Raw genomic sequence first — 144,179 nt, forward strand, 5'->3', positions numbered from 1 at the left:
AGTAAAATTAATAATTGCAGATTTTGCTGTCAGTATTCTTCTAGAGCAGAAACTGCATTTGAATATGTGTTTTGGAGCTCGATTCCCAGTGCCTATCAGTACAGACACAGTACTGCCTCTGTCCATTTTTATGAATCACTGGAGTCAGAGCAAATGATCAAAAAACAATTGCATCAGAGAATTAACTAGACCAGCCACATAAATACTGTGGCTACAAGAGCAGGTCAGAGGCTAGGTATTCTGCGGTGAGTGTCTCACCACCTGACTCCCCAAAGCCTTTCCACCATCTACAAGGCACAAGTAAGGAGTGCGATGGAATACTCTGAGCTTGCCTGGATGAGTGCAGCTCCAACAACACTCAAGAAGCTCGACACCATCCAGGACAAAGTAGCCCACTTGATCAGCACACCATCCACCACCTTAAACATTCACTCCCTCCACCACCGGCGTACCGTGGCTGTAGTGTGTATCATCTGCTAGATGCACTGCAGCAACTCATTAAGCCTTCTTCGATAGTACCTCCCAAACCCGCAACCTCTACTACCTAGAAGGAAAAGGGCAGCATGGGAACACCAGAACCTCCAAGTTCCCCTCCAAGTCACACATCATCCTGACTTGGAAACAATATCGCCATTCCTTCATCGTTGCTGGGTCAAAATCCTGGAACTCCCTCCCAAACAGCACTGTGGGAGTACCTTGGCCACATGGACCGCAGCGGTTCAAGAAGACGGCTCAGCAGCACCTTCTCAAAAGTAATTAGGGATGGGCAATAAATACTGGCATTGCCCAAATCCTGTGAATGAATAAACAAAAAAAAAACAAGTGTACACTTCCTGGCTTTCAGTTCAGAGTAAAGAAAGGTGTTTACAGTGCCTGTCATGTGGTGTTGACATTTTATTACACCAACAGACCATGACTGTTTAAATGAGCTCTCTTCCAATGAAATGAATGCAAAGGAATCTCATTAATGTCACTGTGCTGCTGGTACAACTAGAGCAGCAGCACAGTGATGCCACGTTCAAGCCAGCATGAAATACATTGTCAAAGCAATCACGATGCGGTCTCCTCTACATTGAGGAGACCAAACGCAGATTGGGCGACCGCTTTGCGGAACACCTCCATTCAGTCTGTAAGGTTGACCCCGAGCTTCTGGTCGCTTGTCACTTTAATTCTCCGCTTCACTCCCACTCTGATCTCTCTGTCCTCGGCCTCTTACACTGTTCCAATGAAGCTCAATGTAAGCTCGAGGAACAGCAGCTCATCTTTCGATTAGGCACTTTACAGCCTTCTGGACTCAACATTGAGTTCAACAATTTCAGACTATAACCCCTGCCCCCATTTTTCAGGCTGTTTATGATTTTGCCATCCCCATTTGCAACATTTAATCTCTCCTGCCTCCTACCCTAGCACAGAATATTCCTTCCTCCCCTCCCTTCTCTCTTTCCCTACCTCGGCACCTGTTTAAAATCTGTTTCATCTCTAGCCTTTTACAATTCTGATGAAGGGTCCCAGACCTGAAATGTTAAATTTGCTTCTCGCTCCACGGATGCTGCCTGGCCTGCTGAGTGCTTCCAGCATTTTCTGTTGTTATCTATATATATAAAGGAATCGATCTGTCTGTCTGTCCTTCTGTCTGTCCTTCTGTCTGTCCTCGGGTGTGCGTCTGTCCGGCTATGCGCTCGAAAGTTACAGAGCGTACCTACGCGTGCGTTACGTCGAAAGAAAGCTCACTGTTCCAAAACGATGGTAAGCGTATTTACGTTTCGGCCGGACAAAAATTGCGCCCGCGGTATCCGAAAAACCTTCAACATTCCGCTCATTAGCATCTCATTATCCGCTCATTAGCGACAGAGTGACCTCGAGGTCGACCAATCGTACGCCGGGTTGCTGGCGCGTGCGGCCGGGCCCTCTTACGGTCGAGTGATGGGACGATTGACCAATCCTACGCTTTGGTGACCTGACGGTCGACCAATCGGTGCGTGTGTGGGCGGGCCTTATCGTTCTGAACCGAGGTGAGTCGCCGCCATCTTGATTCCAAACTTTTCCTTTCTTTTTCCCGCTTCCTGCGTCTTTAAAAAAAAGTTGCTTTTAAAACACATATTGTTTTTAAAAAAAAAGATTTAGAAAGTAATTAACTTATCTAATCTCATTAATTTTCCTACCTTTCCCCGTTTTTCCAGGTAGGCCTCGAAGCCTCGGCCTCTCCTCCACACCCACGCCCAAGCTAGGCACCTCCCGGCCCCAGTCAACAAGCGGCCCCCGATCGCCGCCATCTTTGTGAAGGCTGGAGGGGCGGGCCTCAGCCGAGCGCCGCAACCGCCGCCATCTTAGTAAAGGCTGGTGCGGCGGTGGTGGCACGGAGCTCCGCGGAGCAGGTGCGCAGCGGCGTCTAACTCGCCCCCCCCCCCAGTCTGTCTGTCTCTCTCTCTCTTCCCCGCGCCTCCTGAATGCGCGGGGTAGAGGCCCGGCGCACGCCGCATTCGGAGACTTCAACTCCGTGACAGGTAAGGAGGGTCTTCGTTCACGTTGGGCGACGGGCGGGTTCCTCGGGTGCTGATCCCTGGCGGTGTTGGGCCGGAGCCCGGCTCTTGCCTTGCCCCGGAGAGCGGGCGGACGGCGGGGCCTGGCGTAGCAAATCGGGCACCACGGCAGAAGAAAAACTGAGAGCAACAGAGGGGAACAGACGTCAGAGAGACAGAGAAATAGGGAGGGGGGAGAGGGGCAGGGAGGGAGAGGGGCAAGGAGGGAGAGGGAAGAGAGAGCGAGGGTGGGGGGAGGGAAGAGAGAGAGAGAGGGTGGGGGGAGGGGAGAGAGGGTGGGGGGAGGGGAGAGAGAGAGGGGGTGGGGGGAGGGGAGAGAGAGGGTTGGGGGAGGGGGGAGAGAGAGGGTGGGGGGAGGGGGAGAGAGAGGATGGGGGAGGGGGGAGAGAGAGGGTTGGGGGAGGGGGGAGAGAGAGGGTGGGGGGAGGGGAGAGAGAGAGGGTGGGGGGAGGGGGGAGAGAGTGGGAGGGGGAGGGGAGAGAGAGAGGGTGGGGGGAGGGGAGAGAGAGAGGGGGTGGGGGGAGGGGAAAGAGAGGGTTGGGGGAGGGGGGAGAGAGAGGGTGGGGGGAGGGGGAGAGAGAGAGGATAGGGGGAGGGGGGAGAGAGAGGGTGGGGGAGGAGGAGAGAGAGGATAGGGGGAGGGGAGAGAGAGAGGGTGGGGGATGGGGAGAGAGAGGGTGGGGGAGGGGAGAGAGACGGTGGGGGAGGGGAGAGACAAAGGGTGGGGGGAGGGGAGAGAGAGAGGGTGGGGGGAGGGGAGAGAGGGTGGGGTGAGGGGAGAGAGAGAGGGTGGGGGGAGGGGAGAGAGAGAGGGTGGGGGAGGGGAGAGAGAGAGGGTGGGGGGAGGCGAGAGAGGGGGGAGGGAGGGAGGGAGAGAGAGTAAAGCAGGGAGAGACAGGAGGAGAGAGAGAGAGAGAGGGTGAGGGAGGGAGAGCGTGAGGAGAGGGGGAGGGAGAGTAAAGCAGGGAGAGACGGGGAGGGAGGGAGAGGGTGAGGGAGGGAAAGAGTGAGGGGGTGGGACAGGGAGGGAAAGAGTGAGGGGGTGGGACAGGGAGGGAAAGAGTGAGGGGGTGGGACAGGGAGGGCGAGCTTACCTTCTTCCTTCCTTCGCAGGGGTCCATCGGGCCAAGTTCCCCCCCAGTCGCGCACTCTCTCTTCCCCCCCTGTCGCTCTCTCTCTTCCCCCCCCAGTCGCTCTCTCTCTTCCCCCCCAGTCGCTCTCTCTCTTCCCCCCCAGTCGCTCTCTCTCCTCCCCCCCAGTCGCTCTCTCTCTTCCCCCCAGACGCTCTCTCTTCCCCCCCCAGTCGCTCTCTCTTCCCACCCAGGTCGCTCTCTCTCTTCCCCCCGAGTCGCTCTCTCTCTTCCCCCCAGTCGCTCTCTCTCTTCCCCCCAGTCGCTCTCTCTCTTCCCCCCAGTCGCCTCTCTCTCTTCCCCCCAGTCGCTCTCTCTCTTCCCCCCAGTCGCTCTCTCTCTTCCCCCCAGTCACTCTACCTCTTCCCCCCAGTTGCTCTCTCTTCCCCCCCAGTCGCTCTCTCTCTTCCCCCCCAGTCGCTCTCTCTCTTCCCCCCCAGTCGCTCTCTCTCTTCCCCCCCAGTCGCTCTCTCTCTTCCCCCCAGTCGCTTTCTCTCTCTCTTCCAACAACAACATGCCCTCGAAAAAGCCTCGGCACCGCCGGGCACTCCAGCTAGTTTACTATTAATGTAAGTCTTTATTTCTTTATTTTAAAAGAAACAACCATGTCTTTAAGCTAAAAGGAAACTTTCAATTCATAACTGAGACTTCTATTTACTCAATATGAATTACACAATGACACTAAAAACATATGGGCCTAGAAATTCAGTTGTTAGCGCCAGCCGCTAGCGCCTTAGGAGGAGGAGAAGTGGGGCGCTAAGTGGCTAGCGCCCGGGCGCGGCACGATCTGCGCCTCTCGCGAACTTCACTTAAGATTTAGCGGTGGCGCAAAACCGTAGCATGCACTCAGCTGCGCGCACAGATCCTGACATCATTTCATGGTGCAATGCCCTTGGTGCACCCCGAACCGGAACTTCAGTGGCGCAGCCCTTATGTGCGCCTGGCACCCCCAGCGACGGGTAGAGGGGAATGATTCCCAGTCGCTGCGGGGCGTGGGGGGCGCTAATTAAAGGGGACTCCTCCTGCAGTATAAGTGGCAGCCATTTTGTTCCACTCCTTCTTTGTGAGTGACGGATATTTGGAGAGAGACAAAGGGAGAGAGCTTTCTGGTTTGACTCAACGCTTGCACAGGTACTTGTGGCTTCAGGCCAGAGCTTTGCATTTGGATTTAACTTTTAGTGCCATAGCCTTGAATCGAAACATATAATGGGGGCTGCAATGGGTGGAAACGTTGGCTTACTGCATTGCATTCAAAGGGCTCAGAGATGCCGTGAGAGAGTGCCAGTCATGGCCAGACGGAGAAGGGCCAACAGGCATCGGCACAGGAGGCCTTACCCACCCAGGGTATACCGCCAGCAGTTCTCATATCTGAACATGTCTGAGGAGCAGTGTGTTCGGAGGCTGCAATTCAGAAGGGAGATGGTCACTGAGATCTGCCACCTGCTTCGCAGAGATCTGCAGCCACAGCTGAGGAGCAGGACGTCTCTGTCGGTGGCAGTGAAGGTGATGGTGGCTCTCAACTTCTATGCCACCGGCTCCTTCCAATCTGCTACTGGGGACATTGCCAACATCTCCCAGTTCGCGGTACATTGCTGCATCCAACAGGTGACCCATGCCCTTTTCAGAAGGAGACATCAGTTCATCTCCTTCCCCATGACCCTGGTCAAGCAGCAAGAGCGTGCAATGGGATTTGCAGCATTAGCGGGCTTCCCCATGGTGCAGGGCAACATTGACTGCACGGATGTGGCTTTGCGGGCACCTCTACAGAATGCCGAGGATTACCGCAACCGGAAGGGCTATCATTCGCTCAACGTGCATTTGGTGTGTGACCACAGGCAGCTCATACTAGCTGTCAATGCCCGCTTTCCAGGCAGCAGCCAAGATGCCTTCATCCTGCGCCAGACTTCTGTGGCAGACATTTTCGAAGCCCAGCCTCACCCATGAGGATGGCTTCTCAGGGACAAAGGCTATCCTTTGTGCACCTGGCTGATGACCCCGCTCCGTGTGCCCAGCACCCCTGCTGAAGAGCGATACAATGACAGCCTTCAATCAACCAGGAACATCACTGAGCAAACAATCGGCGTGCTGAAGCAATGGTTCCGCTGTCTGGATCGTTCCGGGGGAGCCCTACAGTACTCGCCTGAGTGAGTCTCCCATTTCGTTGTAGTGTGCTGCATGCTGCACAACCTGGCTATCCGCAGGACTCAGCCACTGCCAGCAGGCATTGGAAGACCACCAGAGGAGGAGGAGGAGGAGCACCAAGATGGGAGGGAGGCACAAAGTGCAAGGGCCGTCTGTCGGCGGCTTATTGCAACTTGGTTCTAGGCCCCCTCTCAGGGAATTGCTTGTGCCAATGAAAGAAGATGAATGTAGCCACTCCGCAAGCCCTCAGCCGGTCAAGGCAACAAAAACTTCAAAAAGCAAACATGGACAGTGCGATTAAAGAAAATTTTTGACTGTGCAAACTCTGTGCCCTTCCTGCATGACAAACTAATTCAGAGAAACCCCCCAAAAAACAGTCAGAGACATAACTGGCTCTCACAACCTTCAGAAAATGCAAAAAGCAGTTAAACAAAAATGACCATGATCCTCGGCCTTTATGAAAAACAAACACAACAGTCTCGGCCTTCATATATAAAAGAACACAACAGTCTCGACCTTCATATATAAAAGAACACAACAGTCTCGGCCTTCATATATAAAAGAACACAACAATCTCGGCCTTCATATATAAAAGAACACAACAGTCTCGGCCTTCATATATAAAAGAACACAACAGTCTCGGCCTTCATATATAAAAGAACACAACAGTCTCGGCCTTCATATATAAAAGAACACACTCGGCCTCATATATCAAAAAATCATTTGGCCACACCTTCTATTTTTTTCCCTGCGAGGGTGATCCGTCTCGCTTCCGCGAGTGGCCCCTTCCTGCCCTGCAGCTCCTCCTCAATGGGACCCCAGTGGCTGCAGCAAGGCTGGGGGAAGGCTGCTGAGGGTCAGATGGTGAGACGGCAGATGCCCTTGGGGGTCGGACTGGACCAGCTCTGGGCCTGGAGGGGCCGGCTGCTGACTGCTCCAACTCTGCTTGGGCGGCAGCAGTCTGTCCTACGGGTGGTGGCAGCTGCAGTGGAGGAGTGACAGTGTTGGCTGCAGGAATGCTGCCAACCTGACAGAGCACAGGCACTCCCTGGGCGGCTGATACACTGGCACTCGCACGGGCCAGCACTGCAGCATGTGCAGCAATCTGCTGAAGCACAGACTGCTGGGCTGCTGCGGCGCGGCGAATGCCCCGGTGATGCCTGGCTGATCCAACAAGGGTGGCAGCAGTTAGTGCCCGTGTGGCCCTGGCCTGTGTCTGCATGACACCAGCCAGTGAATGCACGGCACGACTGAGCACTTGGCTGGAAGCCGCCTATGATGCAGCGAAGTCCTCCAGACTCCTGGCCTGTGCTGCACTGAATTCTTGCAGACTCCTGGCCTGTGCTGCCCTGAATTCCTGTACACTCCTTGCCAGTGACTCTATGGAGTCAGGCATCCTTGCCACTGCAGCCATGAGCTCAGTGTGCCTGCGCTCAGCCTGGGCGCCCAATTCCGCAAGGAGCCGCACCTCCTCTGTGCTCACCGTAGCAGGACTGGAGGCTGCACTCACCCTCCGGGGAGAAGGCCGCCGAGCTTCCCCACCCCTCCCGCGTTGCTGCAGCCCGCTGGGCCCCGGAGCTTCACTCTCCTCCAACCCTTCCCCCCTGCTCCCCTCCAGGGAAGATGTGTCCCCATCATGGCCATTGGCTGCCTCGGCTGAGGGTGTCACTGATGGGCCGCCTTCCTCTTCCTCCTCCTCGATTTCTGATTCAGACACAGTATCAGCTTGAGGGCCCGCCTCCTCACCTGGCGATTCACCATCTGAAAGCAGGGAGGCACAAGAGTTGCTTTAGAGTGAGGACAGGGTGGCAGCGAGGGAGGCATGAGTGCTGCTATGCACTGCATTGGGTCGATAGTGGCAAAGGATGCTGGTGTGAGGCGCAAGTGGAAAGAGAGAGGTCAAAAAGGTGATGCCCTTACCATTGGGGCCCAGAACAGGGTCAGCATCTCCACTGGCGACGGGGCCAATCAGCCGGCCTGACATAATGCACTCCAAACGCTGCTCCAGGTCGCTGAGCTGTTTGAGGTCAGGACGGCCTCCCCCGGTCTGTCGCTGCTGCCTTGGTTGTGCGCCAGCTTGCCCTGCAAGAGAAAGGATAGCCTCTAAGTACAGTGTGAAGCCCTGATCTTGCCTGCACTGCCTCCCATGGTGGAATAGCCCTGACAGTGTGAAGCCCTGATCTTGCCTGCACTGCCTCCCATGGTGGAATAGCCCTGACAGTGTGAAGCCCTGATCTTGCCTGCACAGCCTCCCATGGTGGAATAGCCCTGACAGTGTGAAGCCCTGATCTTGCCTGCACTGCCTCCCATGGTGGAATAGCCCTGACAGTGTGAAGCCCTCATCTTGCCTGTAGTGTATGTAACCATTCCACCTTTAAGAGAACTATTTTAAGGGTTGCACTACTTTATCTTGGCTGCGGTATGCTGTAATACTGGTGGTGACCACACCGGTATATAAGTGCTGTGTAATGATTTATTGGGCAGTTCCGCCCTGACCTTCGACTAGTAAAGACCTGTTAAAATTTACTCTTGTGGTCTGAGTAGTAATTCTCACTATAACACACAGACTTAACAGTGGCGACGAGTACGATCTTACCCTGCGGCAGAGATACATCCAAGGCAGTTTAACGGGCGTCGAGAGGAGGCATCCGCCCTCATCATTCTGCTGAGAAAAGACTCGGGTCTGCAGAGCAAAGGAAGAATTCTGACACGAAGCCTTCCATCAGCAACAGGCAGTGATCATCCCTTCTATCACGGTGGTGGGTAAGCCGATCAGCGACGAGCAGCAAGTCGGCCACGTTGGCGTGAAGTAGGGGAGGGAAAAACGGAGGATATAAGGGCGGAGAACTCGACCACGGCCGGGGGAAAAGAGTCGGACAGAGGTCGGGGCCAGAGGCGCTGAGACTGGGCAGCGTAAGGCACGGGAGCCGCGGTGAATGCAAACGCAGCCGGTGTAAAAGACTGGGCTGCAAATGGGCTGGGAGACGCAACAGCGTCAAGAGAGAGCTCGACCGCGACCGGTGAAAAAGGCCGGGCAGGTACCGAGGCCGCGAGGCGCAGCGACCGGGACAGCGTAAGGCGCGGGAGAATTTTTTTTTAAAAAACCGCGGAGAACTTAGCCGCAGCCGGGGGAAAGGACCGGACTGCAAGAGGGGCTGGGAGGCACGATTTGAAAACCGCTGGGGAGGGCGAACGCAGCAATACGGCAATCGCCATTACAGCCAGCGGGGGAGAAAGGCAAACGCGGGAAGCCGCCATTTTCGTAGGCGGGGGAAGAAGACAAGCGCGGGAAACCGCCATTTTGAAAAAAATAAATAAAAGAAAAATGTCTTTTTGTTTCTCAAGAAGATTGCGAGGATGCCTAAGCGTGGTAACATCAACGATTTCGATCCCGATGTTGAAGATTGGGCCACGTATGTAGAACGCATAGAGATATATTGTAAGGCAAATAAAATATCAGATGAAGATAAAGCACTAACCTTACTAAACTCAATGGGTGCGAAGACATACGGGCTATTGAAGCATCTTCTATCTCCAGCTAAACCGGCGGATCAGACTTTCGCTAAAATTGTTGCTGTCCTGAAAAATCATTTGAACCCCACACCGCTGATGTTAGCAGAACGATTTAAATTTTATGCGAGAAGGCAACTGAAAGAGGAAAGCAACGCGGAGTATTTAATTGAACTGCGTAAGCTAGCGAAATACTGTCAGTTTGGGGAAAGTCTGACAGAGGCACTGAGAGACAAATTCGTGTGTGGATTGTCGAAAGAAGGAACACAAAAGCGGCTGCCTGAAGAGAATGATCTTACACTTGATAAGGCTGTCACTATTGCAGCATCGCACGAAGCCGCAGTGAGAGGCACTGCGGAAATGCAGCTGAAGGCAGCGGTACTCAGCATAGATCAAATGGCTTTGTGTACAACGAAATGTTATCGTTGTGGAAAGACAACACACGATCAGAACCAATGCTGGTTTAAAAACCAGGAATGTAGAAAATGTGGCAAGCTTGGTCACATAGCTAAAGTATGCCGGTCAGGAAAGAAGACCAGCAACAAAAAGTCACTGCAGGAAAAGTGCAGAAAGGTACATAAGGTGGCTGAGAAGAGTTCGGATGAACAGAATTCGGATTCAGACTCCAACAGCAAGGAACTGGGTAGTCTGAGAATTCACAATGTGAGTAAGAAAGCTGACCGACAAACTATCTGGGTCACACTGCAGATAGCAGGAGTCCAAGTGAAGATGGAATTGGACACCGGATCGGCGTTGACGGTCATGAATAAGCAAGATTACAAAAGGTTATTCACACATATTCCCCTATGGGATACGGAGATAGTATTGCAGACATACACGGGGCAAAAAGTATACCCCATCGGAAAGATAAAAGTCAAGGTGATACACAAGGGCAAAGAACACCAAGGAATGGACTTATATGTACTACCTGAGGGAGGTCCACCACTTCTGGGACGGGAGTGGATCAGGAAAATAAATATGGACTGGCACTCCCTAAAAGCAATAACGGTAGATTCCGGAAAAAAAGATGTCAAACCTGAACGATTGTCCAGAATATTGGATGAGGCTAAAGAGGTGTTCCAACAGGGACTGGGAACACAGAGGAATTAAGGCAAAAATCAAGATTGCAGAACATGCAAACCCAAAATTTTTCAAAGCCAGACCGGCACCTTATGCGATACGACCTGCTGTGGAAGCTGAGCTGGAAGGGCTTGAACGTTCAGGAGTACTGTCTAAGGTGGACTGGAGTGAGTGGGCCACGCCCATTGTTCCCATCATGAAGCGTACATCGAGTAACAAGCCAGGGGAACCGGGACAGGTCCGCATCTGTGGAGACTTCAAGATCACAGTTAATCCGGTGCTTCACACGGTGCAATATCCGCTTCCGCGGATTGAGGATATCTTTGCTTCATTGTCTGGCGGGAAACACTTCACCAAGATAGACCTGGCGCAAGCGTACTTACAGATGGAAGTTGAGGAAGAGTCGCGCCAGTATCTCACAATCAACACGCACAGAGGCTTGTATCGATATAATAGACTGGTTTTTGGAGTGGCTTCGGCTCCAGCAATTTGGCAGAGGGCCATGGAGCAGGTATTACAGGGAATTCCAAGCACTCAATGTTACTTGGACGATATCCTGATTACAGGAGATGACGATGAGGAACACCTTGCAAATTTGAAACTGGTGCTCACCAGGTTGAAGGAATATGGCCTTCGAGTTAATCGCCAGAAATGTGAGTTCTTTCAGAAACGGACCAGGAGGGGCTGCACAAGTCACCTGACAAGATCGAAGCTGTTGTGAAGGCTCCCGCTCCGGAAAATGTATCCCAGTTGAGGTCGTTCCTAGGGTTGATTAACTATTACCATAAGTTTCTGCCAAATCTATCCACGGTGCTGCACCCGCTGAATGCTCTTTTGCAGAAAGAAGTACCATGGAAGTGGAGCGAGGACTGTAAGAAGGCCTTTCGCAAAAGCAAGGCATTGATCACCTCAGAGGAAGTGTTGGCTCACTTCAACCCAACGCTACCTATTCGTTTAGCTTGTGATGCTTCTCCTTATGGTATTGGAGCAGTACTCTCACACAAGTTGCCAAATGGCTCGGAAAGGCGAGTCGCATTTGCATCCAGATCATTGACCTCCGCTGAGCGCAAATATGCTCAGATAGATAGGGAGGCTCTCAGCCTTGTGTGGGGAGTAAAGAAGTTTAATCATTACCTGCAGGGCAAGAACTTTACACTGCTGACAGACCACCAGCCGCTGGTATCCATATTCAACCCTAAAAAGGGCGTTTCCATTATGACAGCGCAAAGGCTACAGAGGTGGTCCCTTTTCCTAGGGGCACACCAATATGACATAGAATACAAAGGATCAAAACAGCATGGGAATGCTGATGGTTTATCGCGCCCACCGTTGCCAACGGTAGAAGAGGCGCCTACAGTGGACCCAGTGGAGATGTTCCACTCAACCATAGTGGAATGTCTACCAGTAACAAATTCTACCATCGAAAAGGAAACGAGAAATGACCCGACTCTCTCACGAGTCTACGATTTAACGGTGAAGGGATGGCCAGCACATGGCGAACCACTGTTGCCAGCATTCTCGCAGAGAAGAGAACAGCTGTCAGTGTGCCGAGGAACTTTGATGTGTGGATCCAGAGTGGTGATTCCACCCAAACTCCAGCATAAAGTGCTAAAGGAGCTTCACGAGGGGCATCTGGGTGGAGTGAAAATGAAGAACTTAGCCAGAGCGTTTGTGTGGTGGCCAGGTATCGATGGAGACATCGAAGAAATGACCAAGAGCTGTCTAGGATGTCAGAAGGTCCAAAACGCACCACCACAAGCCCCTCTACATCCATGGGAGTGGCCCTCATCTCCATGGCAAAGGGTACATATCGACTTTGCTGGTCCATTTATGGACTCAATGTTCTTAATCGCAGTGAATGCACACTCCAAGTGGCCGGAGGTAATAAAGATGCCCTCCACCACCACGGAAAAAACCATCACAGTATTAAGGACCATATTTGCCAGGAATGGGCTGCCGGAACAGATCTGTTCTGATAATGGACCGCAATTTGTGTCCGAAGAATTCAGGAAGTTCTTAAAAAACAATGGGGTTAAGCACTATACGTCCGCCCCATACCATCTCGCCACCAATGGATTAGCTGAAAGGTTTGTCCAGACCTTCAAGAAGGCCATAAAGGCCATGGGTAATGAAGACATAAATCTACAACATAAGGTAGATAACTTCTTGTTGGCGTACAGGAATGCAACACATGTGGTTACAAACCAATCTCCCGCCATGATGTTTTTCAATAGAAGACTAAGATGCTGGCTGGATTTGATCAAGCCAAACATCAGAAGGGACGTAGAGAACCGGCAATTTCAAGGCATGAATGAAAGGCCAACTAGAACCTTCCAGATAGGTCAACAAGTTTTGGCCCGGGACTACCGTACCGAGAAATGGCAGCCTGGAACTATTTGCACACGACTAGGACCGCTGATGTATACCGTGGACATTGGTGAAAGTATAATAAGGCGCCATGTTGATCAGATCATAGAGTCATCCGAAAAGGGACAACCTACTCCACAATTCTACACGCCTAATGATGAAGCAGAGATACCCATAGTATCTACCTCCGATCCGGTGACACTGGAATCAGATGAATCCGACACTGGCATTCAAGCCGAATCGACCTTGCCAAAAGAACCTACTACACCACCGAAAACTACTACACCACCGAGGCGTTATCCGGACCGAGTCAGGAAGCCTCCAGAGAGACTGAATCCGTGAACTGTTTTTACATGAAGTTGTGTATATATGTTATGATGTTATGTTTAATGGGGAATATATACTGTTAAGCTAAAAAGGGAGGATTGTAGTGTATGTAACCGTTCCACCTTTAAGAGAACTATTTTAAGGGTTGCACTACTTTATCTTGGCTGCGGTATACTGTAATACCGGTGGTGACCACACCGGTATATAAGTGCTGTGTAATGATTTATTGGGCAGTTCCACCCTGACCTTCGACTAGTAAAGACCTGTTAAAATTTACTCTTGTGGTCTGTGTAGTAATTCTCACTATAACACACAGACTTAACATTGCCTGCATTCCTCCCATGATGGAATAGCCCTGACAGTGTGAAGCCCTGATCTTGCCTGCACTGCCTCCCATGGTGGAATAGCCCTGACAGTGTGAAGCCCTGATCTTGCCTGCACTGCCTCCCATGGTGTAATAGCCCTGACCGTGTGAAGCCCTCATCTTGCCTGCATTGCCTCCCATGGCGAAATAGCCCTGACAGTGTGAAGCCCTGATCTTGCCTGCACTGCCTCCCATTGTGGAATAGCCCTGACAGTGTGTAAAGTCCTGAATGTGCAAGTGATTTTCATGACAGTCCCATAGCTGCTGGATGAGGGCTGGGCATTAGGGCTTTCAGGTCCCTTTGGCCATAAAGTGAGGTGCACATGCAGGGATGAGGAGGATGCTGGAAAGGTTACTCACCCTGACAACCCGAGTGAAGTCATTGAACTTTTTTCTACATTGAAGTGGAGTCCTGCCAACCACGCTGTTGGAGGTCACCTTGTTTGCCACCTCACTCCAGGCTTTCCGATACTCGTTGGGCAGCGGCCTCCTGCCACCTTCAGGGAAGAGGACAAGGCGCCTGTGCTCCACTGCGCCAACCAGTACCCTCAGGTCACCCTCGCTGAAGCGCTGCGCTCTCTCCCTGGCCTTCTCCATTGTCCTGGGCATTGAACAGTTCAAGCAGCAGTGGTCAGGCCTTGCTTCAGGGCTGCAGTGTGCAGGGCGTGGCAGCCAAACAATTCCACCCTCCCCCTTTAGGAGCTGACCAGCACCAGAGTGTCTGCCTTCAATCAGCAACTCGCCGCACCTGCGCTGTGACCGCCCTCGGTGGTAGCACCCCGGCTCGCCGGCTTAGCGCCTTATGATAGTCGTGCATTGCCTGCTTTAGCGCTGCAGCAACCTCTTGGGGCGATGCAACTGAATATCGGCGAAGGTGGCGCTAAGTTGCGCCGGGCGCAAAATTTAGCGAACGCCCGGCTGTAGCGCCCCAAACGTGGCTATACTGAATTTCTAGGCCATGTAGTTTCTACTACAGTTATACTGAGATGCATGCTTGGTACATTGAACCTGTGCCTAGATTGAGAAGAGCTGGTCCAGTCGTTCCTGGTGCATTCCTTAGGGCAGTTCCGTAGCAACGTGTTTTTTGTTTGAAAATTTAATTTCCTGTTCTTGTTCAAAGCTAAGAGGAAATAGCTGATGGCAGATGGAGCGGGGTGGTGTTATAGTACGGTGTATGGGCAAAAGATGTGACTGAGTGTTTGTAGGCATGAGGAATTTGGCAGTTAGATGGGTGATGAGTTAGTATCAATTTCTTTGCCAAGTTATACTGGCATGAAGATGGATACTTTCTGCTGTGAAATCAGTATCTGAAGTGGCCCTGGTTTGTACTGACAGCAATTCTGCATAAATTGGCCCAGACCAACAGATGGAAAATTGGGTGAGTTGTTGCAGTCCCGAATATAGCTGCAGCAACATTAGAAATTCTCTCCTAGTCCCCCTCCCCACACAGCGTGAGACCCCAGCATGAGATGCATTCAACACTGGGATCTTGCAATGAATCCCAGAAGGTTTGGTAGCATTTGGTGAATGTAGTACAAAGCCCAATCCGTTTCTATCTAAAGTGGCAATTTTATAGTTTATAGGCCCCCAAACAGTAGCTATACAGTTGGACAGTGTATTAATCAACAAATAATAGGAAATTGTAACAAAGGTAATACAATAATCGTGAGGGACTTTAATCTTCATATAAACTGGGCAAATCAAATTGGCAAAGGTAATCTGGAGGACGAGTTCATGGAATGCATTTGAGACAGTTTCCTAGAACAATACATCATGAAACCAACCAGGGAACAGGAAATTTTAGATCTTGTATTGTATAATGAGACAGGGTTAATTGGTAATCACATAGTAAGGGTTCCTCTGTGGAAGAGTGATCATAATATGATAAGTATTTCACTTTCAAACTCAACGTGAAATTCTAAGTCAGAAACAAGAGCCTTATCTTAAATAAAGCGAATTAAATAGGTATGAGGGCCGAGTTGGCTAAGGTAGATTGGGAAATTAAATTAAAAGTTATGACAGTAGATAAGCAGTTGCAGACATTTTTTAAGAATTACAAAATTCTCAACGAACATACATTCCATTGAGAAATAAAAACTCCACAGGAAAAGTGGTCTAAAGAAGTTAAGGATAATATTAGATTAAAAGAAGAAGCTTATAATGTTGCTAAGAATAGTAGTAAGCCTAAGGGTCGGGAAAGCTTTCAAAACCAGCAAAGGATGACCAAAAAATTGATAAAAAGGGAGAAAATAGAATATGAGAGCAAACTAGCAAGAAATATAAAAACAGATTGTAAGAGCTTCTACAAGTATGCAAAAAGGAAGAGAATAACAAAAGTAAGCGTTGGTCCCGTAGAGGCTGAGACAGGAGAAATTATAATGGGGAATAAGGAAATGGAAGAGACTTTAAACAAATATTTTGGCTGAAAGTGTTACCTTAAAGTTGGGGTGGGTGCATGCAGGCCCCATAGTGGGTTGCCATTTCGAAGTTTTCAACAGCGGGTTTTGGTCTGCGCGTTTAACTGAACTGGATCAATTGAAACAGTCTTGCGGGTTTCCCGACCAATTAAATAGAGTAGATCTGATGACATCACCGATGACTTGCTTTCAGCTCAGATATTTAAAGGAGCCATGCACACATCACAGTTGAAGGTTGTTGGAGGAGGCATGAAGGTGGTTGGGAGAGATGGCTATTCGTCTATATCGAAGAGATTTGTGTGGGTGCAAGTCACAGTGACAGAAGACTGTGCCCAGATTCTCAGACAGGGATGTGAGTAGGTGAGTAGTTCTCCATGGAAGACCTGGTCCAGGGAGTCAGGAACACACAGGGAAGTCCTATTCCCTGGCAGTGGCAGGAAAAGAGCAGCCAGAAAACCAAGGGGGCATGGCTGGAGATCGGCCAAGAAGTTAGCAATAGGGGTGTTCTCAGCCGCTGCTGGATTCAATGCCGGAAGAGATTTAATGATCTCATGAGGTCAGGAAAGGTGAGTATAATACCACATTCAACTACATCCTAATTTGCGTGTCACCCCATCCCATCACTCTGCCTTCCCAAGCCTACTCCTGCACGTCACTCCTCACACCAACCTACCTTGCAAGTGCACCCATCCCTCACTGTCTATGCATCTACTCACATCCCCATCTAACTATCCACCACTGACACTCACCATCAGCACAATGAAATCCAACAAAGTAACGCCACAGAAGGAGGCCATTTGGCAATGTCATGCCACTCGCTCATAGTCACCCTCTAAAGATGTAGCCCATACATCCCTTACACTCATGCCATCACTCTCACTCAAAGTTCTCTTCTTTCCCTTCTTGCAGGGGAAGGGAACGCAGAACAGGAGAGAAAGAGAGAATTGGAGGTGGCCCTCCAATATATACAAATTTGTGGAGTCACAGAGCTGCTGGTGGTGCAAGATGGAGAGAGGGGGACCTACCAGCAACCTGGTGACAGGATTAAATGGACTACATGGCATACAACAGTCACTCATGGTGATTGATGTCAGCAGCCAGTGAAATATCATCATGTGCATAATGGTAAAGTTACACATTCTTATCATAAGAAGTCTAACTCATGTCTTTACTCTCCCACAGGTCCATCATGTGCTCCCCTCGCCCCATCCCCCGCCCCCAGTGTCCAGCTGGAGGAGCAAGACAAATCCTCAGAGGAAGCTCCATTCTCCGAGGGTGCATGGACACCAGAGCCATGTGCACCCAGCACCAGCATAGATACACACACGTCAGTGGGTCCTGCGATACATCGAGTAGTGATGTCACCTTGTGTCTCTCACATCACAAGTGAGCAAGAGCAGATGGTGGGGACAGGGACAGCAGTGGAGAGTCCTCATCAGAGGGTGCAGGGTGCTCCACGTTCTGCTCCGTTGGATGCAGAGGGTGAACCTTGGGGGACCATCGAAAAAGAGGGTGATCTTGGAAGAGCAGCAACAACAGCATGAGGCTCTGGCAGTTTTTCCAGCCGCGATGTGTGTGATTGTACAGAGAATGGAGGCGTCCTTCTTCAACATGAGCAGCACCATATCGCAGGCAATGACGACGATGTGCTGTTCCATGGAAAGGATGGCCACCTGCATGGAACAGCTAATGCGCCAGTTGAATGAGAACATGCTTGCTGTGAACAACAGACTTCAGACTCTCATTGAACTCATCTCTAGGAGGGATACCAACATAGATTTGGGCCATCGCCTCACTGATGTGCAGCAAGGTGCTGTCCAGCTCCTTGCCAGCAGGGATGATGGTGAGAAGGGATATGGAAGTGGGGGCTCTGCTCAAAGCACTCCCACTTCTCTCCCATTGCCTCCCCCTCAGTCAGAGCCACACATGCTGCCTTGTATCCCAATGGCCGAGTCTGCCCCTGCACAGTTGCAGGAGGAGCAGTCTTTGGCGGGGCCCTCACAGGCCCTAAAACCCAGAGGATGTCGCCAAAAGTGTCAAAGCAGTCACAGCAGGGAAATGAGCAGCCTGCCTGTAGCTCTGCTGAATCCACAGGGGTTGCACCTTGTAGTTGCAATCAAAAAAGAAAAAAGACACAATCGTTGATACATAAGAGTATCCACATGGGTGTTTGCCAAAATGTTAATGTTAAGTTTCAGTTCTATTTATGATGCACTTAAATTTATTTCTTTACTCTACTTTCCCATCTGGTCCATTGTGCCTGCTACCTGAGAAGCGGCTCTGTCACTTGGAGTGAATGGTCAGACATTACTTAACCTCGAGCATGTAGTGTATGTACCTTTAAGAGAGAACTACTTTTACAGCTCCTGTATATTGTAGTACTGGCAGTGACCACACCTGTATATAAGCCTTGCGCATGTCTCTGTACCCCCAGTCTTGAGACTACCCTACTCCAGTAAATACCTGTTGATTGTTAAGTTACAGCATCCGTGTGGTTATTGAAAAACATCATACTCTCAGAATCACGGATCTAACAGAGCAGATGGTGGAGACAGGGACAGCAGTGGAGAGTCCTCATCGGAGGGTGCAGAAATGTTTTGGTTGACAGGAATGGCTTGATTATTTTACGACTGCATTGTGGTGGTTGTGGTGGGTGGCGGGGGGGGGGGGCGGGTGGGGGTTGGTGTTGCAGCATCTGGGAGCCAGATGGGTGCACTGGTGCAACTTAAGTAAACCGGACCATGATGAGGCCGTCTCGGGCCTCCCGGGCAGCAATGTGCGCCACTGCTGGTGCCATCTCCACCTCAGGTTCCTCCTCCTCATCCCCCTCATCATGTTCCACTTGTTCCTCCTTCTCCTCCTCCTGCGAAGAGGCTCTGCACTCTGCACCTTGCTCCTCCTGCAGCTCCAATCCTTGCTGTTGTGCCATGTTTTGTAGTGTGCAGCATTTGACGATCATTCTGGAGACCCTGGCTGATGCTTACTAAAGGGTTCCTCCAGATCCGCTTGCTTATTCTATGACACATCTGGTGAACATGTGGCTTTCGTTATAGCGCTCCTCAACCTATTTGCTTGCCCTGCTCAAGGGTGTCAACAGCTATGGCTTCAGTGGATAGCCCTTGTCTCCAGACAGCCAGCTGGTAAGGTCTGTTTGGAGGTGCAAAGAGCTGAGTGAGGGTGGACTGACCCAGGATGAAAAAGTCATGACAGCTACCAGGGAATCTGACACACACATGCATGATGATCTTTTTATGGTTGCAGACAAGCTGCACATTGAGGGAGTGGAAGCCCTTCCGGTTCACAAACACTCCTGGGTCATATTGGCATGCCTTGATGGCCACATGTGTGCAGTCGATGATGCCCTGCACCTCTGGGAAGCCAGCCAAAGCTGGAAAGCCTAGTACCTGCTCAGTAACACTGGCTTCATCATATTAGTTGACTTGTCAAACATGGCATCGGTCACCTGGGTGATGCATTTGTGGGCGGCCGACTGTGAGATCCTGCAAATGTATGCCGCAGATCCCTGGAAGGAGCCTGAGGTAAAGATGTTGAGGGTGGTGGTGACTTTGACAGCCATTGGTAAGCGAGTGTCCACCAGGTCCTCTGGGCAGCAGGTCTTCTTCCAGAAAGCTACAAATGTCTGCGATGACCTGGAGCACTGCTACTCGTCATTTCCAGGAAACTCATTCTCTGCCTGTATACCCTGTGTTGGGGGTATCGTCTCCGGCGTGGTGCACCCCTGCACTGATCCCCTCTCTCCTGTGGAGCATCAGGTTGGTGAGGAGAAGGCTGCTGTTATTATTGCTGCTGCTGCTGCTGGTGTTGTTGCTGCTGCTGCTGCTGGTGCGGCTGGTGCAGTTGGTGCTGGGGCTCATCCTGGTCTGAATCTGAGGTCCAAATTGTGACAGCATAAGCGGCACCCATGCTGATCTGATAGATGCCAGGTAAAGTGGAGATGAGAGGCACAATCCTCCAATGTAGTGAGAGTGACTTGCAATGTGGTGAGAGTGGCTTCCGAGGTTGCAGAAATTACCTGAAAGCAATTTCTTACACACTCCTGAAAGTAAAATCTCTGCACAAAATGGTGTCAGCCAGAGCCTTTCCCTTAGGCAAGGAAGCAGGTGTAAGCTGTGTGTATTTAAGTGCTTTTTTCCAGCTGTCATTTAATGAAGTTACACAATGGCCACTGAGCTCCCGCCTCCCCTTCACAAGCAAGCTTCCCGAAGTCCATGAATCCTTTGTGCGACAAGGTAATGTTGAAATTTCATGCTTAAAAGGCAGTTAAGGGTCTCTCAACAAGCAACTAATGTCCTCAATGAGGTTGCCAGCCTCCTTGGAGCGGGTCCGTAGCGCGCTTCGAAACGCGCCCCACTTAAAAGCGGAAGACGACGAGATGATAGTGGGTTCCCGATGCGCTGATAATTTCAGCACTTTTAATTGCCAACCTGCTCCCAAACCCGCATGCTCTGCAATGTGAAAATTCAGGCCTTTTATATCTCTTCACATTACAAGGCACAAAAAGCATACCAAAAATAATAGGGAATCAAGGGGCTAATAAGAGTGAGGTACTTAAAGTACCTTAATAGAAACAATACATAGAAACATAGAAGATAGGAGCAGGAGTAGGCCATTCGGCCCCTCGAGCCTGCTCCGCCATTCAATACGATCATGGCTGAACATCCAAATTCAATAACCTGTCCCTGTTTTCTTCCCATATCCCTTGATCCCCTTAGCCTTAAGAAATATATCTAACTCCTTCTTGAATATATTTAATGAATTGGCCTCAACTGTCTTCTGTGGTAGAGAATTCCACAGGTTCACCACTCTCTGAGTGAAGAAATTCCTCCTCATCTCAGTCCTAAATGGCTTACCTCTTATCCTTAGACTGTGATCCCTGGTTCTGGACTCCCCCGCCATCAGGAACAGGCTTCCTGCATCTAGTCCTGTTAGAATTTTATAAGTTTCAATGAGATCCCCTCTCATTCTTCTAAACTCTAGGGAATATAAGCTCCTTCCATGGCAAGAACATCCTTCCTCAGATAAGGTGACCAAAACCGCACACAATACTCAAGGTGTGGTCCACCAAGGTCCTGTACAACTGCAGCAAGACATCCTTGCTCCTGTACTCAAATCCTCTCGCTATGAAGGCCAGCATACCATTTGTCTTCTCAACCGTCTGCTGCACCTGCATGCTTACCTTCAGCGACTGGTGCACAAGGACACCCAGTTCTCATTGCACTTCCCCTTTTCCTAATCTATTGCTGTTCAGATAATAAGCTGCCTTCTTGTTTTTGCCACCAAAGTGGATAACCTCGCATTTATCCACATTATACTGCATCTGCCATATCGCCCAACCTGTCCAAATCGTACAGGAGTTTCGCTGCATCCTCCTCACAGCACACATGCCCACACAGCTTGATGTTGCCTGCAAATTTGGAGATATTACATCTAGTTCCCTCATCTAGATCATTAATATATATTGTGAATAATTGTGGTCCAAGCATCTGTAGGGTTCTCAAAATTCCCACATTCCCCAAAAGTTATGAATAAAAGGGACCCTGAATGGACAAGTTATTAAAAAGGGTACCCAAAGGAAAATGGCTTCTGCAACCTCGTGACAGAAGCCTGCAGGATTTTAAAAAGCAAAGCTTTGAAGAGAAACCTGGCATGCATGGACCTGTGAAAGACTTTGTAATTTCTAAAGCCAGACAGCTAGATAAACACAGAATATGCATTCTTCATCTTGAAAAAGATCGACTCAGGATAGACCTAATCTTGAAGCCATTAACTTTCTACATAAATAATCGGTAACAGCTCAAAGTAGCTACCAAGCCAGGAAAAGACAATTAAACTTCATAAATGACAAACAGCCAGGATATTGAAGCTGTTAAGCAAGGAGACAACCGCCCCAAAAGCCGTTAAGGTGAATGACAGTAAACACTTTAGACGAGCCCACCAAAATTAAACAAAGAACTCGACCTGATTTGGTGTGCAGAAAAGGGGTGAAGAACCGGTATAATTGTAGGCCCACCGGTAGCCAAGGTCTCTTCTCTCTTCTTCTCTTCCCGCTCGAACACGGAGGACTCCTTCATAACACCGGGGGCCAAACGCGCAGCACGGCAGAAGAGGGCGAGCCATCGGGGCACGATAAGGAATGAAGCCAAACAGCAAGATCGAGGGGCAGCACGGCGGGGCGGGCTCAACCGAGGACAACTAGGCCGCAACCGCAGCCTTACACGACCAAGCCGACACCGAAGGCCACCAACCGAGACCAGCCACAAAGAAACTCGATGACCAAACCACCGCAAGAAGAACAAAACCTGAAGTATCTACTCTACAACCTAAAGTATCCAACAAAAGACTTTACTGTCCCTATTTCTACCACAAGAAAAGGGGACTTACTGGACAAATCCATAACCGTGCCCTTATCGCATCAGCGGACTCAAACCAACTGAGGGACCTTCGCAGTTCCCAAGATTGATACCACGTGGGGAAAGCAGGCCCCAAAGGACACAAAGAGCGGACCCCAAAAACCGCAACTGTCTTAACTGAGAGGTTTCGAACTGTCAAGGAAACCCCATTGGTGAGCATAAATCCCTGGCCCTTCTTAGCTCAATCTAGTTAGGTACTGGGGGTGGGACAAGGGTAGGGGGATTATTAATGTGATTGTTCCCTCGTTGTGCCATGTGTTCCCCATTCCCAACTAGGTGTACTTTTATATGCCTGTAATTATTCTAGTAATTTCCAGTGTTGTAATATTGTTGTGCCTTTAATAAAATTACGGTTTTCTTGTACCAAGCCAGTTGTCTACTCTAATTCTGTATCGCCGCCTGTGCCTAAGTCCGGTGTCTAGAACCCAGGGGTGTGGGAGTGATTCGAACCACTCAGAGACAGTCAGGGGCAGAGCTGACTGGGCACACGCCACCCCCTACACACCGATCCCTGCGGTACCCCACTAGTCACTGCCTCCCACTCGGAAAAAGACCCGTTTATTCCAACTCTTTGCTTCCTGTCTGCCAACCAGTTACTCTCCATATCAGTACCTTACCCCCAATCCCATGTGCTTTAACTTTGCATGCTAGTCTCTTATGCGGGACTTTATCAAAAGCCTTCTGAAAGTCCAAATACACCACATCCACTGGTTCTCCATTATCTATTCTACCAGTTACATCCTCAAAATATTCCAGTAGATTAGTTAAGCATGATTTACCTTTTGTAAATCCATGTTGACTTTGTCCGATCCTGTCACTGTTTTCCAAGTGCTCTGCTATTACATCTTTTATAATGGACTCTAGTATTTTTCCCACTACCGATGTCAGGCTTACCAGTCTATAATTCCCCATTTTTTCTCTAACACCTTTTATAAATAGTGGGGTTACATTAGCTACCCTCCAATCCATGGGAACTGTTCCAGAATCTATAGAATTTTGGAAGATGACCAGCAATGCATCTATTATTTCTAGGGCCACTTCCTTAAGTACCCTAGGATGTAGATTATCAGGCCCTGGGGATGTATCGGCCTTCAATCCCATCAATTTCCCTAACACCATTTCCCTACAAATACTGATTTCATTCAGTTCCTCCCTCTCATTAGACCCTATGTTTCCCGACATCGCTGGGAGTTTATTTATGTCCTCCATTGTGAAGACAGAACCAAAGTATGTATTTAATTGGTCTGCCATGTCTTTGTTCCCCATTATAAATTCCCCTGATTCTGACTGCAAGGGACCTACGCTTGACTTTACTAATCTTTTTCTCTTCACATATCTATAGAAGCTTTTACAGTCAGTTTTTATGTTCCCTGCAAGCTTACTCTCATAATCTATTTCCACCCTCTTAATTAATCCCTTTGTCCTCCTTTGCTGAACCCTAAACTGCTCCCAATCCTCAGGTTTGCTGCTTTTTCTGGCCAATTTATATGTCCTCTCCTTGGATCTTATGCTATCCCTAAGTTCCCTTGTTAGCCAATGTTGAGTCATCTTTTTTGTTTTACTTTTATGCCAAACAGGGATGAACACATTCTGTTTTTCATCCATGCGATCTTTAAATGTTTGCCATTACCTATTCACCATCAACCCTTTAAGTAACATTCCCCAATCCATCCTAGCCAACTCGCACCTCATACCATCATAATTTCCTTTATTTACATTCAGTACCCAAGTCTCTGAATCAACTACTTTACTCCCCATCTTAATGAAGATTTCTATCATATTATGATTGCTCCTCCCCAAGAGGCCTCGCACAAGATTGCTAATTAATCCTTTCTCATTACATAATACCCAGTCTAAAATGGACTGATCTCTAGTTGGTTCCTCGACATATTGGTCCAGGAAACCATTCCATATACACTCTAGGAATTCCTTTTCCACAGTATTTTTACTAATTTGGTTCGACCAATCTATATGTAGATTAAAGTCACCCATGATAACTGCTGTTCCCTTATTGCACACATCTCTAATTTCCCATTTAATGCCATCCCCCTCAGCATTACTGTTTGGGGGTCTGTATACAACTCCCACTAACGTTTTCTGCCCCTTGATATTTCTCAGCTCTTCCCATACAGATTCCATATCATCAGAGCTAATATCCTTCCTTACTATTGTGTTAATCTCATCTTTAACCGGCAATGCTACCCCACCGCCTTTTCCTTTTTGCCTGTCCTTCCTGAATATTGAATACCCCTGGATGTTGAATTCCCTGCCTTGGTCGTCCTGGAGCCATGTCTCCGTAATCCCAACTATATCATATCCGTTTACATCTATTTGTGCAGCTAATTCATCCTCGCATTAAGACACAAAGCCTTCAGGCTTGCTTTTTTAACACTATTAGACCTTTTAGAATTATTGTTTACTGCGGCCATGTTTGATTTACACCCTTGATTTATCTGACTTCCACTTTTGCTTTTCCCCTTCCTTTCTTTTGCTTCTATCCTTGCTTCCTTTTCCTCTGTCTCCCTGCACAGGTTCCCAAACCCCTGCCATTTTGTTTAAACTCTCCCCAACAGCACTAGCAAACACTCCCCCTAGGACATCGGTCCTGGTCCTGCCCAGGTGCAAACCGTCCAGTTTGTACTGGTCCCACCTCCCCCAGAACCTGTTCCAATGTCCCAGGAATTTGAATCCCTCCTCCTTGCACCATTCTTCTAGCCACGTATTCATCTGAAATATCCTTCTATTTCTACTCTGACTAGCACGTGGCACTGGTAGCAATCCTGAGATTACTACCTTTGAGGTTCTATTTTTTAATTTACCTCCTAACTCCATATATTCAGCTTTTAGGACCTCATCCCGTTTTTTACCTATATTGTTGGTACCTATATGCACCACGACAACTGGCTGTTCACCCTCCCCCTCCAGAATGCCCTGCAGCTGCTCCAAGACACCCTTGACCCTTGCACCAGTGAGGCAGCATACCATCCTGGTGTCTCGTTTGCGGCTGCAGAAACGCCTATCTATTCCCCTTACATTAGAATCCCCTATCACTATAGCTCTCCCACTCTTTTTCCTCCTGTCCCATGCAGCAGAACCACCCATGGTGCCAGGAATTTGGTTGCAGCTGCCTTCCCCCAATAAGCCATCCTCCCCAACAATATCCAAAGTGGTATATCTGTTTGAGAGGGGGATGGCCACAGGCGATCCCTGCACTACCTGCCTGCACCTACTACTCTGCCTGGTGGTCACCCATTCCCTTCCTGCCTGTGCAGCCTTTACCTGTGGTGTGACCAACTGATTAAATGTGTTATCCACGACGTCCTCAGCATCTCAAATGCTCCAGTATGTATCCATTCGCAGCTCCAGCGCCGCAACGCGGTCTGCCAGTAGCCGCAGCTGGATACACTTGCAGCACACAAGATCATCAGGGACAAAGGAAGTGTCCCTTATTTCCCACATAGTGCAGGAGGAGCATGCCACGAGGCATAGCAGTAGAGAAAAAGTACTTGAGAAACTAATGGGACTAAAATCTAACAAATCCACTGGACCTGATGCCTACATCCTAGGGTTCTAAAAGAGGTGGCTGTAGAAATAGTGGATCCACAAACAGGACTGCCCTGGTAGACCCATCATTTCAGCCTGTTCTTGCCCCATGGAACTTATCTCTTCCTATCTCGACTCTATTTTTTCTCCCCTTGTCCGGTCTCTTCCCACCTACATCCGCAACTCTTCCAATGCCCTCTGCCACTTTAACAGTTTCCAGTTTCTTGGCTCCAACCATTTCCTTTTCACTATGGATGTCCAATCCCTCTACACCTCCATCCCCAGCAGGATGGCCTTCGGGTGCTCCGTTTCTTCCTTGAACAGAGGACCAACCAATCCCCATCCACCACCACCCTCCTCTGCCTGACTGAATTTGTTCTCACATTGAACAACTTCTCCTTTGACTCCACTCACTTCCTCCAAATTAAAGGTGTTGCTATGGGAACCCGCATGGGTCCTAGCTATGCCTGCCTGTTCATAGGATATGTGGAGCATTCTTTTTTCCAGTTCTACTCAGGTCCCCTCCCTCACATCTTTTTCTGGTACATTGATGACTGTATCGGTGCTGTTTCCTGCTCTCGCCCTGAACTAGAAAATTTCATTCACTTTGCTTCCAATTTCCACCCTTCCCTCACCTTCACATGGTCCATCTCCGACTCTTCACTTCCCTTCCTCTGGGGATAGGTTATTGACAAACATTCACTACAAGCCCACTGACTCCCACAGCTACCTGGACTACACTTCCTCCCACCCTGCTTCCTGTAAGGACTCTATTCCATTCTCCCAGTTCCTCCATATCCGCCGCATCTGCTCTGATGACACCACCTTCCATACTATTGCTTCTGATGTCTTCCTTTTTCCTCAACCGAGGATTCCCCTCTACTGTGGTTGACACGGCCCTTGCCCGTGCCCATTCTATTTCCCGCACTTCTGCTCTCACCCCTTCCCCACCCTCCTGGAACCATGATAGGGTCCCCCTTGTCCTCACCTTTCATCCCACCAGCCTGCACATTCAACGGATCATCCTCTGCCATTTCCGCGATCTCCAGTATGATCCACCACCAAACACATCTTCCCTCCCCTCCCCTTTCAGCATTCCGAAGGGACTGCTCTCTCTGCGACATCCTGGTCAACTCCTCTATCACCCCCAACACCCCTCCCCCTTCGCCCAGCACCTTCCCATGCAAGCGCAGGAGATGCATCACATGCCCTTTTACCTCCACCCTTCCCACTGTCCAGGGCCCCAAACACTCCTTCCAGGTGAAACAGCGATTTACTTATACATCTTGCAATCTAGTATACTGTATTCGCTGCTCACGATGTGGTCTCCTCTACATTGGGGAGACCAAACGCAGATTGGGTGACCACTTTGCGGAACACCTCCGTTCAGTCCGTAAGGGTGACCCCGAGCTTCCGGTCGCCTGTCACTTTAATTCTCCACTCCACTCCCACTCAGACCTCACCGTCCTCGGTCTCTTACACTGTTCCAATGAAGCTCAACATAAGCTCAAGGAACAACATCTCATCTTTCAATTAGGCACTTTACAGCCTTCTGGCCTCAACATCGATTTAATCAATTTCAGACCATAACCTTTGCCCCTACCTTTTTTTCCCATTTTATTTTCTCTCTCCCACATGGCAGCTGTCTTTCATTCTGCCAGTGCCATTTACACTTCATCTAGAGCCATCTTTTATTTCTTAACTTGTCCCATTACCATCTCCCTTTGCCTTGCAACATCATCCTGTTTGTCTCTTAATCTCTCCTGCCTTCCATCCTATCACAGGCCTTCCCTTTTGTTCTTTCCTCCCCTTCCCCCCTTTCCCTGCCCCTGCACTTGCTTAAAAACCTGTTCCACCTCCAGCTTTATCCAGTTCTGACGAAGGGTCATCGACCTGAAATGTTAACTCTTGTTTCTCTCTCCACAGATGCTGTCTGACCTGTTGAGTATTTCCAGCATTTTCTGTTTTTATATCAGATTTCCAGCATCCGCAGTATTTTGCTTTTGAAATAGTAGATGCATTGGTTGTGATCTTCCTAAATTGCATAGGTTCTAGAATGGTCCAGCAGATTGGAAGGTAGCAAATGTAACCCTGCGATTCAAGAAAGGAGAAAGAAAACAGGGAACTACAGGCCAGTTAGCCTGATATCAGTCGTCAGGAAAATGCTGGAATGCATTATTAAGGAAGTGGTAACAGGGCACTTAGACAATCATAATACAATTATGCAGAGTCAAATTTTATGAAAGGGAAATCGTGTTTAACAAATTTATTAGAGTTTTTTGAGGATATAACTGGTAGGGTAGATAAAGGGGAACCAGTGGATGTAGTATTTTTGGATTTACAAAAGGCATTTGATAAGGTGCTAGGCATAATAAGGGCTCCTGGGGTTGGGGTATATATTAGCATGGATAGGGGATTGGTTAATGGACAGAAAACAGAGAATAGGGATAAATGGGACATTTTCTGGTTGGCAGGCTGTAACTAGTGGGGTGCCGCAAGGATCAGTGCTTGGACCTCAGCTATTTACAATCTATATTAATGACTTACAGATGAAGGGACCGAGTGCAATGTATCCAAGTTTGCTGAGGATACAAAGCTGGGTGGGAAAGTAAGCTGTGAGGAGGACACAAAGAACCTGCAAAGGAATATAGACAAATTGATTGAATGGACAATACGGTGGCAGATGGAGTTTAATTTGGGGAAATGTGAGGTTATTCACTTTGGTAGGAAGAATAGAAAAACAGAATATTTTTAAATGGTGAGAAACTATTAAATGTTGGTGTTCAGAAAGTTTTAGGTGTCCTCCTACAGGAAACACAGAAAGTTAGCATGCTGGTACAGCAAACAAGTAGGAAGGCAACTATCATGTTGCCTTTATTGCAAGGGGGTTGGAGTACAAGAATAAGGAAGTCTTATTACAATTGTACAGGCCTTTGGTGAGACCACACCTGGAGTACTGTGCACAATTTGGTCTCCTTATCTGAGGAAGGATATACTTGCCTTAGAACCGGTGCAACAAAGGTTCACTAGATTGATCCCTGGGATGAGAGGGCTATCCTATGAGGAGAGATTGAGTAGATTGGGCCTATACTCTTTGGCGTTTAGAAGGATGACAGGTGATTACATTAAAATATATAAGATTCTGAGGGGGATTGACAGGGTAGATGCTGAGAGGTTGTTTCCCCTCGCTGGAGAGTCTAGAAGTAGTGGTTATAGTCTCAGGATAAGGGGTCGGCCATTTAAGACTGAGTTGAGGAGGAATTTCTTCAGTCAGAGAGTTGTGAATCTTTGGAATTCTCTACCCCAAAAGGCTGTAGATGCTGAGTCGTTGAGTATATTCAAGGCTGAGATTGATAGATTGTTGGACTCTCGGGGAATCAAGGGATAGGAGGATCAGGCGGGAAAGTTGAGTTGAGGCCGAAGATCAGCCATAATCTTATTGAATGGCGGAGCAGGCTCGAGGTTACTCCTGGTCCAATTCTTATGTTCTTATGCTGATTGTAATGGAGTTAATTTTAGGATATTATATCCCAGGAATGGGTGGTAATTTTTGAAAAGTTTGAGAATTAGCATCAGGTGCTAATGCTTCAGACTGCATGCAAAATTAGGTTTCATTGCACAAAGAAAGTATTGAAGTGCTAAATCAAGTGCAAAATGGTCTAGCTCAGTGGTGTTAAACTTGAAATGCTGACCAATATCAGGTGCAGTCTAATCACAAGTCACCATTGCCACAGGCTCTTTCCAGTTCTTAAAGGGGAGGTTCATTGATGCTGCAGAACCTTGTTCTCATCATTGCTGGCTGTCTCAGCCAGCAGCAGCAGGTCAAGGAGAAGGAGCCGGATGACTCAAGCAGCTGTAATGATGTCAGATCCACACCCCAGAGAGAAAGTCTGCAGATTCTGCGACCATGCATTGGAGGCGTTGGTGTTCGCAGTGGAAAGTCGGAGGGCAGTGCTCTACCCGGCAAGTGGCAGGAGGCCCTCTCCGCAAGTCTTCTGCACCATAAGGAGGGAGGTAGCCCAGGACATCTCAAGCAGCACTGTGGTCCCCAGGATCCACACACAATGCAGGAAGAAATTTAATGACATCACTCGGTTGGTCTGGGTGAGTCAATGCTTCAACAAATGCTATCATTTGAACCACAGTCTGCACACACTGCCCAAAGCACACCCCCAGCACTCACCCACCAACATTCTCTACCTACCAACACTCACACCCACATCTTACGCCTTGCACACAATCACAGCTATTCAACTATGCCAGGCACATCATCCAGACAAATTGCTCCACACTCACTTACACACTTTCCTCTCTCTTGCAGGCCAAGGTGACTCACAACAGGAGGGAGCAGGAGTGCACAGGCGGGGATCAAGCCGACAGCCAACCACTGTCTGAGCTGGAGACTTGAGTGCTGCACATTATTGGGCACCAGGTGGTGGGCGCCGTGGCCCGCGGTGATGTTGACTCCCTTGGGGACAACAACAGTATGTCCATGCAAAAGCAAAATACTGCGGATGCTGGAAATCTGAAATAAAAACAGAAAATGCTGGAAATACTCAGCAGGTCAGGCAGCATCTGTGGAGAGAGAAACAGAGTTAACCTTTCAAGTCGATGATCCTTCATCAGAACAGTATGTTCATCCCTACTCCTTCTTCTCACATCCCACTTCCCCCTCACCCCGCAAGCATTTCGGCACTTTCCAGCTAATCATGCTGCATGCATGCATTTCTCCCTTCCTGCCCCCGCCACTCACCTTAACCCAAATCTTGTTCCTTTATGCTTTCAGATAATGAGCAAGCACCTGAGCAGCCTGTTCCTGAGGGCACCATTGAGAGCGAGGCGGGAGAAGAGGAGGAGGAAGAAGACACTGCATCACTGCATGTCTCACCCGTAGGCACCATCTTAAATACTGGCACTACACGTTCTTTAGAGGCGAGTATAGCAGTGGGATGTTCCTGGTGGCGGCATGTCTCTCATTCTATGAGTGCTGGGCAGGAGTGTTGGGGTTGTGGAGGGGAGTCATGAGTCAGGTGGAGAGCGGATAGCCCTTGTCTCGGAGCAGCCACCCGCGAGCTTGACATGGTGGCTGGAAGAGTGCTGGCACACTGGTCTGGTGCAGGATGAAGGCATCGTGGCTGCTGCCAGGATAGTGGGCATTGACATTGAGGATTTGCTGTTTGTGGTCGCACACCAACTGCACATTAAGTGAGTGGTAGCCTTTGTGGTTATGGGGAAGGAAACGTAGTCCCTTCTCCAACTATAGAGAGCCTCTATGACTCCCGGATGCAGGGATGGGTGGCAAACTGCGAGATGTTAGCTATATCACCTGTTGCAAACTGGAAGAATCTGCTGGTGAAGAAATTGAGGGCGACGGTGACCTTGATTGACACTGAGAGAGCTGTGGTCACCCTGATCTGAGGCTGGAGGTCTGGTTGTAGGAGGTGGCAGAGTTCTTTGACCATCTCCTTGGCGAAGCGGAGCCTTCTAATACACTGCTCCTCACTTAACTGGGGGTAGGAGAAGTGCACTGTGAATACCCTCGAAGGTAAGTCCTCTTGCTGAGAGCCCTGATGGCCCTTCTCCTCCCTCTGGCCACATGTCCAATCTTTCATGCTGCCTTTGCTCCCTCTGTCGTAGGTCCTGGAGGGCGAGGTCGACTGCCAGTGCAACCCTCATTAACCAAGTGTAGCACTTTGATATGTTGTGAGAATAAATATAACTAATTGTTAGTAGACACAACACTTCTGATACTAAACAACCATTAAATGACTGAATGAATCAGTTTCACAATGTCAAACTGACAAGGAGGCACTGAAACACCACTAACCTGACAGCTGCGACTCATTACTGAAGATGCCTTTAAATACCGCCCTTTGAGTTGGCATCCGCCTGCTTGATGCCTCCTCTCCCTGTCGCTGTTGGGACGAGGGGCTAAGGCAGGGGGTGAAAATGAATTTTGCAGATCGTGCGCCCAGTGACGACATGATCTGCCTGGCATAGAAGTTCCCGGCGGTAACTGTTAGCGGCGGCACTGTGGGGGGGGGGGCAGATTTGCTGTGTGTCGCTAGATTCACCTCGCCCCAGCGCTACTGCCTCAGCGCTCTGTTAGCGCCCCCGCCAGGCGCTAACGGGAGGTGCAAACCAACTGAATTTCCCCCCCCAATCTTTTAAATGGACTCCATTTGGATGGAAAATTATTAAGAAAGCAGGTGCAACGATGAATTAGAATAAGAAGATTACTGACTGTTGTTCAGGAAACAGTTGAGAAATACCCAGATGATCTGATCAATGAGGTGATTCCACCATCCGACACTCCCAGCAGCCAGTGTGCTCATGGGGAGTGAATCTTGGGAAGTGCGCAGCCTCTCATTTTCTGTCTGTTAATTTTAATTGACTGGAAATTGCCAGCTGTGCACCTGTGATTTCCTGAGATGCACCACCTGTGGTGGGCTCACTGCTGGGATTGTGGCATCATCTCCTTAAATACCAAATAAAACACCATTTGCCATTGCTTTGCATAATCCAGTGAACAAGCTGAGAAAGCACTAAAATGAGTCAAAAAACAAAGTTGTCACTGCACAGTGCCTTCACATTGATGCATCAGCATTCATCCTAAAATAATCAGATGCTTCAATCAAGGCACATAGAGAACTTGGGGAATATTAATTTGATGCCACATTTACATGACAGCAATTAATATCAGCTAGTTTGAAAATGTTTGCTTTTCATTACCGTTGTTTAGTTAATGCAGCTACATTATATATTTAATTTATACCATCTACTCCACTATCTCAAGCATGCAAATTAAAAATAACAGGTAGCTTTTATTTAATTGTTGCTACATTTATTTTTGGTATTTAGTAGTTAACTGAGTACGACTTTATTTAATTTCCTGCTATAAACTAGAATAATTGTAATAGTAATTTAATGCAAGTGTAATACACATTGCTATAAACAATTAACATAAAAAGCTATCATCCGATTATAAAAACCAATTGTAATATTTCAGCAAATCTGTAAATAAGGAACCATAATTAAGTAATTAAATAGTTCATACATGTTTGATAGCATCAATTTTTATGCATTTTCAATTTGTGATAAGTGCTGGCTATGAAAAATTTGAAATGCATTACTGTTACATTCTCATCCACCATGTCAAGTGTATTTTTTTAAAACCTAAACTATGCTTCATGTCCATTGAGGTTGTTGTGAAAACAGGAAGTATCATGGGTCACTTTACAAGTGGAGAATCCTGAATAGTGCATCCCCAAATTCCAGTTCTACATTCTTGGTGGGTGAGGCTACACAGTGGGAATGACATTATCATAAGATTACCTATTGGCAAGTTCATATCTAACTTAGTTTCATATCAACAACCTAATACTTTGCTGTCATATAGCTTCAGTGCATTTAAAATAAAATCTATAACTTGGTAAATTATTTACAGTAATGGATTGGACACTTAAGTAAAGTGATATCATGATTTGATAGCAGCAGATACAGTTAAAAAACTTGATAAATGTTTCACAAACAACATTAATTACATGGAGCTGATTCCCATGGTGTTGCTCCTGGCAAGTTGGAGGATATGTTGTTTTAGAATGACAGGAGCATAATATCATGTAACACACAATGTGTTGTAATATAATTGGTCTCTGCTAGCACTACTCATTGATATTTAAAAAAATCTATCTTTATTCTTATAACTGTAACTGTCTTTCTACTCTTTTCCCACTTTCTAAGCCTTTCTATGTCACTCATTCTGGCTTTGTCTTCAACCTTTTTTCCTCTCCTCTTATAGCTGACATACTTTTCTCTGTGGTGTCTGTATCACTTTATGCCTCTTTTATCTCTTTGGAAATTCCTTTGGAGATTACACTTGCAAATCAGAGATTTGGAGGAGGAAGAGATTGTGTGGAGTGCTTAGAGGTAGGTGTGATTACACCAAAGGCATTCTGTCATTACCCACCATTATATATTTGGGAAGAGCTACCTGGAAATGTTAGACAAGGCCTACCTTTGCCACCTTCACTTCATGTGAGAAGCAGAGCGTATGCTATGCTATCTGCTTGAGTTCTTCAAACCACAGGGACATCTGTGAAAGTGGCTTGAATTTATGGTGATATCTACCAAATAAGTCAGTCCGTGGTGTAATGATGCATCAACAGGGGACAGAAGACTTGTTTGCTTGGGGTCCTCTTTCATCACTTTGGTCAAGTGTGGTGACTGGCTGCTGGGATAGAGGTGGACCTCTACTTCTTTGTGCTGGGTCATGAGATTGTCTGAGCACTGTGAGGTGACCAATAGTTTTAGTTGGATTCCAGGTAAAATGAAGCTAAATCCAAAAGTAACAGCAGTCATCTATACACCTAGCAGAGTACCCCCAGAATTAAAAAAGTACAATATATGGAGAAAATTGGCATGATCAGAAAGATAATCAAACCAACACCTTAAAATTTCTGATGTGGCTGATCGGATTTGGATATGTATCGATGCCAAGCCGAGAGGTTAAGGCGACAGACTGCTAATCCATTGTACTCTGCCCTCGTATGTTCCAATCACATCCTCGTCATTAATGTGTTCAAAGTTTAATGATGCTTTTCCTTGTTTCTTGTTCAAAACGGGGAATATGTTACTACACTAATAATCCAGTTCAAATCCTGCACATGACTGTTTGAGAATTTGAACAAAGCATTCACCAGGGAACACTACTCATTGCCAACAACTGAAGATATTACACATATACTTGCAGCTGTGTGAGTTTTCTCCATCCTTGATGCAAAGTCAAGATACTGGGATGTAGCTCTTGATGAGGAAGGTAGAAAGCCAGCTATGTTTAATATTGATGGAACTTCACAAGGATGCCATTTGAAATTGTATCAGTGCAAGGATATTCTAGAAGTGCTTAAAACCCTAGATGGGCTTGGGTGGATTGTCAATAATATTTTAGTGCTTTGGAACGTTAGAAGATGCATATAGCAGAACCTCAGAGCACTACGTCTGAGATGCTGGGTGAAAAACTTGAGACTTGATAAGGACAAAATGCAAATCACATTTGTAAAAATGACATATTTGTAAGACAGAATTACTGCTAACAGACTTAAACCAGATCTTACAAAGCTAGTAGTTGTTTGAAGTACAAAGTCCCCAAGACAAAAGCAGAGCTCACATCTATGAGAATGTTAACTGACACAACCACTGGAACAGATGTACTTTTCAAATGGAATAAAAGAAATAAAATGTAAATAGAAATAAGAAAGTAACTGATTGCAAAATTTCCAGGACTCACCTTGCAGTATTTTAACAGCAGAGAAGAGTTCACCCCAGAAGTTAAAGCATCACTGGCCAATGAAATGCTGAGAACCTCTAAGATGGCAGACTTGCAGCTTGTATCTTACATACACTGATCAAAGTACAAAAGAATTACCAGCAAATAGAGAAAATAAAAATATATATTGGAAATCCTCTTCTTCTTCTTAGGCAGTTCCTCGGAACCGAGGATGACTTGCTTCCACGTTAAAAATGAGTTCTCAGGTGACTGATGAGCCCAATGTGGGACCTACAGTCTCTGTCACAGGCGGGGCAGACGGTGGTGAAGGGACGGGTGGGTGGGGTGCTTGGGTTCACGTGCGCTGCTTGTGCTTGCTCCCGGCGAAGTGACTCGAGGTGTTCGGCACCTTCCCGGATGCTTCTCCTCCACTTTGTGCGGTCTTAGGCCAGGGATTCCCAGGTGTTGGTGGGGATGTTGCACTTTTTCAAGGAGGCTTTGAGGGTGTCCTTTAAGCATTTCCTCTGCCCACCTGGGGCTCTGTTGCCGTATCAGAGCTCCGAGTGGAGTGCTTGTTTTGGGAGTCTCGTATTGGGCATGTGGACGATGTGACCTGTCCATCAGTAATCACTCTAATATTAACTCCTGCATCCGCATTGGTGGGGGGGGGGGGGGGGAGGGGGTTAAAATAAGGCCAGAGTATTTACCACTCCATTCACGCAACATTCCCGTTGTAGTGTATGTACCCGTCCACCTTTAAGGAAACTATTGTATGTAACCGTTCACCTTTAAGAGAACTACTTTAGGTGTGGGACTACTTGTTTGGCTTCTGTATACTGTAATACCGACAGTGACCACACCAGTATATAAGTGTTGTGGCAGGATTGCTGGGGCAGATCCGCCCTGACCTTCGAATAGTAAAGACCTGTTTGTTTGTTATTCCTGAAGTCTGTGTCGTTATTAACTGTACAACCCACAGACTTTACAGTGGCGACGAGTCCGATCGTACCCTGCGGCAAGACTACCAAAGCAACTAAAGAGCGTCGAAGAGAGGCAACTGCCCTCGTCGTTCTGCTGGAAGAAAACACGAGGCTGCAGCAATAGAAAGGAGGAAGACTTTAGCAACAAAAGCTTCCATCAGCAACAGGCACTGACTACCCTTCTACCACGGTGCGGAGTGAGCCGATCAGCAGGAAACAAGGCGGCCGCGGAGACTGTGAGTAGGGGAAAGTGTAAAGAATATCCGGAGGATAAGGGCTGTGCACTCGACCACAGTCGAGGGGGAGCGGAGCCGGTCAGAAAGTCGGGTCCAACGGCGTCGTGAGACAGCCGGACCGCGATCGGCGGGAAAAAGCCGGGCAGCGACCAAAGCCACGAAGCGCTGAGACCGGGAGCTGACGCGGGAAGAGAGAAACTCAGCCGCAGCCGGGGAGGGAAGCATCGGACTGCGTGTGGGCTGGGAGGCGAACGGGAACAGAGCGTGTGGGAGAGGCAGAGCCGACCAAAGGAGGCTGCGCGAGAGCCAGTCCAGCGGCTGAACTGTCCTCCACCAACGGGGTACCCAGCGCCGGTAGAGCCGAGTGTGCGGGAGAGAGAGAGACAGAGCCGAGCAAGGGGAGAGAGACTGCGCGAGAGCCAGTCCAGTGGCTGAACTGTCCTCCACCAACGGGGTACCCAGCGCCGGTAGAACCGAACGTGCAGGAGAGAGAAAGACAGAGCCGAGTAAGGGGAGCTGTGCGAGAGCCAGCCCAGCGGCTGAACCTGTCCGTTGTGGGGAAAGCGTACCCCTTCCACCAGGGAAGAAACGCGGGAAGCCGCCATTAGGTGGCGAAGACGACAGAAGCGGGAAACCGCCATTGAAGTGGGCGGGGAGAGAAGGAAAGAGCAGGAAACCGCCATTTTCGCGGGAAAAGCCGCCATCTTAGGAAAAAAAAAAAAAAAAAAAAAATTGTGTTGTACCCAAGGAAAGGAAGATGTCTAAGCGGGTGGACATCAACGATTTTAATTCTGAGATAGAAGACTGGGCCACGTACGTGGAACGTATTGAGATACATTGTAAGGCTAACAAAATAGCTAAGGATGAAAAAGCTTTAACCTTACTTAACATGATGGGTGCGAAAACATTCGGGTTGTTGAAGCATCTTCTCTCACCAGCTAAACCGGCGGATCAGACTTTCGATGATATTGTAGCAGTGCTGAAGGATCACTTGAACCCCGCACCGTTGATACTGGCTGAACGATCCAAATTCTATGCAAGAACGCAGAAGAAAGACGAAAGCAACACGGAATACTTGGTCAAACTGCGTAGGCTAGCGGAACACTGCCAGTTTGGAGGGAATCTGACAGAGGCACTGCGAGACAAGTTCGTATGTGGATTGTCCAAAGAAGGGACGCAAAAGCGACTACTGGAAGAGAACGACCTCACACTAGACAGGGCTGTCCTTATAGCTGCATCGCACGAAGCCGCAGCGAAAGGAACGGCGGAAATGCAGCTAAAGGCGGCGGCACTCGGGGTGGACCAAATTACCTCGAGGACAACAAAATGCTATCGTTGTGGGAAGACAACACACGACCAGAATCAATGCTGGGTTAAAAACCAAGAATGCAGGAAATGTGGCAAGATCGGGCGCATAGCTAAGGTATGCCAGTCAGGAACAACGTACAACAATAAGGAGTCACCACAAAAATGGTACGGAAAAGTGCAAGAGGTGACTAGGAAGAGTCTGAGGGAACAGAAGTCGGACTCACACTCCAAATGCAAAGGACTGGACAGTCTGAGAATTCACAATGTGAGTAATGAAGCTGACCGACAAACTATCTGGATAACGCTACAGATTGCAAAGGTCCAAGTAAAAATCGGCGTTGACGGTCATGAATAAGCATGACTATAAAAAGTTTTTCAAGCATATTCCACTACGGGATACGGAACTAGTACTACAGACATACACGGGGCACAAAGTATTCCCCATCGGAAAGATAGAAGTCAAGGTGAGATACAAGGATAAAGATCACCACCGGTTGGACCTGTATGTGTTGCCTGAGGGAGGTCCACCACTTCTGGGACGGGAGTGGATTTGAAAAATAAAGATGGACTGGCATTCACTAAACACCATGACGGTGGATTCGGAAAAAGAGGATGTCAAACCGGAACGGTTGTCCAGAATATTGGACGAAGCTAAAGAGGTATTCCAGCAAGGACTGGGAACACTGCGAGGAATTAAAGCAAAGGTTAAGATTGCAGAACATGCAAGCCCAAAGTTTTTTAAGGCCAGATCGGTACCTTACGCAATACGACCAGCGGTGGAGGCAGAACTGGAAGAACTTGAACGATCAGGGGTTCTGTCAAAAGTGGACTGGAGTGAGTGGGCCACGCCCATTGTTCCCGTCATGAAGTCCTCACCAAGTAATAAGCCAGGGGGACCGGGGAAGGTCCGTATCTGCGGAGATTTCAAGATCACTGTGAATCCGGTGCTTCACACGGTACAATACTTGCTTCCGCGGATTGAAGATATCTTTGCTTCGTTGGCTGGAGGGAAGCACTTCACGAAAATAGACCTGGCTCAGGCATATTTACAGATGGAGGTCGAGGAAGAGTCACGCCAGTACCTCACCATCAACACTCACAGAGGCTTGTATCGCTATAATAGACTGGTCTTTGGGGTAGCTTCGGCGCCAGCAATTTGGCAGAGGGCCATGGAACAGGTGTTACAAGGAATTCCAAGCACGCAGTGCTACTTAGATGACATTTTAATCACGGGAAAAGATGAGGAAGAACACCTCACGAATTTGAAACTGGTACTCACCAGATTGAAGGAGTATGGCCTTCGGGTTAATCGCAAGAAGTGTGAGTTCTTCCAAAAACGGATCTCATACTGCGGTCATGTCATTGACCGAGAGGGACTGCATAAGTCACCTGAAAAGATAGAAGCGGTCGTGAAGGCCCCCGCTCCAGGAAACGTTTCACAGTTAAGATCATTCTTGGGGTTGATTAATTACTATCACAAGTTTCTGCCAAATTTATCCACGGTGCTGCATCCGCTGAATGATCTGTTGCGGAAAGAAACACCATGGAAGTGGAGTGAAGAATGCAAAAGGGCTTTTCGCAGAAGCAAGGAGTTGATTACCTCTGAAGAAGTGTTGGCTCATTTCAACCCAGCATTACCCCTTCGTCTAGCTTGTGATGCTTCCCCGTACGGAATTGGGGCAGTACTTTCGCACAGGCTACCAAATGGCTTGGAAAGGCCAGTGGCATTCGCGTCACGATCATTGACACCCGCGGCGCGAAATTACGCTCAAATAGATAGGGAGGCCCTCAGTCTTGTGTGGGGCGTGAAGAAATTCAACCATTACCTACAATGTAAAAAGTTCACATTGCTGACAGACCACCAGCCGTTGGTGTCCATATTCAACCCAAACAAGGCCGTGTCCACCATGACAGCACAAAGGTTACAAAGGTGGTCCGTGTTACTTGGGGCACACCAATATGAAATTGAGTACAAAAGGTCCAAACAGCATGGAAATGCTGATGGGTTATCACGCTTGCCATTGCCGATGGTGGAAGAAGCGAGTACAGTGGACCCAGTAGAGTTGTTCCACTCATTCATAGTGGAGTGTCTACCGATAACAAACTCAATGATTGAGAATGAGACAAGGAATGACCCGACTCTTTCACGAGTCTATGATGTAACGGTGGAGGGATGGCCAGCACAGAGCGAACCAACACTGCAAGCATTTTCACAGAGGAAAGAACAACTGTCAGTGTGTCGAGGAACCCTGATGTGTGGATCTAGAGTGGTGATTCCACCCAAACTCCAAAAGAAAGTGCTAAAGGAGCTGCACGAAGGACACCTGGGTGGAGTAAAGATGAAGAATCTAGCAAGAGCGTTTGTGTGGTGGCCAGGCATTGATGGAGACATAGAGGAGATCACGAAGAACTGCCTAGGATGTCAGAGGGTTCAGAACGCGCCACCACAGGCTCCTCTGCATCCATGGGAGTGGCCCTCATCTCCTTGGCAAAGAGTACACATCGACTTTGCTGGTCCATTTATGGACTCGATGTTCCTAATAGCGGTGGATGCCCACTCCAAGTGGCCAGAAGTAATTAAGATGACCACCACCACGACGGCAAAAACCATCACAGTGCTAAGGACTATGTTTGCTCGGAATGGCCTGCCGGAACAGATCTGTTCTGATAATGGACCGCAATTTGTGTCCGAAGAATTCAAGAAATTCTTAAAGAGCAATGGGGTTAAGCATTACACGTCAGCCCCATACCATCCCGCCTCCAATGGATTGGCTGAAAGGTTTGTCCAGACCTTCAAGAAGGTCGTAAAGGCCATGAGTAATGAAGACATAAGTCTACAACATAAGGTGGATAGCTTTTTGTTGGCATACCGGAATGCAACACATGCGGTCACAAATCAAACTCCCGCAATGATGTTTTGTAATGGACGCCTAAGATGCCGGCTGGATTTGCTCATACCAAACGTCAGAAGGGACATAGAGAACCGGCAATTCCAGGGCATGAATGAAAGGGCCACTAGATCCTTCCAGATCGGTCAACGAGTTTTGGCCCGGGACTACCGTACCGAGAAATGGCAGCCTGGAACTATTGGAAAAAGGCTAGGGCCGTTGATGTACACCGTGGACATTGGGGACAATATAATAAGGTGCCATGTTGACCAAATCATAGGGTCCGCCACAAATGGGCAACCGACTTCACCACCTTACCCGGGTAATGTTGAGTCTGAGATACCCAGAACACCTACTTCCGATCTGGTAATACTGGAATCAGCTGAACCTGACACTGTCTTTCAAGCCGAATCGACTTTGCCAGAAGCACCCACTAGCCCGCCTGGAATGACGACACCACTGCGGCGTTATCCGGACAGAATCCGGAAACCTCCAGAAAGACTGAATCTATGAACTGTCTTACATAAGCTGTATATATGTTATAATGTATGTTCACTATGGACTCAGTATGTTGAAAGCTAAAAAGGGAGGATTGTAGTGTATGTACCCGTCTACCTTTAAGGAAACTATTGTATGTAACCGTTCACCTTTAAGAGAACTACTTTAGGTGTGGCACTACTTGTTTGGCTTCTGTATACTGTAATACCGACAGTGACCACACCAGTATATAAGTGTTGTGGCAGGATTGCTGGGGCAGATTCGCCCTGACCTTCGAATAGTAAAGACCTGTTTGTTTGTTATTCCTGAAGTCTGTGTCATTATTAACTGTACAACCCACAGACTTTACACCCATCAGTCACTGTTTTAACTCCTGGATTTTGGGAAGAGTCAGAGAAAGAAATTCTAGAAATAACAACAAAAAACGCTGGAAAAACTCAGCAGGCCAGGCAACATCCGTGGAGAGAGAAATAGAGTTAACGTTTCAGGTTGATGACCCTTCATCAGAACTGAGAAAAAAGGCAGGAAATGAAACAGATTAAAAGGTCAGTTTGGGGGCTGGGAAATGGGGAAGGGGATGAAAGAACAAAAGTGAAGTGAAGAGACATTAAGAGGTATTCAAGATGAGACGAGATAGTAATAGGACAAGTAAAGAGAAGAGCCAAATGGAGATCCCGTTGAAGAGAAGAGCAGAACTTCTTCATGGTAGGCATTTCTAGAAGAGGTGTGACAGTGAACCAAACACTAATACGATAGCAAAATACTGCAGATGCTGGAAATCCAAAATAACAACAGGAAATGCTGGAAAAACTCAGCAATGCCAGGTTTCATTTCCTGCCTTTTTTCTCAGTTCTGATGAAGGGTCATCGACCTGAAACGTTAACTCTGTTTCTCTCTCCACGGATGTTGCCTGGCCTGCTGAGTTTTTCCAGCGCTTTCTGTTGTTATTTCGGATTTCCAGCATCTGCAGTATTTTGCTGAAGAAATTCTAGTTTCTGATTCACTCTCAAGAACTTATCCACCAAACCATGAAACAAAGGAGGAAGGAATGCATGATGAATGGATATTTCCTACATTACAACAGTAACTACACTTCAAAAGTATTTAATTGGCTCTAAATCCTGAGGTGTGAAATCACTATGTAAATGCAAGTACTTTCTTTCCTCCAATATATGCATATGACAAATTTACCCACATCAGATAATGAAGTATGCAAATACAAAACAAGACTGCAGAAGAAATTTATGTTGCAAGATCTGATTTTAATCAAAAAGTCAGGATGACCAAAAGCCAAATCAAGATATACCCAGTGGTTGATGGATTTAAAGTCTTGCACAACGTGTTGGGAAAACCAGAAAACACAAACAACAGAGCCAATGATGGTGCAAAAATGCCATCATGATTGAACAGCAAAATATCTGAAATCTTTGAAGGAAGGTGGCACAGTACAAGGCCAGAGAAATGAATTGTGAGAACTTACAGTTGTTACTGGAAATGCAAACACATGCCGGAGTTTTCCCGCTGCCGTGGGTGTGGGATTGGAGGCGGGTCAGGAGTGAAAGTAGAAATAAATCATTTCTGGCCAGGAACCCGCCGTCATCCCACCTCCATGCGCCTTTAAGTCGGGCGCGTTTACCAGTGCATTAGCGACCTGAATGGCAGAGGTAGGCGACCCAATTTAGATAATTATTAGCTTGTTGTAACACCCTTAAGCGTCTTTTTAACCAGACCATTGCAATTTCACTGCATGACCATGGGAATCATGCAGCTCGGAAACCATGCCTGTTAAGCTGAGGCGGAAGTTCAGTGGCCATTGATGCAGCTTATTAATGCACAGCATGGAAAGCACAATAAATATGGACACCTGATACCTGCTTACTTTCCTAAGGGAAATGCTGTTGCAGAATGATTATTAACACAGATTTAGGTCTCTAAAGGTTGCTAGTGTTTTCAGCAAATTCGGGAACTAGTCACCTCATTGTTACAACCTATCACACCATTGTCAGATTGCTTCCCTCATTTCTACTTGACCTGCCATCTATTACATCAGCATGGGTGCTGTTTATATTGTCTCACCTTGGTCCGCAGAATCGCTCCAGCCGCACCAACAACAACACCACCAACCTTCTCCTCAATGACCTGATGCTCCACAGGACAGAGGGCATCAGTGCAGGGCTGCACTGCACCAGAGGAGAAACCCCCAACACAGGGTATACAGGCAGAGGATGAGCTTCCTCAACAGGACTGAGCAGCAGTGCAAAAGAAGGCTCCAGCTATCACGCCAGGTGGTCGCAAACATTTGCAGCTTGCTGGAACAAGAGCTGCAGCCCAGGGAACCTGGTGGACACGCCTTACCAGTGGCTGTCAAAGTCACCAGTGCCCTCAACTTCTTCGCCTCAGGCTCCTTCCAGGGATCTGCAGCAGATATTTGCGGCATCTCACATTTGGCCACCCACAGATGCATCACACAGGTCACCGATGCCCTGTTTGACAAGTCAGCCAATTATATCAACTTTGCCACTGATGAGGCCAGTGTTACTGAGCAGGTGCTGGGCTTTGTCACTCTGGCTGTCTTCCCACAGGTGCAGGGCATCATCGGCTGCACACATGTGGCATTCAGGGCACCCCATCATCACCCAGGAGTCTTTGTCAACCGCAAGGGCTTCCACTCCCTCAATGTGCAGCTGATCTACAACCATAGGAAGATCATGCATGTGTGCACCAAATTCCCTGGCAGCTGTCATGACTCTTTCATCCTGCGCCAGTCCAGCCTCCCTCAGCTCTTCACACCTCCAAACAAACTTTCTGGCTGGCTGTTTGGAGACAAGGGCTATATACTGAAGACATGGCTCATGACACCCTTGAGGAGGCCAAGTACTGAGGCTGAGGAAAGATATAATGAAAGCAACACTTCCACCAGATGTGTCACAGAGCAGACAATAGGCATGCTCAGAATGCGCTTCAGATGCCTTGACAGATCTGGAGGAGCCCTTCAGTACACACCAGCCGGGGTCTCCAGAATCATCGTGGTCTGCTGCGCCCTGCACAACATAGCGCAGCTGTGAGGATTAGCGCTGCATGAGGAATAAGTCACTGAGCGCACAGCCTCTTTGAGGAGGAGGAGGAGCATCAGCTGGAAGATGAGGAAGAGCAGGAGGAACCTGCGGTCCAGGTCCCACCAGCACCCGAGCACATTGCTGCCCGGGAGGCCAGGGATGGCCTTATAATGGCCAGATTTACTTAACTTCAGGCATTACACCCATATGGCTACCATATGCTGCGCCAGGTTCCACCACCGCCCGCCCACCCCCCCACCACACAATCCCCATCTCCCCACAAAAACACCATAAAACATCCCTACAATGACCAAGCCATTCCTTTCACACTGACCACCATTGCTGGAGGTAATGTTATGTATCACCATTCACTCCAACTCACTAAGCCACTTCCAAGTTGCAGGCAAAATTGGCCATGACCGGAAAGTGCTGGAAATAAATATGTGACATAAGAGTAATAGGCCTAGATTTTCAGTATAGACAGTTTTGGGGCGCTAACCTTAGCGCCCGCCCGAAGTTAGCGCCCGCCCCAAAGTAGCGCCCCGTTGCCAGAAGTTCAGTGGCTTCGCCCTAAGAGAGTGGTGGAGCGCTAAAAGAGGCGTTGCACTCCTACCTTTAGGCGCTAAGCCGGCGGTCCAGAGGGATAGCGCCCAGGCGGGGCGCAGCACGGGTGCGGTCATTTTTGCACTGACAGCAGACCCCGTGGTGCCGACCAGCTCTTAAAGGGGGAAGGGACGAATTGGTCTGCTGCCACGCCCTGCACACTGCAGCCTTGCAAAGAGGCCTCAACACTACTGCTCAGCCCCAGGGAGTCATGGCAACGCCAGAGAAGGCCCGTCAGCGTGCCCTGCGCTTCTCAGAGGGTGATCTGGACATAATGGTCACAGCTCTGGAGGTGAGGCGCAAGATCTTGTTTCCAGAGAGTGGGAGGAATCCAACCCACCACGACTACACCAAAGCCTGGAAGCAGATCGCCCAGAGGGTGACGTTCACCGGCGAGGCCCCCAGGACCCACAAACAATGCCGTAAGAAATACAACGATCTGACCAGGATTGTGAGGGTGAGTAGCCTTTCCAGTCTCCTCCTCATTCTTGCATGTACACCTGACATGATGGGCAAAGGGACCTGAAAGTCCTATTGGCCAGCCCTCAGCCAGCAGCATTGGGACAGTCATGAGCATCAAATGGCCATTCGGCACTCTACACTTTGGCCAAGCTATTCCACCATGGGAGGCAGTGGACAGTACATCAGGGCTTCACTCTGTCCAAGCTATTCCACCATGGGAGGCAGTGCACACTACATCAGGGCTTCACTCTGTCCAAGCTATTCCACCATGGGAAGCAGTGCACACTACATCAGGGCTTCACTCTGTCCAAGCTATTCCACCATGGGAGGCAGTGCACACTACATCAGGGCTTCACTCTGTCCAAGCTATTCCGCCATGGGAGGCAGTGCACACTACATCAGGGCTTCACTGCGCACTTACAGCCCGTCCTTTCTCTTGCAGGCTAAAGTAGCGTTTAATCACCAGGCCCGTGCCAGGGGTGGCCGCGCCAAGCTGCAGAAGCTCACTCGGCTGGAGGAGCGCGTGTGTGTGCTCATGGGAGCCCGTGTGATTGTCCCCACAGCGTGCGGTGTATCCGACCCTCCACTGCCCGGCAATGGTAAGGACCTCGCCTTTTGGCCCTCTCGCGTCGCACTGGCCCATCCGAGCTACCTCCTTTGCCACTGTCCCACCAATGCGCTGAATCCCACCAGTCCTAACTCCCTCGCTGACGCCGTCTCCTCACTCTGAAGCTACTCTTGTGCATTCCTGCTTTCAGCTGGTGACGACCAGGACCCTGAGGCTGCCAGTGACAGCACCTCCGACCAGGAGGAGGAGGAGGAGCAAGCCGGACCTTCGGGGGAACAGTCACGTCCCGCAGGAGAGGAGGAAATGCTTGACACCTCCTCACTGGACGAGTGCCTGGAGGAACTGTCGCAGGGCAATGCAGCTTCTGGGACCAGTGGCGTCCAGCCACCCAGCAGCCGTGCGCGTGGCCCGCGGCCTTCCCCCCAAAGGGGGGAAGGATCAGAGGGGAGTGCTGCTGCTCGGCACACTCGCCGTCACCAACGCGGCAAGGGTCCCCTAGTTCGGCCCCCTCCTCCCCAGCGGGAGAGTCGCGACTCCAGTCCGGACACCTTCACTTCGGAGGAGGTGCGGAAGCTGGATAAGATGGCCGACGACTCGGACCGGCACCACACGGAGCTCATGAGCGTGGTGGGGCGCATGCCTGAGGCCATCGAGTCGCTGGCGACCAGTGTGCGCGAGTTCGGGGCAGCAACTGCCGCGACTGGCCGCATGCTGACTGATGCCGTCAAGACCCTGGCGGATGTGATGCGCGCGCACACCAGGACCACAGGGCCACTCACTGCTGCCACACGCGCTGTCTCAGGCAGGCATCGCCAGGGCAGGCGCCGCGCTGGACCATCCCAGCAAGCCGCCCGTCGGCTGATTGCTGCGGATCCTGCAGTGCGGGCCCGGCCGAGTGCCACCGCGCCACAGCACCAGCCAGCGCATCCCAGACGCCAGCTGGCCCACATTGCGCCATCCGTCGCCGCCATTCCCCCTCTGGGGCGTCAACGGCAAGCGGCTGCAGCTGATGGTGGCCAGGCTCAGGTGCGCCACTCAGCAGACGGCCCCTCGAGGCCCAAACGCCGTGTAGGCCGCCCCCCAGCGGCATCTGGCGGAAGGGCATCTGAGCCTCAGGCGCCTTCCCCCAGCCTCGCAGCAGCCACTGGGCAGAGCTTGCGAAGGAGCAGCAGGCAGGGCAGGGGAGGCAAAATGCTGGCCAAGGTCTCGCCCTCGCGGGCCACTCAGTAGAGGGTGTGGCCAGCTTTCCTTTAATATGGCGGTGGCCATCTTTATTTTGCCCATGGTTGTGCTTTTGGAGGGCTTTTTTTTTGCGTTAGGCCGACGTTGAGGCCCGGTTTCAATAAAGGTGGAGTGGCTCCTCCCCAGTTTGTGCGAGTGAGTCGTTTGTTGGGCTTTTTGTGGGGCCCGTTTATTGTTTTTGGGGATTCATGTGGGAAGGGCTTTTCATTTTTGTGCAATAAAAAATTATCTTTATTCATGCAGTCTCCATGGTTGTTCTTCTTAGTGTTTGTTGGCTTCGCCGGCTGAGGGCTTGTGGAGCGGCTACATTCATCTTCCCTCATGGCCCCTGGCCATTCCCTGACAGGGGGCTTAGAAGTACCGTGTAATAAGGTGGCATCGTGCGGCCCTTGGCCCTGGTCGCTCCCTCCTGGGAACGTACTCCTGCTCCTCCTCCTCCTCCTCCTCATGCTCCTCCTGCTCCTCCTCCTGAGGTGCTGGTCCAACGTCAGGTGGCAGTGCCTGAGTCCTGCGGATAGCCAGGTTGTGTAGCATGCAGCAAACCACCACAAATTGGGAGACCCGGTCCGGCGAATACTGGAGAGCTCCTCCGGAGCGATCAAGGCAGCGGAACCGCTGCTTGAGGACCCCAATAGTTAGCTCGATGATGTTGCGGGTGGTTTGATGGCTCTCGTTGTAGGCCTCTTCAGCAGCGGTCCTGGGCGCGCGAAGCGGGATCATGAGCCAGGTGCACAAAGGATAGCCTTTGTCCCCGATGAGCCATCCTCTTGGGGAAGGCTGTGCCTGGAACATGTCATGCACAGTACTCTGCCGCAGGATAAAGGCATCGTGGCTGCTGCCTGGGAAGCTGGCATTGACTGCCATGATGCGCTGCTTGTGGTCACAGACCAGCTGCACATTCAGAGAATGGTAGCCCTTCCTGTTGCGATACTGCTCACCATGCTCCAGAGGGGCCCGCAAAGCCACATGCGTACAGTCAATCGCGCCCTGCACCAAGGGGAATTCCCCGAGTCTGGCAAATCCCAATGCGCGCTGATGCTGGCTCTCGAGGGCCATGGGGAAGGAGATGAATTGGCTTCTCCTTCTGAACAGTGCTTCGGTCACGTGGCGGATGCAGCGATGCGCGCCATACTGGGAGATGTTTGCTATGTCCCCAGCAGCGTATTGGAAGGAGCCGGTGGCATAGAAGTTCAATGCCACCGTCACCTTCACTTCCACCGACAGAGACGTCCTGCACCTGAGCTTTGGCCGCAGATCTCGGCGAAGCAGGTGGCAGATCTCTGCAATCACCTCCTTTCGGAATCGGAGCCTTCTAACACATCGCGCGGCACTCATGTTTAGGTAGGAGCGCTGCTGGCGGTATAGCCTGACTGGGTAAGGCCTACGTGGCCGACGCCTGTAGCCCCCTCTGCCTCTAGCCAGGGCTGCCCCTCTCACAATGCGTCTGCGAGCCCTACGGATATGGCGCTGCAGCTGCGCGTTGGCACCCCATGCAGCCCCCATCAAATCCTGGCAAACAGTCTAATTTCCAAATGGCCACTTGCAGCGCTATTGCCTGAGTCCAAAAATACCTGCCTCTTGCTGCTTGAAACCAGTTAGCTATCCTCCTTGTTGTGTCTCCAGAAATGCGTTGCACAAGACTGTTTTCTGAAAAAAGGATGGCCTTTATACTGGAGAGGACGTTCCCTTTAATTAGCGCCCCCCGGGGCCCGCGCTGGTTGTGTTGCGTTCCTTTTTCCAAACGCTCCGGCCGCCCGCCGCACAATGGGGCGGTCCGACTGAAGTTTGCAATCGGGGCGGCCAAAGGGCGTTGCACGAGGATGTGACGTCATTTTCTGCGCGCGCATCCGGGCGGGCGCTAAACTTTGCGCCGGCGCTAACGGGCAACTTAATTTGGGGCGGAGCGCAAACTGCGCTGCGCCCGGGCGCTACACGCATAGCGCCCGGAAATCACTTCTCTTAAGGCGCTAACTGCTGGCGCAAGCTACTGAAAATCTAGCCCCCAGAACCTTAAGAGAAACAGTTATTTAAACACCTTGGGCTAAAAATTCAGTTGGGCGCCGTTTGGGGCGCCAAGCTCACCTGGGCGCCGGAATTACCGCTGCGAGCGGAGCCACTTGCGCCATCCGAAAATTCAGTTTCTGTGCCCCAAATGGAAGCGGGCCGCTAATCGAGGCTTCCCGCTCCCCGCTTGGGGCGCTGAAACTGAATATCGGCACGGCACACTGCGGTACTGCAGGCCTTCCTCCCACTGTTAAGGGGGAGGTGCCTGCAACAGCGCGATCCCCGCTCGCGAGTGCCGGCAAATGAGCCCGGCACCAAGGAGAAGTGCCGGGCTCTCGGGAAACAGCCAGCAATGCCGCGGGGGGGCGGGGTGGTGTAGGAGGCTGGGGACGGAGGTGCTGGCAGGTGGCCGCCGAAAAAGCGGCCGGCCGCACCTCCACCTTAACTAGCGCCACTACCACCACAGGTAGGCCCCTGTGTACCGGTCGCCATTTGCGGCCGGCGCTGAAGAGACGGGCGCAACCAAATATGGTCATCGGGGCGGGAGCGGGGCGCTGCGCACACCGATGACGTCATCCGTGGCGGCGCAGTGCTACAGGCTAACGCCGCCATTAGCGCCCCGCTAAATATCGCGGTAGGTGTGGCCAGTGGCGCAAAAGCCACTGAGTGCCCTCTTTGGGCGCAAACTGGTGACGCAGGCCACTGAATTTCTTGGCCCTTGTGCATCTACTTGTGTGTCATCTTTCTCTTACACGTGCTTCTATGAGGCGCCATCACCTGTGACACGGTGGTGCTCATGTTGGAGATGGATTCCCCCATTCTCTGAACATTTGCAGACAATGCGGTCACAAAACCTACCAGAGTCTCCTGTACCTCTTACTGCACCTCCAGGATAGCCCTCTTTATCACTGGCCCCTGGGGGCTCAGCATCTGCATGCAGCTGAGCAGAGCTGGGAGTGTCCTGCGTTATCTGGCGAGGAGTCTCCACTGCTGTCCCTGTCTCCACCATCTGCTCTTGCTCACTTGTGACTTGTGAGACACCAGGCAACAACACTACTCTATCTCACATTGGACCCACTGAGGTGTGCGTATCTGCACTGGTGCTGGGTGTGCTTATGTCTGGTGATGGTGCACCTCTTGCTCCTGGACAGTGGGGTGGGGGGAGGGGTGGAGGGAGCTGCTCTTGATGGATCTGTGGGAGAGTAAAGAGATTATTTAGATATGTCATATCAAGAATGGGTACAGATACCATTGTTCACATGACGTACATTCACTGGCTGCTGACATCAGTCCCCATATGAGTGACTGCTGTATGCCATGTGGCTGTATGAGATGTAATTCTGTCACCAGGTTGCTGAGATGTCCCCCTCTCTCCGTCTCCCACCACTCCTGAGACCTCCAGGGTGACCTCCTCTGCTGGAGTTAATGTGGCCAATGATGGAGGGCCACATCCGGTTCCCTCCCTCTCTCTCTTATTGTGGGCTCTCTTCTCCCTCAAGGAGGGAAAGAAGGGAAGGTTGAGTGAGAGTGATGGAATGAGTGTAAGAAATGGATGGGTTACACCTGTAAAGGGTTACTATGATGGAGTGGGGTAACAATGCCCTCCTTGTGTGGCGTTACTTGGCATAATTTCATTAGAATGAGGGTGAGTGTGAGGGGTGGTTAGTCAGATGGGGATGTGATAATGTAGATAGAGAGAGAGGGATGGCGGATGTGCAAGGTATGTTGGTGTGAGTAATGATGTGCAGGTGTAGGCTTGAGATGGCAGAGTGATGTGGATGTGAAGAGAGGCACAGCAGGATGAAGGTGAGTGTGGCTTTGCACTCACCTTTTCTGATCTAATGAGATCATTGAAACACTTCTGGCACTGCACCCAGGTACTGCTCACAACATCCTTGCTGTTGACTTCCTCTGCTATCTCCAACCAAATCAAAATCAAATCAAATCAAATCAACTTTTATTGTCATTGTTAGTGCACAAGTGCAGTACAACGAAATGTAGGCTTGCGGCTCCCGAGAGTGTACATTTGGATTAAGACATTTAACCATTCAACATACATTTGGCTTGTAGTATGTTAACATAAACATAACCATAATAAAGTGCATTGGCAGATGTGCAGGCTTTAGAGTTTATTTGTGGAGTTCAGTAGGATGACAGCCCTGGGAAAGAAGCTGTTCCTAAATCTGGTCGTATGGGTGCGAATGCATCTGTAGCGTCTCCCAGATGGCAGGAGGGCGAACAGACTGTGGCTGGGGTCGGTAGGGTCTTTGATGATGGACCGTGACCTCCGTAGACAGTGTTTCTGGTATATGTGCTCTATGGTCGGTAGCCGGGTGCTGGTAATGCGTTGGGCAGTTTTGACTACTTGCTGCAGGGCTTTCCGGTCATAGCAGCTACAGCTGCCATACCATACTGTGATACAGTTTGTCAGGATGCTCTCTATAGTGCAGCGGTAAAAGTTGGAGAGGATCAGGGGTGACAGGTTACATCCCTTCAGCCTCCTTAGGAAATATAGGAAACCAAGCTCTTTTGGTCTGCTGTGGAGGTCGCTTGCACTCATCAGAAGTGAAGCGGACCTCCCTGTGCGCTCTGACTCCCTCCACAAGCATATGGAGTGAGTCATCTGAGAACCTGGGTGCAGCCCTCTACCTCTGTGCAGTCATGTGTTCAAGGCTTAGCAAGACCCAAATGATAAAATAACTTGCCTGCACACCCCTAGATATATCTTCAAATGCAATGTGCCCAATGCTCCTTTAAATATCCCAGCTGGAAATGAGTCATCAATGACGTCATCATACCTGCACCATTTAATAGCACCGGGTAGTGCACAGGCCTGCCTTACTGGGCCTCATTAAGGGAAAGTCATTCTGGGAAGCAACATGAAATGAGGAACGGGGTCCCGACCCACCCAGGTAAAGAAAATTCTGGCCACTGCGGTCTCACCACATCACAATCAAAGATGCAACATCATTCCATCAGAAATAGAAGTTTCTCCACAAATTTAATTTGAACATTCACCATTGACGTCCAACTGTTGAAGTACCTGCACCAATGTTACCAAGTGAAACCCAAACCCATGGTACAAAACAGGAAAGCAGAAACCTCACAGAGAGTAGAAATGCAAAATAATTCTTTTAAAATATTTATCCGCTTCCCTTTTAAAAGCTGTAGGATTCGCAAAATTGAACTTTATATTATAAAGGGTCGAATGGCAGAAGAGACCATGATTTTAAAGACTGTTTTAAAAGAAGCCTAGGAAAAAGGGGCATTCAAAATGGCCACCAGACCCCGTGACCAACTTATTGGGACACTTTAAAATGGTTCCTGCAGTCCTCAGACAGCTTTGTGGATTCAGCCCACAGTAAGTTCTGGAAGCCGTTTCTGAGAGAACGAAACCAGACACCCACATATACATATAGATTGGATGCAGATCCAGTCAAGATCGGCCTGTAGATAAAGGCCATCTAAATGTTTAACCAGACAAAAGGGAACAGTTTCATATTTATGAGAAGAGCGTCAAGGACCAGTTAAGGACATCACCAGGACATTAAAAACAATGAAGGTCATTCCAGACCAGAGATGGCCCGTTACCAGCCATCCAAGAACAGTTTAAAATATAATAACTACCCCGTTGTGCTCCCAGCCCGCCAAAATTAAAACAAAAGACTAACCTGATTTGGCACGAGATAAGGGCTTCTGATGAGAAGTATATCTGGGAACCCAGGGGTAGAAAGAAAAGCGGTCATCGTGGTGCTACCATCGTATCGGTGGCGTCATCGCTAGAAGAAGGAGAAGAAGATGGTTCGAGCCGGCATCCTGCCCCGGGGTAAAACATCGAGAGATCATCGACCAACCCCGGGCCGTTGACGAAACGGGAGGCCATCGACCCACTCCGGCTCGGGAGAAGAGACAATAAAAAACTGAAGAAACTATGGGGGCCAGCCCGAGGCTCCTCTGACCGGGGTCGAGCAGATGATCCCCGACCCCGCCGACATCCAGACCAGCTGGTGTCCAGTCGTCCCCGACCCCCACCTCAGCAGAGAGGTGTGGCGCAGCTCGCTGGGGCTCCACTAACCACGTGGAGACAGTATGCCTGAAAGGATCAAACGCAGACCTGTTTCAAAACCTTACGCTTCCTAGTTGGATTGGTGAGCATGTTTCTGGCCCTTCATAATCAGATCTCGATAGGTTTAAGGGGGTGGACATTTAAGGGTATAATTAACATGAGTTGCTGTCCCTCGATGTTCCGTGTGTTTTCCCCATTTCATGATGATCTTTGTAGAGTATAATATGCCTGTATTTGCCTTAGTTAGTATTGTGTCATTATGATTTGTTTGTGTTTTCCCCTCCCATGTACCCTCTTATTTGCCTGCATTTGATTTGTTTTATATTATGCAATAAAATTCCATTTCGTTTCATCAAGCTTGGTCTATAAGAGTTTTCTCTACATTGTAGTTCCTGCCCCAAAGTCCAGAGTACAGAATCTAAGGGGCGAGTGGGTCGAACCACTCACGGTTTTACTGTGCAAGAGAGAGATGCCTCTAGAGAGAGAAACCTCTGCGATCTAAAACCCCTTACAGAAAATGGCGACCGTGGCAGGACTCTGGCAGCAGGATTTCAATGTACTAGATCCAGGTTTGAATGGACTAAATGGTATGGATGAGAAGATAGCGGATTATGTCTTTGGCAAGGTAAATCTCACTAAGCAGTGGATTTCCGATCTCTTGCTGGATGGGCATCCGGTGGACGCAGCCATCAGGTGGACAGAGAGCAAAGAGCATAAGAAGTCAGTGGAGAATGCAGTGTGGCTGATGTGTTAGGAGAAGCAAGTCCAGATCTTGGACCGAGTCGTTGCAGCATAGGCAGTCAGGATCACAACCCAGGCAGCAGAGATAGAGGAAAAGGCCATGGGTGGAGAAAAACTCATCACAGCGCTTCACGCGCTGAATCAGGAATGCCAAGTGGTAGCTAGTCTACATCAGGCTAGGATAGAGTGCCTGGAGTGCCAGGTTACTGAGGCAAAGATCAATGAAACGAGGATATGGGAGAAAAACGCCCGCCTCGCACAACAGCTAAGAGCGCAGGAGGAGAGAGTAGTGGAGGTTAAGGCAGCTTACAAGCTAGCCCTCGAGCACGGGTTCGAGAGCACAGACCATGGCCCCTGCCAAAAGACCATAGAGGACCTGAGAATGGCCCTGGTTAAGGCAAGAGGCATGGTGTGTCTCGTCAGCCCGAAAGCCAGTCACATGGACTTTTTAAAGGAATCGAAACAGCCGATTCCAGCCGAAGTAGTTGTGGCACCAGCCACCGAGCCCTCAGCACCGCCGAGCTACAGTGAGGCTTGGCCGGAAAAACAGGGGGTGGTAAAAGAGGAGGTAGCCGAGGTGGAATGTGAGGAAGAACAGCCACTGGTAGCAAAGCCGGGACCGGCACTGATGTGTCCTGCTCGGCACCAGAGGTTCGGTCCCAACGCCGCAAATGGCGATGCCAGACCCCACCAGAACCAGCTCGTGGTGCCCTACGCTGCCCAGCAATTAAGGTCCATGGTGAGCCACCTCGCAAGAATCACAGTAAAGGGAGATCCCGCGATTCATTTCAGGGAGATAGAGGAGACAACAGCCATTAATGACTGTGATGATCAGGAACAGGCGAACATGTTGCTTTTTCTCCCTGGATTGCACAAACCTTCAGTGCCTCTCAGATGAGAGTAAGAGGGGACGGAAAGGGTATGTGGATCTCAGGGAGGAAGTTTTAGAAGTAATGGGAGTGGATGACGATAGTCCGTTCGACCGTGTGGAAGGGACTGTGCAGCTATCTGGAGAATCCCCACGGGTTTTCGCAGAAAGGCTGTGGCCAGTGTATCGACGCAGCTGTCCGGGTATGCCTGACCGGGTTGCAATGAACAACAAACAGCGGGTTCATTGGCTCCGTTGCTTGGTTACCAACAGCTTGCCGCAGATACGGGCCCAAGTCAGATCTTGGTTTGATCCCCAAGGTCCCGGTGTCATGGAGGAGACGGTGCTCCGCCAGCTCAACGTTGCGTATAAGAATTGTAGATGTCAGGAAACACCTCCCCAGAAGGGAAAGATGCATGAGGCAAAACCCGCAGCCCCAAGCAAGATGGAGTGGCGTCGGGAGGGGAATCGCCCTGCCCAAGCCAAGCTCAATTGCTACGGGTGTGGGAAGAATGGACATTGGCGCAAGGACTGTAGAAATCTGTGGAAGGTTAATAAGGGAAAATTTCCCGCAGCCCAAGCCCAAGCCCAGACCGCTGCCCCAGCACCAGCCCAAACCCAAGCCGTAGCTCCTGCCTCAGCACAAGGAGTTGGTGCGGCTATGGATCCCGCTGTGATAGAATCAATCATAGAGACAATGCGGTCTCTGATGATCGCGCAGGGGAAGATAGCCGTCACCACTGGTCTTGTCGTTCCCGAAACCCCGACCGCTGTGCCCAAAAGCCCTGTTCCTGGGACTAGGGACAGGGTCACTGGCAAGGCTTGGAAGCTAAGCAGAGCCAGGCCTGGTTAGTACCTGGAGGGGTGACCATCAGGGAAGACCAGGTGCAGAAAGTCACGGAAGGAGCCCTGAGGAGGGGCGGTTGGTGAGAAGGTCACGGAAGGAGCCCTGGGAGGGGCGGCTGGTGAGCAGGCCCGGGCGTTGGGCTGAAGATTGTCGGACAGGAGGAATGGTGGAAATGGAATGGCGGCGCGCACAGACACAGCGGCTTTGCTTCTCCCAGGACGGTGCTATTTACGTTTAATGTTAATGTTATTTGTACTGGACTCATGGGAGCTTGCAAGATCACATTTCGTTGTTCATGTACTTGTGCATTGTACAATGACAATAAAGTTGAATTATTATTGTTATTAGAGCCGGCGCAGCCCGTCTACCTGAGTGCGCTGCGATATGATGTATGGAGGCGACCCCTCATGGAGATGGAGGTGGAGAAGGTAAAAGGGATCTATTTGTTGGATACGGGAGCATCGTGCGCCATGATCCATGCAGATAACACCATCGCCTCGCCTCTGTCCACCGGGGTCCCATACCTTCTGTCGGGCTTCACGGGCGAAGAACAGGCTGGCACACATTCCATTCCCCTCTCCATTTAATTAGGACCACTCCGCACCACGTGGAAGTGTACACTGATGAAGTGGGAGTGGGGGGGGGTGGAACGGGAGTCCTTGGGTCTGATTTCTTGGTAGCCCACAGGATCCTCGTGGACCTGAGAAATCACTGTCTCTGGGGAGCGGATGCGGGCGTGAAAGGGATAGAGGATGCCAAGGCCAACCCAACGAAAGCACGGGTCGGCCGGCGGGAAGTCAAATTCCTGGGCCTGACCCTCCACGCTGGCAAGAGAGGCACAGACCAGGATAGACCGGAATCGGTGCAAGATCCACCGGTCCCCGCCAGTCGCGCAGAGGAGGTACCCCGACGCAACAAGTGGTTTCACATAAAGCGGTGCAACCTGTTTAAGCCGAGTGCAAAAGAACCAGCAGGGAAAGCCAGGTCTGAGGGTAAAGATCCTCAGCCTGAGGCGTGCGATGAGCCACAGACCACAAAAGCAGGCATTGTAGCCTGCTTGGAAGGAGAAGCTGTCCCGCCCACCTGGGGGGAGGTTTCCCCAATGGCCTGGGACTCGGACGAGGAGGAGCCCGAAGATAAAGGCCACCCCCCTGATCCGAACGCTATCAGAGCCGAGGAGCCCGAATAGCTGGGCCACGCCCCTGATATGATTCTGGAGGAGGTGGAGTTGGAGGACGGAGATCCCACCCTCGACTCAGGTTTGGGGGAGGTAGAAATTGGGGGCGGAGATCCTCCTCCTGTAGGGACAGGTGAGGAGGAGTTGTCTGCCACAGACCCAAATCCCAAAGGGGCGGAGCCTGAGGGAAGGGAGCCGAAGCCGGCAGTCGTGGAGGAGCCACGGGCTGTGAGAGCCAAGGTCCCACCCAAAGGTCCACTCGCTACGAGAGCCTCACCAAAGGCTCTCCCTCGCAGTTCGCCTCGGGCGCTCCAGCCAAGGAAGCCCTGGCCCGATTCCCCCACCTTCAGCAAACGCAGACTTGGGAAACCCCTAGCAGAATGCAGTCCCCAGTTGACAGCAAAAGGCTGCGAGGAACCCAAGCCATAGGTCACTGCAGCCCCACCACAGGGAGCAGCAAGCTGCGGACAAACAGGGATTAGGCAAGCCGCCTGGGGACGGGCGGCGCTGTACATAAGTTTAAGTTTTAAATTTAAGTTGTGTAAATATTAAAGTGAGTAGTGTTAAGTAGTTTTGGAATCTGCCCAGTATGTGTGTTGTTTTGGATCGAGGTCGAAAGACCCGATCATGCCTTCACCTAAGCCAGAATTTCTCGGGTGCCTGGCTATATCGTTTAATTTTGTTACAGGGACCAAAAGGATGACGAGAGGAATTCTCATCATGGTTGTGGTAATCGGGTGGAGCTGGGCCTATCGGGGCCGCACCAAGGACTCCACAATCTATGGGTGCTCTGGCAACAGAGGCCCCATCGCGATCGACAGAACTGTAATGATATCAGCAAATAGTGATGTTATTTGCCTGTTTGATTATGATGCCTTACCAGCATGATTGCAGGTATTGATTACTTATGCCTGACCAGCAGAGGTCATGTGAGAGACAAGCAGTTTGGTTTAGTTTCAGTTTCGTTCTAGATGCATCACTAGCATCGTGTCTCCTGTAAATGCTGTATAAAGAGTTGAACAGCTTTAGATTAAAAGACATTCTCTTTCATAAATGTCTCGTCATTGAACCCACAAAGAAATCAATACATGGTGTCAGAAGTGATTGAAAGAGATGAAGAGAAAAAATCTGAAAAGTTAAATCAGCTCTCCACAGATTAGCAAGCCAAAAGAGAACATCGTTACTTACCATTACAGAATAGCTAACGAAGTGAAAAATGGAAGGTTTACTCCCACCGGCGACGCTTCAGTTGACAGGTAATGTGGCTGAAAATTGGAGGAGATTCAAACAACGTGTAGAGTTGTATTTAGCGGCAATCGGAGCTGACGAGAAAAGTGATAATAAGAAATCGTCAGTGTTCTTACATGTCGTGGGTGATGAAGTGCTGGAGGTGTATAATAACTTCACATTCGCTGCTAATGGAGACAAAATGAAGCTAGATAAAATAATGGAACAGTTTGAGGCCTACTGCATACCTAAACGTAAAGTGACATTTGAGAGGCACAGATTTTTCACATGTGTTCAGAAAACAGGTGAGACTATTGATCAGTATGTGACTGAACTGAGAAACAGAAGCAAATCATGTGAATTTGGGGGACTGACAGACTCGCTGATAAAAGACAGACTGGTGTGTGGTATTCCAGATAATGGTCTAAGGGAAAGACTGCTAAGAGAGCAAGATCTAGACCTGGGAAAAGCCATAGCACTGTGTAGGGCTACAGAGACTGTGAAGTTGCAGGCAAAGGAGCTGTTCAGTGACAGTAGCTGCAACGTGGATGCAGTGAGTAAGAACGGACACAAACCGTTTAACAAAAAGAGCGCCAATGTGAAAAAAGAGGTGTGGCCAGCGAACTAAAATGAAAGGGACAATCGAAAGTCATGTAGTCGATGCGGTACACAGCATCCACCAAGAAAGTGTCCAGCATATGGTAAAACATGCAATAGTTGCAACAAAAACAACCATTATGCCCGTTGCTGTAAGAACCAAGCGCAACAAAGCAAGGTCCATACAGTAGATGAAAGTGAGATAGAGGAGTTCAATGTAGGTGTTGTGTCTGAAAACAAAAAAGAAGAAAGAGACTGGATGTTGACACTAAAAGTGAATGACATACATATTCCATTTAAATTGGATACTGGAGCACAAGTTAATGTGATATCAGAGACTGATTTTAAGAAAATTAGACCCAGACCAAAGATACATGGAATCAAAGTGAAAGTGACAGGATACTCAGGTACTGAAATACCAGTGAAAGGAAGATGCATTGTCAAAGTGACACACAAGGACAGAGAGCACACGTTAGCATTAATCGTGGTGCCAAAGGATGTGCAAGCCATACTAGGTTTAAAAGCCTGTGAGAGACTGAACCTGGTAAAGAGAGTCCTCATTATGGAAAGCGAAGGAGAGACAGTCTATGATGAACTGAATGTTGCGTACACACCGGGTAAGCTGAGGTATACAGCAGACACGTTGTCCAGAGCTGTTGACCCAGGAGAGCCCGCAAACACAGTGAAAAGACTGAAGTACAAGGCAAAAGACAGTGGAACTGACTTCTACCAGAGCATGCTTGTATACCGCACAATGCCGCTCGAGTGTGGCAAGCCACCAGCCCAACTCCTGATGGGACGTCGGCTAAGGTCAAACCTACCCATCCCGGAGAACCTCCTGAAAACAAAAGAGGGGGAGAAAGTGAGGAAGTTCAAAGAACAACAGAAAGAAAAGCAAAAGTACTACTATGACAGAGGAACACAAAACCTACCTGAACTCCACACTGGTAACCAAGTAAGGTTCAAAGACAAAACAAACACATGGACTCAGAAGGGAACTGTCCTGAGTGAATTTCAACCAAGATCATACACCATTCATACAGATGACAGTGCTGTTCTGAGAAGAAATCGTCGAGATCTTCTCATGGGACCAGCCACAGCAGGTCAAGAGACTGATACTGTTGAACAACCTGATCACACAGCTGAGAACCAATCATCTGAGGCAACAACTCAGATTCAAGGACAATCAATCAGAAAATCCTCAAGACACGTGAAGCCTCCTGAGAGACTCATTGAGCAAATTTAAGGACTATTGTTATAGAAGGAAGTAATGTTATCTTATTCTTTCTTCAAGATCTAGTGTATTGACATATTTCATGTGAACACACAAAGCAAGGTTAAAAAACCTTGATCATGATAATGATAATGTAAGTTCATTAAGTGTTACAGTTAAAATGCAGATTAATACATAGAAAACATGTTGTTAGTTAAAAGCAAAATACTTTTGTTTTAAGAAAATGAGATATAATGATATCAGCAAATAGTGATGTTATTTGCCTGTTTGATTATGATGCCTTAACAGCATGATTGCAGGTATTGATTACTTATGCCTGACCAGCAGAGGTCATGTGAGAGACAAGCAGTTTGGTTTAGTTTCAGTTTCGTTCTAGATGCATCACTAGCATCGTGTCTCCTGTAAATGCTGTATAAAGAGTTGAACAGCTTTAGATTAAAAGACATTCTCTTTCATAAATGTCTCGTCATTGAGCCCACTAAGAAATCAATACAGGAACCGGCCCGCGGGACGCTGAAAAGACTGCTGCTTACTTCCATGAAGGAAGATGGCCAGGCTGGCTGGGGTCGAACTCTACTGAATACTCCAGCCAGACAGGGTTTGCATACAGAGAGACATCTCTGATGTGCCCCAGGGTGCGGATCATTGCACCCAGAATAAGCGTCACCGTCGGGAAGAAGATTTGCCTGGTTTGCAATGGACATATACCTTTGAATCGCTGGTGGTGGCTGCGCAAGTTGAGCAGCACCATGAAGAACTCCACGGTCGAGTGGGAGAGATTGGGTAACAACATCCATCGGACTATTACGGGGACTCATGGGGGGTTGAGTGTCTGCTGGGACAAATGGTGGGAACCAGATGAGGGGATCTACATCTGTATGTGGGGTTCAGATCGCGCTTGCCCCACAGGCATCTCCATCTTTTTCCAAAGGCAGTGGCAAGATGCTGGGAGAGGAATGAGGTGGGACATCAGCACACGGGCGTGCGGAGTCCCTTACTCTCAGATCCCAGTAAACGCCACTGAGCTCATCACCCGCCCCCGCAGACCACTGCCCACAATTCCGGTAGCCAAAGCCCGCAAGGAAGGGTGCCCCACCACTATCAAGGAACCCGGGAACGGATTGGTATTAGTACCCACAGGTCAGGTGCTGTACCAAGGGGTACACTACGTGGTGGCTTCGGTGATTTTAAACCTCACCGAGGTGCACTTGCCTGAGTGGTGCCCCAAGGAAACGAAGCAATTATACCAGGTCCTGTTAACAAACATGTTTAAACAGTTTTATGAATTCGACTTTGCCGATGTCGACAGAGCCGAATTGTACACCACACCACATGAGGTCTTAGATAGGATAGGGAGGCAAAGAAGGGGTGCAGTAAATGATATTTTCACAGCTTTTAATACAGGAACTTCCGTCATCAACACATTGGATGATGTGGAGCTGCAAACCCAAATCAATGGTTTGAAAACACAGTTAAGAAAGATACTGACTGACGAGAACAAGGTAGTGGGTTCTGAGTTACATGAGGACCAGGCCATGACACTACACTTAAAAGAGATAATAGCTGAGCTGGAGAAACATGCCAAAACGGTAAATGCTCTCATCAGGGAGGATCAGAATGCGTCCGATCAGGCTGCGCAGAACGAAGCTTGTGTGCTGTACGGGGCGTGGTTACTGGGCGAGGGCCGCAGTAACCTGGGGGATTTGAAACAAGGTTTAGTCCCCTCCTGCATCAGCAACAAGCACCTCGCAGCCCTCCACCCTTTTGAGAATGCATTGAGTCCGTGCCAGCTCAGACTAGCTTCAGAAGCATACCCAGTCCCAGTGGACTGTGGACAGTCTAACTACACCATTATGTAAGAAGTCACACAACACCAGGTTATAGTCCAACAGCTTTATTTGAAATCACAAGCTTTTGGAGCGCTGCTCCTTCATCAGGTGAAGAGGAGAGATTCATAAAGACACAGGTTATATAGTCAGAGAATAATGTCTGATGTTTACAGGTAATCTTTCTAACTGCCATTTATCACACCTCGGCCGTCCTCATGGGTGCGGATCTTGGCTATCAGTTTCTGCTGGACGATTTTGCGTTGTCGTGTGTCTCGAAGGCCGTCTTGGACAATGCTTACCCGAAGATCGGAGGCTGAATGTCCTTGAATGCTGAAGTGTTCCCCGACTGGGAGGGAACACTCCTGCCTGGCGATTGTTGCGCGGTGTCTGTTCATCCATTGTTGCAGTGTCTGCATGGTCTCGCCGATGTACCATGCTCAGGGCCATCCTTTCCTGCAACGTATGAGGTAGAAAACGTTGGCCGAGTCACATGAGTATGTACCATGTACCTGGTGTGTGGTGTCCTCACGTGTGATGATGGTATCATTGTTGATGATCTGGCACGTCTTGCAGAGGTTGCTGTGGCAGGGTTGTGTGGTGTCGTGGTCGCTGTTCTCCTGAAAGCTGGGTAATTTGCTGCGAGTGATGGTCTGTTTGAGGTTAGGCGGCTGTTTGATGGCAATTAGTGGAGGCGTGGTGATGGCCTTAGCGAGGTGTTCATCGTCATCAATGACATGTTGAAGGCTGCGAAGAACATGGCGTAGTTTCTCCGCTCCGGGGAAGTACTGGACGACGAAGGGTACTCTGTTGGTTGTGTCCCGTGTTTGTCTTCTGAGGAGGTCTATGCGATTTTTCGCTGTGGCCCATTGGAACTGTTGATCGACAAGTCGTGCATCATATCCCATTCTTACGAGGGCGTCTTTCAGCATCTGTAGGTGTCCATCGTGTTCCTCCTCCTCTGTATAAGCTGTATCTTTATGCATCTCTCCACTTCACCTGACGAAGGAGCAGCGCTCCGAAAGCTTGTGATTTCAAATAAAGCTGTTGGACTATAACCTGGTGTTGTGTGACTTCTTACATTTGTTCACCCCAGTCCAACACCGGTATCTCCACACCATGTACACCATTATGGGTATAGTGGTAAGAATGCCGGTAATGGGAAAGGTAGCTAAACCTGCCCCGGTATACAGGGTGGAGAACATTGGAGTCATTCAAGGGGGTGCGCACATTCGCTACACAGGGGTCCCACCTTACATCATTCGATGGGAGCATGCAATGATGGGCACTGACCTCTCGGGGTGCCAGAGCTGGGGAGCACACATCATCCTGTGTCCCCAGCACTTGAATGCCCATTCAAAACTACAGTGCGGGTTCAGAACTGCTGGCATGGAGCCTATAAATTGCACCATGGAGGCAATGGCACAAGGCGATGTGCCCCTGCAGGTGGCATATATAGGTGGGACATACTGTGTCACCACTGCTGCGCCCCACTTCCAACATGGACAGCACGGTTGGTGTCTGGTTAGTGACAGCAGCTTCTGTTTCAAGCCCAGGGCAGAAGTTCAAGTGGCCCAAGAGCGAATTGTCCCCATTCCTGAACCTTCCACTGTTCACATCACTGTTAAAGAGAATTTTACCGATCTTCCGCGATTTGTTGCACATTTTGGAAATATAATTCCCCCTCTCCCTGAACACCTCACCAAGATATTAAAAGCTGTTGTTGTTTCACAGAAACATTTCTATACACTGGAGCAGAAGACTTTAGAGATAGGGGCAGACATATTGGATATAGTGACCCACCGTGGTGGGACCTGTTCACGAATATAGAAGTCCCTTCTTGGATTAGGATAGCCTCCCACATTCTTGTAGTATGCCAGGTTATCATTGTTGCTTATTTACTGTTTGTACACTGTAAAAGTGTCACACATTCGCAGAAGTACAGAGGGGATTGGAGGGAGCATTATGTGTGGGTAGAAGAAGAGACACCCATTTAGATATTTGCTGCTCTGTATAAAGTTAAAGTTTCCCTCCCTCCTCTGTATTATTTTGATATGTATTCATGTGCATTTGATTTTTTGTGCGTGTACTTTATTTTTATTCTTGATGTTTATTAAATGTGTTGTTATTATTAAAAGATAGTGTGTATGCACCAGGTGATGTAAGGGTATTAGGCCCCCTCCACGTCTGGAAGTGAGTATGTCAAATTTCACATCCGAAGTATTGCCATCTATAGATGCTTAATGTACACTAGGTTTAACTGAAATGGGAAATGCATGTGTCGTGGGGTCATAGATAGGTAAATACTGGGGATGGTTTGATTATGGAAAGTCAGAAAATTTTGCTCACCCAGAATTATGATACTTCAAGCAAGTTACAGTATCATCAGGGGGGAGTGTAGGATTTGCAAAATTGAACTTTATATTATAAAGGTTCGAATGGCAGAAGAGGCCATGATTTTAAAGACTGTTTTAAAAGAAGCCTAGGAAAAAGGGGCATTCCAAATGGCCGCCAGACCCCGTGACCAACTTATTGGGACATTTTAAAATGGTTCCTGCAGTCCTCAGACAGCTTTGTGGATTCAGCCCACAGTAAGTTCTGGAAGCCGTTTCTGAGAGAACGAAACCAGACACCCACATATACATATAGATTGGATGCAGATCCAGTCAAGATCGGCCTGTAGATAAAGGCCATCTAAATGTTTACCCAGACAAAAGGGAACAGTTTCATATTTATGAGAAGAGCATCAAGGACCCGTTAAGGACATCACCAGGACATTAAAAACAATGAAGGTCATTCCAGACCAGAGATGGCCCGTTACCGGCCATCCAAGAACAGTTTAAAATATAATAACTACCCCGTTGTGCTCCCAGCCCGCCAAAATTAAATCAAAAGACTAGCCTGATTTGGCGCGAGATAAGGGCTTCTGATGAGAAGTATATCTGGGAACCCAGGGGTAGAAAGAAAAGCGGTCATCGTGGTGCTACCATCGTATCGGTGGCGTCATCGCTAGAAGAAGGAGAAGAAGACGGTTCGAGCCGGCTTCCCGCCCCGGGGTAAAACATCGAGAGATCATCGACCAACCCTGGGCCGTTGATGAAACGGGAGGCCATCGACCCACTCCGGCTCGGGAGAAGAGACAATAAAAAACTGAAGAAACTATGGGGGCCAGCCCGAGGCTCCTCTGACCGGGGTCGAGCAGACGATCCCCGACCCCGCCGACATCCAGACCAGCCGGTGTCCAGTCATCCCCGACGCCCACCTCAGGGGAGAGGTGTGGCACAGCTCGCTGGGGCTCCACTAACCACGTGGAGACAGTATGCCTGAAAGGATCAAACGCTGACCTGTTTCAAAACCTTACACTTCCTAGTTAGATTGGTGAACATGTTTCTGGCCCTTCATAATCAGATCTCGATAGGTTTAAGGGGGTGGACATTTAAGGGTATAATTAACATGAGTTGTTGTCCCTCGATGTTCCATGTGTTTTCCCCATTTCATGATGATCTTTGTAGTGTGTAATATGCCTGTATTTGCCTTAGTTAATATTGTGTCGTTATGATTTGTTTGTGTTTTCCCCTCCCATGTACCCTCTTATTTGCCTGCATTTGATTTGTTTTATATTATGCAATAAAATTCCATTTCGTTTCATCAAGCTTGGTCTATAAGAGTTTTCTCTACATTGTAGTTCCTGCCCCAAAGTCCAGAGTATAGAATCTAAGGGGCGGGTGGGTCGAACCACTCACGGTTTTACTGTGCAAGAGAGAGAGGCCTCTAGAGAGAGAAACCTCTGCGATCTAAAACCCCTTACAAAGCTATAATGGATTCTGCTTCCTCCATTGTTTCTGGTAGAGCATTCCATGTCCCAACAAGCCTATGTAAAAAAATATATATTCTCCTAGCTTCTCCATTCATTCTTATATTTAGATATCAACCATTGGAAATTGTTTTTCCATATTTACTTAATCAAAGCCCCTCATAATTATGAACACCTTTAATAGGTTTGCTCTTAACCTTTTTTATAATCATAATAACAAGAGCCTCAGTTTCTCTAGTCTCTCTTCATAACTAAAGCCTCTCATTCCTTGTATTTTCTTAGTAAATTCCTCTTGTTATCCTTTCCACAGCCATGACTTCCATCCAAAAGTGGGGCATCCAAAACTGGACACCTTATTTTAATTTTAGTCTAAACAACACTTCAGCATTACCTCTTCGCTTTTCTATTCTCTGTATCCATTTATAAAACCCGAAGTCCCAAATGCCTTTTAATTATTTATTTTTTCAACTTATTCTCATACGTTTCAAGATTTCTGTACCTGAACCCTTATGTGTCTCTGCCCCTCTATTCCTTTTAAAGCTTTACCATTCACTGAATATTTCCTGTCCTTATTCTGTTTTTCTGTGCTTTAGCTAATTTGCTACCCATTCTGCCACACTCCCTTTAATACTGTGCTCCTTAATTTTATCAACAAGCCTCCTATCCGGCACCTTATCAAGAACCTTTTGAAAACCCATGTACTCAAAATCTACTGCATTTCTTTTATCAGTACACTCCATTATTTACTGAAAGGGCTCAATTAAATTTGTTAGACACAGCTTGACTGTTACAAGTTTATGTTGGCTGTCATTTTTTAGGCCATATCCTTCCAAGCGATTATTAATTTTATCCTGTATTATGGCCTCTAGCAGCTTACTCACTACCAATATTAGGCTGACCATTTTAAGTTTCTCTCTTCTCAATCAGATTATGACAACCATCTAGTCTCCTGGCACATCTTCTATATTCAAGGATATTTGAAAGATTAGGGTTTTTTTTAGTTTGTTCTTGGGATATAGGCATCGCTAGCAAGGTCAGCATTTATTGTTCATCCCTAGTTGCCCTTGAGAAGTCTTCTTCTTGACGGCTGCAGTCCATGTGGTGAAGGGACTCCCACAGTGCTGTTTGGTAGATGTTTTTGCATGAACCTCTAATCACTTCCTGAAGAGCTATCAACGGGAACATTGGACACAGAAAAAGTGTCTGCACTTTTGTTTGGATTTTTAGATCCCCCCACATTTACTTCATGCAGCACATTCTGATGCATAGATTTTTTTCCTATTTAAATATCTCTGTAACACTGTGTTCTGATAGGATTTTATAAGTGCCAGGTTTCATGGCTAGAGACAAGGGAAAACCAGGTTGAAGATATCAAAGAAAGTCATTCTCTCTACTGACAACCTTCCTCTGCAAACACACAATTCTCATTCCCTTGGCAGAAGTTCCTCCAGTATAATTAGTAGCAGAAAATACTTCATGTGTTCCAGTCACAGAGGCCAGGCATGCAATGTACTATATATTATAAGTTGTTTGCTGCAATTGAGGGAAATATTACTAGCTATTTTGTGAGGAAAAAATCTAGTTAGTTATTTCCTTTAGTTAGTTATTACCCGATTCTTAAAATCCCAGTAAGCAATTCAAGGACTGGAGTATATGGAGTCTGCCCTTTCCTTGCCTGGGTACTGGACAGGAGCAGAGCACTCAGTGTCCGTGGTGACTATCCAGGCAAAGCTGTGTCCAGATTTGGTGGTCTTGTCCATTAACATGTAACAGTCTCACATGAATATACCCTGGCAGGGCCTTAAAGGTGGGAGAGGTTGGAAAGAGGGCTGCAGCTATAGGCCTGGCCATTGGCCTCAGCGCCTTTTGTTGGGGAACAGCAGCCAAAAGGCCTCCGTACTGTAAAAATGATGTGGTGCTGCAAGAAAAAATACCCACCTACCATTTGGCCTTCTTGCTTCAATTTAAGGGGGTTTAATGCACAAGGTCCAATGCTAGCTTCTTTGGGGGGTGGGGAAGGGTGTGGTGGTGGGAGGGTCGGGGTTGGGTGCAAACTGTCTCTTTGATCCTGGTGTGTGGAAAGCTTTGCATTCACTGGCAACACACTAGCCCAAACTTGCAGGATTTCTTAAGGTCGGCCTTGTTACATATGCATAATGAGCTTCCAGCCCAGACTGGGCCCGACAGGAGATGCTCACTGTTGGTGAGGGGATGGGGTGGGAGCAGGAAGTAGTGTGCAGATACGGCTCTTGTATGCTGCAGCTGTTATATAAGGTGGAAATGGCTACCCCACAGCACAGATGCACGTTTGAAGGTGCTTTTGCAAAAGTGCAGCCACAGGGAAACTTTCATGCAGCCTATAGTTAATAGAATCAGGTATTCTGCAAAGATAAGGCTATCCAGTATCTCACATAACAAGTAGATGGTCAAAGCATACATACAAGAAAGAGTTTCCTCTTGCCTTATTAAACTCTGAGGCTTCATGCTAAGCCTTACAGAATTCCCTTTCCAACTTTCACAATACTGCAGCAGCGTGCACTTCATTACTGTCACCTCAAACTGGAATTAATGTCAACTGAAAAGGTGAGCCTACAAACCAACTTTGATTAATGCACTTCTAAATGCTTAATAATTATATGTCAAGTTATATAGATTCTAAAAGCTTACCCACATCTCTTCCTTCTTGAGCAGAGGTGTCATATTAGCTAGCACATGATCACCTGGCACAAGTTGCATATCTCAGTGGGACTAAAAAATTGTGGATAGATCTTATCTCTGACTTCCTTCAGTAGTCTAGGTGCATGTCATCTGGGCCCAGTCGTTTATCCACTTTGAGTTCAGCAATTTTTTTTCTGAACAAATTTGTTTTCTACATTTAATTTACTCACACATACACTTGGACATTAAAAAAGAAGCATTTATAGTTTGAAGGTAGGAGGAGTTTACTAGGCCCTCCAATCTAATGGCCACCTACACTAGGTGCTGTAGTGTTTGGGCTTCTGCGGAGACCCGTGGAAATGCTCTGGAATCACATAATTTACCTTGGACTTAAATACACCAACTTGTTTCAGGTGGGTGATCTGCGCCCAAACTCTGGGGTCTCCCAGAAGTGTACATGAAGTGCAAAAAGGGCAAAATGGGTCTCTACCCTCTGTTTTATTTCTCTGCTTTGTACCCAGGCACAAAATGGAGGGAAATCAAACCCATGTGCTTCTCTTTATCCATTTGGGTCTCTGACTAATGCTCTTTGGCTGAAATGGCAGGATGGTTAGCTACCCTCAAGCCATTGCCATTGCACCCTGAAATTTGTTTCCTGGGAGGTTAACAAGAGCAGTCTTGAGATGACTCTTCAATTTGTTCTCTTTTGTCTCTGTGGGGACCCTGCTGATTTCTGCTCAGCACACCCCAAAAGGCTTTAGATGCTGGGTCAATTACAATTTTCAAGACTGAGATTAACCGATTTTTGTTAGGCAACGTTACCAAAGGATATGAAGCAAAGGCGGGTAAATGGATTAGAGCCATAATCTAATTAAATGGTAGAATAGGCTTGAGGGGCTGAATGGCCTACTCCTATTTTTATGTTCCCACTCCCTATAATATAGCTGAGATTGGGAAGTCAGCGATGTGGGGGCATAGCAAATGTGAACCCACATCCGACCACATGCATTGATGCTCCTATGCGCAGTGCTGCCCTTTGTAAAATATTTATCATCTCATAGCTTTAGAAGAATGTGTCTGCTCCAAGTGCAGCAGAATTGAGGTGGCATCACTGAGGGAGCCATGCAGGAAAGTGCCAACAATGACCATAGTCATAACATGGAACATATTTATTGTAACTTCTCTGCTATGCTTTTCATCATGGCTGCCAAGTAACAGCATGAGAATTCCATTTACTAATGTTGCCATGGAAACTAGTAGACTCTAGAGGTATGCTTGTTCTGATTGATGAAATCCTCAGGGAACATGGCAGTTATTTTTCTGAGAGGTGTACAAAATGGCAACAAAAAGACAGCTAAGTTAAAAGCAATAATATCCATTAAAAAAAATTGGACTGGATTGATAACAATCATGATTAAGTGATTAGCCAACTAGTTTCTGCACTCACAGTATCGATCATTTAATAACAAAGGAATGGAACACAAGATGATATTTTCAATACATTAGTGGCTGAGTTTGTGATATCAGGCACATCAGCGATTATTGGACTGACATTGGAAATAATAAGTTATGAACCGCAAAAAGGCAGTCTTTTCTGTCAAGTGAATGATTTATGCAGCATTTGGCAGATGCTTTAAATGTGAAGGTAAAACATATTACAGCAAGAGTGATGTACTTGTAGAGTAGACAGATTGGTGGGTGACTCTTGGCATTCTGAGGACTGCTGGTTATATATGTTCCCACTGCCGGTCCTTCTCTGATTTTGTAAACCACGACCATGTTCCCAAGAGATGGAGGCTAAGCCATTCCACTGGAAGACAAATAAATATCTGCCTATTTTATAGAAATGCTTCTCTTACAGTAATATGCTTTGGGCCAGCTTGTCTAAAAATCCTGTAGGATCTGATTGAAGTCTTTGAGCCAAATCTTGTAAAAAAAAACAATATGACAAGTGGTTAATCCCAAATAAAGGTTTTCTCTCTCACAGTCTTGTAGATTATTAAAGGACAAATTATACATTCTTCATGATTTGTAGGATTTAATGTGATCTAGGGGTTGACAAAATGTGTGATTCTCAGGTGGTTCCTCAAGGCATATTATTTAAAATTGGGTTACTCACAGGTGATGGACTAGACACTGATTAAAAATGCTTATTTTTTTGTGATAAACCCATTTTCAGCTGTAATAATCAAACTGCACCAGGTTACCACTCTTAACTATATCAAGAAATATTTTTTAATGCAGGGGAAAATAATAAACAATTATGTTCTAAAACGCTGCCCAATTGTGCTGGTTCATGGAGGATTTTACATTTGTGATTATGAAAATGAGTTTGAGCAGAAACTAGCATCATAACTTCACTTTGAAAAACTAGTGCAATTTTGAGCACAATTTGTGCCCGGATTGCTGCTAGCGCCCAAAGCAAACACTCTACCCTGCTGTGCTTAATGAGCATAAATTATGGTTTCAAACTTTAATTTTCTTAACATCAATCAGGTAAAGAGGGATTTAAAGAAGGAAGATGACGTATGTTTCACAATTTCCTGAGGTCTTAATTGTTTACACTGATTTCTGCTTGTTTTATGATGATTTTCATGTTCAGACATATGCTAATCAGATTCTCAGGAAATTTCTGCATAAATTGATGTTGGCAAGATTGGCGTAGAAATCGGCGTAAATTGCAGCGTAAATTGGATTGAAGAAATTCAGGCCTATTTTGACCGCATTTTCTCTTGATAGCTTTTCCTAAAGAAAGAAAGAACTTGCATTTATGAAGCACATTTCAGGATGTTCCAAAGCACTTTACAACCAATGAAGTACTTCTGAAATGCAGTCACTGTTGTAATATAGGAAATGCAAAAGCTAATTTGTGCACAACAAGGCCCCATAAACAGTAACGTGACAATGACAAGATTATTTTTTTTTAGGTGTTTGTTGGGTTGTAAATATTGGCTGGGACTCCCCTGCTCATCTAAAAATACTTTTGTGTTCACCTGAGAGGACAGGCGGGGCCCCAGTTTAAAGTCTCATCCGAAAGACAGCGCAGCGGCCCCTCAGTATTGCAATGGACGGTCAGCTTAGATTTTGTGCTAAAGTCCCTGGAGTGGAACTTAAACTCACAACCTTCTGACCCAGAGGCCAGAGAGCTACCACTGAGCAATGCTGATATCTCCAGAGAGCAATTCTGCTTCCAGGCTTCAGCATTGCTGATCAATAGTAGTGACTAAGAGCTGCACTTACCTTCCATTTCTCCCACCCCATTGAAAGCCATTTGGCATTCCATCTGCATCTTTCTATGATGACATGGGGCTTTGCAGACTCAAAGCAACACAAACCCAATCTGTCATTCAGGTTCTTGTAACTCCAATGTGTCTTGTCACTACACCAATGAAACAAGTAATTCCAATTAGCTGTGCCAGTTTGGTTCAGTCGGTAGCAGTCTTGCCTTGAGTCAGAATGTTGCATGTTGTAAGCACCTTGGGACATTTTCCGCCGATAAAGGGGCTATATAAATGCAAGTTGTTATTGCAGCAAATTGCCTGCCAAATTGGTCTATATAACACTTAAAAAGTAATTCATTGGTTATAAAGTGCTTTAGGATGGATTGGGAATGTGACAATTGCAATACAAATGAAGTTCTTTCTTTCAATCACATAGGCTGGAATTTTGCCTACCTGGACTGGTCCGGTGCAGACGATGTCCATGGCGGGTTGCGACCCAGCTGCTGGCTCCATCCTGCTGTTGAAAATGAGCTTACCTTAATGGGACCTATTAAGCCTGCCCAAATCGTTACCCAGCCCAATGAGATGGAGCAGATCTGGTGACATCATTCATGACGCATTTTCAGCCGGGATCTTTAAAGGGACCATGTCCACATAAGATTTGAAGTTTAATCTAACATAGTGCTGTGATGACTCCCTCCATATGCTTATGGAGGGAGTCAGAGCATGCAAGGAGGTCCTCTTCCCTTCCCATGGATGGAAGAGACCTCCCCAGGACACTAAAACAGCCTGGTTGCAGATTGCAGAGGAGGTCACCAGCAGGGATTTGGTCAGGAGGACCTGGGTACAGTGCTGCAAATGTTTCAATTATCTCATTAGATGTCTCACAGTCAACTGCATCCTGCTGTGCCTCTCGTCACATCCCCATCACTCTGCCTTCCCTACCCTACTCCTACATGTCCTTACTCACACCAACATATCTTGCATCTCCACCCATCCCTCTCTATCTACATTATCACTTCCCCATCTCACTAGCCACCCCTCACACTCCCCCTCAACCTAGTGCAATCATACCAACTAACAACACATAAGGGTAGCCACTCAGGTGTTTTATCCAATGTTTATGTAAAGTTTCTGTTAATGTGGTGTCAAAAATTAAAATCTTCATTTTCAACACTTTCCAGTCTTGGACACATTTGTGCGCACCTTTGGAAGTGGCTTAGTGAGTTGCAGTGAATGGTGAGACATAACGGTGTGATGAGTGTGAAAGGAATAGCTTGGGCATCGGAGGGATGCTTTATGATGTTATTGTAGGTGGTACCAACCTGGCGCATCATGTGTCAGCTATATGGGTGTACAGCATAAAGTTAACTAAATCTGGGCATGATGAGGCCATCCCTGGCCTCCCAGGCAGCAATGTGGTCGGGTGCTGATGCCCTGTGACCTGTGAAGCATCAGGTGATTGCGGAAAATTTTGGTGTTGTTGTTGGTGCTACTGGTGTGCCTGCTGCTGCTGGTGTTGGGTTCATCGTGGTCCGATTCTGAGGACCAAGGTGAGACAGTATAAACGGCACCCATGTTGATGGAATAGATGGCAGGTGAAGTAGAGATAACAGAAGCATTCTGTCAATGGTGATAGAGTTCTTCCAATGAGGTGACACTGGATGGAGGCTTTGTTGGAAACATTTGCAGCCTGCAGAATCTGTGCTGGAAATGGGCTGAGTAACAGCTTCTGCCTGAGGAAAGTGATCAGCTGTCAGGTGGGAGCTTTTACTGTACGTTTGATGCTGTCAAGTAATCAGCTGGAGCAATGGCCACAGAACTCCCACCTCAGGTTGACAGGCATGGTTCCTGAGCTATGTGAATCCCATGGCCACGCAGGGGAATTTAAAAAGTAAGTGAAAAAAGACTGTTAAGTGCCTGTAAACTACCTGATAAGGATTTCAATTGGGGCGCCCGCCGCTGCCGGTCAGGTCAGCTTCGCAATGGCAGATGCGCCTTTGGGAAAGGCACATGAGAGCGAGATGACAGCGGGTTCCTGACCTGCTGTCAAAAATAACAACTTTCCCAACCGATCCGTCACCAATCGCGCCTGCTACCACCCTGTAAAAATTCCGGCCATAATGTTTAAACTTTTTGAAGTTTCTCAATTAGATTCAAAATGGGATGTGCATCATTGATGAAAGCCTACAATGAAGTACCGTGGATTACAATATTCTCTTTCTTGTTGGTAACACTAATTTCTACTTAAATCTGCTATTAGCCATGTTAAATTAGGGAGAAATCCTGCACCAGCCATTCAGAATGGAATATTTATTAAAAGAATTAATAAACAAAAAATGCTGGAAATACTCAGCAAGTCAGGCCAACATCTGTGGAGAGAGAAACAGAATTAACCTTTCAGGACGTCAGAACTACACATACTACAAAATACTGCACTAATCCTGTGGTCAAAACAGAAAATAGTCATTAGGGTTCATAGAGTATTTTGCAGTACACCGTACATCAATAGTAAACTATTAACTTTGAATCCATATTCACGATAGCGCAATAGCGGCACGTACCATGCCAAGGGCCACCATGGAGGGCCAACCTAGAGGTCGGCCAAAAAATATAAAATGGCAGCGCGAGTAGCAGCCGCACCTCCCTTTAATTAGCGCTCCACAAGCGGAGGTCAGCCTGGCTCGCGACCCGCAAGGCTGCCGCTGACACTGCCCATGGCAGCCTCGTGGGGTTTAGCCGAATTTCTGCCATGAGACGGTAAGGGATCGCAGCCCATGGTGCTATTGGTGGGGGTGCTGTGCTATCGGCTAGTGCCTCAATAGCGCCCCGCCGAATTTCTCGGGGGCGCCCCGGCGATAAGCCCTTTGCGCCCCATTAGCGCTCCCCAGACATGCTAACGGCAGGCTCAAAGAAGCCGAATTTCACGGTCATAAAGATGTGATCTGAAACTGGGTTGCTCACAGGGTGAAGCCTAACATTTTGGTGGTGGAGATCCTTGAACATGAGAGTAAACTCTTTGGCAAGAGGAATATACTTGAAGAAACACAAAACAAGGGGCAAAATGTCTGACTTGATGCAACTACACAAATTAAAGCTTTACTCCAGCAACTGTAGTGGTTATATTTTTAACTCGCAGATATTCCAATATTAGGAAGATAGGGAGAGGGAGGGGCTGCAGAAATTGGTCTTGGGCAGTAGCACAAAATGGGCGATAATGAATCGGCAGTCCGTTTTACATTGCTCCCGCTTTTTATTTCCATTGAAGTCAATGGATACAATGTACAATGGGCTGTTGATTCACTATCACCCGTTTTGTGCTACTGGCATAGACCAATTTAACCCCCACTGTCTTCCAATTGTTAGAGGAGAGGGTCTAATTGGTAATGGGTCTCTCCTAATTCTTTTTTCTTAAGTTGGTGAAATGAGAATGCTGCTAATGACTGCAAATAGGAGCTGGCATTAACAGAGCAAATAAAAAGTTTAATCATCTTTTTAGACAAAAGGACAACTTTTGCTTTCAGTATGATTGAAGCATAGATACCTTTCTTTTAATAATTTTTAATAAGCTTTTGCTCCACGTAAGAGCCACACTTTTCTCAGATATATTTATAAATCTGCTCCTAAAGAGTAGAAAACTCCTCCTCTGTTAGGTTTTCCAACTCTAGTTGGAAATATTCCAGGAGGTTTAATCACATGACCTCCCGCCTTCAACTGCTCCCCCCACCACATTCCTGCCATTGTTTGCCTGACACCGAAGGACATTCCTGGACAGTCGGCAACCCTAGGCTCTGTGCAGTCGTGTAACTTGAGCAAATAAAAATGGGGAGGGGATGAAAATATGGAAATGAGCTCTGATTCACTGGGAGAACATAACTCCTTAGAGAACCACTAACTTGTGAAGGAATATACTATAGCCTTTTTAGAAAAATACACTATCTTATGAAAGAATTCTGGCCTTGTTGAAACAGGACAAGTTGTTGACCCTGAATAAATAACCTTATTGAAACAGAAGAATGGGATGGCTCTGAGTAGCTGACCTTTTGGGAACAACACAATGGTCAACCCTGGATATGTGATATAAATTAAACTTCGTAAAGATGGAACATAAGATAAGGAACATCTGCCCTCGTAAAGATGACACATAAAATAAGGGACAACTGCCTTTCACACCTTTTTATATGGTGAACCCAGAACACCTGGAGATGTGACAGATTCTGGAATATTACAAGCTGATGTGGCAGTAAAGAATTGCAGAGGTCAGCAGAAAGGTGAACAGTGATAATTAACTTGCATCAGCAGAAACCTTAAAGGAAATACAACGGAAAAAGGGTGTAAATATTGAAGTCTCAAATGAGATAGCAGAGTCGCTTTAATCAGGCAAGGCGATTCTCAACTACAGAGGCGACTCTGTGGTCTTCCACTCTTTGTACCTCGAGGATCAAAGGTATTTTGATATTGCTGGATATCCTATATAGAAAACTTTAGGAACTGTAATACTGTAGCGAAGTTAAGATTTAAAAGTAAGATTCTCTATTAAAAATAAGATCATATTTTTTCTCTGTTTAGAACTATTAACGTTGCGATTGACTGATTCACCAACTGTAAATTGCATGTTGGTTCTTTTAATAAATCTTTATATATTTTTAGAATTGTCTCACATAAGTCTTCTGTATCAATAACTTGCAAACTCAATCTCTGTACACTCTTTGGTGGAGAGTTACATTTCTGAGGGGACTTCTCCGGACCCTCATAATATCTGGGACGTTACAGTCTGACTAAACTTATTAAAAGCACTATCTGGAGGACAGTAACATTCTCGGGTTATTCCTTTCCTTTAGAGAGAGATAACCCGAACCTTTAGACCCAGTTAAGTGTCTTTAGGATTCGGTTACCTCAAACTTTAGTTGAAAGTGAACATCTGAGAAACACGCCTGATCCGGGATAGCCCCAAAGGGGCTAGGACTAGTAAATATCCTTTCAAACAGATGTGCAATGGCATAATATCATCAAAACAATGATAAACCAAAATGTCCCCAGACTAACAAAAACAACTAGCTGCATATTCACTGAAAGCTTTCCAGTCACAGTAAATGCTGAAATTACTTGCGAAATATGTGTCTGCAGCTTATTACTTATGGTCATGGGGAAATGCTGCTCGGGTATAAAATTCCTGTTTTGTTTGTTGTTGCTTTGGCTGGGTCAAGAAAAGCTGCTATAATGAGCTCTGCTCTTGACCAATTTTGCAATTATTTATTTGACTGACATGCTTAAGTATAGAAGATGGGCATACGCTGGATGTCGCCTGTTAATATTTGAAAGGTGCCGGTGGTGTAGGAGGGGAAGGCAACTGTGAGATTTAATGTCATTGGTAACACTCAGAGCTCTCTGTAGAGGTCAGCTACTGAGTGTGTCTGTGGATATCTATACAAGGCATCTACTTCTTTCTAATGCATGAGTATCTGGCTAGGGCAATATACCTTACCTGTGGGGTAATTTCATCTTCTCCCTCATCTTCCTCTCGTGCAGCCAGCTAGAAAATGACTGCTGCACAGTTCCTCTCGAGCAGTCTGTGGATGTCTTACTTTCTGGTTTTTTAGATTACATTGCAGAAGATAAACAGATAAGCTGCAGTTAATGTTAATTTTCTGAATTGTAGACCAATAAATAAAACTGAATCTGAGAATGTTCAGATGTAAACGTATTGTTGAGATATATGGTAATATTTGGCAATATTTGACTACAAATCTCAGAAAATTCCACTATTCGTCACCTCAAATTTATCACAGTCACAACTCCACCACAAGAGACAGTTGTAGACAAATTGAAAGTTACAAATGATTCTACAGTGTTTTGAAAATTGGATCCATAGTTGCAAAGCTTTAGCTCATTTATGGTTTATGATGATATTATTCCATGTCAATTATAATGGTGAATCGCTGTTTGAAACAGAGCTTAAAACTCTGGGCTATATACATTTCAGGGTTGCAAAATTTCAGCAACTAATTAAGAGAATCAGAACCTTCCTAAAGCACACAGCTCCAAAATTTGCTTTTGGTTCTATGCATCCCTACATTCGAATTTATCAGATGGAAACTCATTGGAATCACTTTTTGTTTCGAATCTCATTTTGACCGATGTCTGTTAGTCAAAATCAGGACATGATGGGATGGGGATTCAACTTACCGTTGCCTGTTTAGTACCAGTAAAATGGGCACATGGTCTCAGGATTTTGTGTCGTGATCTGCCACGCTCGATCTGGATTGGAATTGCACCAGGTGACTTTTAGTTGTCCAGGGCGCCTGCCTGAAACAGGCGTTGGGCTCTTTAAAATGCAAATCATGGCCCTATGCTACTTATATGACCACGAATGTGAATATCAGCTGCAAATAAGTGGAGCTTGTGGCACACATGCTCCATCTAGTTGTACCTGCTCTTCAGTGGCCTATCTAGCAGTCCGTAAAAGTGACCACTGGAAGCCACTGAAAACAAGGCCCAAGAAGCAGAACTGCTCATCCTGGGTTCACAAAACAAAACTTGGCCCACTTTCAAGGCTCTACACAAGATCGACTCAGTGTACCACAAGGTTGCCTCTCCCCCGCCCCCTCCCCCCCACCCTCAGCAGACCCGAACTGCTGGCTGGCTCTCTTGGGGTGTCAGCCAATTTCCTGCCCTTCCCAACCAGGGAGCTGCAACAGGTCACCCGTTTGGTGCCTGCAGCTCACCAGTGAAATGTAAGTGAGGCACGAAGCTGAATTTGGCTCAGCACTCAGGCCGGCATGGACTGGCAAGCAGAACGATATCAACTTGGCTTCAATGAAAACAAAAATCAGGAGAGTTGTTTAATGGTTGGCTGAGCCAATAGCCCATATTTTACACTAACATCCAAAGTCAAAATTACTGCTTGTCTCTCTCTCTCTCTCTCTTTCTCTCTTAAATACACACACAAACTCACACTCACACTCGCGCTCATACTCTCACACTCCAGTGAACTGATGGAATGAAATAGATCCACTGTGTCTCCACTTCTGACCAAATCACTGTGGCCTGATATGTTGGCAACATTGAGGTCAACACATCGTCCTCGCATTTTAATAATTCAGCTGCTCTGCAGACTGTATACAAAAGTAAGTTTGTTGCAGCCATCGCAAAGAGCTCCAGCCTGGCTTCTCCATTAATTTGACTGATATCGATGCTGTAGAGGATGGTGTTGGCTGAGATCAAGTATATATTATTCAATAAATAAAAGTATCCTAAATGGTTCCATTAACTCCACTCACTTTATAATTGCATGTCCTTGAAACTAGTGTATGAACAGGATATATCAAGACTAAGTCATCAATCTGTACCTGCAAAATACCAATAATAATAATTTTTTTAATGAATAAAGAAAAATTATACTTTGAAATAGCATAACATTTCCTCATTCTTCTTTTTTTTTTAACAGCCACATAAAAATTGAACTTTTCGAACAGAAATTAAATAAAGAAGTTGATAACTTCTGACCCAGAGGTGTGTATTGCCTGGCCAGAAGTCATTTAATTGGCCCTCGTGGACCTAAGATAAATTGGGTTGTTTAAAGTTAAGGGGCCAGAAATTCCAGGCCAGAAGCGTGAGTACGGTCGGCTTACTCACGCTTCTGGCCGTTGGAAATGCCGGCGTTCAGCATGAACAGCGCATGCGGGGAACGCCGGCATTTCCAGACCTCGAGCGCGTGCGACTGCACAGGCAGCGCTTGCGCAGTGAACTTCGTGGATTTCATTCATGAAATCCGTGAGGTTAAGTCCTTAGAAGTTACACTGAAAAAAAGCAAGTGTAAAGTGGTTCATTGGCTGCGGAGGAAGATATATTTTATCGTGGAGCTTTTGAAATGCAATATTTTTGTTTGGGAAAGGGAGGGAAGTTATTTTAAGAAATTTTAAGTAAGTTTTAAAGTTAAAATTTTTTTTTTTTTTAAAGGGTTTTCAGAACGGTAGGTAGAAGGAGCAATTGTGGCTGTGTGAATGGAATGTGAGAATGAGTTATGTGTGTATGTCCACATATATTCCTTTATGTATATGTATGTATGTTTTATATTCCTTTACTATGAATGTATGTTTTTAATTATGATTTTCCAATAAGTTACTTTCTCTGAAAGTCATAATTAAATAATACATTCATACACATAAATAAAGGAATATATACATAACACGCAAAGGAATATATACAGACATACATACTTTCAGAAGCTCCACGATAAGAAATATCTTCCTCCGCAGCCTCTGTAGCAACTGTACCCATGCTTTTTTCATGTGTAAGTTGTAATGACTGGACCTCACTGAAAGCATTAATGAAAGCGGCGAATTATACTGCGCACGCGCTGCATGTGCAGTCGCACGCGTTCTGCCTCTGAACCCCTTCGTTCAGAGGACAGGAAATGCCAGTTTTCCCCACATGCACTGTGCATGCTGAAAACCGGCATTTCATCCGGCCAGATGCGTAAGTACCCCGACCGTACTAGCGCATTTGGAAGGGAATTATTGGGCCAACATTTTACATGTCAATAAAATAAAAAATTTAACACTTGCATGACTTGCCCCCTCGCATCTGCGACTGAGGGTCCAAGGAGGTGCATTGCGCAAGAGGTCATCATCGGACGTATCCTCACACTGTTCCCTTTGGGGAACTGTATGAAGTGGTGGAAGGATTTATGGCCGTGATTAACGCTCATTCCGTGACCGTAACCATCTTTGAACCAGCCATTAGGGTGGTTAGTCCTATGGCGGGACGGTTTTACGGGCTCCCACAACCCATCTGAGGGGGGGGGCCACCAACACCCGCGGACGCAAGTATCCCGCTGGATGTCCACCCAGAATTTAAAGTTGGAGCTCCGACTCCACTTGCTGGGACTGTCTGGAGTGGGGTTCAAAACCCTACTCCTTCTGGCCCAGCGGCGGGGATGCTTACTGCTACGCAAAAGGCCCACTCCGCACAAAAGATGACACCCATACGTTTCCTGCGCCTTTTCCCTCCCCGTGACTGGAGCCCTATGCTGCCATTTCACGTTGCTAATCGGATTGGGCGTTTGTCATAGCGGTAGGATCCCCGCCGCTGGGCCAGATCAGGGTAGGGTTTCGAACCCCGCTCCAGACAGTCCCGGCAAGTGGAGTCGGAGCTCCGGCTCTAAATTCTGGGTTGACATCCAGTGGGATATTTGCGTCCGTGGGTGCGGGTGGCCCCCCCTCCTTGTATAGCTTGTGGGAGCCCGTAAAACCCTCCCGCCATAGGACTAACCGCCCTAATAGCTGGTTCAAAGATGGTTACGGTCACGGAATGAGCGTTAATCACGGCCATAAATCCTTCCACCACTTCATACAGTTCCCCAAAGGGAACAGTGTGAAGACACGTATGACGACGACATTGCTAAATAAATAAATGGAATTTAAAAAATTCTTTTAGGGCTTTTAAAAGTCTTTAAATTGCTTTAATTCTCTTTAAAACTACTTCAGATTACTCAAAATAATGTAAACATTTCAAAAAGTTTATAAAAGTTACCAAAATCTTCAAAAAACTTCCAAAAACCTATTTAAACTGCTGCTTTGCATGTAAAAAAGCAAAGCAGCTTGACAGAAACATTGGGGGCGTGTCCAGTGAAACTGAGACCTCAAGGGGCGTGTCTCACTTACACTGCACGCTCCTGGGTCCGCGCTGGCTGCACTCCTGGGCGGCGTGACGTTATACGCTGCCCGGGAATGTGCTTTCTATTTCTCCAAGTTCAGGCGTCCCAGAAGCTGATCGGCAGGAGCGCGGGGTAAGTGCAAATACGGGGCTTGCACGCGCTGCAAGCCCCGTTCTGGAATTTCTGGCCCAAGATATAACTCCAACAAAGAGTCAAAACGCCTTCAGTGTATCTCTCTAAATGAAGGGAATCTTTTCTCAAGCACAGATATAAGTCTTTTCTTAACTTTTCCTCCCTCCTTTCTTGAAGGTGGTGAATCTTCCTGGATTACGGTTCCATGGGCACCAGCCATCCTCCTGGTACCTTGCTACAATAGCAAAATACTGCGGGTGCTGCAAATCTGAAATAACAACAGAAAACGCTGGAAATACTCAGCAGGCCAGGCAGCATCCGTGGAGAGAGAAACAGAGTTAACGTTTCAGGTCTGGGACCCTTGGTTTACATGTGTGAGCTTAGACAGATAAGCTGTTAAATCATGGGGGCATCATAACAAATCAAATATACATGTAAACAAGTCGATTTTGAATTAAACAAGCATTGCCCGATTTGGGTTAAAATCTCATGGTTTTGTTCGATTTTTATGTAAAATACTGTGCAAATTAGGTTAATTTTTTTCTAGCCCTTTCAGGAGCTGTCCTTATCACAGTACTGTAACAGCATATTTCTTAGCTACCTGCTGGCTGGTATCAGTTAACCTTTGGTAGATGCATCTATCATGTTGGTGTCATGGAACATTGCAAATGAACTCCACTGCACCATACTGCAGAATGATAGATCACACCATCATGCTCAGCACTGCCCAAATGGTGACTTTAATGGCCCAGAAATTCAGGTCGGGGGCTTCCCGCGGGTGCAAGTCCCCGACCTGCACTTACCTTGCACGCTGGCCGTTGAGCTGTAGGGCCCCATGGAATTCCGATCCGTGGCCTGGTCCAGTTGCCGGCGCACAGTGCTTGCATATCCCAGGGGCACAGTTAGTTCGATGCGTCCCCTGGGATCACGTGGGCCATGGGGAGCCAATCGGAGCAGGGAATGCTCCATTCATAATTCTTGACAGGAAGTGCTGTCAAGACTTATAAATATTACGGCCCCAAAATAGCACTAAACCTTCAAATAAATATTTTTTTTAAATCACATTTTTTAAATAAACTATAAATGACATGAAATAACTATTTTAAACAACAATTTAAATTTTTGAAAAAAATAATTTAATATTCTAACGGGCTAAAAATAAACTTACCTTGCTTTAAAGTATTTAAAAATAATAAACCTGTGGAAAAAATGTTTAAATTTTAATTAATTCACCACTTACCTTGTAAAAAGCAGGCCTTACGCCTGCTTCTTACATTTCTAAATTCTGCAGACTTACCCTCACGGAAAAACCTGTAAAAAAAAACTAAGTTTGATGCGCACGCGCAGTCTCCCCCGCGCACGCGTTCGACCTCTGAACCCCTGCTTTCAGAGGAGCAGAAGTGCTGGTTTCCCGCGCATGCGCAGCGCATGCAGGAAACCGGCACTTCCATTGGGTTTACGGGTGAGTACGCGTGCGTACTCACCCCTGGAGACCCGAATTTCTGGGCATTAATATCTCAGATGTTCATGGCAGTGAGATGCAAAATGGAGGCAATGCAGTTCCTAACAAGGAGTGATGAACAATTAGAGAGGGTAAATTCTGTGACCCCGCACTTCCAGCAGGGAGCCATATTTGAAGGGAATGCAGGTCGGCAAATGAGCATTGTAAGGTTGTAGTCCTGAAGTATCAGACATGGCTCATTGTTGACACTCCTGCCTCTGAGTCAGAAGGTTGTGGATTCACTCCAGCAATCTAGGCTGACAACATTATCAAAATCCACGATGAGGCCTTGGACAACGTGGACCACTTCTCATACCTCAGGAGCCTACTGTCAACAAGGGCAGACGTCAATGATGAAGTCCAACACCATCTTCAGTGTGCCAGTGCAGCCTTCGGTCACCTGAGGGAGAGAGTGTTAGAAGACCAGGACCTCAAACCCGGCATCAAGCTCATGGTCTACAGAGCAGTAGTGATACACACCCTCCTGTATGCCTCAGAGACATGGACCATGTACAGCAGGCACCTCAATGCACTGGAGAAGTACCACCAACGCTGCCTCCGCAAGATCCTGCAAATCCATTGGCAGGATAGGCGCACCAACATCAGTGTTACTAGTTACTAGTCCTTTCACCATCTCATCTCGTTTTGAATACCCCTGAATGTCTCTTCACTTCTCTTTTGTTCTTTCATCCCCATTTCCCAGTCTCCAAACTGGCCTTTTAATCTGTTTCATTTCCTGAGTTTTTTCAGTCCTGACGAAGGGTTTCGACCTGAAATATTGACTCTATTTCTCTCTCCATGGATATTGCCTGGCCTGCTGAGTTTTTCCAGCATTTTCTGTTGTTATTTCGGATTTCCAGCATCCGCAGTATTTTGCTATCATCAGTGTTTTCGCTCAGGCCAACATCCCCAGCATCGAAGCTTTGGCCACGCTCGATCAGCTCCGATGGATGGGTCACATTGCCTGCATGCCAGATACGAGACTCCCAAAACAAGCGCTCTACTCGGAGTCCCAGGTGGGCAGAAGAAACGCTTCAAGGACATCCTCAAAGCCTCCTTGAAAAAGTGCAACATCCCCACTGACACTTGGGAATCCCTGGCCCAAGACCACACAAAGTGAATGAGAAGCATCCGGGAAGGTGCCGAACACCTCGAGTCTCTTTGCCGGGAGCAAGGGGAAGGCAAGCGCAAGCAGTGCAATGAGCGCACGTCAACCCAAGCACCCCACCCACCCGCCCCTTCAATCACTGTCTGCCCCACATGTGACAGAGACTGTAGGTCCCGCATTGGACTCATCAGCCACCTGAGAACTCATCTTTAATGTGGAAGCAAGTCATCCTCGGTTCCGAGGGACTGTATAAGAGAGAGTACTGAGGGAGTGCTGCACTGTCGGGGGTGCCGTCTTTCATATTAAATATTAAACGCAGGTCCCATCTGCCCTCTCAGGGTGGACATAAAAAATCCCATGGCACTATTTTTGGAAGAGCAGTGGGCACTGGATAACCGTTATTCCACAATCAACATCAATAAAACAATTTGGGCGAGAAATTGGGCTCGGTGGCGTTCGGTATTTGGGCGCTACAGGTGCTGTTAGGGACCCAAAATGGCATCCACCGTGCGCACGCATACTTCTGATGCAAAGCACGCCAGATGCCATCTTGGTAAAGGCATTAGCGTGTTAACGTCTGTCGGAAGTATGCACAGTAGGCAGATCATGGCATCAACAACGTGCAACATTGACTTGATGCCAGCGCTGGAATTTTTTGAGCTCCACACTCCAGCCAACGCCTTCTCTTAAGCTCACGTTAATCATCAGGAAGGAACCCCCCCATCAGTGCTATTTAAAGGGATCATCAACTAATTACAGGTTATTTGGTGGTTAATTTCTTCTGGCTATCACGAAAATTCACATGTTTTTGATGTTTTCCATAGTTTCAAGTTTTAAAAGTCTACGGCCTAGAAATTCAGTGGGGTGCCAAGCTCGCCTGGGCGCCGGAATTACCGCTGCGATCGGAGCCGTTGCGCCTGCCGGAAATTCAGTTTGAGCGCCCCAAGAGGGACGCGGGGCGCTGCTCGAGGCGCCCCGCGTCCCTGTTGGGGCGCTGAAACTAAATATCGCAGCGCAACGTGCCACAGTGCCACACGCTGCGGCACGGTGCACTGCGGTACTGCAGGCCTTCCTCCCCTTCTTAAGTGAGAGGGGCCTGCACCAGCGCGATAACCGATCGCGAGTGCCGGCAAAAGAGCCCGGCACCGAGGAGAAGTGCCGGGCTCTCGGGACACAGCCGGCACTGCCCGGGGGGGGGTCAGGAGGCCGGGGACGGAGGTGCTGGCAGGCGGCCACCAAAAAAAATGGCCGACCCGCACCTCCTCCTTAATTTGCGCCACTACCGCCACAGGTAAGCCCCATGAACCGGGTGCGATTTGCGACCGGTGTAACAGAGGCGGGCGCGAACAAATATCGCGATTGGGGTGGTAGCGGGGCGCTGCGCACACCGATGACGTCATCGGTGGCGGCGCGGCGCTACAGGCTAACGCCACCATTAGTGTCCCGCTAAATATCGCGGGAGGCATGGCCAGTGGCGTTAAAGCCACTGAGTGCCCTCTTTAGGCGCAAACTGATGGCGTAGCCCACCGAATTTCTAGGCCTACAGGCCATGGTATGGCAGGTGCTGAAGTACTTTTTGCTGATTTCAAGGCTTCTGCATAAACCACTTGCTCCCAGACATGAGTGCAGTAGTGGGCCTTCCTCTTGGACTCGTGCATAACTGAGAGAATGAGCAGAGGCCACACAGAGCAGGACAAGCTGCTCTAAGAGGGTGGAGGAGGAGTGGGAGAAGGGCTCTCAGCAGGAGGCCATATCTGCCTAGGGTGATCAGGAAGCAATTCTCCTACCTGAGCCTCAGAACCGAACAATGTTTGAGATGTCTGTGCTTCACTAAGGAGGTCAGCACTCAAATCTTTCACCTACTGCAGCCGTAACTTGAACCTCAGAGCAGGGCAAAGACCGCATTGCCAGTAGCTGTGATGATGACCATGGCTATGAACTTTTATGCCTCCGGCTCCTTCCAAGCTGTTGCTGGAGATATTAGCAACATCTAGCAGTTTGCATAAGGGAGGTCACTAAAGCTCTATATTCAAAGAGATCTAACGTCATTTCATTACAAGGCCCCTTGGGTCAGAGCGATCATAATATGATAGAATTCTTCATTAGGATGGAGGGTGAAGTAGTTGACTCAGAGACTAGGGTCCTGAATTTAAATAAAGGAAACTACGATGGCATGAGGCGCGAATTGGGTAGGATTGATTGGGGAATGTCACTCAAAGGGTTGATGGTGGATAGACAATGGCAAACACTCAAAGACCGCATGGATGAACTACAGAAGTTGTTCATCCCAGTTTGGGATAAGAATAAAACAAAAAGGGTGACTCAACTGTGGCTAACAAGGGAAATTAGGGATAGCATAAGATCCAAGGAGAGGGCATATAAATTGGCCAGAAAAAGCGGTAACCCTGAGGATTGAGAGCAGTTCAGGATTCAACAAAGGAGGACAAAGGGATTAATTAAGAAGGGGAAAATAGAATATGAAAGTAAGCTTGCAGGGAACATTAAAACTGACTGTAAGAGCTTTTATAGATATGTGAAGAGAAAAAGATTAGTGAAATCAAGTGCAGGTCCCTTGCAGTCAGAAGCAGGGGAAGTTATAATGGGGAACAAAGAAATGGCAGACCAATTAAATGCATATTTTGGTTCTGTCTTCACAAAGGATGACACAAATAACCTCCCAGAGATGTTGGAGAACATAGGGTCTGATGAGAGGGAGGAACTGAAATAAATCAGTATTTGTAGGGAAATGGTGTTAGGGAAATTGACAGTATTGAATGCCAATAAATCCCATGGGCCTGATAATCTACATCCTAGGGTACTTAAGGAGGTGGCCCTAGAAATAGTAGATGCATTGCTGATCATCTTCCAAAATTCACTGGAATCTGGAACTGTACCCATGGATTGAATGGTTGCTAATGTTACCCCACTATTCAAAAAGGGTGGTAGAGAGAAAGCAGGGAATTACAGACCGGTAAGCCTGACATCGGTAGTGGGGAAAATAATAGAGTCCATTATAAAGGATGTAATAGCTGAGCACTTGGAAAACAGTGACAGGATCGGACAAAGTCAACATGGATTTACAAAAGGTAAATCGTGCTTGACTAATCTACTGGAATTTTTTGAGGATGTAACTGGGAAAATAGATAAGGGAGAACCAGTAGGTGTGGTGTATTTGGACTTTCAAAAGGCTTTCGATAAGGTCCTGCATAAGAGATTAGCATGTAAAGTTAAGGCACATGGGATTGGGGGCAAGGTATTGACTTGGATAGAGAACTGGTTGGCGGACAGAAAGCAGAGAGTAGGAATTAACGGGTCTTTTTCCGAGTGGCAGGCAGTGACTAGTGGGGTACCGCAGGGATCGGTCCTTGGATCCCAGCTATTCACAATATACATTAATGATCTAGATAAGGGAACTAGATGTAATGGCCTAGAAATTCAGTTGGGCGCGCCAGCCGTTAGCGCCTTAGGAGGAGTAGATCTCGAGCGCTAGGCGCTTAACGCCCGGGCGCAGCGCGATCTGCGCCTCGCCCCAACTTCAGTACACATTTAGCGCCGGCGCAAAGTCTTAGCGCGCGCCCTGCTGCGCACGCAGATCATGACGTCATTTACTAGTGCAACGCCCTTTGTGCGCCCCGAACCGGAACTTCACTCGCGCCGGGCCATTGTGCGCCGGGCGGCCCTAACGACTGTGAAGTGGAATGGTACACAGCCGAGGCGGGCCGCGGGGAGCGCTAATTAAAGGGCACTTACCCTGCACTATAAAGGCCAGCCATTTTGCAGCATTCACTCTTGTGCAAAGGTTTTTTGGAGAGAGACCAAGGAGGAGAGCTTACTGGTTTGGACCAACACTAGGACAGGTACTTTTGGCTCAGGCCAGAGCTTAGCAATTATCTTTGCCTTCATTGAGAGCTCAGTGTTTGCCAGCATATAATGGGGGCTGCATTGGGTGCCAACGCTGACTTTCAGCCTTATGCCAGAAGGGCTTACAGAGAGTGGCAGCCCTGGCTAGACGCAGAGGGGGCAACAGGCGTCGCCAACTGAGGCCTTACCCACCCAGGGTATACCGCCAGCAGTCCTCCTATCTGACCATGTCTGCCGCGATGTGTGTAAGGAGGCTGCGATTCAGAAGGGAGGTGGTTGCAGACATCTGCCAGCTGCTTCAGAGAGATCTGCAGCCACAGCTGATGCGCAGGACGTCTCTGTCGGTGGCAGTGAAGGTGACGGTGGCTCTCAACTTCTATGCCACCGGCTCCTTCCAATCCGCTGCTGGGGACATCGCTAACATCTCCCAGTTCGTTGTGCATTGCTGCATCCACCAGGTGACCGAAGCCCTTTTCAGAAGGAGACATCAATTCATCTCCTTCCCCATGACCCTGGACAAGCAGCAGCAGCGTGCAGTGGGATTTGCAAGAATAGCGGGCTTCCCCATGGTGCAGGGCGCCATTGACTGCACGCATGTGGCTTTGCGGGCACCTCTGGAGCATGCCGAGGATTACCGCAACCGGAAGGGCTACCATTCCCTCAACGTACAGCTGGTGTGTGACCACAGGCAGCGCATCCTAGCTGTCAATGCCCGCTTTCCAGGCAGCAGCCACGATGCCTTTATCCTGCGACAGACAACTGTGGCTGACATGTTCCAGGCACAGCCTCACCCAAGAGGATGGCTTATCGGAGACAAAGGCTATCCTTTGTGTACCTGGCTCATGACCCCGCTCCGCGCGCCCATGACCCCTGCTGAAGAGGCATACAACGAGAGCCATCAAGCGACGAGGAACATCATAGAACAAACAATCGGCGTCCTCAAGCAACGGTTCCGCTGTCTCGATCGCTCCGGGGGAGCCCTCCAGTATTCGCAGGAGCGAGTCTCCCAATTCGTCGTCGTTTGCTGCATGCTGCACAACCTGGCTATCTGCAGGACTCAGGCACTGCCACCTCACATTGGACCCCCACCTCAGGAGGAGGAGCAGGAGGAGCATGAGGAGGAGGAGGACGAGGAGTACCAGCCCAGGAGGGAGGCAGAAGTTCCAAGGGCCGCCCGTCGGCGGCTTATTGAACGTCACTTCTAGGCCCTCTGTCAGGGAATGGCTTGTGCCAATGAAAGAACATGATTGCAGCCGCTCCGCAAGCCCTCAGCCGGTTAAGGCAACAAACACTTCAAAGATCAAACATGGACAATGTTAATAAATAAAATGCTTTATTGTACAAACTCAGGGCCCTTCCCACATGAAAACCAAAAACAGACGAAACCCCCAAAAAACACTCAAACACATTACTCGCTCCCACAACCTGGAGAGGATTAACAAAACAGTGCAACTAAAATGGCCGTCATCCTCGGCCTTCGTAAAAAACAAACATCACATCCTCGGCCTTCAAAAAACAAACATCCAATTCTCGGCCTTCAAAAAACAAACATCCAATTCTCGGCCTCAAAAAACAAACATCCAATTCTCGGCCTCAAAAAACAAACACAACTGGCCACACATTCGACTTTTTGGCCTGCTAGGGCGATGCCTTGGCCATCTTTGTGTGGCCCCTGCCCGCCCTTCTGCTCCTCCTCAAAGTAAGGCCATTGGCTGCTGCAAGGCTGGGGGCAGGCTCCAGAGGGGCACATGTCGTGACGGCAGATGCCCTTGGGGGTCGGCCTAGTCGAGGTCTGGCCGTCGAGTGGGCGGCTGTTGAATGCTGCAGCTGTGGCTGGCCAGCATCAGTCGCTGCAGCAGCTCCTGGCAGCTCCACTGGGGAGTGGCAGTGGCAGCTGGAGGAATGGGGGCAAGCTGGCGGATGGCAGGCGCTCGCTGGTCGCCTGAGACACTGGCACTCGCCCGGGCCAGCACTGCAGCATGCGCACCAATCTGCCGAGGGACAGACCGCTGTGCTGCTGCAGCGCGCCGGGTGCCCTGGCGATGCCTGGCTGACACAGCGAGTGTGGCAGCAGTGAGTGCCCGTGTTGACCTGTTCAGTGACCTCATCAGAGCACCCAGTGACTGCACGGCACCACTGATCAACTGCCCACTCGCTGCCTGAGCTGCCCTGAATGCCGCCCGACTCGCTGACTGATCTGCCCCGCATGCCGCCCGACTCGCTGCCTGCTCTGCCCTGAATTCCGCCAAACTGATGGCCTGTGAGGCCCCGACATCGGTGACACTCCGAGAGAGGGACTCGATGGCCTCAGGCAACCGTGCCACTACCCCCATGAGCTCCGTGTGCCGGCGCTCCGAGTCCGCGGACAAGTCCTCGAGGCGTTCCATCTCCTCGGCGAAGACCATCTCCGGACTGGAGGCCGGACTCTCCCTCTGGGGAGAAGGCCGCCGAGCTGGCCGACCCTTCCTGCGTTGCTGGACGCCGCTGGGCCCAGCAATTGGACTCCCCTCCGACCCTTTCCCCCTCTGGGGAGAAGGCCGCCGAGCTGGCACCCCCCTCCCGCGTTTCTGCAGGCCGCAGGTCCCATGAGCTCCCCTCCCCTCCGACACTTCCGCCACGCTCCCCTCCAGGGAAGACGTGTCCCCTACATTGGCATGGGTTGCCACGGCTGAGGGTTCCCCTGATGGGCCGCCTTCCTCTTGCTCCTCCTCCTCCTCCTCTTCTGAGGGGCTGTCACTGGCAACTTCAGGGACCTCCTCCTCACCATCTGAAAGCAGGAAGGCACAAGAGTAGCTTTAGAGTGAGGAGAGGGCGTCAGCGAGGGATGCATGAGTGGTGGCATTCAGCGCATTGGTTGGACAGTGGCAAAGGATGTAGATCTGATGCGCAAGTGGGACAAGAGACGTCCAAATGTTGATGTCCTTACCATTGGTGCCCAGAACAGGGTCGGCATCTCCACATGCAACGGGGCCAATCACCCGGCCACCCATGATGCGCTCCACGCGATGTTGCAGCTCGGTGAGCGGCTGGATCTGGGGTCGGCCTCCCCCGGTCGCAGTCCGGCTCTTACTATTATTGGCCAGCTTGGCCTGCAAGAGAAAGGACGGCCTCTAAGTACAGTGTGTAGCCCTGATCTTGTGTGCACTGCCTCCCATGGTGGAATAGCCTGGCCAGTTTGTCGCCCTGATCTTGTGTGCACTGCCTCCCATGGTGGAAGAGCCTGGCCAGTGTGTCGCCCTGATCTTGTGTGCACTGCCTCCCATGGTGGAATAGCTTGGCCAGTGTGTTAAGTGCAGAATGTGCAATTGATGTTCATGCCTGTCCCATAGCTGCTGGATGAGGGCTGGCCATTAGGGCTTTCAGGTCCCTTTGCCCATAATGTGAGGTGCACATGCAAGGATGAGGAGGTCACTGGAAAGGGTACTCACCCTGACAATCCGAGTGAGGTCATTAAACCTTTTGCGGCATTGGACACCGGTCCTGGGGACCTCGCTGTTGGCTGACACCTTGCTGGCGACATGCCTCCAGGCTCTCCGGTAGGCGCGGACCGGCGCCGTCCTGCCATTGTCCGGGTACAAAATATGGCGCCTCTTCTCCACACCACCAACCAGCACACTCAGATCACGCTCTGAGAAGCGCTGCGCTCGTTCACGGGCCTTCTGCATGGCTTCAGGTGCTATTTGGGTCCAGCAGCAGTGTTCAGGCCTAGCTGGAGGGCTCCACTATCCAGGGCGTGGCAGCAGACAAAGTCGACCCTTCCCCCTTAAGAGCTGGCCGGCGCCAGGGTGTCTGCTGTCAATCACGAGATGGCCGCACCTGCGCTGCGCCCGGCCTCGGCGCTCTCGCTCAGCACCTCCGGCTTAGTGCCTAAAGAGAAGCGTCCAGCGCCAGTTTTAGCGCTCGAGCAAACTCTTAGGGCGAAGCTAATGAATATCGGAGAAGTGGCCTCGATTTGGCGGCGGGCGCAAACTTTAGCGGCCGCCCGACTTTACCGCCCCAAAAGTGGCTACAATGAATTTCTAGGCCAATATCTCCAAGTTTGCAGATGACACAAAGCTGGGTGGGCGTGTGTGCTGCGAGGAGGATACCGAGAAACTCCAGGATGATTTGGACAGGTTGGGTGATTGGGCAGAAGCATGGCAGATGCAATATAACGTGGATAAATGCGAGGTTATCCACTTTGGTGTCAAAAACAGAAAGGCAGACTATTATCTGAATGGCAATAGATTGGGAGAAGGGGAAGTGCAATGAGACCTGGGTGTCCTTGTGCACCAGTCACTGAAGGTAAGCATGCAGGTGCAGCAGGCGGTGAAGAAGGCAAATGGTATGTTGGCCTTCATAGCAAAAGGGTTTGAGTACAGGAGTAAGGATGTCCTGCTGCATTTGTACAGGGCCTTGGTGAGACCACACCTTTAGTACTGTGTGCAGTTTTGGTCGCCTTATCTGAGGAAGGATGTTCTTGCCATGGAAGGAGTTCAGCGAAGGTTCACAAGGCTGATTCCTGTGATGGCAGGAATGACGTCTGAGGAGAGATTGGGTCGATTGGGCTTATACTCGCTGGAGTTTAGAAGAATGAGAGGGGATCTCATCGAAACTTATAAAATTCTGGCAGGTCTGGACAAACTAGATGCAGGTAGAATGTTCCCAATGGTCGGAGAGTCCAGAACCAGGGGTCACAGTCTAAGGATAAGGGGTAAGCCATTTAGGTCAGAGATGAGGAAGAATTTCTTCACCCAGAGAGTGGTGAACCTGTGGAATTCTCTACCACAGAAGGCGGTTGAGGCCAAGTCATTAAATATATTCAAGAAGGAGTTAGATATATTTCTTAGAGCTAAAGGTATCAAGGGATATGGGGGGAAGGCAGGTACGGGGTACTGAGTTTGGATGATCAGCCATGATCTCATCGAATGGTGGAGCAGGCTCGAGGGGCCGAATGGCCTACTCCTGCTCCTATCTTCTATGTTTCTATGTTTCTATTCCCTCTTGCCAAAGACACGCAGCAGAGTGAGCACGAGGGTTTGCAAGGTTTGCAGGCTTCCCCATGCTGCAGGGTGCCATTTACTGCATGCACATTGCTTTGCGGGCGCCGTATTTTAACTCTGACATGTACCAGAACTAAAAGGGATTCCACTCCCTCAACATGCAGCTGATGTGTGACCATAGGCATTGAATCATGCAGGTCAATGGTTGGCATCCTGGCCGCAGTCATGATGCCTTCATTCTGCGGCAGTCCGCTGTGCCAGTGATATTTCAGTCACCACGACAAATCAGAGGATGGCTACAGGGTGACAAGGGCTATCCGCTGACGAAATGGCTCATGACTCCGGTACGCAATTCATACACACGTGCACAGCATGCATACAATGAGAGTCATGCTGCCACACAAAATGAGATAGAGCAGACCATTTGTGCATTGAAGCAACGATTCCGTTGTCTAGACTGCTCTTAAAGAGCCCTGCAGTATTCGGCTGAGCGGGTCTCAAGTTTTGTGGTGGTTTGCTTCATGCTGCACAACCTGGCCATTGTGAGGGAACAGCCCTTGCCACCATCTATCAGGCGAGAAGCTGAGGAGGAGGAGCACGGGGAGGAGGAGGAGAAAAGAGAGAAGAATGGCTGAACATGGGAGAGAGCTGGCATCCAGATTTCCATCAATGCACTGAAAGTCTTGGTGGAGGAGGTGGAAAGGAGGAGAAACACCCTATATCCACAGGGGAGCTGGAGGCCCTTCAGACATACGGTGAAAAGGCAGTGGGAGCAGATAGCCGCGGAGGTCAGTGCCAGGAATCAAGCCCTGTGGACCTGAATGCAATGTCGCAAGAAGTTCAATGACCTCACATGAGTGGTCAAGGTTAGTGAATACATCTTCAAATGCCATATCCTAACAACTGCACCACTAGTCTCAGCCACCGGATAATGCATCACACCCCATCACTCACCTGCCAACAATCTCTATCAATTAGCACTCATACCTAACATTCATAGCTTTACCCCACCCTCATACACTTAGCACTGTTGCAAGCTTCACACCCACAGCTCACAGCTTGCACACACTGCCAAGTATACAACCATGACAGGCACATCACCCAATCATATTGCACAATACTCATTGACACACTGCCCTCCCTCTTGCAGGAGAAGGAGGTGCACAAGCGGAGGCAGCACAAACTAATCTGAGAGGGAGAGGTGCGCCTGCAGGCTCTAACCCCCATGGATGGGGCGGTGCTGGCCATTATCGGAAGTGCCATTGCTGAGGCAATGACCAGCGGCAGGGCTGAATCCATTGAAGGTGACGGTATCTCATACCTAATCCTCATTTTCACATCCCACTTCCCCCTCATCCCACAGTCTTTTCTGACTTACAAGCTGCAGATGGTTTAAGCAGGCACCTTTTACTTTTCCCCCTCCCCTCATCATAACCTTACCCTTGTGCCTTGCTCCTTTCAGGCACCCAAGAAGTGCAACCTGGCCGGGCAGTGGAGGAAGACCAAGAAGAGGGCGATGATGAAGACACACCGTCACTTGATTTCACGCTCGTAGCAATCAGCTCAGATACTAACACTGAATGTATCTTAGAGGATAGCATAGAGGCAGGATCTGCACGCGGCGCGACACTGAGCACAACTGCGCTGCAACTAGGGCAGGGGACAAGGATAGCACAGGTGCCAGCTTAGCAGAGGGCGAGGCCGCACACAAGTTCAGCTGCATTGGATTCAAATGAGGACTTCGATGGGCCAGGCTACAGAAGAAGGCTGATGGGTGAACGTAACAAATTGCATGGTACATTGGGAGGCCTGCCAGAAAGCCTGCGGTCAATATCAAGGAGCTTGCAGAAGTCAAGCACTAACTTGGCACAGGCTTTGTGCAGAGCTTGGAACCCATCCTTTCCAGCATGGAACTGGTGACCAACTCCATCAACACACTTGTGGACCCAACCATGTTGCAGCGTCTGATGGCTGGCATCTCATCTTCCATTGCAGCATGAGCAGCCTCCACCAAAAGTCTAATTGCTGCAGTAGAAACTCAGACTGAAGTTGTGCAAGGTCAGCTTGCTGACATGCAAGCTCTGACTGCTGTCATGCAAGCTCAGCTTGCTGCCATACAAGCTCAGGCTGCTGCCATCATGCCTGTGCATACCAATGTTCAAAGGGGCTTGCAGGGTATCACAGCAGTCCAGCAATCTGTCCTCCAACAGATTACTAGGATTGCTGAGGTGCCGCCTCAGGGGAGTGGCAGTGGCTCCATGGAGCACAAACCTGCTGTCCTCTTTCAGGAAGACGGCATTCATCCAGAGTGGTCCAGACAGCGGAAGCATTGTTTCAGCATGCCAATGGTCAGCTCTATCACATGTCATTTGGCAGTATGGCTTTCACTGTTTGCATACTGCCCATGTGTGCATGGGTTGCGCACTGGAATTATGAGCCATGTTGCCAGTGGATAGCCTTTGTCGTCCAGCAGCCACCCTTTGGTTTGCTGTGGAGGTTGAAATGCAGCAAGCATAGCGGACTGCCGCAGAATGAAGGCATCACGACTGTTGCAAGAATCCCTTTCGGTTCCGATGTATGGCAGATTTGACATGCAGCGCCCGCAAAGTGATTTGCTTGCAGACAAGGCACCCTGCACCATGGGGAAGCCTGTAATCCTAGCAAAGCCGCATGCTCGCTCTGCCTGCTGGACTCCGGCAAGAGAGAATGTAATATAGTCAGCTTTCTCTTTGAATAGAGAGCCTCGGTGACCTGCCTTATGCAACAGTGGATGGCAAACTGCGAGATGTTGCAAATATCTCCAGCTGCAGCCTAGAAGGAGCCAGATGCATAAAAGGGTTGCATCCTTCCTTCTGCTTCTTCCTCTTCAGCTTCTTCCTCTTCTGTGTCTTCCTTTTCCCTCTGCAAGCAGATGCCATAAATCTGAAATAACAGCATCAAATGCTAGAAATGCTCAGCTGGTCAGGCAACATCTCGACCTGAGACATGAACTCTTTTTCTCTCTTCACGGATGTTGCCTGACCTGCTGAGTATTTGCAGCATTTACTTTCTTCTCAGAGGCCTTCCTTTACCATCCGAGGTCTTGCAAGCATCCAGCAGCACTCCCTATACACATAAAAAGCTTTTAATATCTATTGCAGCAAGACATTACTTCAATAATATCAAAAAAAAGTCTGAAAGCTTAATCCAAACTTACCTTTAAGTGGTGCTGACATCACCACTGTCAGCTTGCTTGCATGTCAGGTTTAAGAAATACATTTTATATAGCACCTTTCATGACCACCAGACATCTCAAAGTGCTTTACAGCCAATGAAGTACATTTGAAGTGTAGTCACTGTTGTAATGTGGGAAACACGGCAGCCAATTTGCACACAGCAAGCTCCCACAAACAGCAATGTGATAGTGATTAGATAATCTGTTTTTGTGTTGATTGAGGGATACATATTGGCCAGGACACCGGGGATAACTCCCCTACTTTTCTTCAACATAGTGCCATAGGATCTTTTATGACAGCATGAGAGAGCAAACGGGGCCTCGGTTTAACATCCGAAAGATGCCACCTCCGACAGTGCAGCACTCCCTCAGTACAGCAGCGCTCTACTCGGAGCTCCGACATGGCAAGAAAGCGCCAGGTGGGCAGAGGAAATGCTTCAAGGACACCCTCAAAGCCTCCTTGAAAAAGTGCAACATTCCCACTGACACCTGGGAATCCCTGGCCCAAGACCGCACAAAGTGAAGCATTCGGGAAGGCGACGAACACCTCGGGCTGGATTTTGATTGAGGAGGCGTGTAGGAGGCTGAACTACAACTTTCGGGGTTGTAGACCCGCCTCCATCGAGTCATGGCCAACCCACGTGATTTTCACTTGATTGACCTTGTTGAGCCCGCCCAGCGGGCTCAGCAGGCCAATTAAGGGCCACCCGGCAACAGGTGACATCACAGATTGACATTTCATCTGTCAAAAGCTTTTGACAGATGAAATATCAGCATTTGACAGCTGTTTGAAGCTGTCAAACACTAACAATCTGTACTCCAAGTTAATTCCTTCCTCTCAGGCTGATTTAGAGATCTCTCCAGAACAGAAAACTGAATGCTGCAACTTCTGACAGCTCGCGGCCATTCTGCTTTCTGTGCCAGTGAGATGAAAGACTCCCGAGACCTGAAGGAAGGAAGGCTGTAAAGGTAAGTAAATGTAAGTAAAACTTCTTTAAACACTTTACACACTTACCTCTGAACTCATGCACCCATCACTCACCTGAACACTTGACATCTCGAACGCTCCAAGCCCTTCAGCCCGATGGCCCGCCTCGCAAACTTGGCGTGGTTTGGAGCCGTCGGGATTCCCACACTTCAGCAATAAAAATAGGGAGTAGGCTAAAAACTGCCTGTTAACTGGCAGTTAATTGGCACTAATCCCCTTCCCGCCTTGGGGAGACGGGTCCCTGCACAGATCGGGTATCCGCCTCCTTTGAAACTGGCATGGAGGCGGGTTGGGTTCGTGCTCCCCGATTTTGAGATTTTAACCCCCCACACACCTCCAATCCCGCCTCCACAGCCCAATGTAAATCCTGCCCCTCGAGTCTCTTCGCCGGGAGCAAGCAGAAGCCAAGTGCAAACAGTGGAATGAGCGGACGTCAACCCAAGCACTGCACCCACCCACCCCTTCAACCAGCGTCTTCCCCACCTGTGACAAAGACTGTAGGTCCTGCATTGGACTCATCAGTCACTTGAGAACTCATTTTTAGTGAGAAAGCAAGTCATCCTCGGTTCCGAGGGATTACCTAAGAAGAAGAAGATGTGCTCAAGTCTCTGGAATGGGACTTGAACCCACAACCATCTGACTCAGAGGCGAGTGTGCTAGCCACTGAGACACAGCTGGCGTGCTTAGGACCCAGCGCTGAGTTCGGAGTGGTGACTTGATCATCCCCATTCCCCAGTTGCCCGTATTCTTCCCAATTGCTTCACACCCTTTCCCTTGCAAACCTACCTGCGGGCTGCTGCTGTGACTCAAAATTCCAGAGGTCTTCAGTGGCGAGCTGCGTGGGGGCACCAAGCAGGTGTCTGCAGCTCGCTGGTCTGATAGTAATGCGGCCCAAGGCCCAATATCAGGTGTGCTTTGGGCCTACATGTTCTGATGCAGATTCTGTGCCTAGGCCTTTATCTGGTTTTCACAGTAAATGAGGCTTTAGAAACAAAAAAGCATTTGCTTGGATGTGAAATGACTTGTCAAAAATTATTTCTTAATTCTCACAGTGGGTCTTCCATAGGATATGAGCTAGCAGTTTGTAAGCAAGTCAACCCTAACCCAACCCCAATTCAGATGAAGTCTACATGGGTTGTACAAATATAGCTAAGATAAAGACTAAAGGGATTCATCTGCGTGGGGATTCTCCTGCTCGTCCATCAGAACTGCAGTGGAAGAGCCATAGGAGCCCCAGAAAAACAACTTAAAGAGCTGGTTAGGAACCTTTTCAAGGATTCTTCCAGATCTTCCACTACAGTTACAGTGGGAGAGCAGCAGAATCCCTGTGTAAATTCACCCCTTAAATTTTAAGGCCTTGCATCTGTCTTCAGTAGTTGCATAATCAATTGTCTATAATAGTTCTCACAGCAACCCATGTATAGCTTAAAACAAGGAGGCCAGTGGTAATATTGAAATGTTGCTGAATAAATAATTGTGTATCTCAAATATAAAATTATAGTAGCTGGAATATGTTGCCAAAATAAAAGATACCCATTAAACACTTTGAGGTAGGAAAGAAGTTCACTTACTGCTTAATAATTATGCATTATTCAACAGGCAGAAACCACATGAGATTTAAGATTATTACCTGACACTGCACTGCAGCACAATGCACTGATATTAATCCAAGGGCACTAATGAGAACAAGTGCTGGTACTTGAATGGAGCACTTATTCTGTACAATTTCAGATTGTATTCTTCAGTCATTACTAATGAGCTATATGTTGGAAAAAATTCATTGGCCTACAAATTCGGTGGCGCCCCAGGGCGCCAGTCTCGCCTGGGCACCGGAAGTACCGCCCTGGAAGGAGCCGCGAGTGCTAGCGAGAAATTCAGTTTCAGCGCCCCAAACGGAAGCACGGCGCTGCTCGAGGTGCCCTGCATTCCTCTTGGGGCGCTGCAACTTAAAATCGCAGCGCAACGTGCTGCAGTGCCACACGCTGCGGCACAGCACGCTGCGGTACTGCAGGCCTTCCTCCCCTTCTTAAAGGGGAGGGGCCTACAGCAGCACGATCGGAGATCGCGTGTGCCGGCAAAAGAGCCCGGCACCAAGGAGAAGTGCCGGGCTCTTGGGACACAGCCAGCACAACGCGGGGGGGGGGGGGCGCGCTCAGGAGGCCGGGGACGGTGGCACAAGGAGGTGCTGGCAGGCTGCCAGCAAAAAAAATGGCCGCCCCGCACCTCCCCTTTAATTAGCGCCTCTACCGCCGCAGGTAGGCCCCCCTGAACCGGTCGCAGATTACGACTGGCGTTACAGTGGGGGTCGCTACCAAATATCGCAATCGGGGCGGTAGCGGGGCGCTGCACACACCAATGACATCATCGGTGGTGGCGCAGCGCTACAGGCTAACACCGCCATTAGTGCCCCGCTAAATTTCGCGGGAGGCATGGCCAGTGGTGCTAAACCCATTAAGTGCCCTCTTTGGGCGCTAACTGGTGGCGCAGCCCACCGAATTTCTAGGCTATTTTATTTCATGGGTAATTATGCTGACTTCTCAGTCGTGACATTTACCGATTCAGAGCGAAGGGGAGGAGTTAGGGAAGTGCGGGATTCCCCGAACGGCATGGAGTTTTAACTTCAAAGTGTGTTTGAATATTTTTTCCCAGGTTCCCCGCCCAACATCCAACCTGATTGACAGGCTTGGACGCCTAGCGGACGGGGACAGGAGCAGGAAGGTTTAGTGGTGGCGGGGGGAGAGATCGCGGGTGTTGGGGGGGGCTGCTGGTTAGAGCGTGGTGGGGGGGGACGTTATTGATCACAGGGGCTTGAAAGCTGACAGATCACAGGGGGACATTGCAGGTGGGGGGTCAGGGAAGATGACAGATCGTGAGGGGGTGATCGCGGAGGGGTCGGGGAAGATCAAGGGGGTCGGTGATGGTGGAGTGGTCGGGGAGAGACTGTGGAGATGAGGGGGCGTTTTACAGGGTTAGCTTGTTGGGCCTGGAGGAAACACTCCTGCTCCTCCTGGCCCACAAGCAGTGCTGTAAAGGCACTTACCTTATGCCTCTCTCATCTCCTTTTACCTGCTGGGTTTCCCGCGGCCAGGAAAGACCAGCCAACAGTAGTTTAAAATATAAATCTTGTTAAAATGGTGGCACACAGCCTCCTTAAAATGTTTCAATGACCAACCCGCCTCCTGAGAGGGGATTGTTTGCCTGCACCCCCCATCCCGCCTCCGTTAAAACCAGAAGTGAGTGGATTTGAGGCATTTTGGGGTCGTGTTTGAAATATTTATCATTGTTACTTCCCACCCGATCCAAACCCACCCAGTTTTGGTGGTTCAAATGACCCCCGGATGACTATTATGATCAATTTGGACTCTGAATATAACTTATTTTTTGAAAGTCATAAAAATAATACAAGTTTATGAGAAAAGGGCAGATCCTTCATTGGCAGCTGAAGAATTCAGCTCCCTCAATCTCTCAAGATTTCTAAGACACTCAAAGCACATCATCCCACACTGGACTCTTTGAATTGGGACACAAACACATTATAAGTGTCAATTTGCTTCAGTGGTAGTACTCTCAACTCTGAGCTAACAGGTTCAAAGCCCCACTCCAGGACTTGAATACATAATGTAGGCTGTCACTTCAGCGCAGCACTGAATTCAAGATTAAAATGAATTCACCTGCTGACATCTAGAGGCACATAATGCTCGATTTAATGGAAAATGGTGCTGTATTGTACAGCAGGGACCAATATCATATTGTTTTTTTCCTGGGTAATATGCATTAACCCCAACCTCAAAAGAGCACCTTCTATTATATTACTGTAATTTTTTCCATTTTCCATTCAGTGAGATTGCTCAATTAATATAGAATTTTGTTCTGTGGACTGTTGCATATCAGAAGCTGAGTTGAGACTGCTCAAATGTGTTTTATTTGGAGGCAGTAGAGAGAGGATAAAATGGATACTGGTATTCAAATCTGGGTCTCAGAGGAGAAATGACAATGGGCTGCTCCATCACACCATCCAACACGACCACACAAATAAGGCAGGTAAAAAGACTGCTTGACATTTGGCAAAAGAATCAAGTGCAGATTTTCCAATTACAAGAAAGTGCAGATAATTGCACTCGGATTGCAATTCATTGTTTCTTTTTATGAATTACATTACTCGTCCCTAATTGCAATTCTGTGGTGCACTAGAACCATCTGCATATTTGATACTTGTCAATATAGTGACCCTTAAGATTCTGCGGGGGACTTCCGAATTTCCGCCAGAGCCCTCAGAGAAAGGGTGCAAGTCACCCTTTACAGTCATTTACACCATTTCTCTGGCGATTCTGCCGGTCTGCTATTGAAATTACGGTTAGATCAGAGAAACCCCAACAGAATTTCAGGACCTGTATTTTTACACTTTCCATCAAGATGTTCTTGTTGCCTTAAGACAAATTTTTGCATGATTGTTCTGATGCATTGTGCTGTAAAGTTGCTGATGTCTCTTTGAGAGGGAGCTGGCATTGGCTTGTCCCAACTATCGGGATAATTTTGACGTTGGGTGATAATGTATAACGGGCAATATCGATTCAACCGCCCGTTTTAAATTCCCCCATGATTTTCATTTCCATTGAAGCCAGAGAAATTATTGCATCACTCCATCAGCCAGTGACCATGTTTTTTGGAGCATCTCTGTGCATCGAAGGTGGCACCGCTGTCAGATACATATTAGAAACCCACCTACTTTGCTTATGCATTGGGCTGAATTTTTACTTTGAAGAGTGTGCGAGTTTGCGAGCGAGTAGGTAGTTGAAAGCGCAGAAATTGACAGCGGGTTAGGAAGCCAGCTTAAACCCACCGGATTTCGCCTTTAACTCAGGCATGTTAGTCAGCGTGCCAGAGACCACCTTGGGAGAGGCAGGTGACCTAATTAAAGCAGTTTAGAGCTCATTAAGAGGCTATTAACAGCCTGTTTTACCTGATGTTGCCGCTTTTACTTGCTGTCCATGAGATTCCTGGGCTTGCTGAACATCGGCAGTGAAAGCAAGGAAAGAGCACTGCAGCAATTGTAGGAGTTAAACAAATGATAGTAAAAATAAAATCATATAAATACTCATACCTCACACCTGCTTCTTTGCCTAAGGGAAAGGCTCTTGCTGATACCATTTGTGCTGAGTGTTTAGTTTCAGGAGTTTGCAGGTGATTTCTACAACTTTGGAGGTCACCCTCACTACATTGGAAATCACTCTCACTACAATGGAGGATTGTGCCTCTGATCTCCACTTTACCTGGCATATATCAGATCAGCATGGGTGCCACGTATGCTGCTTCACCTTGGGCCTCACCAGCCTGCTGCTCCACAGGAGGGGTTGAGCACAGGGGTGCACCTCACAGGACGTGGTAGCCCCAACACAGGGTATATAGGCAGCTTCCTGGACATGACTGAACACCAGTGCCTCAGGAGGCTCAGGCTATCGTGTTAGGTTGTGGCAGACATTTGTGGCCTGCTGGAAGAAGACCTGCTGCCAAGTGGACATGTGTTACCAGTAGCTGTCAGAGTCACCACTGCCTTCAACTTCTTCACCTCAGGCTCCTTCCAGGGACCTGCAGGAGACATTTGCAGGCTCTCGCAGTCGGTCGACCAAAAATGCAGCACCCAGGTGACCGATGCCATGTTTGACAAGTCAGGCACTTATGTACACTTTGCCGCTGATGAAGCCAGTCAGGCTGAGCGGGCGCTCGGCTTTGCTGCTCTGGCTGACTTCCCACAGGTGTAGGGCATCATTGACTGCACACATGTGGCCATCAAGGCACCCCCAGATCACCGAGGAGTGTTCATGAACCACAAGGGCTTCCACTCCCTCAATGTGCAGCTCATCTGCAACCACAAAAAGATCATCATGCTCGCGTGTGCCAGATTCCCAGGGAGCTGCCATGATTCACTCATCCTGTGCCAGTCCATCCTCCCTCAGCTCTTTGTACCTCTGACCAGATTTACCGGTGGGCTGTTTGGAGACAAGGGGTATCCACTGAAGACATGGCTGATGACACCCTTGAGGAGGCCAAACAATGAGGCCGAAGAGCGCCACAATCAAAGCCAAATGATGACGAGATGTGTCATAGAGCAAGTAATCGGGATGCTAAAGATGCACTTCAGATGCCTGGACAGATCTGGAGGAGCCAGGGTCTCCAGAATGATCGTGGTATGCTGCATTCTGCACAACATAGCGCAGCAGGGAAGATTGGAACTGCTGGAGGAGCAAGGTGCAGAGCACCAAGCGTCTTCGGAGGAGGAGGAAGATGAGGAGCAGGAGGAACGCGAGGAGGAGGAGTAGGAGGAACCTGAAGTAGAAATGGCACCAGCAGCAGTGCACATTGCTGCCTGGGAGGTCCGGGTTGGCCTCCTAATGCCACAATTTAGTTAAGTTGTACCAGTGCACCCATATGGCACCCAGATGTTGAACCAACTCCCATCCCACCGCCCACCACCACCACAAAGCAGTCCTAAAATGACCAAACCATTTTTGCCACACACACCCATTGCTCAAGGTTAAGTAATGTCTTACCATTCACTTCAACTGACAAGGCCACTTGCCAGAAAACAGGCAAAAATGGAGAAGACGGGAAAGTAGTACAACTAAATTAGAGGTGTGCTGGGCTGAGCGATCGCGGCCGACACCCAGAATAAAAAAGGGGCAGGGGGCAGGTGCTGGCAGGCAGCCCCCAAAAAATGGCCGCCCGACACCTGCACTTTAACTTGCGGCACCCCGGCTGCAAAAATGCCACCCTGACCCTGTCGGACATATCATCTGGCGATAGGTCAGCGGACGCAACTGAAGTATGTGACTGGGGCGCTGCGCACGGCGATGACGGTGCTACCGGCTACCACTGCTGCTAACCTCCCACTGAATTTCGTGGGAGGTGTCAGCGGTGCCGTGCCCGGGCGCTAGGGGCTTTGCGCCCCGTTAGCGCCCCCCCGGGGGTACTAACAGGAGGTGCAAAGCAACCCAATTTTTCTCCCAGTATCTTCGTCCAGTGGAGCACTACTTGGAGCACCCTCCACCCTCCGACAAGGACTCTCCACGACTGTCCCTGTCTCCACTAACTGCTCTTGCTCGCATGTGATCTGGGAGACACCAGGTGACAACATTATGTTTATCTGCGCTGGTGCTTGGTGTGCATGGGTTATGTGATGGTGCACCTTCAGAGTCTATGACCTTCTCTGAGGAGTCGTCTTCCTCCTCTGGCTGGACAGTGGGGTGGACACTTGATGGGACTGTGGGAGAGTAAAGACATGAATTAGCACTGCTATGATAAGAATGTTTTCAGTGACCCTTATGCACATGATCATATTTCACTGGCTGCTGACATCAAGTCAACATGAGTGACTCTTGTATGCCATGTGGCCGTATGATATTTAATTCTGTCACCAGGTAGCTGGGAGGGCCCACTCTCTCCATCTCCTACCACCACCAGCTCTGCAAAGTGGCACAGCTCCAGGGCCTCCTCCTTTGTTGAAGTCAGCGGTTTCATGATTGGAGGACTACCACCGGTTCGCTGCCTCTTCCGGGTGTTCTGCGCTCTCTTCTCCTGTAAGAAGGGAAACAAGAGACCTTTGAGTGAGAGTCATGGAATGAATAGAAGTGATGGATGGGCAACATCTGTTGAGAGTGACTATGAGGAAATGGCTTTACATTGCATTAGGATGAGGATGAGTGTCAGTGGTGGATGGTCAGATGGAGATGTGAAAAAGTGCATTGACAGTGAGGGGTGGGTGCACCAGCAAGGTACATTGGTGTGAGGAGTGATGTGCAGGAGTAGGCTTGGGAAGGCAGAGTAAGCTGGTTGGGATGACACGCACAACAGGATGTAGGGCAATGTGGCATTGTACTCATCTTTCCTGACCTCATGAGGTCATTAAAACTTTTCATACACTGGATTCACGTCCTACCAACAACACTGGATCCATGACCTACCAACCACACTGGATCCATGTCCTACCAACAACACTGGATCCATGTCCTACCAACAACACTGGATCCATGTCCTACCAACAGCACTGGAACCATGTCCTACAATAACACTGGATCCATGTCCTACCAACAACACTGGATCCATGCCCTACCAACAGCACTGGATCCATGCCCTACCAACAACACTGGATCCAGGTCCTACCAACAGCACTGGAACCATGTCCTACAATAACACTGGATCCATGTCCTACCAACAACACTGGATCCATGTCCTACAACAACACTGGATCCATGTCCTACAACAACACTGGATCCATGTCCTACAACAACACTGGATCCATGTCCTACCAACAGCACTGGATCCATGTCCTACAACAACACTGCATCCATGTCCTACCAACCACACTGGATCCATGTCCTACAACAACACTGCATCCATGCCCTACCAACAGCACTGGATCCATGTCCTACCAACAGCACTGGAACCATGTCCTACAATAACACTGGATCCATGTCCTACCAACAACACTGGATCCATGTCCTACAACAACACTGGATCCAGGTCCTACCAACAACACTGGATCCATGTCCTACAACAACACTGGATCCAGGTCCTACCAACAACACTGGATCCAGGTCCTACCAACAGCACTGGAACCATGTCCTACAATAACACTGGATCCATGTCCTACCAACAACACTGGAGCCATGTCCTACAACAACACTGGATCCAGGTCCTACCAACAACACTGGATCCATGTCCTACAACAACACTGGATCCATGTCCTCCCAACCACACTGGATCCATGTCCTACCAACCGCACTGGATCCATGTCCTACAACAACACTGGATCCATGTCCTACCAACAACACTGGATTCATGTCCAACAACAACACTGGATCCATGCCCTACCAACCACACTGGATCCATGTCCTACAACAACACTGGATCCATGTCCTCCCAACCACACTGGATCCATGTCCTACAACAACACTGGATCCATATCCTACCAACAACACTGGATCCATGTCCTACAACAACACTGGATCCATGTCCTACCAACCGCACTGGATCCATGTCCTACAACAACACTGGATCCATGTCCTACCAACAACACTGGATCCATGTCCAACAACAACACTGGATCCATGTCCTACCAACAACACTGGATCCATGTCCTACAACAACACTGGATCCATGTCCTACCAACCGCACTGGATCCATGTCCTACAACAACACTGGATCCATGTCCTACCAACAACACTGGATCCATGTCCAACAACAACACTGGATCCATGTCCTACCAACAACACTGGATCCAGGTCCTACCAACAACACTGGATCCAGGTCCTATCAACAACACTGGATCCAGGTCCTACCAACAACACTGGATCCAGGTCCTACCAACAACACTGGATCCATGTCCTACAACAACACTGGATCCATGTCCTACCAATCACACTGGATCCAGGTCCTACCAACAACACTGGATCCATGTCCTACCAATCACACTGGATCCAGGTCCTACCAAAAACACTAGATCCAGGTCCTATCAACAACACTGGATCCAGGTCCTACCAACAACACTGGATCCAGGTCCTACCAACAACACTGGATCCATGTCCTACAACAACACTGGATCCATGTCCTACAACAACACTGGACCCAGGTCCTACAACAACACTGGATCCATGTCCTACCAACAACACTGGATCCATGTCCTACAACAACACTGGATCCAGGTCCTACCAACAACACTGGATCCAGGTCCTACCAACAACACTGGATCCATGTCCTACAACAACACTGGATCCATGTCCTACAACAACACTGGATCCAGGTCCTATAACAACACTGGATCCATGTCCTACCAACCACACTGGATCCATGTCCTACAACAACACTGGGTCCATGTCCTACAACAACACTGGATCCATGTCCTACAACAACACTGGGTCCATGTCCTACAACAACATTGGATCCAGGTCCTACCAACAACACTCGATCCATGTCCTACCAACAACACTCCTGCCACTCACTTCTTCTGCTATCTCCAGCCATGCATTTTTAGTCTTAGCAGTTGGCTTCCTCCCATCAGCAGGGAAGAGGATGTCCCTGTGAGCCCTGACTTGTTGGCTTAATACCTCCGAGGAGATATCACTAAATCTGGGGGCTGCTTTCTGTCTTTGAGCCTGCATAATTAAGGATTGAGTTTTATCGAACTGTTAGAGCACAATTCTAGGGTGGCAGGACTGTCATATGAGGAGAGGTTGGGTCAACTAGGCCTGTATTCACTAGAGTTTAGAAGAATGAGAGGGGATCTCATTGAAATGTATAAAATTCTGACAGGGCTAGACATACTAGATGCGAGAGGATGTTTCCCCTAGCTGTGGGGGTCTAGAGGGTTCACAATCTCAGGATAAGTGGTAGGACATTTAGGACTGAGATGAGTGACTGAGATGAGGAGAAATTCCTTCACTCAGAGGGTGGTGAACCTGTGGAATTCTCTACCACAGAACGCTGTGGAGGCCAAGTCACTGAATATATTTAAGGAGATAGATAGATTTCTAGATGCAAAAGGCGTCAAGGGGTATGGGGAGAGAGCGGGAATATGGTATTGAGATAGAGGATCAGCCATGATCATATTAAATGGCGAAGCAGGCTCGAAGGGCCGAATGGCCTACTCCTGCTCCTATTTTTCTATGTTTCTATGTTTCTAATCAACTCACTTCTCTCACAACCTAGCTTCCACCTCCACCAGCCTTCATGTGACATCTGTGCATTGCTCCTTCAGCTGAAGTAGAGTCATCTGTGACGTCTCAGTGACTTTGTTAAAAAGGCACAGCAAAATGCACCTCTCCAACGTCCGGGTTCCCAATGCGATCCACAGCCCCCCATTGCCATCCACACACAAAGGTATAAATTCAGCCCAAGTCTCTGATGACAGCAGCTAAGCTGTGTTAATATAAATATGTCAGGAGCTGGCACTATGTACTAGTTCCCATTTCCTCCCCACAGAATTGCTTAAGACTTTGTAAAACTTGCACATTTAATTAGTTCTCAAATTAAAGGTCCCACTTTCAATGAGTCTGGAGATCACTCAATGCTAGATTTTTACAGTATAAATCCCACACACTAGACTCACACTGAGTTGAAGCTCTTACCCACCCCTTCCTCCCACTGCTGGTATAACTTCAGTTAGGAATAAATGTAGATTTTGGTCAATGAATCAGTTCCAATTGAAATTGTGCAGGGTCAGTCCAAAACTGATTGAAATATGGGTTCCTTTTCTTTAGAACAAATTCAAGTGAGAAGTTAGCAGCCAAATCAACAGCTTATATTTCTATAATGGTCCTCATGTACAGAGAGACATCACAACGCATTATACAGAAAGGTGGATAAAGAACAGAAGGGAGAAAACAAAGTATTGGGAGTGGGGAAATACAGTTGAATTGGGGATCTTAAGAAGACTGACGAGGTAGAACTGCTGCGTGAAGAGAGTTTTGAAGGGCAGAGGCATAATTGATGAAGGAGGAGCCATCAATATCAGAGCAGAGGGAGCAGGGAAAAGGATAAAACAAGTATCAAACAAGTAGAAGTTGCATTCAGGGCTGTGCAGCTGTAGTGTATAACCAGAATCAAACATCACCTTGCAAAAAATCGTAACTTCTTGAACAATTCCACTTACCTTGCAAGATTAGATGTGATTGGTAATACTGTATAATCTTGTTAGATTAAGGATACATCAGTGGAAGCAGTTTTGCAAGGACCTCAAGTCACTCTGGCCGATATACCAATAACCATTAGGACTCTGAAGGCTAGAAATTATAGCCCAGGAATGGATGGTGTCATTAGAAAGGTTGGAGAATTAGCGCCAGGCGCAAATGCTTTAGACTGCATGCAAAATTTGTGCTCACTGCTCAAAAAAATGATTGGAGTCCTTATTCAAGTCTTAAAGCCTCATTGGCATTACACTCAAAGCGTGGACCAATATCGGATGCAGTCTAATCGCGAGTCATGATTGCCACAGGCTTTTTTCACTGCTTAAAGGGGAGGTTCATTAATGCTGCAGAACCTCATTCTCTGCATTGCTGGCTATGCAGCTGCCTCAGCAAGCAGAAGCAGGATAAGGAGAAGGAGCTGGAGGACTGAAACAGCTGTAGTCATGGCAGATCCGCGCCCCAGGGAGAGAGCCCACAGATTCTGTAATCAAGGATTGGAGGCGTTGGTGTTCCCTGTGGAGAGACGGAGATTGGTGTGCTACCCAGCAAGTGGCAGGAGGCCGACGCCGCACATCTTCCGCACTATGTGGAGGGAGGCAGCACAGCACATCTCAGGCAGCACTATCATCCCCAGGACCCACACACAGTGCAGGAGGAAATTTAATGACATCACTCGGGTGGTCAGGGTGAGTGAAGGCTTCAACAAATGCGACATACCAGCATCAGTACCACAATCTTCACACACTGCCCAAAACACCACACCCCCAGCACTCACCCACCAACAAACTCTACCTACCAACACTCACACCCTCATCTCACACCTTGCACACAATGACAGTTATTCAACTATGGGAGGCACATCACCCAAACACATTGCTCCACACTCACTCGCACACTTTCCTTTCTCTTGCAAGGCCGAGGTGGCTCACAACAGGAGAGAGAAGGAACGCACAGGCAGGGGACAAGCCAACACCCAACCACTGTCTGTGCTGGAAAAAAGAGTGCTGCAGATTATTGGGTGCCTGCTGGTGGGCGCTGTGGCCACCAGCGATGGTATGTTCATCCCTACTCATTCTTCTCACTTCCCACTTCCCCCTCACCCCACAAGCATTTCTTGCTTTCCAGCTAATCATGCTGTATGCATGCATTTCTCCCTTCCTGCCCCCCTCCCCTCACCTTAATCTGACCCTTGTGCCTTTATGCTTTCAGATAATGAGGAAGCATCTGAGCAGCCTGTCCCTGAGGGCACCGTAGAGAGCGAGGTGGGAGAAGAGGAGGAGGAAGAACACACCGTGTCACTGCATGTCTCACCCGCAGGCACCAGCTCAGATACTGGCACTATGCATTCTTTAGAGGCTAGTATAGTAGTGGGATCTGAACATGGTGAGTCACTGGGGACGAGTGGGTTGCAGAAAGGCCAGGGGGAAAGGGTAGCTCAGGGCCAGTGAGTTCACATATGCATTCAGCTGCACAGGACTCAGATGAGGACCTTGATGGGGAGGCGTTTAGAAGAAGGGTGATTGGCATGTACATGGAGATGACAGGTGCAATGGCAAGGGTGCCCGAGAGCCTCTCGGCAATGGTAAGGAGTGTGGAGGAGTTCGCTTCCAACATTGCACAAGGCTCTGCACACACCATGGAGCCCTTCACTTCCAGTCTGCAAAGGAAAGTAGACTCCCAGAGAGACCGTGGCGACCCAGACCTGATGCTGTGTGTGATGGGTGATCTGGCAGCTTCCATTACAGCACATGCAGAAGTGATGCAATGTCTTAGTGCTGTAATGGAGTCTATGCTTGGTGGCATCCAATCACAGACTGCTCTCATGCAGTCTCAGCTTTGTACCAAGCAAGCTCTGACTGCTGCCATCATGGCTGGGTCTACTACCATTGACCAGGGCTTTCACGGTGTCGCAACAGATTACTAGGGATGCTGAGGTGCTGCCCTGGTAGAATGGTAGTGGGTCAGAGGAGCAGGAATGTGCTGTCTTCTCTCACAATGACAGCATTCCTGCTCCCACTGCTGCCACTCCGCCATTGCCCTTGTCGCTGCTTGTCATCCAGCCAGCCCAGACTGCTGCCGCCCATGCTGAGGTGGTGCAGTCTAGAGCCGGGCCTTCCAGACCATTTGAAGTCTCCTGCATGGACACTCAGCAGCCTTCCACCAGCCTTGCTGCAGCCACTGGGCCAACACTTTGTAGGAGAACTAGAGTAGGCAAAGGCACAGTAACAAGAGGCACCAAGGGATTGCACAAGGGTGAATAGTTAATATTTTTGTTGTAAATATGTTTTCACTGATTTTTGATTAATGTATTAATTCAGTTTGGATTCTTTTGTGCTGAGCCTCATTTATGCTTTGCATTGTAATATGGCCTGTGACAGGGATGGAATGATAGGGATGTGGTGACCAATGGGGATCTGCTGGGGTTTAATTCATTCAAACCGCAGTCTGTTGAGGCGATCATGGACTGCCCTTCCGGAAGGCCAATTGAGTGGCTGCCTCCTCCCTCGCTCCTGTTCCTCATCCTCCTCCTCCTCATCTTCCTCTTCCTCCTCATCCTCCTCCTCCTCCTCTTACCCCTCTTCCTCCTCCTGAGGTGGTGTCGCAATCCCTGGTGGCAAGGGCTGGGCCCTCCTGATGGCCAAGTTGTGCAGTATGCAGCAGGCCACCACGAAACGGGACACCGCAGCACTGGAGGGCTCCTCCTGAGCGGAGCTTCAGCAGGCCGATGGTCTGCTTGATGATGTTCCTGGTGGCAGCATGGCTGTTATTACATGAATACTGGGCAGGAATATTGGGGTTGCAGAGGGGAGTCATGCACCAGGTGGAGAGCAGATACCCTTTGTATCGGATCAGCCAGCCACAAGCTTGATATAGTGGCTGAAAGAGTGCTGGCAGACCTGTCTGGCACAGGATGAAAGCATCGTGGCTGCTGCCAGGATAGCGGACATTCACATTGAGAATTTACTGTCTGTGGTCGCACACCAACTGCACATTAAGTGAGTGGTAGCCTTTGCAGTTATGGAAGATATCAGGATTGTTTGGCATTGCCCGCAAAGCCACGTGGTTGCAGTCGATGGCGCCCTGCACCATGGGGAATCCCGCTATCCTGGCAAAGTCACATGCACACTCATCCTGCCTCTCTCTGGTGATGGGGAAGGAAATGTAGTCCCTTCTCCTATTGTAGCTAGCCTCTGTGACCTCTCGGATGCAACAATGTACGGCGAACTGCGAGATGTTAGCTATGTCTCCTGTTGCAGACTGGAAGGATCTGCTGGCGAAGAAATTGAGGGTGCTGGTGACCTTGATTGCCACTGTGAGAGCCATGGTCACCCTGATCTGAGGGTGGAGCCCTGGTTGCAGGAGGTGGCAGAGTTCTGCGACCACCTCCTTGCTGAAACGGAGCCTTCTAATACACTGCTCCTCACTTAATTAGAGGTAGGAGAAGTGCACTGAGAATACCCTCGGAGGGTAAGGCCTCCTGTTGAGAGCCCTTATAGCCCTTCTCCTCCCTCCTGCTCGCTCTGGGCATATGTTCCAATCTTTCTCGCTGCTTACGCTCCCTCCGGCATAGATCCTGGAGGGCGAGGTCGAATGCTAGTGCAGCCCCGATTAATGTAACCAAGAGTAGCAGTTTGATTTTTTTAAAGAATAAATGTAGTTACTTTTTAGTTGCCACAACACTCCTGATAGAAAGTAACCTTGAAATTACTAAATGAAACTGTTGGACTATGTGAAACTGACAAGAAGCCATTGAAAATCAACTAGCCTGACAGCTGTGAGTCATTACGAATGATCCCTTTAAATAATGTCCCTGGAGCTGGCTTCCTGGTGCTTCTCGCCAGCTCTCCCTGTTGCTGTTTACTCTAGGCACTAAGGTAGGTGGCGACAATCAATTTTGCAGATTGGGTGGTCAGTGAGCATTTCACACTCACTGACATCACGATCCACCTAGCGTTGACATCCTGGCAATAACTGTTACCGGCAGCGCTACGGGGATGGGGGCAAGATTTGGCTTGCGGCACTGTATTCGCCTCGCCCAGGCGATAATGCTCTAATGCCCCATTAATGCCATCTGCTGGTGCTAACGGGGGGTGCTAGGGGGACAAATGTTTCCCCTGAGTGCCTAATTGGGGCGGATTTGTTGTTCTTCAGGCCTTCTATCTCTGTGAGAATCAAACAGTCAGCCACACCTGGGCCCACAGCCTTCAAACGGAAAATGGTGCTTTGTGGTTTGGGCCTAAATCATTCAAGATTATCCATTACTTGAAATTCCTTTCAAAGGAACAGTTGGAGCCTGCAGAGTAAGTAATGAGTGCCTTCTTGAGAACGAATCTTCAACTGAATAAAGCCGTCAGTATCTACTGGAGCGTCGTGTCTTCTATATGTGAAAGAAATGTATGGCTTGCAGTAGTTTGTGGTATTCAGTCATCTAGAGCTCAGACTGTTTATCCAAATAAGCTGGTTGCATTACCTATGGGCCGGTTCACCTGTTTTGAGAACCAGTCCTAGAAATTAGTCTGGGCTATTTCCCTGTGTGTCCTGCGTGTGTCCGAATCTTGAGGCCTGAGGATCAATGGAAATTATGCAATTTATGTCTTTGTTTGTTTGTTTATGAATAAAAAAGGTTTGCTAACCAATTTTAATGAAGACTGAGACATTACAAGTGGAACTGCAACTAATACTGGCAATGGATTAACATACAAGTAACCATTGCGTAGAGCTGGATGCTTGTTCTATTCAGTTAGTCTTAGGAGTGGTGTTAAATGGGTATTTAGCTATAAATATGGTGAGAATTTAAATAAAATAGGCTGGTTAGGTTTAGGTTAGGTTGAATCAGAATGTAATGAACATCTGAACTCAACCCGACTACAAAAGCACAAGCCTGGAGTAACAGCACACTGAATTTGGTCTGAAGGACAATTAGTTCTTAAAAAGGAAGAAAGACTTGCATTTATATAGCACGTTTCATGATGTCAGGACATTCCAAAGTGCTTTACAGTCAATGAAGTGCTTTTACAGTGTACTTACTGTTGTAATGTAGGAAACGCAGCAGCCAATTTGCACACTGCTAGGTCTCACAAACAGCAATGCGGTAATGACCAGATCATTTGTTTTCAGTGATGTTGATTGAGGGATAAATCCTCTGCTCTTCCTTGAAATAGTGCCGTGGGATATTTTACGTCCACCTGAGAGAGCAGATGGGACCTCGGTTTAACTTCTCATCCAAAAGGCAGCACTTTTGATAGTGCGGCATTCCCTCAGCACTGTACTGGAGTGTCAGCCTAGATTTTTGTGCTCAAGTCCCTGGAGTGGGTCTGTGAACCTACAACCTTCTGCCTCACAGGTGAGAATGCTACCAACTGAACCACAGCTTGTGTCAATGTCACAAAAATTATGTTCATCCTGTATCCATGTGTAACTACGATGTAAGAGTTAATTCTCCAGTAGTATTGTAGACCTCATACCTTGCCTCTGCTGTACCTTGGTAGAGTCACTGTAGATACCCGTGTACGTGTGATGTACCTGTATTTTTGTTCTAAAGGGCATTTTCCAGTCAGATAAAGAAAGATCAAGGCTGGAATTTTCTGGGGTCCGTGCGGGTGCTAACGGAGGCGGCTCAGGTGGGAAAGTTGAAATTTCTTGGGGCGGGTCAGGAACCCGCCATCATCCCGCCCCCATGCGCCTTTCCCTTAGGTGCGTTTGCCGGAGTGGCAGCAACCCGAACGGCAGAGGTGGGCGAGCTAATTCAAATGATTATTCGTTTGTTTTCAGACCCTTAAGAGTCTTTTTAACCGTATCTTTCAAATTTCACTGGATGCCCACAGGAATCACACTGCTCGGGAACCACGTCTGTCAACCTGAGGTGGCAGTTGAGTGGCCATTGATCCAGCTGATTAATTGACAACATCAAATGTACTATAAAAGCTCCCACCGCACAGCTCACCATTTTCCTCAGGCAGAAGCTGTTGCTGGCTGCATTCCCAGCACAGATTTAGCTTTCTGCAGGCTGCAAGTCTTTCCAGCAAAGTCTCCATCCAGCGTCATCTCATTGGAAGAATCTCTCTCACCATTGACAGATTGCTTCTGTCATCTGTACTTGACCTGCCAGCTATTCCAGCAGTACAACAGCAAAATACTGCGGATGCTGGAAATCTGAAACAACAACGGAAAATATTGGAAACGCTTAGCAGAGAGAGAAACAGAGTTAAAGTTTCAGGTCGATGACCCTTTGACAGAATCTATTCCATTAGCATAGGTGCCATTTATACTGTCTCACCTTGGTCCTCAGAATCGGACCATGATGAGCCCCAACACCAGCAGCACCAGGAACACCAGCAGCACCAACAACAACACCACCAGCCTTGTCCTCAACCACCTGATGATGCACAGGACAAAGGGCATCAGCGCAGGGCTGCACCACGCCAGAGGTCATACCCACAACACAGGGTATACAGGCAGAGGATGAGCTTCCTCAACATGACAGAGCAGCTGTGCCAACAGGTCATCGCAGACATTTGCACATTGCTGGAGCAAAACCTGCAGCCCAGACAAGTGGGTGGACATGCCGAACCAGTGGCTGTCAAAGTCACCAACGCCCTCAACTTCTTTGCCTCAGGCTCCTTCCAGGGATCTGCAGCAGACATTTGCAGCATCTCGCAGTTGGCCACTCACAAATGCATCACACAGGTCAGCGATGCCCTGTTTGACAAGTCAGCCAATGATATCAACTTTGCCACTGATGAAGCCAACGTTACTGAGCGGGTGCTTGGCTTTACCACTCTGGCTGGCTTCCCACGGGTGCAGGGTGTCATCAGCTGCACACATGTGGCCATCAGGGCACCCCATCATAGCCCAGGAGCCTTTGTCAGCTGCAAGGGCTTCCACTCTCTCAATGTGCAGCTTATCTGCAGCCATAGGAAGATCATCATGCATGTGTGTGCCAAATTCCCTGGCAGCTGTCATGACTCTCTTGTCCTTCGCCAGTCCACCCTCCCTCAGCTCTTTGCTCCTCCAAACGGGCTTTCCAGCTGGCTGCTTGGAAACAAGGGCTAGCCACTGAAGACGTGACTCATGACATCTTTGAGGAGGCCAAGTACTGAGGCCGAAGAGAGATATAATAAAAGCCACATGTCCACCAGATGTGTCATAGAGCAGACAATAGGTATGCTGAAAATGCACTTCAGATGCCTTGACAGATCTGGAGGAGGCCTTCAGTATGCAAGCAAGGATCTCCAGAATCATCGTGGTCTGCTGCGCCCTGCGCAACATAGCACAGCAGTGAGAATTAGCGCTGCATGAGGAGCAAGGCACTGAGCGCACAGCCTCTTCAGAGGAGGAGCATTCAGCTGGAAGATGAGGAGGAGGAGGAGCTGGAGGAACCTGCGGGCCAAATCCCACCAGCACCCGATCACATTGTTGCCCAGGAGGCCAAGGATAGCCTCATCATGGCCAGATTTACTTAACTTTATGCAGTACACCCATATGGCTGCCACATGCTGCACCAGGTTGCCACCATCCCACAGCAACACCATAAAGGATCCCTAAAATGACCAATCCATTCCTTTCACAGTCACCACCATTTCTGGAGGTAATGTTATGTTTGACCCTTTGCTCCAACTAACAAAGCCACTTCCAAAGGTGCACACAAATTTGTCCAAGACCGGAAAGTGTTGAAAATAAAGAAATTTATGCTTGACATAACATTAACTGAACCTTGATATTAACATTGAATAAAACACCGAAGTGGCCCTTGTGACTCTACGTGTGTGTCATCTTTCTTTTCCGTGTGCTTCTACGAGGTGCTACCCCTGTGGCTTCAGCAGAAGTAGAGGAAACCTGCTCACTTCCCTGCTGCGACTGCTTTTGGCGGACGTCCTCTGGGTTTTGGAGCCTATGATTGCCCTGCCAAAGTCTGCTCCTCCTGTGACTGTGCAGGGGCAAACTTGGCCATCGCTGTCCGGGAGGCATCTGGGGCTCTGATTGAGCGGGTGGCAATGGGGGAGAAGTGTGGGCGCTTTGAGAGTAGCCCCCACTTCCATGTCCCCTCTCACCATCATCCCTCTCATGGGCCACCCACACTTCCCTGCTAGCAAGGAGCTGGAGAGAACATCAGTGGGGCGATGAAGACCCACGTCTCTGATGAAATCCCTTCTAGAGAGGAGATCTATGAGCCTCTGCTACCTATCCTTATGTGAGTGGCGCATTAGCCGCTCCATGCAGGTGGCCATCCTTTCCAGGGAAGAGCCTACAGTCGCCATCGCCTGTGACACAGTGTTCATGTTAGAGATGGACTCCTCCATTCTCTGAACATTTGGAGACATAGCGCTCACAAAACCTGTCAGAACCTCCTGCACTTCTTGCTGCACCCTCTTTCTGGATGGCCCCCAAGGCTCAGCGTCTGCATGCAGATGAGCAGAGCTGGAAGTGTCCTGTGCCCTCCGGCGAGGTGTCTCCACTGCTGTCCCTGCCTCCACCATCTGCTCTTGCTCACCTGTGATTTGTGAGACACTAGGTGACAACATTACTCTACGTTGTGTGGGACCCACGGAGGTGTACGTATTTGTGCTGGTGTTGGGTGCACTTATTATATATTAAATAGGATTTCATAGGATATACAGTACAGTAACAGGCCTTTCGGCCCAACCAGTCTATGCCAGTGTTTATGCTCCACTTTAGCCTCTTCCCATCTTTCCTCATCTAACTCTATCAGCATAACCCTCTATTCCATTCTGCCCCATATGCTTATCTAACTGCCCCTTAAATGTATCTATACTACTCGCCTCAACCACTCCCCGTGGTAGCGAGTTCCACATTTCTTATGTTCTTATGTAGCGAGCTTCACATTCTCACCACTCTCTGGGTAAAGAATTTATTCTGAATTCCATATTTGATTTTTTGGTGAGTATCATACATTAGTGGTCTCTAGTTTTGCTCTTCCCCACAAGTGGAAACACTCTCTCTGTATTTACTCTATCAAAACCTTTCATGATTTTAAAGTCCTCTATTAGGTCAACCCTCAGCCTTCTATTTTCAAGAGAAAAGAGACCCAGCCTGTTCATCCTTTCCTGATAGGTGTACACGTGCATTTCTGATATCATGGTTGTAAATCTCCTCTGCACCCTCTCCAGGGCCTCTATATCCTTTTTATAATATGGTGAAATAATTTTTTTTTTATTCGCTCATGGGATCTGGGCACAGCTGGCAAGACCAGCATTTATTACCCATCCCTAATTGCCCTTGAGAAGGTGGTGGTGTGCCACCTTCTTGAGCTGCTGCAGTCTGTGTGGTGAAGGTACTCCCACAGTGCTGTTAGGAAGGGCGTTCCAGGATTTTGACCCAGCGACGATGAAGAAATTGTGATATACTTCCAAGTCAGGATGGTGTGTGACTTGGAGGGGAACTTGGATGTGGTGGTGTTCCCATACCCCTGCTGCCCTTGTCCTTCTAGGTGGTAGAGGTCGCGGGTTTGGGAGGTGCTGTGGAAGAAGACTTGGCGAGTTGCTGCAGTGCATCTTGTAGATGGTACACACTGCAAGCACGGTACGCTGGTAGTGGATGGAGTGAATGTTTAAGGTGGTGGATGGGGTGCCAATCAAGAGGGCTGCTTTGTCCTGGATGGTGTCGAGCTTCTTGAGTGTTGTTGGAGCTGCACTCATTCAGGTAAGTGGAGAGTATTTCATCACACTCCTAACTTGTGCCTTGTAGATGGTGGAAAGGCTTAGGGGAGTCAGGAGGTGAGACACTCACTGCAGAATACCCAGCCTCTGGCCTGCTCATGTTACCATAGTATTTATGTGGCTGGTCCAGTAAAGTTTCTGCTCAATGGTGACCCCCAGGATGTTGATGGTGGTGGATTTGGCGATGGTAATGCCGTTGAATGTCAAGGGACGGTGGTTAGACTCTGGCTTGTTGGAGATAGTCATTGCCTGGCTCTTGTGTGGTGCGAATGTTACCTGCCACTTATCAGCCCAAGCCTGAATGTCCTCCAGGTCTTGTTTCATGTGGGCATGGACTGCTTCATTATCTGAGGAGTTGTAAATGGCACTGAACACTGTGCAGTCATCAGCGAACATCCCCATTTCTGATCTTATGTTTGAGGGAAGGTCATTGATGAAGCAGCTGAAGATGGTTGGGCCTAGGACACTGCCCTGAGGAACTCCTGCAGCGATGTCCTGGGGCTGTGATGACTGACCTCCAGCCACCACAGCCATCTTCCTTTGTACTAGGTATGGCTCCAATCAGTGGACCACCATCTTGCAGAACGTATAAATACAACTTCTGTATTTCCTTGCCGTTGTATACAACAGGCACCCTTATTTTCCCTCTGGGGTATACTTTCTGCCCCGTATATGTCTTCAAGATAATGGATGTGTCTTTCAAAGGTATATGTGGAAATAGCCGCTCGTAATCCCGTCGACTTATGACGGTCAGAGCTGATCCTGTATCTAGTTCCATTTTAACTGGGGACCCCACTTAACGAACTGCTACAAACGGGAGTAAATTGGAAATGGAGCGAAGACTGTAAACGTGCCTTCCATAAATGCAAAGGCTTGATCACGTCCATGGAAGTTTTGGCTCATTACAACCCATCACTGCCAATCAGACTGGCGTGCGATGCATCCCCTTACGGCGTAGGAGCGGTATTATCGCATAGATTCCCTGATGGCTCGGAGCGGCCAATAGCTTTTGCGTCACGCTCATTGAACTCAGCTGAGCGTAACTATGCCCAGATCGACAGGGAAGCACTCAGCCTGGTATGGGGAGTGAAGAAATTCAACCATTACCTACACGGACAAAAATTTACCTTGTTGACTGACCATCAACCCCTCGTCTCCATATTCAACCCTAAAAAGGGCGTTCCCATTATGACAGCGCAAAGGCTACAGAGGTGGTCCCTTTTCCTAGGGGCACACCAATATGACAAAACAGCATGGAAATGCTGACGGGTTATCGCGTCTACCGTTGCCAACGGTAGAAGAGGCACCTACAGTTGACCCAGTGGAGATGTTCCACTCTACCATAGTGGAATGTCTACCAGTAACAAATTCTACCATTGAAAAGGAAACGAAAAATGACCCGACTCTCTCACGAGTCTACGATTTAACGGTGAAGGGATGGCCAGCACATGGCGAAACACTGTTGCCAGCATTCTCGCAAAGAAGAGAACAGCTGTCAGTGTGCCGAGGAACCTTGATGTGTGGATCCAGAGTGGTGATTCCACCCAAACTCCAGGATAAAGTGCTAAAGGAGCTTCACGAGGGGCATCTGGGTGGAGTGAAAATGAAGAACCTAGCCAGAGCATTTGTGTGGTGGCCAGGTATCGATGGAGACATTGAAGAAATGACCAAGGGCTGTCTAGGATGCCAGAAGGTCCAAAACGCCCCACCACAAGCCGCTCTACATCCATGGGAGTGGCCCTCATCTCCATGGCAAAGGGTACACATCGACTTTGCTGGTCCATTTATGGACTCAATGTTCTTAATCGCGGTTGATGCACACTCCAAGTGGCCGGAGGTAATAAAGATGTCCTCCACCACCACGGAAAAAACCATCACAGTATTAAGGACCATATTTGCCAGGAATGGGCTGCCTGAACAGATCTGTTCTGATAATGGACCGCAATTTGTGTCCGAAGAATTCAGGAAGTTCTTAAAAAACAGTACACAGGGGCTCTTAAAGGCACATACACCACAATTTTTCCCTCATGTTGGATCTCTCAACACCTGTTGCAGGCCCAGACTGGCAGCTATGTCTTTCCGGACTCGGCCAACTCGGTCAGTAGTGGTGCTACCGAGCCACTCTTGGTGATGGACATTGAAGTCCCCCCCCAGAGTACATTCTGTGCCCTTGCTACTCTCAGTGCTTCTTCCAAGTGTTGTTCAACATGGAGGAGTACTGATGCGTCAGCTGAGGGAGGGCGGTTGGTGGTAATCATGCCTATGCTTGACCTGAAACCATGAGTCTTCAGCGGGTCCAGAGTCAATGTTGAGGACTCCCAGGGCCACTCCTTCCTGACTGTATACCACTGTGCCACCACCCCTGGTGCGTCTGTCCTGCCGGTGGGACAGGACATACCCAAGGATGGTGATGGAAGATTTTGGGACATTGGCTGAAAGGTATGATTCTGTGAGTATGACCAATTCAGGCTGCTGCTTGACTAGTCTGTGGGACAGCTCTCCCAATTTTGACACAAATCCCCAGATGTTGGTGAGGATGACTTTGAAGGGTCGACTCGGCTGGGTGCGCTGTTGTCGTGTCCGTAGCCAATGCCGAGGTCGATGCCGGGTGGTCCATCCGGTTTTATTCTTATTATTGTTTCTTGTAGCGGTTTGGTACAAATGAGTGGCTTGCTAGGCCATTTCAGAGGGCAGTTAATAGTCAACCACTTTGCTGCGGGTCTGGAGTCACATATAGAAAAGACTGGGTAAGGATGGCAGATTTCCTTCCATAAAGGACATTAGTGAACCTATTGCACACAATACTCCAAATGTGGTCTAACCAAGGTTCGATACAAGTTCAGCATAACTTCACTACTTTTCAATTCTATCCCTCTAGAAATAAACCCTAGTGCTTTGTTTGCTTTTTTTATGGCCTTGTTAACCTGTGCCGATACTTTAAGTGATTTGTGAATTTGTACTCCGAGATCCCTTTGTTCCTTTCCCCCATTTAGATTCTTATTTTCCAAGTAATATGTGACCTCCCTATTTTTCTTACCAAAATATCTCCGTGTTGAATTTAATTTGCCAATTATATCTGGTGACAGGGTGCCCTCAGAGACTGGAGGCACCTCTTCCTCCTGGTCAGTGGGGGGGCTCTTGATGGACCTGTGGGAGGGTAAAGAGATGAGTTAGATATGTCATATGTAGATTTGCTACAGATACTATTATGCATATGATGACTATTCAATGGCTGCTGGCATCAGTCCCCATATGACTGACTGATGTATGCCATGTGGCTCTCTGATATGTAATGTTGTTACTGGGCTGCTGAGATGACCCCCTCTCTCCGTTTCCCACCTCCAGCTGCTTGGTGGCTCCAAATATTTCTAAAGAAGTCTCCTCTGCTGTTGTGAGGGTGGCAAATGATGGAGGCCCACCTCCAACTCTCTCCGTCTCCCTCTTATTGTGGGCTCTCTTTTCCTGCAAGGAGGGAAAGAAGAGAAGTTTGAGTGAGTGTAATGGAATGAGTGTAAGGAATGGATGGGTTATGTCTGTAGAGGGTGACTATGATGGAGTGGAGTGGCAATTCCATGTGGCCTCCTTGTGTGTTGTTAGTTGTTATGATTGCATTAGGATGAGGGTGAGTGTGAGGGGTGATTAGTGAGATGGGGATGTGATAATGTAGATAGAGAGGGATGGGTGGAGGTGCAAGGTATGTTGCTGTGAGTAAGGATGTGCAGGATTAGGGTTGGGACGGCAGAGTGATGGAGATGTGATGAGAAACACAGCAGGATGAAGTTGAGTGTGGCTTTGTACTCACCTTTCCTGATCTAACAAGATCATTGAAACATTTGCGGCACTGCACCCAGGTCCTTCTGATGACATCCCTCTTCACCACCACCACCTTCTCGAGGACAATTAGGGATGGGCAATAAATGCTGGCCTTGCCAACGATGCCCATGTCCCATAAAACAAATTTAGAAAAAAATCCCTGCTATTGACCTCCTCTGCCATCTCCATTCATGCCGTTTTGGTCTCCTGGGGAGGTCTCTTTCACCCATTGGAAGGGAAGAGGACCTCCTTGCATGCTCTGACTCCCTCCACAAGCATATGGAGGGAGTGATTGGAGAACCTGGGTGCAGCCCTCTGCCTCTGTGCAGTCAAGTTTGCGTCTGGGCAGCAGTGGAATTGGCCAGTGCAGTGACTGCACACTCCTAGATGAACCTTCAAATGCAATGTGGCCATGACTCCTTTAGATATCATGGCTGAAAACGCATCATGGGTGATGTCATCAGACCTGCACCATTTAATTGGGCTGGGTAACGTGCTGGGTGGGATTAATAGGCCCTATTGGCGTAAAGTCATTTTCTGCAGCGGGACGGAACCAGCAACGAGGTCGCGACCCGACATGGCTACTGCCTATATCTGACCCACCCAGGTAAGGAAAATTCCGGCCCAAGTTTCATATTTAGAATCACTGCCTAACCATTCCCAGCTAAGGAAAACTCAGAGCCACCTTGTGCTGAAGAGTTACTGAGCAGCGAGTCCGAAGATATTCAAATACTCATGTCTGAATCAGTAGCAGCTTCTCCTGTGCATGTTATGCAGCCAGCCATGAAGACGGCTAAGTACAGTCACTACCCTGAAGGGAGTCCAGAGGCAACCCCTGCGTGGAGGCAGTGTGCAGCAGATGGGACCTTAATGGCTGATTTAATTAGAATATTTTAATAGATGCAGAAATATAGGGGGTGATTTACTGAACAACAAGGCTATTCTGAGGCAGTCAGAAGTCCGTTAAGTGTTACAGGACGCTGGGGACTGCCGGTAATGAAACAAAGGAGGAGAAAGCAAAAATGACTCTGAGAAGAACTAAGTGGCACCAATTGGTAATAAGTGTTTTTTGCTTCAAATGCCAATAGATAGAAGTACATTTAAACTCTGGTTTGCTTTTGGCATTATGGTAAACCTCACAATGGAACTGGTATGGTGAGATAGATGTCTGATTCTCAGCAGTGTGTATAGATGAGTTCAAGCTGTCAGAACAGTAAAATTCACCATCATTCACTGACTATGGTAAATTCTATTAGATGTGGCATGATGGTAATGCATTTATATTATTTAAAACGGCTGCTCAACTTCAGTCTCTCGAGTATGGATTCTTTCTTCATACAGTCTGCTAACTGGTCTGCTCCCATAGGCCCTTGATTTTATTTTGTTCAAAAAATTAACTTTATTTCACTATCCTACTAATTTAAATGCATCCAAAGGTTATTAAGAATTTTCCTCAATTTTACCCAAAGCATTTCAAAGTTCAAAGTCACAGGGTCTTTATGAACAGGCAAAGCTAATATTTATATAACTAGATATTCATCTTAGTAACAAAAGATTGGGGAGTAATGCTGCAATCAACAATTCTCTGATAACTCAAATCTCTGGTACCTACTTTTACTCCATCTGTTTATACCTTTTCTCTGGCTGAATGTGCCAGAATTCCTTTGGGTTTGATGCTGTGTGTCTGAGACGTATACAATGTCAATGTGACATTGGGACCATTCACGTGTTGCAACTGAGATAATCTTGTTGCATCAATTGATTTAATTTTGAGAGAGTTCCTAAAATACAATGAAGGCCATTTAATAATTTGACAGTAAAACGACTACAATTTGCATGTTGACAAAATGGATATATTATTAATACTAATATGCTTAGGTTCAGGGATTGTTTGATATAATTAAGCAACTGAACGTCCTTTGCAACTTTTCAAGCATGCGGACGTTTTCTAAGGATGATGTGAATGTCTCAATGTGGCAGATGAAACAGCTGATTGAGAAAAAATGCAGTTATTTATAGAACATTTGCAGTTTTCTCTGAATAATTGTAAGTATATAATCATGCTTATTTTGAGTTATAAAAAATAATAATATCTCCCTCAAGATGTTAAGCTGGGTTGACATTTGGGCCTAGAAATTCAGCTGCTTGCGCCAGCCGGTAGCGCCTTAGGAGGAGGAGATGTTGGGCGCTAGGTGGCTAGCGGCCGGGCGCAGTGCGATCTGTGCCTCTCCCCAACTTCACTAGAGATTTAGCGTCGGCGCAAAGTCTTTGCGCGCGCTCAGCTGCGCGTGCAGATCCTGACGTCATTTCATCGTGCAACGCCCTTTGTGCGCCCCAAACCGGAACTTCAGTGGCGCCGCCCTTCTTTGCGCCTGGCGCCCCCAGCGACTGGTAGAGGGGAACGGTTGCCAGTCGCTGAGGGGTGCGGGTGGTGCTATTTAAAGGGAACTCCTCCTGCATTATAAGTGACAGCCATTTTGTGCCAATCCTTCTGTGTGAGAGACAAAGGCAGAGAGCTTTCTGCTTTGACTCAGTGCTCGCATAGGTACTTCTGGCTTCAGGCCAGAGCTTTGCACTTGGATTTCACTTTCAGTGCCATAGCCTTGAGTCGTCACATGTACTGTAATGGGGGCTACAATGGGTGGAAACGTTGGCTTTCTGTATTGCATTCAAAGGGATCAGAGACGCCGTGAGAGAGTGCCAGTCATGGCCAGGTGGAGAAGGGCCAACAGGTGTCGGCACAGGAGGCCTTACCCACCCAGGGTATACCGCCAGCAGTTCTCATATCTGAACATGTCTGAGGAGCAGTGTGTTCGGAGGCTGCGATTCAGAAGGGAGGTGGTCACTGAGATCTGCCACCTGCTTCGCAGAGATCTGCAGCCACAGCTGAGGAGCAGGACGTCTCTGTCGGTGGCAGTGAAGGTGACGGTGGCTCTCAACTTCTATGCCACCGGCTCCTTCCAATCCGCTACTGGGGACATTGCCAACATCTCCCAGTTCGCGGTACATTGCTGCATCCGACAGGTGAACAATGCCCTTTTCAGAAGGAGACGTCAGTACATCTCCTTCCCCATGACCCTGGACAAGCAGCAAGAGCGTACAATGGGATTTGGAAGAATAGCGGGCTTCCCCATGGTCCAGGGCGTAGAACTGATGAACCAGCATTGGTCAAGCCTTGCTTCAGGGCTGCAGTGTGCAGGGCATGGCAGCCAGACAAGTCCACCCTCCCCCTTTAAGAGCTGACCGGCGCCAGAGTGTCTGCCGTCAATCAGCAACTCGCCGCACCTGCGCTGCGCCCGCCCTCGGGGGTATCGCCCCGGACCGCCGGCTTAGCGCCTACTGATAGTCGTGCATTGCCTGTTTTAGCGCAGCAGCAACCTCTTGGGGTGATGCAACTGAATATCGGCGAAGGTGGCGCGAACTTGCGCCGGGCGCAAACTTTAGCGGCCGCCCGACTGTAGCGCCCCGAACGTGGCTATACTGAATTTCTAGGCCTTGGGGTTTTAAAAGTTAGTACTGAATTGTGCATAATATTTTGTTTTATGTCATCTAGCTTTCAATAAACCTAATTTATTCAAATTAGCTTTATTACACATAGATTGCAGGGTTACTGCTAAAGGAGATTTGTTTTGGCCATTGTTTTAATGTAAATTTTGAAGGAACTACATGAGCCTCACTAAAAAGAAAATTTTCATAAAGATATTTTGCAATTCTTCTATTTGCTGTGAAATAAACTAGAGATAGAGGCAAGTAACAAAAACTTCAGAGGTGTCTATCTTTTTAGTTTACTGCGATACTTGAAAGTTAGCTGTATGGTAATAGTTTACAAGTCTTGTTTAAGGAGCCCCAAGGGCTGAGCCATACAGAGTGGATGAGCAGATACAGCTCAGAAAATCTGCAGTTTCAGTCTCCAGCTTGTGCTGAGTTAGCTGATCTCAATCAGAGCAGTGTTTAAGGGCATTGCAATTGGTCTTAGTGCACCTGGCTTTGGCAGGTCAAAATGATCCAGGGTTCTTACTCCTGATCACTATCCAAGTGACCGCACACACACGTAACTTCCTGGAAGAGCATGTGTGTGAGCATCATAAGTTGATAGATTTGGACTTGGCTGTGATGCTCACCCTAGTGGAACAGCATGCCAACATTCATTGTCTAGGTCAAAACCCAATGAATTGCCACTTAGGCAAGGTACCAGAGAGCACCTGGTGCCAATCATACCCTGGCAACTAGTCAATGTTTTCAGAAGAGGAGGAGTGTTGGGCACAGAACTGGTAAGAAAAGAAAGGTAAGGAAAAATATTTAAAAATCTAGTCCAGGAAAAGCCAGGTAAGCTAATGCAAGGAAGCTGCCTCTTTTTAAATGCTGAAAGTGCAGCTTTTATTCTCACACAGTGCATTAAAGTCTATTGCTATTCAAAAATTCCCACTGTTGTCCCCAGAACATTTTTAGCTTGTATGCCCCAGATGACTAGAACTGTTGTATCACACAAGCTTACAGCCTACCTGTAACTAACTTTCTGCTCAAAAGGGGGCAGCTCACACCTCAGTAATGCTCAGTCAGAGTGCGGCCAAACCAGCCTTTTCCCAGACAGAGAACACACACCAAATTCCAGGGCTTTCATTATAATAACAGTTGCGTCTCTGCTATGGGCAAAGGTCATCACATATTAATTTGTCAAGTTCTATTGCTTCATAATTTGAGTAAGATTGGTAGGGTTGTGCTTTACAAAGGCTGCTCATAGTAACTGCCAAACCTATGATGCCCGAGCCAAGAAATAGTCATTACAATGTGTTTTAAATTCCCAAGTACAGTACTTCAAAACACCAAATGGTGTTGTCACCTGTGTAATATGATAACACAGTTTAAAAGGTTATTGCTTAATTCTATATTGCTTTGCATAACTGGAGAATAATATGTGTGTTCCTTTTATCTGATCCCTAGAAGATGAATCTCTGCTATTATCAAACTTCACAAATAAAGTGGCCTAGACGTGTAGCCCTCTGCAAAAATAATTTCATGCCACATTGTCAACTGCTTGATCTCCCTTCCGCAAGAACAACCGCAGTTCTGTCACTGCAGCAGTTATGCCCCATGGCTCTGCTGTTTTAATTGCTTTTAATTAAAGCCTGGAATGGGTTGCAGCTATTAATCAGTATGTGAAACCGCTCATGGGGAAGATGGAACAAATACCTCCATTAGACAGATAGCAGTGACATCACTGGTGCCATATTTGCATTGCTGACAAGAGAACCACTCAAGTGAGGTAATTAGATCACAGTCTTGAGGCCACCAAGGTACTGTGAACCACTGAGACACTTTATGAACAAACTTTACAACTACATAATCAACCCTGCAGTGAGGAAACTGGGTTTATCCAGCACTGATGGTACTGTATGATCAACCCTGCAGAGGTGAAGCAGGGTTTACCCACAAGTGTTTAATGTTACAGAACCAACCCTGCAGAGGTAAAATAAGGACTGAACCAGCGGTGTTCATATTATGTAATCACTCTTGCAGTTGTTAAAATAAAATTTGGTATTATCTTTGGCCGGAAAATTCCTCAGAGCTGCAAAGTGGGTCTTCCACTGCATTTCTGGCAAAGTAAAGCCATCCAAACAGGAACAGCAAGGAATTTCCTAACCTTTGTTGCAAAACCAATTTTGCCAAGGTAACACGATGCTAACCAAAACCTTTGCTTTGATTCCCTTCATACATATCCACAATAATAGTTAATATCAGTATAAATATATGTATATATATACCTGTGGGCTCAAGCCTCATGCCAGAGATTTGAGCAGATAATCTAGGCTGACGCTCCAGTGCAATACTGAGGGAATGCTAAGGGATGAGATGCTAAGCCGAGGCCTTGTCTGCTTGTCAGATGGATGTAAAAGCTCTCGTGGCACTATTCGCAGACGAGCAGGGGAGTCTGTCAGGTGTCCTAGCCAGCATTTCTCTCAACCAACATCACTAAAACAAAGTAGCTGCTCATGTACCTCATTGCTGTTTGTGGGTCATGTTCCCCTACATTACAACAGTGACTGGTCTTTTTCTTTCTTTCATTTTTTTTCTTTTCTTTCTTTCACGCCATTAATACACTACATTGGTAATTTTACTGATGTCATAGAACCATGTTTCTTGAGGAATTTTAATTGCATAAAACTATGAGGATAAGTTTACTAGCACAAGTAAAATCCGGAATTTGTACAATGTAAAAACATTGACTGAATTTAATGGTTACAGTTGTAAACTATTTTCCTCCAAAGAGTTACAGCATTGTGAATGTGTCAAAATGCACAAAATCAAAGTTGAGATTAGTAACCTAGATTGAGAAGTTTATCAGTTATAACCTCAAAATTGCATTTTTCTTTTAAATTATGCCCTTGAGCTAAATTAGATTTAAAAAAAGACTAAAGAAGGAATTCACACACATCCTGGAAACGGGATATATTCTTAACATTATGACAACAGTGGGAATAATCTTTATTCAACTGCTTGTGGACATCACAGAAACATGAATATTGGCTTCTGACATCAGTCAACTAAAACTAGTGTTTTGTCACATAACTCAAACACACTAAGGTAATTATTCAAATGCAGCTGTCAGCCTTGGCACAGTGATGTCACTCTCACCTCTGAGTCAGAAGGCCATGGATTCAAGTCCCACTCCAGAGACTTGAGCACATAATCTAGGCTGACACTCCAGTGCAGTACTGAGAGCATGCTGAACTGTCGGAGGTGCCGTTTTTCGGATGAGATGTTAAACCGAGGCTCCATTTGCCCTATCAGGTGGACGTTAAAGATCCCACGGCACTATTCGAAGAAGAGCAGGTGAGTTCTCCCGGTGTCCTGGCCAATATTTATCCCTCAACCAACACCACTAAAACAGATTATCTGGTCATTTATTTCATTGCTGTTTGCAGGACCTTGCTGTGTGCAAATTGGCTGCCACATTTCTTACATTACAACAGTGACTACAGTTCAAAAGTACTGCATTGATTGTAAAGCGCTGTGGAACATCCTGAGGTCATGAAAGGTGTTGTATAAATGTAAATCTTTCCTTTTTTTATAATTACTAATAAGAGCATGCTTCATTAGAGAAGAGGAAGGCTCTCAGTAACTCTTAAGCTGCCCCCATTTCTTATTGGAAAACAAAAAGCAAGGTTCCCAATGCTGTGTGAGCCATGAAACCAAATGAATCTTAAAGAAATGTATCTGTGTAAAATCTAACATGCACTAATAGCTAAAATAATCCTAAAATAAAACAGCTATTAAAATACTTGTTAGGCTTGCACAGTACTGGTCATGTATAATCCTTCCAAATACTGCTTATTTCTAAAAAGGCTTATCTCACTATATTTTATATTGGTTATACTTTCCTTAAACGTTGGCAAAAGATTTGTAAATGCAGACGGGGAAAGCTTTCCGCCTGGTGGTGTTATCGGTCGTTTTGAGTCACAGTGAAAGATTGATGTAATCCCAGGGGCAATATCCTTCTTCGTAATACAATCCGTGGCCAACGACAACCAAGTATTTTAACCTGTAATAATTAATGGCCCTTGAAATCTTCTGAGAGCTAAAGCCACGTCATTTATGCATTATTCAGTTTGACTTGAGAGCCAAAGGCTTGAACATAGAAATTTTAACAACGGCCTCAATTTTAACTTCCCCTCCCTGGTGGAAACTGGGCAGAAGGGCAGTTAAAAAGAGGGGAACAACTAACCTCCTCCGATCCCACTGCCTTTCTGATGAGTCCAAATATTAACCTGCTCTTTTGAGCAGACAAGCAGAGGTGCAGACACTCATCCCAACATGATGGGGTCCTCTTTAAATATACACATTGGGGACCGGTGATGCTTATTTAGTCTGAGGCCTAAGTGGAGGAGCAGTGATGGGGTCCTTGTCAGGCCAAACCTGTCAGGAGGGGGATTGTGGGCCAGAAGAGGCCCAGGCAGGTAAATCTTTTAATTTTTATTTAGGTTTCCTTGTTGGCCAGGAGGAGTAAGAGTGCTGTTTATATTTATTTTGGCAGGGAAGCAGGAATTTAAATTCTAAATATGACTAAATGTTATTGAAGTGAAACCTTCCCTTGTAATTTTCAATTTCTGGCAATCACCAAACCTTAAATAATTTTTGAACTCTTTGGTGATCCAGAAAATATTGCAGGGATCCTTCCAGCAACATTCTTCTTGACTCAAAGAAAGTTGCTTTAGGGTCCAGGCACTGATATTTAGCACAGCTGCGAGCATTTTCATTAGCTACTTTAATAACACTTATTTCTGTTACCTACAAAGGATTATACTGTTGTGTTCAGAAAATTCACATTTATCTGCTTTAAAAAAAATTCATTTCTGGGATATGGGCTTCGCTGGCAAGGCCAGTATTTATTGGTCTTGTATCCCTTGAGAAGGTGGTGGTGAGCCACCTTCTTGAACCACTGCAGTCCGTGTGGTGAAGGTACTCCCACAGTGCTGTTAAGGAGGGAGTTCCAGGATTTTGACCCAGCGACGATGAAGCAACAGCGATGTATTTCCAAGTCAGGATGGTGTGTAACTTGGAGGGGAACCTGCAGGTGATGGTGTTCCCATGCATCTTGTAGATGGTACACACTGCAGCCACAGTACACCGGTGGTGGAGGGAGTGAGTATTTAAGGTGGTGGATGGGGTGCCAATCAAGCGGGCTGCTTTGTCCTGGATGGTGTCGAGCTTCTTGAGTGTTGTTGGAGCTGCCCTCATCCAGACTAGTGGAGAGTATTCCATCACACTCCTGACTTGTGCCTTGTAGATGGTGGAAAGGCTTTGGGGAGTCAGGAGGTGAGTCACTCACCGCAGAATACCTAGCCTCTGATTTGCTCTTGTTGCCACAGTATTTATGTGGCTGGTCCAGTTAAGTTTATGGTCAATGGGGACACCCCAGGATGTTGATGTTGGGGGATTCGGCTATTGTAATGCCATTGAATGTCAAGGGATGGTGGTTAGACTCTCGCTTGTTGGAGATAGTCATTGCCTGGCACTTCTGTGGTGCAAATGTTACTTGCCACTTATCAGCCCAAGCCTGAATGTCGTCCAAGTCTTGCTGTATGCGGGCATAGACTGCTTCATTATCTGAGGAGTTGCGAATGGCACTGATCACTGTGCAGTCATCAGCGAACATCCCCACTTCTGACCCTATGATGGAGGGAAGGTCATTGATGATGCAGCTGAAGATGGTTGGGCCTAGAAAACTGCCCTGAGGAACTCCTGCAGTGATGTCCTGGGGCTGTGATGATTTGGCCTCCAACCACCACAACCATCTTCCTTTGTGCTAGGTATGATTCCAGCCAGTGGAGAGTTTTCCCCCCAATTCCCATTGACTTCAGTTTTACTAGGGCTCCTTCATGCCACACTCAGTCAAATGCTGCCTTGATGTCAAGGGCAGTCGCTCTCACCTCACCTCTGGAATTCAGCTCCTTTGTCCATGTTTGGACCAAGGCTGTAATGAGATCTGGAGCCAAGTTGTCCTGGCGGAACACAAACTGGGCATCGGAGAGCAGGTTATTGGTGAGTAAGTGCCACTTGATAGCACTGTCGATGACACCTTCCATCACATTGCTGATGATTGAGTGTAGACTGATGGGGTGGTAATTGGCCAGAATAGATTTGTCATGCTTTTTGTGGACAGGGCATACCTGTGCAGTTTTCTACATTGTCAGATAGATGCCAGTGTTATAGCTGTACTGGAACAGTTTGGCTAGAGGTGCAGCTAGTTCTGGAGCACAAGTCTTCAGCACGACAGCCGGGATGTTGTCGGGACCCATAGCCTTTGCTGTATCCAATGCGCTCAGCCATTTCTTGATATCACGTGGAGTGAATCAAATTCACTGAAGACTGGCTTCTGTGATGGTGGGGACCTCAGGAGGAGACTGAGATGTATTAGCCAATCGGCACTTTTGTCTGAAGTTGATTGCAGACGCTTCAGCCTTGTTTTTTGCATTCATGTGCTAGGCTCCACCATCATTGAGATATTCATTGAGCTTCCTCCTCCCGTTAGTTGTTTAATGGTCTGTAGTGTATGTACCTTTAAGGGGAGAACTACGTTTTACAGCTCCTGTATACTGTAGTACCGGCAGTGACCACACCTGTATATAAACCCTGATTAGGGATCTGTACAGTTAGTTTTAGAGTAATCCTCATCCAGTAAACACCTGTTGATTGTTTCCTGCAGTCTCTGTCTAATTATTGAAGGACACACAACATCAAGATACATGGATCTAACATTGGCGACGAGAAGATTCAAACCTACCTGCAACTCTGCATCACCTCCCAGGGATTTGCTCCTGGAGAACAGTGAAAGAACAAGGCCGAGTCCAGAAGTACGGGCGTCAACCATCCAGCGGAGACTTGAGCATCGCAGAGGAGGCTGTTGAGAGCTGGGCTTGGTTCTCCAGTCACGGTGGTCCAGCGAAATGGGCTGGCAACAGGTACGGCGCAGACCCTTCCCGGACAGCGGCGGCTATAGCCGACCGACTGCACAGAAAAAGGCCGAGCAGCATCGACGGGATAAGAGAGAGGGTAGAGCGCACAGGGTGCAGCCGGTGTTCAAGACCGAGCGGCATCGACGGGAGAAGAGAGAGGGTAAAGCACACAGGGCACAGCAGGTGTTCAGGACCGAGCGGCGTCAACGAGAGAGGCATGCAGGAAAACGCGCAGAGCGCAGCCGGTGTTCAAGGGCCGAGCAGCGCCCGCGGAGAAGAAGGGAGAGCACGGGAAGAAAGGAAAGCGCAGGAGACGCCATTTGAGCCGCAGCGGAGAAGAAGGGAGAGTGCGGGAGACGCCATTTTGAGCCACAGCGGAGAAGAAGGGAGAGCGTAGGAAGAAAGGAAAGCACGGGAGACGCCATTTTGAGCCACAGCGGAGAAGAACGGAGAGCGCGGGAGACACCATTTTGAGCCAGTCTAACCACACCCAGGGATGCCGAAGATTGGCAGTGTCACAGCGTTCGACAATGAAGTCGAAGATTGGGCGACATATGTCGAAGGCATAGAAGTGTACTGCAAGGCGAATGAAGTGCCAGATGACAGGAAAGCGCCGGTATTGTTGAATTCCATGGGTGCAAAAACGTATGGCTTACTGCGAAACCTAGTAACCCCAGAGAAGCCAGTGGAAAAGGATTTTGAAAACATAGTGTCAATCCTACAAGACCACTTAAACCCCACACCGCTGCTGATAGCAGAAAGATTTAAGTTTCACAAAAGGAACCAGCATAAAGATGAAAGAAATGCTGAGTATTTAACGGAACTGTGCAAGCTATCGAAACACTGCCAGTTTGGAACGAGACTAGCAGATACTTTAAGGGACAAGTTTGTGTGTGGGCTTCAAAGTGAAGGAACCCAGAAACGGCTTCTATCAGAAAAGGATCTTACGCTGGACAAGGCTTTCAGTATGGCAGTATCACACGAAGCAGCCGCAAGGGGCGCTGCAGAGATACAACGGAGACCGCAAGAATATGGCACAAATGAAATGTCATATGGAACAGTGAAGTGCTATCGCTGCGGCAGAACAACACACGACCATAAGGATTGCTGGTTCAAGGACCAAGTGTGCAGACAGTGTGGAAAAGTAGGACACATAGCAAGAGTCTGCAGGTCGGAAAAGAAAACCAGCAGCAAGAAATCCCCACAGGAGAAGTACAAGAAGGTACATAAGGTGGCGGAGAGTAGTGCAGACGAACAGAAAAGTGATACAGACTCTGGAAGCAAGGAGCTGGGTTGTCTGAAACTACATAATGTGATCAAAACGGAGGATCACCAAACTAACTGGGTCACGCTCAAGATAGCTGGAGTCCAAGTGAAAATGGAATTGGACACAGGGTCAGCCCTAACAGTCATAAACCGAAGGGACTACAAGCGGCTATTCTCCCAATTATAGAGAAAAAAACAAGTCAGCTTGGTAGACAGGGCAAATATATAAGGGCAAGGCTGGATGGCATCTATTTTAATGCAAGGAGTCTTGCAAATAAGGTGGATGAACTGAAGGTGTTGATAAACACATGGGAGTATGGTATTGTTGCTATCACGGAGACATGGTTGAGGGAGGGGCAAGACTGGCAGCTCAATATTCCGGGGTACAGAATCTTCAGGTGAGACAGAGGGGGAGGTATAAGAGGAGGGGGTGTCGCAATATTAATTAAGGAGTCAATTACTGCAGTAAGGAGGGATGATATATTAGCAGGGTCCTCTAATGAGGCCATATGGGTGGAGCTTAAAAACAAAAAGGGGGCAAGCACTTTTCTGGGAGTGTACTATAGGCCTCCAAACAGTCAGGGGGAGATAGAGGAACAGATATGTAGGCAAATCTCAGAGAAATGTGCAAATAATAGGGTAATAATAATGGGGGATTTCAACTTCCCCAATATTAACTGGGATAGTCAGAGTGTGAAAGGCTCAGAGGGTGTAGAATTCTTAAAGTGCATCCAGGAGAGCTTTTTGAGCCAGCATGTAGAAAGTCCTACAAGAGAGGGGGCGGTACTGGACCTAATTCTAGGAAATGTGGCCGGCCAAGTGGAAAAAGTGCTAGTAGGTGAGCACTTTGGTGATAGTGACCATAATATGGTAAGATTTAAGGTGGTCATGGAAAAGGACAGGGATGGGCCGGAAATAAAGGTTCTAAATTGGGGGAAGGCCGATTTTAATAGGGTAAGGCAGGATCTGGCCAAAATGGACTGGGATCAGCTACTTGTAGGAAAATCCGCATCGGAGCAATGGGAGGCTTTCAGAAGGGAGATTGAGATCATACAATGGCAACATGTTCCCGTAAAGGTCAAGGGTGGTTCCAAAAACCACAGGGAACCTTGGATGTCAGGGGGTATACGAGAATGGATTAGGAAAAAAAGGTGGGCTTTTGGTAGATACAAAAGGCTAAAGACGGAGGAAGCCCTAGAGGAGCACAAAAAGTGCAGGGGGATACTTAAAAAAGAAATTAGGAGATCAAGGAGGGGCCATGAAATAACACTGGCGAGCAAAATAAAGGAAAATCCGAAGATGTTTTATAAGTATATTAAGGGTAAGAGGATAACTAGGGAAAAAATAGGGCCCATTAGGGACAAAAGTGGCAATCTGTGTGTGGAGCCGGAAGATGTAGGAGGGGTTCTAAATGAATTTTTTGCATCTGTTTTCACTTTGGAGAAGGACGATGTAGACATAGAAATAGGGCGGGGGGACTGTGATATGCTCGAACATATTAACATCGAGAGGGAGGAGGTATTGGCGGTTTTAGTTGGCCTAAAAATGGATAAATCCCCAGGCCCGGATGAAATGTATCCCAGGCTGCTGTGTGAGGCAAAGGAGGAGATTACGGGGGCTCTAACACATATGTTCAGGACCTCTCTGGCCACAGGGGATGTGCCAGAGGACTGGAGAACCGCTAATGTAGTACCATTATTCAAGAAGGGTAGTAGGGAAAAACCGGGGAACTACAGGCCAGTGAGCCTAACAGCAGTGGTAGGAAAATTATTGGAAAAAATCCTGAGGGACAAAATTCGTCTCCACTTGGAGAGGCAAGGATTAATCAGGGATAGTCAACATGGCTTTGTCAAGGGAAGATCATGTCTGACTAATTTGATTGAATTTTTTGAGGGGGTGACTAGGTGTGTGGATGAGGGTAACGCAGTGGATGTGGTATACATGGATTTCAGTAAGGCCTTCGATAAAGTCCCGCACAGGAGACTGGTCAAGAAGGTAAGAGCCCATGGAATCCAGGGTGCCTTGCCACATTGGATACAAAACTGGCTTAGTGGCAGAAGGCAGAGGGTGATGGTCGAAGGTTGTTTTTGTGACTGGAAGCCTGTGGCCAGTGGGGTACCACAGGGATCGGTGCTGGGTCCCTTGCTGTTTGTGGTCTACATTAATGACTTGGATATGAATGTAAAGGGTATGATCAGTAAGTTCGCGGATGATACAAAAATTGGTAGGGTGGTAAATAGCGAGGAGGGTAGCCTCAGTCTGCAGGACGATATAGATGGGTTGGTCAGATGGGCGGAACAGTGGCAAATGGAATTTAACCCGGAAAAGTGCGAGGTGATGCACTTTGGGGGGACTAACAAGGCAAAGGAATACACAATGAATGGAAAGACCCTAGGCAAGACGGAGGGTCAGAGGGATCTGGGCGTGCAAGTGCACAGATCCCTGAAGGCGGCGGAACAGGTGGATAAGGTGGTAAAAAAGGCATATGGGATACTTGCCTTCATTAGCCGAGGCATTGAATATAAGAGCAAGGAGGTTATGATGGAGCTGTATAAAACACTGGTTAGGCCACAGCTGGAATACTGTGTGCAGTTCTGGTCGCCACACTACAGGAAGGATGTGATCGCGTTAGAGAGGGTGCAGAGGAGGTTCACCAGGATGTTACCAGGGCTGGAGCGCTTCAGCTATGAAGAGAGACTGGGCAGATTGGGTTTGTTTTCCTTGGAGCAGGGGAGGCTGAGGGGGGACATGATTGAGGTGTACAAAATTATGAGGGGCATAGATAGGATGGATGCTGAGGAGCTTTTTCCCTTAGTAGAGGGGTCAATAACTAGGGGGCATAGATTCAAGGTAAAGGGCGGGAGGTTTAGAGGGGATTTGAGAAAGAACTTTTTCACCCAGAGGGTGGTTGGAGTCTGGAACTCACTGCCTGAAAGGGTTGTGGAGGCAGAAACCCTCACAACATTTAAGAAGCATTTGGATGTGCACTTGAAATGCCATAGCATACAAGGCTACGGGCCAAATGCTGGAATATGGGATTAGATTAGGCAGGGCTTGATGGCCGGCGCGGACACGATGGGCCGAAGGGCCTCTATCCGTGCTGTATTACTCTATGACTCTATGACTCTATATACCCTTGTGAGATACAAAGATTGTCTTGAAGACGTACACGGGGCAAAAAGTCTACCCCAAAGGAAAAATAAGGGTGAACGTTATATATAACGGCAAGGAAACACCAAAAATCGACCTATATGTATTGCCAGATGGAGGACCACCACTACTAGGACGTCAATGGATCCGGAAGATACAGCTAGATTGGCATTCCATACAAGCACTGACTGTAGATGCCAAAAAGGATGATGACGTCACACCTGGACGACTGTCAAAAATGCTAACTGACGCACAAGAAGTGTTCCAGGAGGGACTCGGAACACTAAAAGGCATAACAGCGATGATCAAAATAGAGGAAAATGCAAGCCCAAAGTTTTTTAAGGACAGACCGGTGCCTTATGCGATCCGCCCAGCCGTCGAAGCAGAGCTGGAAGGTTTGGAACGTTCAGGAGTACTGTCCAAAGTGGACTGGAGTGTGTGGGCTACACCCATCGTTCCTGTAATGAAGAGGTTGTTGAATAATACGCCTGGGGAACCAAAGAAGGTTCGCATCTGTGGGGACTTTAAGGTGACAGTGAACCCAATCCTTCACACGGTACAATATCCGCTTCCGCAGGTTGAAGATATTTTCGCCTCGCTATCTGGAGGGAAACGCTTCACTAAGATTGATCTGGCCCAGGCATACCTGCAAATGGAGGTAGAAGAAGCCTCGAAACAGTACCTCACGATCAACACTCATAAAGGTCTCTACCAATACAACCGGCTGGTGTTCGGGGTAGCATCAGCTCCAGCTATTTGGCAAAGGGCAATGGATCAAGTCCTGCAAGGGATTCCAGGGACCCAGTGTTATTTGGACGACATCCCGGTCACGGGCGAAAATGACAGTGATCACTTCGCCAACCTGGAACAGGTGCTCACTAGATTGAAGGAATATGGGCTCCGAGCTAATTGCCACAAATGCGAGCTTTTCCAGAAGCAGATCTCGTATTGTGGCCACGTTATTGATGAAGAGGGGTTACATAAGTCCCCTGAAAAGATTGAGGCAGTAGTCAAGGCTCCAGCACCGGAAAATGTGTCACAACTGAGGTCGTTCCTCGGGCTGGTGTACTACCACCATAAGTTCTTGCCGAATTTGTCTACAGTACTACACCCACTGAACACCCTACTGCAAACGGGGGTACTATGGAAGTGGAATGATGAATGTAAATGAGCTTTCCAGAAGTGCAAAGAATTGATCACATCAAAAGAGGTGTTGGCTCATTTCAACCCAGCACTACCAATTCAGTTGGCGTGTGATGCATCACCCTATGGCATTGGAGTGGTGCTGTTGCACAAATTCCCGGACGGCTCGGAGAGGCCAGTAGCCATTGCGTAATGGTCACTAACCTCAGCCGAGCGTAACTACGCCCAGGGAGGCCCACAGCCTAGTGTGGGGAGTGAAAAAGTTCAACCACTATCTGCACGGGCAGAAGTTCACCTTGCTGACTGACCACCAACCACTTGTCTCCATCTTTAATCCAAAGAAGGGCGTTCCGGTGATGAATGCGCAACGGCTACAAAGATGGTCCCTTTTTCTAGGGGCGAACCAATATGAAATCGAGTATAAGGGCACGAAACAGCATGGAAACGCTGATGGGCTATCACGCCTGCCACTGCCTACTGCGGAGGAAGCACCAGCAGTGGACCCTGTCGAAATATTTTATTCGGCTATAATTGAACGCTTGCCAGTAACTAACGCGGAGAAAGAGAAGGAGACCCGAAATGACCCGACACTGCCTCGGGTATATGACTTGACGGTGAAGGGATGGCCGACACATGGTGACTCACTGTTGCCAGCATTCTCATCCAGAAGAGAACAGCTGCCAGTATGCCAGGGGACATTGATGTGTGGATCCCGAGTGGTAATTCCACCCAAGTTAAGGGAGAGAGTGCTCAATGAGCTTCACGAAGGCCATCTGGGAGAGGTGAAAATGAAAAGCCTTGCTAGGGCTTATGTGTGGTGGCCAGGGATCGATCAGCAAATCGAGGACCTGACAAAGAGCTGCTCAGGATGCCAGAAGATCCAAAATGCACCACCACACGCCCCTCTACACCCATGGGAGTGGCCCTCCTCTCCATGGCAACGGGTGCATATTGATTTTGCTGGTCCATTCATGGACTCAATGTTTTTAATAGCCGTGGATGCACACTCAATGGCCTGAGGTGATCAAAATGTCCTCCACCACCACGGAGAAAACGATTGCAGTCCTACGGACCATATTTGCCAGGAACGGCTTGCCAGAGCAGATTTGCTCTGATAACGGACCACAGTTTGTGTCCGAAGAGTTTCGGAAATTTATGAAAAGGAATGGGGTAAGGCTTTACACATCTGCCCCGTATCATCCAGCCACAAATGGATTGGCTGAGAGGTTCGTACAAACCTTTAAAAAGGCAGTAAGGGCCATGTGCGATGACGACATTCCACTGCAGCATAAGGTGGACAATTTCCTGTTAGCCTACAGAAATGCGACACATGCAGTCACCAACCAGACCCCGGCCATTGTGTTCTTTAACCGAAGGTTGAGATCTCGTCTGGATTTGCTCAGACCAAATGTACAAAGAGATGTTGAGAATAAGCAATTCCAGCACATCAATGAGAAGCCGACAAGGAGCTTCAATGTAGGGCAACCAGTCTTGGCCCGCGATTACCGAACAGAGAAATGGCAACCAGGAACGATATGCACACGGCAGGCGCCACTAATGTACACAGTGGATGTTGGGGAGAACATTGTGAGACGCCATGTCGACCAGATCCTCGAGTCACAGGAACGAGTCAACCCCATGTCTCGCGTACCTGGTGATGAACCTGACATATAGGTCGCATCTACCCCAGAAACAGTAGCATCGGAAGCTGATGAGCCAACCGACGACAGGGGGCCAGAATCGCCTCCGCACCAAGAGCAAGACACTCAGGAAAGGCGCTATCCAGAAAGGATCAGGAAGCCGCCCCAAAGACTGAATTTATAAATGGACTATTTTCAGTTAATGTTGCATGTTAAAAGTGTTAATTGTAATTAATTGATATTTAATTGTTAAATGAATGTTATGGTACTGTTACACTACAATTCCTCTCATTTTAGATTATGTACCTTTAAGGGGAGAACTACTTTTTACAGCTCCAGTATACTGTAGTACCGGCAGTGACCAGACCTGTATATAAACCCTGAGTAGGGATCTGTACTGTTAGTTTTGGAGTAACCCTCATCCAGTAAACACCTGTTGATTGTTCCCTGCAGTCTCTGTCTAATTATTGAAGGACACACAACATCAAGATACACGGATCTAACATGGTCCACCACCATTCACAACTGGATGTGGCAGGACTGCAGAGCTTTGATCTGATCCGTTGATTGTGGGATTGCTTAGCCCTGTCTATAGCATTCTGCTTCTGCTTTTTAGAATGCATGTAGTCGTGTGTTGCAGCTTCCCCAGGTTGGCACATCATTTTTAGTTACACCTGGTGCTGCTCCTGGCATGCTCTTCTATTTGAACCAGGGTTGGTCCCCTGGCTTGAAAGTCATGGTAGATTAAGGGATATGCCGGGCCATGTGGTTACAGATTGTGGTGGAATACAATTCTGCTGCTGCTGATGGCCCATAGCACCTCATGGATGCCCAGTTTTGAGCTGCTAGATCTGTTCTGAATCTGTCCCATTTAGCACAGTGGTAGTGCCACACAACACGATGGAGGGTGTCCTCAGTGTGAAGACAGGACTTCGTCTCCACGGTGATTGTTCGGTGGTCACTGCTACCAAAGCTGTCATGGACAGATGCATCTGCAACAGGTAGATTGGTGAGGACGAAGTCAAGTAGGTTTTTCCCTCATGTTGGTTCCCTCACCACCTGTTGCTGGTCCATCTGGCATCTATATCCTTCAGGACTCGGCCAGCTCAGTCAGTAGTGGTGTTACCGAGCCACTCTTGGTGATGGACATTGAAGTCCTCCACCCAGAGTACATTCTGTGCCCTTGCTACTCTCAGTGCTTCTTCCAAGTGGTGTTTAACATGGAGGAGTACTGATTCATCAGCTGTGGGAGGGCGGTAGGTGGTAATCAGCAGGAGGTTTCCTTGCCCATGCTTGACTGAAGTCATGAGACATCATGGAGCCCGGAGTCAATGTTGAGGTCCCCCAAGGCCACTCCCTCCCGACTGTATACCAATGTGCCGCCACCTCTGGTGGGTCTGTCCTGCCGTGGGACAGGACATACCCAGGGATGTTGATGGAGGAGTTGCGACATTGGCTGAAAGGTATGATTCTGTGAGGATGACTTTGTCAGGCTGTTGCTTGACTAGTCTGTGGGAAAGCTCTCCAAATTTTGGCACAATCCCCAGGTGTTTGTGAGGAGGACTTTGCAGAGTCAACTGGGCTGGGTGCGCTGTTGTCGTGTCCGTAGTCGGTGCCGAGTTTGATGCCAGGTGGTCCGCCCGGTTTTATTCTTATTGGGCCAGAAATTCGTGACCAAATGCGTGAGTACGGTCTGGGTACTCACGCATCTGGCCGTTGGAAATGCCGGCGTTCAGCATGCACAGTGCATGCGGGGAACGCCGGCATTTCCAGTCCTCAGAACGAAGGGGTTCATAGGCACAGCGCGTGCGACTGCACAGGCAGCGCTTGCGCAGTGAACTTCGTCGATTTCATTCATGGATTCAGTGAGGGTAAGTCCTTACAAGTTACACTTGAAAAAAGCATGTGTAAAGTTGTTCCAAGGCTGCGGAGGAAGATATATTTTATCGTGGAGCTTCTGAAAGGCAATATTTTTGTTTGGGAAAGGGAGGGAAGTTATTTTAAGAAATTTTAAGTCAGTTTTAAAGTTTAAATTTTTTTTTTTTAAACGGGTTTTCAGAACGGTAGGTAGAAGGAGCAATTGTGGCTGTGTGAATTGAATGTGAAAATGAGTGTTCTAAAATGAGTAATGTAACATTTCCAGCACTTTTAAGAAAGAAACTTTTCATCAGTAATTATGTATGTATGTCCGCATATATTCCTTTACGTATATGTATGTATGTTTTATATTCCTTTACTTATGTGTATGTATGTATGTTTTTAATTATGATTTTCCAATAAGTTACTTTCTCTGAAAGTCATAATTAAATAATACATTCATACACATAAGTAAAGGAATATATACATAACACGCAAAGGAATATATACAGACATACATACTTTCAGAAGCTCCACGATAAGAAATATCTTCCTCCGCAGCCTCTGGAGCAACTGTACCCATGCTTTTTTCATGTGTAAGTTGTAAGGACTTGACCTCACTGAAAGCATGAATGCAAGCGGCGAATTTTACTGCGCACGCGCTGCCTGTGCAGTCGCACGCGTTCTGCCTCTGAACCCCTTCATTCAGAGGACAGGAAATGCCGGTTTTCCCCACATGCACTGTGCATGCTGAAAACCGGCATTTCCTCTGGCCAGATGCGTAAGTACCCCGACCGTACTAGCGCATTTGGAAGGGAATTACTGGGCCAACATTTTACATGTCAATAAAATGAAAAATTTAACAATTGCACGATTTGCCCCCTCGCATCTGCGACTGAGGGTCCAAGGAGGTGCATTGCGCAAGAGGTCATCGTCGTATGTATCCTCACACTGTTCCCTTTCGGGAACTGTATGAAGTGGTGGAAGGATTTATGGCCGTGATTAACGCTCATTCCGTGACCGTAACCATCTTTGAACCAGCCATTAGGGTGCTGTGTCCTATGGCGTGAGGGTTTTACGGGCTCCCACAACCCACCTGAGGGGGGGGTGGCCACCCACACCCACGGACGCAAGTATCCTGCTGGATGTCCACCCAGAATTTATAGTTGGAGCTCCGACTCCACTTGCCGGGACTGTCTGGAGTGGGGTTCGAAGCCCTACTCCTTCTGGCCCAGCGGCGGGGATGCTTACTGCTACGCAAAAGGCCCACTCCGCACAAAAGGTGACACCCATACGTTTCCTGCGCCTTTTCACTCCCCGTGACTGGAGCCCTATGCTGCCACTTGAAAGACCAAGCTATCATCTGCCCTTTTTGCGGCGCCTTTGACTTCTCATTACCAATGATGAGCAGGCGCTGCGCCTCCACCTCCTTGAGGAGATTGCTGAGGTCATCATCAGTTCAATTGTGAGTTCTTTTAATGCCGTGAATTGTGCTCATTCCAGCCATTTCACATTGCTAATCGGATTGGGCCTTTGGCATAGCGGTAGGATCCCCGCCGCTGGGCCAGATCAGGGTAGGGTTTCGAACCCTGCTCCAGACAGTCCCGGCAAGTGGAGTCGGAGCTCCGGCTCTAAATTCTGGGTTGACATCCAGTGGGATATTTGCATCCGTGGGTGTGGGTGGCCCCCCCTCCTTGTATAGCTTGTGGGAGCCCGTAAAACCCTCCCGCCATAGGACTAACCGCCCTAATGGCTGGTTCAAAGATGGTTATGGTCACGGAATGAGCATTAATCATGGCCATAAATCCTTCCACCACTTCATACAGTTCCCCAAAGGGAACAGTGTGAAGACACGTATGACGACGACATTGCTAAATAAATAAATGGAATTAAAAAAAATCTTTTAGGGCTTTTAAAAGTCTTTAAATTGCTTTAATTCTGTTTACAACTACTTCAGATTCTTCAAAATAATGTAAACGTTTTTAAAAGTTTATAAAAGTTACCAAAAGCTTCAAAAAACTTCCAAAAACCTATTTAAACTGCTGCTTTGCATGTAAAAATGCTTAGCAGCTTGGCAGAAACATTGGGGGCATGTCCTGTTAAACTGAGACCTCAAGGGGCATGTCTCAGTTGCACAGCGCGCTCCAGGCTTCGCGTTGGCTGCACTCCTGGGCGGCGTGACGTCAAACGCTGCCCGGGATTCTTCAGATTCAAAATGGAATTCCAGGCGTCCCTGGAGGTGATCGGCAGGCGCGTCGGGTAAGTGCAAATCGGGACCTTGCACGTGCGGCAAGCCCCGTTCACGAATTTCTGGCCCATTATGTTTTTTTGTAGTGGTTGTGTACAACTGAATGGCTTGCTAGGCCTTTTCAGGGGGCAGTTAAGAGTCAACCACATTGCTGTGGGTCTGGAGTCACATGTAGCCATACCAGGTAAGGTTCTAGTGTGACATGCCTAATTATTGACATACTTGGTTCATTAAATTAGTAGCCATAATAATAAACTCGTTATACTTTCAATTCATTTTTATTTTTTTGGTTAGCTGCTTACTTTTGAGTACATTTATTTTCCTATCTACATCAGGCAGTGTTAAATTAAATGTGAATGATTAGCCTGTTGTTTTTTTTTCCGCTATAAGCCTCCAGTGCTCATTGGAAAGCTGCAATTCAGGTGAGTGAGGGATTGAGGAAATATTACAGCATGATTGTAAAGAAGAAATGATAAATGGAATAATATTTGCATCTTACGGAGCTAATCTTTCAAAGAGCTGTAGTTATGAATACTTGTTGCAATTTTAAAAGATTGGTGTTCTGATTT

At 48.1% G+C, this 144,179-nt stretch overlaps 1 pseudogene; it reads right to left on the reverse strand.

Moving 5' to 3' along the window:
- Nucleotides 1-20,036: 20,036 nt before the first annotated feature.
- On the reverse strand, nucleotides 20,037-105,545 carry LOC147111567 (uncharacterized; annotated as a pseudogene).
- Nucleotides 105,546-144,179: the final 38,634 nt, after the last annotated feature.

The sequence above is a fragment of the Somniosus microcephalus genome, chromosome 10, assembly GCF_052327205.1.
Source record: "Somniosus microcephalus isolate GS21.2 chromosome 10, FLI_Smic_1.0, whole genome shotgun sequence".
Taxonomy (NCBI): Eukaryota; Metazoa; Chordata; class Chondrichthyes; order Squaliformes; family Somniosidae; genus Somniosus; species Somniosus microcephalus.